General features: G+C 51.0%; 2 protein-coding genes across 2 annotated transcripts; one reads left to right on the top strand and one right to left on the bottom strand.

Moving 5' to 3' along the window:
• The first annotated feature begins 50,025 nt into the window (after positions 1-50,025).
• Positions 50,026-114,311, top strand: ZCCHC24 (zinc finger CCHC-type containing 24). Its single transcript, XM_003939762.3, has 4 exons — positions 50,026-50,455; positions 62,835-63,035; positions 101,826-101,990; positions 110,179-114,311. The coding sequence occupies exons 1-4, from the start codon at positions 50,210-50,212 to the stop codon at positions 110,290-110,292; spliced, it is 726 nt and encodes a 241-aa protein (XP_003939811.1). The 5' UTR covers positions 50,026-50,209; the 3' UTR covers positions 110,293-114,311.
• Positions 114,312-129,567: 15,256 nt separating this feature from the next.
• On the bottom strand, positions 129,568-137,552 carry PPIF (peptidylprolyl isomerase F). Its single transcript, XM_003939763.4, has 6 exons — positions 137,237-137,552; positions 135,797-135,827; positions 135,142-135,230; positions 133,352-133,448; positions 132,228-132,303; positions 129,568-130,573 (listed from the first exon to the last, which is right to left on the bottom strand). Exons 1-6 carry the CDS (start codon positions 137,429-137,431, stop codon positions 130,438-130,440), a joined length of 624 nt encoding a protein of 207 aa, XP_003939812.2. The 5' UTR covers positions 137,432-137,552; the 3' UTR covers positions 129,568-130,437.
• Between the last annotated feature and the right edge of the window lie 4,348 nt (positions 137,553-141,900).

The following is a 141,900-nucleotide window of genomic DNA, read 5'->3' as shown; positions in this document are numbered from 1 at the left end:
CACCGACATTCCACACAAGGGCCTAGGGCTGTGGTCCAGGTGTGTGGACCCTGGACCTCTCACTCACGACCTGGGTGTGCCTAAGACCGGGGAGCAGCCTCTGGTGGCTGAGGATGGGAGGCCCAGTCAATGGCTCAGCACCCAGCCTGATGGGAAGGCACAGCTCTGGGTGAGAGGGAACAGGGGAGAATAATGCATTCATTTTACAGGGACAGAGCTACTGGCCTGGGATGGACTTAACTGAGCATGAGTCTGGCGAGACGGGCAGATTAGTGCTGATCAGGTGCAGTCCTTTCCCTGGGGCTGGGGGGCTGGGAGCAAGGGTTTGGTTCAAGTGTGTTACTGACCAAAGGGGCCTGAAGACAGACCTAGAGGCGGGTAAGGCAAACACCCCTTTTGGACAGAGCAATCCTCCCTCTAGGGAAAGAAGACCGCTGGACCTTGCCTGCCTGGGCCATGATGAGCCAAAAGAGTCAGCAGTTTGACTTTACAACCTACCAACCCCTTTTGCAGGTATGGTCATATTTGGGCCCTACAGCCACCTATCAGGGAACACAAGTGTTTATAGGTGAGGAGAGGGAGGCTGCGAGGGCAGAAGATGTTTACAAGAGCAGCGGGTGGCAGCTGGAACCCAGGGCTCCAGATCCCTTGCTGGCTCGCTCACCCATTTCATGGGAGGAGCTGACACGTGCGCTTCCCCAGCTGTGGACTGGGCCCGCTGGGGAGGCCGGGTGACCCCTCCGAGCCTACGCCACACCCTGTGCTGTTGTCAGACAGGCAGAACAAAGCTACACTGAGCACCAACATGTCCCAGGTTGATCGCCCACTCAGCCGCAGTTTGGGCAAGCCCCTGCTGTTCCCGGGGACTCAGTTACCCCATTTGTACAAGCCAAGCCCTGTCCAGTTGATGAAGCTCAGGTGGGCTTCAGTAAGACCTGAGCACAGCTAGGCTTTGTGCCCTGCTGGACTCCAGTCACTACCCAGGAGCTTCCAGAAGCTTTCGTGGGAGCTCAACCTCACCCCTTTCCTTTCCCCTCAGCTTCCTTTCTCTTCCTAGCCTCTTCTCCCTCTGTTTTAGACCATGAGATCTGAATAAAAGTAAAGCAACCTGGACGTGCTCTCCACAGCCGCCTGTCCGGCAGCTGCTCCAGTGAACACCATAGCGGCCACAGCGGCTACCAGGAGAGGACACTTTATGGGAAGAGGACTCAGGATGGGGCCATGCCTACTCCCAAGGGCTGAGTAATGATAGCGGGACTCACTCCAGGCTTTCAATGACTTTCACTTCTCAAAGGGGCCAGTGATTGAAATGGCCAAATGTCCATCAAGGATGAACGGACAAACAAGGTGTGGTCTGTCTATACAATGGTGTGTCATTCCGCCTTAAAAAGGAATGAAGCACTGACCCGTGCTACAAGGAGCAATGTTGAAAACGCAACACCACGTGAGAGAAGCCAGATGCGAGGAGACATGTAGTGTGTGATTCCACATGAATGAAACACCCAGAACAGGTAAATCGAGAGACAAAAAACAGATTTAGCAATAGCCAGGGGCTGCGGGGAGGGGAGAATGGGTTGTGACTTCTTAATGCCTCTGGGGTTTCCTTTCTGGGTGGTGAAAATGTTTTGGAATTAAATAGAGGTTGAGCAGCAGCATGAATACACCAAGTAACACTCACAAATGGCTAATTTTATGTAACAAGATTTTAATATTTAAAAGTGGGGCTGATGCAGTAGGTGCAGGGTACCTGTACCACCCACCTCCCCAGCCTCGCCTGCCTCCAGCTGCCCTCTGCAGGGCCCACCAACACCCTCCTCTGCTGTCCTCCTTCAATTCCAGGCCAGCCGTGACCTGGCAGAGGGTTTTTAAACCACCCGATGCTGAGCCACTCCCCCTGGGGTTCCACTAAGTTTAACACAATTGTCCCCATTTACTGAGCACCTCCTGTACACCAGGCCCTGTGAGCAGTCCCACACCTCTGCCAGGTGGGCGCATTCTCAAGCTCACCACGGGAGAGAGATGGCTCGCATTTCATGGGCTCATGGTGAGGACGTGGTGTCCAGCCTGTCTCAGTAAGCACCCAGTGCAAGACAGCCGCTCCAATCGCTGTGATTATTGCAGTCCCCGTTTCATACATGTCCAGGCTAAGGCTCAGGGCTCAAGTGACCTGTCCAGTGTCAGCCAGCTGATGCTAAAGGTCCATTGGGCCCATGACTATGTCAGACTAAAACATGCAGTTTTGAAAGAGAGGAAAAGGAAATGGGCTGTTGTTTGAGGGCTGGGGCTCCTGGGAAGCAGTGAAGACACCTGCAGAGCGCTGATCCTGTAGCCTTGGAGGAGAGCAGGCCTGAGTAGGACAAGGCCAGAGCACAGGAACAGACAGAGGGTGGAGGTAGTCAGAGCCAGAGGGGCAGGGAAGGCTGCACAGCCCCCTTGGGCTACAGCGGTGTTTTTCTCCCCTGTAAAACAAGATGATGACACCATCTCTGGAAGCAGTTCTGGTAACCAGTCCCGAACCACAAGCCAGTGGCCTCAGGCCAGATGTAGCCTGTGTTAGAGGCAATTCTGCTTCCTGGACAGGGTCTTGAGGCATCTCCAGCCCAGACGGAGTCCTCGAGGGCTCTGGCACTTCATCCGGTCATTTGTCCAGTAGCCTCAGCTGACAGATGAGGAAACTGAGGACTGGAGTGGGTTGAAGAGACTTGCCCACGGTCCCATTGCAGAGTGTGGCTGGGGACCGGGTCTCATTCCCCGTCACATGCTCCTTCACTGCACCACGCTGGAAACCTAGATTGGTAAGAGACAACAGGGAACCCCGGGACCTGGTGGTGTGAGACCGAGGTCCCAGAAGGCCCGGCCCTGGAATCCCACCATTAGAGAAGGACTTGCTGGGAGTAAGGGGCCACCCACTACTCCATGTTTGGGAATAGTTTATCATCACAGGATTGGCACTGTGCAGAGTCTAAATTCCCCCTGAAGGTATGTTCTGGCCAGGTGCTCAGGCCTGTCACCGCCGCACCGTGGGAGGCCGAGGTGGGCAGGATGCTTGAGCTCAGGAGTTCAAGACCATCCTGGGCGACATGTTGAAACCCCATCTCTACAAAAAATACAAAAATTAGCCTCCGTGGTGGTGTGCACCTGTAGTCCCAGCTACTCAGGAGGCTGAGATGGGTAGGTTGCTTGAACCCAGTAGTTCAAGGCCACAGAGACCTGAGTCACACCACTGCACTCTAGGCTGGGTGATAGAGAGAGACCTTGTCTCAAAAAAAAAAAAAAAAGTCTCTTACGAGACCCCTGGTAGAATTCCCTCTACTGTCCCTCAGTAAACTAATAAGGACAGATTTTCCTTGCAGCATGGCTCAGATCTTCGTTTCTTTGGTGGACACCAGAAGAAATAGCTGGCTCGTGCTTCAGGATCATACATGCTCATGCAGCACCCATCTGTTCCCTTGGGGTCGCTCCCAGCACCGAAAGGAAGTTGTACTGTGAGGGAGACTGGAGGCCCAGCTGGGGCAGATTCATGCTTCACCCTGGAGACCCCTCATCAAGAGGAACTAATGTGGGAGTCTCCTGCACTAGGCAAATCATTCTCTCCTCACTGTCGCTCTGGGCCAAGCGTGTCCTGCCGAAGTGGCCTGAGTCCCCGGTCATGGGCCACTCATATCAAGGAGGCGAATCACTCGCTTCCTGAGTGTTCCTGGGCAGGTGTGCGGCAGGGCTTTCCCAGGCCACGTGGTGGGGTGAAAAAAAAGCTTGGACTCAGAATCATCACAACTGGGTTTAAATCCTAGCTTTACCATTTCCTCTTTCTGCGAACTAGTCAAATTTCCAACCCTCTCTGGCTCTCATTTCCTTATTTGTCAAAAAAAAAAAAAAAAAAAAAGCCAAGATAGTTAAGGATAAAATCAAACAAATGTTCAGGAAATACTAGTGAGTGCACACACACACACAAGTACATACACACACTCACACACATACACTCCTCTCCCTGGCGTGGGAGTGGTGATATTGATAGGGACACAGAAAGTCAGAGGTCATTGTTCTGGGAGGCAGTTGGAAGGGGGGGGCATTTAGGGACCTGGAGGAAGAGGAGGCTGGGAAGGCTTGTAGGTGGGGGTAGTGCCAAACCAGGAAGCCCCCACCCCAAGGCAGGTCCCCCCCACCACACTGGGTAGAAGGTGTCCCAGGAAGCCTGGCCAGCCAGGGAACGGTGGACGACAAGCCAAACATCAAAGCTGGGCCCAAGATTTCTGGCCAAATGAAGAGCAGCAGGAATATGTCTGGAGTTGAAAGGCCCAAGAAACCCCAGGTGTCTGTGCTCCCGTGGCTTCAGAGAGACCCGGGTTGAGTGGCTGGAGCCTTCTGGAATCTGTCCAGACCCCTGGCTAGCCCTGCTTGACTGTCTCTTTGACTCATGTCTGCAAAAGAGAGGAGGGAATACAGAGGGAGGAGAGGGGAAGCCACGCAGCTGTTCCTTAGGTGGGGGCCTCGGAAATTCGAGCCGAGCCACAGGCTGCCAGCAAGCAGGAGAAGGCCTCTTGAAAGCCACTTCTGAGGCCCTGGCCTGGCCTCGCCAGCAGCCCCAGGATTAGCTCTTCAGCCTTCTCTGAGCCCTGGACATCTGCAGCCTGGAGTCCACTTCCCTCTCTCCCAGCCCCATGGGGCAGCCCCCTGTGATAGGGGAAGGGGGAACAGACAGCTGTGACCTGGAAACGGAGTTAGGAAGGTCTCTGGCTGGCCTAAGACTCAGGGTTTGGGACAGAGCAATGGTGCAGGAGCCGACTGGGGCCTCATTCCAGAAATACCTTCCCCTTTCTCCATCTTGTGAGCCTGAAAGAGATGGGGATGAGGGAAAAAGCAAGGGAAGTAACATCTGCGCAGGCCCACCAGGCACCCACACAGCCGTCTCAGAGTTGGTCTTGTTACTTCTAGCCTTCATTCAAGAAGACAGGCTCAGAGAGGTTAGGTAACTTGCCTATGGTGACACAGGAAGTAGTAGTGTCAAGATAGAAAGAAACCCAGATCCAGGTCAATCTAGCTCTACATATTGAAATCTCATTTTATCCAGAGCCCAAAGAATTAGAAACGGGCAGGTCAGAATGGAACCCAGGGATGGGGTTAGCCTTGTTTGTCTGCTGAAGGCTCAGTGTGATCACTGACTGCATCACTGAGGTGGAATGGATCCCGAGAAGCGGGGAGGAGCAACAGCCTTTACAGATCGCTCCTGGGTGATGGTGTTCCCTTTCCACACCGCAGCGTGTCTGGAAGAAGAGATCAGATGAGAGGTCAGCAAACTGAAGGCTCAGCTGGAAAAACTGGGGGCTATTCAGCTTAGAGGAGACTTAGAAGAGGCTGGACTGCTGTTGACCCTGCGTGGACACTTGTTCTGTGGGACCAGACTCAGCCAGGATAGGTTAGGCTTTGCTATGATAACAAACAATCCCCAAATCTCAGTGGCTCACACAGCTAAGGTTTATTTCTTGCTCACATTACATGTTCAACACAGGTCAGCATGGAGCTCTGCTCACCCTAGTTGTTCAGGGATTCAGGGCAAGGCAGGCTTCATGCAGGCATGAGCTCCCCCAGCCACTACAGCAACGACATAGGAAAGAGGAAAACCACACATTGGCTTTTTAGGCTTCTGCTCCCATTTCATCGGCCAACGGAAGTCACATGGCAACATATAACTTAACTTCATGGGGCCAGGAAGGGCAATCACACCTGGAGCGCAGGAGCAGATGGGGATGACTGACTAGCAGCACTCCTGACTACCTCCAGGATTAAAGGGGTAACCGGGGCTGTGGATGAATGTATAAGGAAGTTGACTTTGAGTCTATTTCAGCATGGCCTCCCCAGGAAGATCGTGGGTACCCATCAACAGAAGTGTGCAAGCCATGGTGGGATAGGTGCACTGCAGGAAGGGGGCAGAAGATTCTCCACTATCACTGGCATCATGGCCTGTGTGGCAATACAGGACAGTGGCCATTAAAGGCAAGGGTGCTGGAGCCAGAGGCTCCCGCATTCAAATCCCTGTGTCTTTTATTAGTTGTGTTACTTTGTGCAGATTACCTAATATCTCTGGGCTCCATTCTCCTCCTCTATAACGTAGGGGTGATAAGGGGTCCATAGAATTGTGTGAGGATTAAGTAAGCCCATAGCACACCATGGCTGGCACTTGGGAAGCTCTGATCAAGTCAGTTGCTCTTGCTGTTCTCATTCCTCCCCAAGATGATCCTGTGACTGCCCCTCCCAGAATCTTGGGCCACATCTCTCCCCCTCCCCCCCCCCCCCCAGCCCCGTCCCCGTCTCCGCCGCCTCGCACATCCCTAAGACATTAGTCAGCAGCCAGGGCAGGGTTGGGAAAGCTCTGTGCACTGGGCCAAGCAGGCTGATCCTTCCCACTAGTGTCCTCCGGTCTGCTGCGGTAGGTTACTCTCCCTAAGCCACCCTGCTCCCCAACAGGCTTCCTCCTCCTCCTGTTTCCCAGCCAGACTGCAAAGCCATTTCCTTCTTCAGCTCATCTCCAAAGCTTCCCTGACAGCCATGGGTCTGATTTCTATCTCTCTGATCTTGCCTTCTCTACAATGTCCTATAAATGGAGCCATACAGTACGACGTCTTTCTGCTGTGTCTTGATCTATCTGCTTTGTAGACATTTGGCCATATCAGACGGGGGATCTCCTCTCCCCTTTCCCCCTATCCACTGGCATTCACTCCTTGCTTGTTATCTTTGTAAGTCTAAGTAGGAGACTTCTATTTTCAGCTATAGACAGTGTCCCTGGGCTCCCTACTTTGAGACATAAAGCTATCAGTGCCCCTGTCTTTCCTATAAGCTCTAAAATGACCGTTTTAGAGACATCAGGAGGAGGTGTGGCAAAGTGAGGTGGTGTTTTTCAGAAACGGGTGTTGCAGGAGCACAGAGGAGCTGGGGAAGTGAGGCTTTCTGGAAGAGGCGGGGTTGAGCTGGGCCTCCTCCTCTCACTTCTCTGAGGGCAGATGCTGGCCAGCCCCGCTCTCGAAGGTCTGTGAGCCTTGAACTGCAGTACCTCACTTCAGACACCAGGGGGAAGGCAAGTGGCTTTGCTGGGGTCAGGGGAACAGCCAGACCAAGGGAGGCTCAGCGATCCCCACCCAAATCCCTTGATGGGGCAGGGGATCTAGGCTCTTAGCTCTCAGCCCTCCACCCCCATGGAGGCTCGAATCCTTGAGTGCGGTCCACAGCTGTGGCTTCCAGGCCTTGTGTTCATGGGTGTTGTCTCACTTGCATTGCTCGTTTCTCAAAGTGTGGTCCCTGGAGCCCTGGCATGGGAATCAGTTAAACACACAGATTCCTGGGCCCTGCCCCAGGCCTCCTGTTAGGGATGGGGCCCAGGGCTCTGCATGTTTAATTCTCTGTCTGTATTTCTCTCACACACAGGATGGACCGAGGCCTCTAGATCAAGATGCGCCATGATCTCAGCTCCTCAAACCCCTCCACCCTCTTCTCTCCTACTGTCCATGGCAGTTTCCAGGGAAAGGGTTTGTAATTTGGAGAAACACATATTTGATTCCTGGAGATTCACTGTTCACACTACCATGTCCAAGCCCTGTGGTAAAGAAACCTGTATGACTTTGTTAAACCTAGCATTTCCCCAAATTATTTGACAGGGAACCCCCTTTCCCACTGCTCAACACCTGCTTACATCTCCCCATACGTAAAAGGCCACCCTAACTACCTCAGGCCTGACCTGACGGTTCCCTCCACGGTCCTCCCAAATACCATGCCCTTCGCCACTTCTGACCCATCCCCTCCCTCCCGCAGGAAGGCTTACCAGAGCTCTGTAGCACAACCGGCCTGGGGTTTCTTGGGGTTCCAGCCTAAAATAACCTCCCTTCTCTGTTATTTTTAGACACGCACTGGATGCTCCAGTTCCAGCCATCTCAGTATAACAAAACCCCTTTCCTTCCTTTGTTCTCAAAGAAAAGCAAAGCCACAGGCTCACCTGGACAACGTCTCCAAGGGAGGAAAAGACAAGAGTCATTCCAATCCCCCAAGCCCCACCCAGCAGTCAGCCCTGGTCCCTCCCAGGTCACCATCTCATTCATCAACCCTGCCTAATGCAGACCACTCACTCACTCACTCAGTATCGCCTTAAGCTGACCTCCAGAGCGCGTGCTCAGAGGGGACAAAAAGTCATTGTAGGCCAGGCGTAGGGGCTCACATCTGTAATCTCGGCACTTTGGGAGGCTGAGGCAGGAGAATCACTTGAACCTAAAAATTTGAGCCTGCATGATCTACAACTGCACCACTGCCCTTCGGCCTGGGCAACAGAGTGAGACCCTGTCTCAAAGATAAAATCATTGCAGCTAAAGTCAACAACCACCTGGATTTCCATTCTCCATCCATTCAGCTCAGTGGTTCCTAAACGTATGCATTTCAAGGACCTGTCAGCAAACTGCATCCCCTGCCCACGTGGAAGGTCAAACAAGAGTCCTAGCTTTTTGTCTGGCCAAGGAGTACATTCAAATATTATCTGTTCTGCACTTCAGTTTTGGAGCCTTTGAATAAGAATCATCCATCATTTTGCAAAATAATTTTCATCCAAAAGTTTTTTTGGAGACAGGCTCTCACTGTTGCCCAGGTTGGAGTGCAGTGATGTAATCGGAGCTCACTGCATCCTTGACCTCCTGGGCTCAGGCAGTCCTCCCACCTCAGCCTTCCAAGTAGGTGTCATGTCACCACCATGCCTGGCTAATTTTTTATTTTTTCTAGAGACAGGACCTCACTGTGTTGCTCAGGCTGGTCTCAAACTCCTGGGCTCGAGTGATCCTCCTGTATCAGCCTTTCAAAGTGTTGGGGTTACAGGCATGAGCTACTGTGCTGGTCCCTTAATATACATTAAAATTTTTATTTTAATATAAAATAAAAATAAAATTTTTAATATAAAATAAAAATAAAATAAAATAAAATATATAATATATATTATATATTATAATATATATTTTATATTATAATATGTAATATATAATATAATATAATATTATATTATAATACAATATAACATAATATTATATTATAATACAATATAATATAATATTATATTATAATACAATATAATATAATATATTATAATACAATATAATATAATATTATATTATAATACATTATAATATATTATATTATAATACATTATAATATAATGTATATATAATACATTATAATATAATATAATATATAATATTATGTATTATATATTATATATAAAATAGATAATATATAAAAAATTTAATATAAAATAAAAATTTTATTTTAATACCAAAATAAGTAAAACAACAACAAGAGAGTTTTAGAATAAATAAAAATGCCCTACATTAATCAACTTAATTTTATGGCACATTCACTATATGGTCCTCAACTTTTCTATTTTGTGAGAACAGATAAAACCTCGCTACAAAGCAGCTCATGTCCTTGATCCGGGGCCTGGGAAGCAAGCAGACCTGTACACGTGCTCCGAGTGTAGGTCTGAGCCTGGGACTGTGTAGTGATTGCAGCATCAAAGCAGAGGGCAGTTCTAGGCTTTCAGTACACGTTTCAGTTCATATGAAGGCCCAGCATTTTAGATGAAAGGAAGATACCGTTGCCATTATTTTCTATATTACAAGAGTGAGTGAGCCACTGCCCACTGCCAACTGTCTTAACAATATAAAAATAAATGTGTAGCCAATGGAATGCTCCATTAATAGAGGGAAATGTAAGAAGAAGGAGGAGTTAATAGTCTTATCCTTATACAGGGTTGTCAAGATATTAAATAGAGTCAATTAAAAAAAAGAAATAGACATAAAAGTAATTGTTTACGTGTTCAAATATAACCAGTGGAAAACAGATTAGATAGATAGATTGATTGATAGCTAGATGAATCAAATAAAGAAGAAGAGAAAAGGGAGTTTATGTGAACTAAATGATTGCTTTTTATTACCTAATGTTGGTAAATTAAGAAACAGATCCATAAGCATTTAATGTAGAGTTACAGAGGCTGACCATCTAAATAAATGAAAGTAAAAATGGTTAAAAGACACTGCCTTGGGGAATTGAATCATGGGTAGAGAGTATTGGACCAAAGAGCCTGTTCTTCATTAAAAACATGTATGCAACATTCTTGGTGTTTAAAAAAAAAAAAATACAAGCTGGGTGTGGTGGTGCATGCCTGTAGTCTCAGCTACTCGGGAGGCTGAGGTAGGAGGATCATCTAGGAGAGTGAGGCTGCAGTGAGCTGTGTTTGCACCACCGCACAACAGACTGGATGATAGAGCAAAACCCTGTGTCTAAAGAAACCAAAGCAATCCCCCCATACAATGTTATATATTATTTTCATGTTGATTTTTAATTTAAAAACCACCTTCTCCATAAACAGATTTTAAAAACTCATGCTCAGAAAGGTGAAGTACCTTCATTGAGGTCACAATGCTCAGAAGAGGAGGGACCAGGAGTGGACACCCTATCTGCTGATACCACCTCCCCTGAGCTGTGTAGGGCAGCACCTGGGAAACCCGAGAGCTCCCTCACACCCGGCTGCCATGATTTGCCATCCAGCAGGCCACCATGTCTTTGCACCTGCTCTTTTCTTTGCCTGGTGTCTCCCTCCCAACTCTGTTCCCTGGCATTTGCCTGTGGATTTTTCACATCCCAATCCACTGTCCATTCCTCCATGACTGTGACCCTCTTTTGTCCTCCTTCTGTACTCTGTTCCAAATATTGGTGATCTCGCGGGATCTATCCACTTGCCCATTTTGCTGTCTCATTTGCTGAGAAGCCCTCAAGGCAGTATTTTGTATTTTATTCAATCCTGCATCGTAAGTCCCACTCCACTGTCTGCCACAGGGCATTCAAAAGTGTCTGGGGAATTTGTGAATGGGGGTAGTGCATGCGTCTCTGATCCTAAGATTCTGGGCTGGTGGCCCGAGTCCCCAAACCCTGGCCGCAGGCCTGACAGCTGTGGAGGAGGCTGTTCCATCAGCTTCAAACTCATCCCTAAATGACTCTCCCACCCCCAGCCTTCATATTCTGCCACCCTCTGGCTTCCTTTTCTTCCTCCCTCATCACAAGGCTTATCTGCAAATCTCAGCACTCCCAAAAGACATGTTTTAAGAGCCAAGTGGAGCCTTCCATCTGGATTGAATTAAATCCCTGACAGAGTTATGTCCCCAAGTCAGCAGGAGCTCCAGGAAGGCTTTGGGAAAAGACCAGACCTTTCCTCCTTAGAAGAACTAACTCAGAAGAAAAACAATGTGTTGGTAAGAGTTGCCCAAAGTCGGGGGAGCTGGGAGACGATGAAATGAGCAAGTCTCTTGCTAGTTGTGTGCCCATGCAGGTTTTCAGAGTCTCTAGGTGTCTTTCCCCACCTGCATAATAGGCACTGTGCCACGTGGGGATTAAATGAGCCAAGGCTTGAGGAGGTGTTGGAAATAGAGCTACCTGAGAGTGGGTGCACAGTCTACATGTAAGCCTTCTTTCCTTTCTTGTGCTTTTTCTCTCTTTTTGTTCTTGCTTTTGTCGTAATTATCTGTGGACGTAGTTTAAAAGACAAATTATTCTTTTGTTACAGCAAGAACCAACTTCCTACCCTGTTCCCACTGTTGCTTTTTCCCCAGAGGGGAAATCACTCACGACTCTTTTTACAGTAATTATTTTGGTATTTACTTCCATATTTCGAAATAACTTGTGTTGATACTTTTTGTTTTCCATTTTAAGCCTTACCAATGGACTTTCTATTATGAAAAATAAGGGTCTGGTCTCTCTGATATACACTTCTCCCATCGTCATCTCCACCCCTCTCTCTCTCTCTACTTTCTCTCTCTCTCTCTCTCTCTCTCTCTCTCTCTCTCTCTCTCCCCCTCTCTTCCTGTTCTGTCCCCATCTTCCCATTCTGATTTGGTTGTAATTTTGGTTAGAGCCATTTTCAGGATTCACATTTATTATAGTGTAAACACTGTCCACAGCTGAGACATAAACATATCACAGTGATGACTTTTTCTCTTCTGAGTGATATTTTCTCCTCTGGAATTAATCATCAGCATTTTGTTCTACTGTTTTGTTTTTTTAAATGTTTTGTAGACTTCGTTTTATCTAGCAACATACTAATTCAACTGTGTAAATCTCCTCTCAGTGTGTTCAGCCATATTTGAGAATCCAGTATTTTTGTCTTTTGGGAAAAATCCCTCCTGGGCCTTCTGACCAGCTCCTTTTTGGCTGTCCGTCTCTGGGCTCACTGCACAGTTGGCCACAGGGATCTTCTTTCGCTTTTGTTCTTTGTCTGTCTCGTGTTACATCTGTTTTCTGGATGCCAAGTCTTTCCGTTTCTTGGTTTACAGCCTCATTCTGGGTGGGGCACTTCCTTTAGCAGCTCCTGCAAGGGGGAGCTGTTGAGGCAAATACCTGAAAATGTTCTTCTACCCTCACACTTCATTGATAATTTTGCTGGGCGTAGAATTGGCATTTGGAAATAATTTGCCCTTAAAATTTTGAAGGCATTCCTGCACTGCCTTCTAGCTACTGTGTGCAGTGGCAAAGTCTAATGCCCTTGCAATAACTGATTCTCTGTATGTAACCTGGTTGTATCTCTGTCATCTTTAAGCAACTTCTCCTTCCCCCAAGTGTCCAACATTTCATTATCTTGTCTTCTCAGTGGGGATCTATTTTCATCCATTGTGAGGGACACTCGATGAGTGTTTTCGATCTGGGAATGGATGTCTTTCAGCTCTAGGAACATTTCCTGAGTCAGGTTTTGATGCTTTTCATCCCCAGCATTCTCTCTGCTCTGTTTCTGATGCTTCTGTTGGTCAGATGTTGGACCTTGAACTAGTCCGTTGATTTTCTCATCTTTTCTTTCGTGATATCAATGTCCGTATTTTTTTTCTCTACTTTGAGTTTCTCAATTTCATTTTCCCTTCTAATGAATCTCTTTCTTTCCCAAAATTATACATCCTCGTTTGAAAGTGTAACAGATATTATTTCTAGAGCAGTTTCAGGTTTCCAGAAAAATTGAACAGAAAATCTAGAGCACAGAGCCACGCAGTGCCTCTCCTTCCACACACAACTTCCCCGATTAACATCTTGCATTCATGTGGTACATCAGTCACACCTGATGAGCCAGTACTGCTGTATCATTAGCAACTAGAGTCTCTAGTTTACATAAGGGCTCACTCTTTGTATTGTACATTCAATGGGTTGTGACAAATATATGCCATGTATCAATCCTTACATACTTCATGCAGAATATCGTCTTTTCACTCTCCTGAAAAAATGCGTTCTACCTGCTCATCCCTTCCTTCCTCTGACCCCGAAACTGCAGGCAGTTGGAATTATTAGCATCTCTATAGTTTTGTCTTTTCCAGAATGCCATGTAGTTGGAATTATACCATATGCAGCCTTTTCACATTGGCTTCTTTCAGTTAGTAATATACATTTATGGTTCCTCCATGTTTTTTCCATGGCTTGACAATCATTTTTTTTTATCACTGAATAATATTCCATTATATGGATATACCACAGTCTATCAATTCACCTTTTGAAGGATATCACAGCTGCTTCCAGTTTTGGGAATTATGCATAAAGTTGCTATAAACATTCATAAAAAGGTTTTTGTGTGGACGTCAGTTTTCAACTCATTTGGGTAATACCAAGGAGCCTAATCATGTGGTCAGCATATGCTTAGCTTTGTAAGAAACTTCCAGACTGTCTTCCACAATGGCTATGCCATTACCATTCCCAGCAGCAATGCCTGAGAGTTCCTGTTCCCTCAGTCCTCACCAGCATTTCAGGTTGTGGTGCTTGGATTTAGCCATTCTAATAGGTATGAAATGATATCTAACTGCTGTTTTAATTTGAAGTTCCCGAATGACATGTGATGCTGAGTATCTTTTCACTTGCTGATTCACCATCTGCATATCTTCTTTGAAAAGGTAACTCTTCAGGTATTCTCTTCATTTTTAAATTGGGTTATTTGTTTTCTTGTGATTGAGTTGTAAGGGTTCTTTGAGTATTTTGAATACAAGTCCTTTGTAGGATATACGTTTGTAGAGATTTTCCCCCAGTCTTTGGTATATCTTTTTATTCTCTTAATCTAGTGAGTTTTTATTCTCATTGTATATTTATTTCTAAGTCTATTTTTTTCTCTGAATATTCCTGTTTACATTTCTTTTTGTTTCAGGTATGCAACAGTTTCTCTCATCTCTCTGAGGATGTTGATGACAGTTTTTCTTGACGCTTCCTTCTCCCTGAAAAGCCTCCATTTCTTCTAAGTTGCTTTTCTTTCTTAATAGGAGCATTCCTCAAATGACAGGTGATAATTGACTGTCCTCTTATCTGAGGAAGACACCAAAAAATCTGACTGGATATTGTGTGTGTGTGTGTGTGTGTGTGCATGTGCATGTGTTTTGGGTTGGGGGTGCTTGGTGACTGAGGGCTCCTCTCTAGGGTAATCAGGCTGGGGATATTGTCAGGGAGGTTGCCTGTACAGTCTTTGCCCTGACCTTATAAGCCTGGCTGCTCATAGTTTGGGATTTGAGTGGGGAAACAAGACTGGAGGTCTCAATATCTAGTAAGTAAATGTCTATTTTTTTCTTAATTAAAAAAAAATTTTTAGACACCAGGTCTTGCTTGCTCTGTTGCTTAAGCTGGAGTGCAGTGATGTGAACACAGCTCACTTTAGCCTCCACACTCCTGACACAAGCAATCCTCCTGCATTAACCTTCTGAGGAGCTGAGACTACAGGTGTGTGCCCTCATGCCCTGCTAATTTTTTAAAAAGTTTAGTTTAGTTTTGTTTTGTTTCTGTAGAGACAGTGTCTCGTTATGTTGTTTAGACTGGTCCAAAAGCTCCTGGCCTCAAGCCATCCTTCCACCTTAGCCTCCAAAAAGTAGCAGGCTTGAGCCACTGTACCTGACTTTATTATTATTATTATTATTATTATTATTATTATTATTGGCAGAGTCTCACTCTGTCGACCAAGCTGGAGTGCAATGGCGTGATTTTGGCTCACTACAACTTCTACCTCCCGGTTCAATCCGTTCTCCTGCCTCAGTCTCTCGAATAGCTGAGACTACAGGTGCACACTGTCATGCCTGGCTAATTTTTTGTATTTTTTAGTAGAGACAGTTTTACCATGTTGCCCAGGCTGGTCTCAAATGCCTGGGCTTAAGCAGTCTGTCTGCCTCGGCCTCCCAAAGTGCTAGGATTGCAGGCATGCGCCACCACACCTGGCCTGGCCCCAGTATTTTTAATTTTTTTATTACTTTTTACTTGACAAAACTGTATATATGTATGGCATACAGCATGATGTTTTGATTATGTATACATTGCAAAATGGCTAAAACAAGCTAATTAACAGGTTTTACATCCCATACTTGTCAGTTTTTTTGTGGTGAGAACATTTAAAATCTACTACCTTAAAAATTTTCAAGTATACAACACATTGTTAGTAGCTATAGTCATCATGTTATACAATAGATCTCTTGAAAAGACCCTTCCTAACTCAAATTTTGTATTCTATGACCAATAACGGAATCCTGCCAACTCCCAGTCCCTGGTAACCACCATTCTATCCTGCTTTTATGAGCTCTACTCTTTTAGATTCCACATGCAAGTGAGATTATGCAGTATCTGTCTTTCTGTGCCAGGCTCACATCACCTAATGTAATGCCCTCAGGTCCATCCATGTTGTTACAAATAGCAGCATCCCGTTCTTTTTCATGGCTGAATAGTACTCCATTGTGTATATGTACCACTTTTTTAGAAAATCCACTCATCTGTTGGTGGATGCTTAGATTGCTTCGATACCTTTGCTAGTGTAAATAAAGCTCCAGTGAGCATAGGAGTTCATAAATCTCTTTGACGTATGATTTCATTTATTTTGGATATACACCCGGAAATGAGGTTGTTGGATCACATAGTAGCTCTACTTTTTTTTTTGAGTAACCTCCATAACTGTTTCCTATAATGCCTGGAATAGTTAAGTAAACTTCTTTTTTGTTTGTTTTTTGAGAGGGAGTTTTTGCCCAGGCTGCAGTGCAGTGGTGCGATCTTGGCTTATTGCAACCTCCGCCTCCAGGGTTCAAGTTATTCTCGTGCGTTAGCCTCCCATGTAGCTGGAATTACAGGTGCCCACCACCATGCCTGGATAACTTTTTTGTGTTTTTAGTAGAAATGAAGTTTCATCATGTTGGCCAGTGTGACTGGAATTACAGGCGTGAGTCACCTCGCCTGGCTGTAAACTCCTTTAGATACCTATTTTTAATGCCCCACACCCCTCTATGCTTAGTGTCTTTCTGTCTGCGCACCCCAGCGTTATCCTCTCTAGATAATGGGCCTTGAGGATTTGGCTAAGCTGGAGCTCAGATCACTCCTCGCCTGTGTGGTGAGGTGGACAGCTCTGGGGTTTAACTGCTTCTCAGATTTTTGGGGGTATAATATATTAAGTTTATTCCAAGGGGGAGTTTTCATCTCCCTTCGGTGTTTTAATATTCTATAAGAATGACAGCTAATGTCTTTTCAGTTTATTTGTGGACTTAAGTTGTAAAATTAGAAGTAGGGATACTGTACACATATGTACTTTACACTAATTTCTAATAATCCACTTTCAAAAATAGAATGGAATAATTTTTATTCCATTATTTATTCTTTCTGATTCTGTTTATTTAGAGATCTAGCTTTATTACCCTCAATCTGTACTTAATAAATTTGAACACAACACTCCTATCGGAGCCTCTCTCTGTTGCCCAAGCTGCAGTGCAGTGACATGATCTTGGCTTACGGTAGCCTCCGCCTCCTGGGTTCAAGCAATTCTCCTGTCTCAGCCTCCTGAGTAGCTAGGATTACAGATGTGCTCCACCAGGCCTGGCTAATTTTTCTATTTTTAGTAGAGACGGGGTTTCATCATGTTGATCATGCTGGTCTTGAACTCTTGACCTCAGGTGACCTGCCTACCTCAGCTTCCCAAAGTGCTGGGATTACAGGCATGAGCCACTGCACCCGGCCTAGAAAATATTTCTATATATTTTAGTGGAGTAGCTTGTTCAGGGCATTCCAAGTTTTAGCAAGCATTATTTAGCATTTATTGTTACAATGGATTTTTTGAAAGTAAGCTTTGTATTTAGTAGTCATGTGTCCCTAGCCTCCTCTTGGCTGTGACAGTTTCCCATGCTTGCCTTGCTTTTGATGACTTTGACTATTTTAAGCCTTCAGGATTTGGCTGCGGTGGAGTGCAGATTTTCCTCACCGGTGGTGAGGTCAACAGATGTGGGGTTTAACTGCTTCTTAGGTATTTTGTAGAATGTCCTCCAATTGGGATTTGTCTGATGTGTTTCTTGTGGTTGCACCAGGCTTGTGCGTTCTTGAGAGAAAGACCACAGAGATACAGTGCTGTCCTTGTCACATTATATCAAGGTTACATACTATCGACATGACTTATCACTGATGTGTAACTTTGCGCACCTGGCCGTGATCGTGTTTGTCAGGTTTCTCCACTGTGAAGTCATTCCTCCCACCCCACTCCACCACTGCCCACACTGTATTCATCACAAGGAAAGCACTATGCACAGCGCACGTGTAAGGACTGGGGGCTATGTTCTACATCCTTGAGGGAAGAGGACCTCCACAAATTATTTGGAATTTTTCTGAACAGGAGACTTGACTATTCTCCTCTGTTTATTTATTAAATTGTTATTTATATCAGTGTGAACTCACAGATATTGATTTTGTACTTTGGGCTATAATCCAATACTACTTTATTTAGTTGCTTAAATTGTTCCAGGTTTGGCTATTAGGAGCTCTTCCAGTATGACAGCTTGACACATACCCATTATTGTGTTTGCATTGTGTGTGTGTGTGCATTCATGTGCATGTGTGTGTTGTTTGAGCACTTATTTACTTCCTCGTACTACAAGATGCTCCAGGCTTATCTGGTATATTTCTGGCCCCAGTTCTAGAATCAACTATTTCTCCAAGAACCTTTGATTCCTTTTACTGGAAAATGATATTAGAAATCAAGATCTCGGTGATAGAGGTGCTCATTGATATTGAGATGTCATTGCTTCTAGGCCTGCCCGTTGGACAGAGCAAGAAATATATGTGTGCATAGTAACCCTCGAAACACAAAACATAAAAACATAAATGTTTCTATATGTAACCATTGATAGGGTATCTGTATTAAGCTAAGCATGAGTTGACATGGTTCACTCCCACTCTAAACCATTAATAAATGGATTATTCCAGCCTCTTCCCCTTACTGATCTGTAACCTTCCACCCCAACAGTGAGAAACCAGGCTCCATCCATTTACCTAATTGTTCAGTTCTGGTATACACATATCGCAATGTCAAAATTGCTGGCCTGTGCTTCATGGGAAATAACTACATTATAACTACAGCACAGTAATTCTGTTCAGTTTCTTTCCTAATTTAGTGTCACAGACTCCACTAATTTCCAAAGTTACTTGGGTCAGCACCTTTTCCCCTCATCTTCTTCAGTCAGCTGGTTCCTACATTTATAACACAGTTAAACTGTTTTGTCACATTCTTCATTCCACTCTGGGATCTGCTGATCTCCTAAATAATTTTTTTTAATTTTGCATATATTAAGGTTCATTCTTTGTGCTGTAAAGTTCTATAGATTTTGACAATCCCACCATTACAGTATCGTACAAAATAGTTTCACAGCCCTAAAAATACCTTGTGCTTTACTCAACCCTTCCCCACTCACTGACAATCAACGATCTTTTTTTTTTTTTTTTTTTTTTTTTTTTTTGAGATGGAGTTTCGCTCTTGTTACCCAGGCTGGAGTGCAATGGCGCGATCTCGGCTCACCGCAACCTCCGCCTCCTGGGTTCAGGCAATTCTCCTGCTTCAGCCTCCTGAGTAGCTGGGATTACAGGCACACGCCACCACGCCCAGCTAATTTTTTTGTATTTTTAGTAGAGACGGGGTTTCACCTTGTTGACCAGGATGGTCTCGATCTCTCGACCTCGTGATCCATCCGCCTCGGCCTCTCAAAGTGCTGGGATTACAGGCTTGAGCCACCGCGCCCGGCCTCAACGATCTTTTTATATTCGCTATAGTTTTGTCTTTTCAAGAATATCCCATATTGGGAATCAAATAGTGCACAGCCTTTTCAAAATTGATTCTTTCACTTAGCAATATATATTTAAGATTCACTCATGTGTTTTCAGGTTTGGTAGCTCATTTATTTGTGACATTGAAGAATATTCGATTGTATAAGTATGCCACCATTTATCCATTTGTCTAGAGAAGGACGATTTGGATGCTACCAGTTTGGAGTAATTAGGAATAAAGCAGCTATAAACATTCGCATGCAGGTGTTTGTGAGGGCGTACGTTTGCAAATCAGTTGGGTAATTAAACTGACTTTTGACCAATGATTTCTTTTCTTTCTTTATTTCTTTTTTTTTTTTTTTCATACGGGCCATCTTCACACCCACTTCCAGAGGACAGGAATACTGCCTGTTCCCAAGCTTTTTGGAGATTCTGCAATATAAAGGAACTTGCTTCATGGCTTTTCACCTGCCCAATTATGGTTCGGTTTTCTTTGGTCTTCTGAGCCAGCTACACTCTTCGGTCATCTTTCCAGGCTGAAAAATTATGCTGCATAATTCCCTTTTCTAGTCTCACTATCGTGTGGGTTTATACCTCTTCTTGTCCCTTTTTTCTGTCATTTTAGAGGGATGGAGTAAACGCTAATGCCAATGCTCAACTCACCAATCTCCACTGGTGGTATCCCCCGTTTCTTTTTTTCTTTCTTTCCTTTTTATTTTTTGAGACAGAGTCTCACTCTGTCACCCAGGTTGGTGGCAGTGGCCCAATCTCGGCTCACTGCAATCTCTGCCTCTCAGATTCAAGCGATTCTCCTGCCTCAGCCTCCCAAGTAGCTAGAATTACAGGCGCCTGCTACCACACCTGGCTAATTTTTGTAGTTTTTAGTAGAGACAGGGTTTCACCATCTTGGCCAGGCTGGTCTTGAACTCCTGAACTTGTGATCCCCCACCTCAGCATCCCAAAGTGCTGGGATTACAGGCATGAGCTGCTGCAACCGGCCTCCCCCTTTCCTTTCTTGGAGGTTCAGATTTGAGCTCCCTTAGGTTGAGGTTGGCAGAGCCAGCATCAGTAAAGTCATGGCAGCTGTGACTCCAAATCTCTCTCCCTGCACCTGTCCCAGTGAGGGCTAGGTCCCAACCCTCTTCCCTCAGGGCTTTGAAGGCCCAAGCCTACTGAGAAGGGAGGGGAATTGGCTCAACATTCTCAACTGGAGGCCTCAGAGCATGGTCGTGTCTGGCTATGGCTCAGTCTGGAGAAAGGACACTGATGGACGGGCAGGGAAAAGGGGCAAAGTTGGCAGGAACCCCAAGAATACACTTGAAACTAAATGCTTCTGCAGTCCCTGTTTGTCAACTCCACCCTCATTTCCCTAACAAACAGAGCCTCGCAGCAAACCTGCTGTAGGAAGCAGCAGGGGTGATAAAGTTTTGGTTGAGATAGGGTCCAGAAATAAAAGATTCCTCGTTAAATGGAATCCTCTCCCTCTGCCCACCCCTTACGGCCTCGGCCTCGGTCTTTATCTTTTCTCTCTGTTCACTCTCCAGGGCGCCTTCTCCCAGGTGGCTTCACCCACTCAGTGCCCTCGCTTACAGCCTGTATCCTAAGGACACTCCAGGTGCTTCCTCCAGCCCCAGTGCCCTGCATGAACAGAGGTGGCTGAGCAGAGGTGGCTTGCCCTGGCTGTACCGCATGCCTCCTGTGACACTCCTTCCCTCTTCAGATCACACCCTATCTGTCTGGGGCTTCTGAAGGAGTCCTCAAAGTTTCTGGCTGGCTTATAGATCTTTTTATTTCTGAGAACCGTATGTATTTATATGGTAGCTTTCCATTATCTGCTGTGGCTTGGAAGGTGATGCTATGAAGAGTGGACCTCCATGTCTCATTGCTATTGTAACAGCAGTGAAAGTGACAGTGCTTTGTGATCTCTTTATTTGGTTGTTACAGCACATCAGGAGCTAACGTCAAAAGAGAATCAAGATTAGAAATAGTTTTGAAGATAATAATTAAAGGATTTTATATGGGAAAAAAAATCCAGCTAGTAGAAAGTATTGAGGCATTTTTTAAATCATAAATGAATAAATTTAATTCAATCCTAAATTTAAAAGGGGATAAAAGAAGACATTAATGAGAGAGTTCTGGGGCCAGGCGTGGTGGCTCAGCCCTGTAATCCCAGCACTCTGAGTAGGGGGGGTCAAGGTGGAAGCATGACTGGGAGTTAGGAGTTTGAGACCAGCCTGGGCAACGTAGTGAGAACTCATCTCTAAAACAACTTCAAAAACCAGCCGTCTGTGGTGCTGCATTCCTGAAGTCCCAGTTACTTGGGAGGCTAAGGCAGGAGGATCGATTGAGCCTAGGAGGTTGAGGCCATAGTGAGAAATGATTACACTACTGCACCCCAGCCTGGGCAACAGAGCGAGATCCTATTTTTAAAAAACAATAAGAAAATTAATTAACTAATTAGAGTTCTGTTTATAAAAAAGAAATAACCCTTTTCTTGGCAACTTTATACCGTACTAGCATAAAAGTATGGATTTTCAAGTCTGAACTTAATTCTTTCATACATCTCACAAACCAAACACCTCAATACATTTTCAAAAACAAATCTACCATTGATGTTCCCTTTAGTATTTTTGAGTAGACACAAGGTTTCACTTTTTGCCAGGCTGGTCTTGAACTCCTGGCTTCAAGTAATCCACCCACCTCAGCCTCCTGAAGTGCTGGGATTACAGGCGTGAGCCACCGTGTCCGGCCTAACCCCTTAGTCTCTTAAAACTACCTCATGGCTGGGCCCTGTGGCTAACGAGTGTAATCTCAGCACTTTGGGAAGCTGAGGGGGCTGGATCACGAGGTCAGGCATTTGAAACCAGCCTGACCAACATGGCAAAACCCTGTCTCTATTAAAAATACAAAAATTCGCTGGGCATGGTGGCGGGAGCCTATAATCCCAGCTACTTGGGAGGCTGAGGCAGGAGCATTGCTGGAACCGAGGAGGCAGAAATTGCACAAGCGGAGATCACTCCGCTGCACTCCAGCCTGGGTGACAGTGTGAGACTTCGTCTAAACAAACAAACAAACAAACAAACAAACAAACAAACTACTTCATGATCTGGGCCTTGGGGCTTGCTTCTGCTGCATTCCCTGCCCCGGTCTGGTGGCACCGCTTGTAGTTCCCTAGCTGTTCCGTGCTTTAGTCTGGAACGACGTCCTGCCTCTCTTCTTTGCCTGGTTCACTCCCACACATCCTTGGGTGTCTCTCTGCAAGGCTTTACCTGACCCTGACACCCACGGAGACCTTGGCATCCTTCCTGTGAGCTCTTGTAGCAGCAGGACCCCGTGGCAGTGTCTGTTGTAACACTTGCTTCCTTATATTGTAAAAGTCTGTCTCTGTATGTCTCCCCTGTGAATAACTCAAGAGATTGGAATCAATAAAAAGTAAATATCCTTGCTGTAATTCTTTTAGGTCTTTGGGGGGCAGACAAGATGGCTATATGACTTGAAAGTGGAAGAGCTTTCATTTCTTCTTGTTTCCTGCAGTTCATTTTTGAAGGGCCTCACGGTATTTCATCAGCCCCCAAACCACCTTCAGATGAATGGAAATCCTTTCTTTGGAGAAGGATGATTCCCAGCGCCTCACCAGAGCATGGTGTAGGGTCTTACAGCCCCTCGGAAGTTTCTCTTAGTGTTTATCTCAACCTTTGTTCTTCCTCCTACGTCATTGGCTCATCTCTCCTGGGGCTCAACAGTCACCTCTCAACTCTCTGGTTTCCTCTTCGGAAAATACATGGGAGGATTTGTTCCCATGGGAACGATGGGGTAAAAACCTGGTTCCATAGCTACGTAACCAACTACCAGGGGATTATGCAACGTTCTCACTGTCCCCAGCCCTGTACCAGTAAACTTTTACCACCTACGGGACAGAGCCCGAATGTCTTGTCCTGTAATCCATGCCATCCAACATCTGTGACATTAACTTTATCACAGGCTGCAAAGAGTCAGTAGGTGTCAGGAGTGTGGGATCTGCAGCCATACTACTTGGGTTCTCATCTGGCTCTGCCATATTCTTTCTGTGAGACCTTGGGCAAGTTACTTAACCTCTCTGTGCCTCCATTTTTTCTCTATAAATGGATAAATGATGAGTAATAGTAGTACGTACCTCTAAGAGTCTTTAGGAAGACTAAATGAATTGTAAGTGAAAAAGGCTCAGAACAGTGCCTGGTGCTGGAAAATTGCTCAGTAGATATTAGCCACTAACCCTACCTCCCTCACAGCCCAACACAGACCCCTTCCTCACAGCCCAACATAGACCCCTCCCTCACAGCCCAACACAGACCCTCCTTCCAGTCAGAACTGACTGCTCCCCTCTCCAACTCTAAAACTTCTGTTGGCTAAATAGATCGTCAAAGGCACAGATGAAATCTTCCTCGAACTGCTTCTCTCCCTTTCCTCCTTCTTTTCCTTTTTCTACTATCCAGAAGAGCTACCATTTATTGAACACTTGCTACATACCAGCTACTTTTCAAAAGTGATTTTCAAAATCTTCATGATAACCCCGAAAGGCTGGAAACACTGCTCCTGTTTTATGAGTAAGAAAGGAGAAGTCATGTGACAAGTCACTTAATTGCTAAGTGGCAGAACTGAGAGTTGAATTATGTCCCTCTGGCCTGACTCTGCCTTCCTCAGCCAGCTGTCTCTCTTTGTCATTTTATTTTATTTTATTTTATTTTATTTTATTTTATTTTATTTTATTTTTGAGATAGGGTCTCACTCTGCTGCCCAGGCTGAAGTGCCCTGGTGCAATCACGGCTCATTGCAGCCTTGACCTCCCAGGTTCAATTGCTCCTCCCACCTCAGCCTCCCTAGTAGCTGGGACTACAGGCATACACTACCACGTCCAGCTACTTTTTGCATTTTTTGTAGACATGGGGTTTTGTCATGTTGCCTGGGCTGGTCTCAAACACTTGGGCTCAAGCAATCCTCCCATCTCGGCCCCCCAAAGTGCTGGGATTACAGGTGTGAGCCACCATGCCTGGCCTCTCCTTGTCTTACCATCAAACATTTACTGTTCACCACCTCAGGCTGCAAGGCTATGCTTAGGCCTCTCCGTGTTATAAATTATATCACTTACAATGCTTTTCTTTCCAAGTAACAGAAAACTCAGTGAAACTCAAGCTGACTTATACTGGAAAGGGAATTCACTGTTTGCAATAATGAAATAGCTAGAGCACAAGCAGACTTCAAGGAAGGGTGGGCCCAAGGGCTTCTCCCTGTCCCAGGGAGCTGCTTTTCATGTTCGTTTGGCCCTACCTTTTTCCATGGTTCTGGTCCCATCCTAAGGCTGCCTCCCCTTACAGCTTAGGGCAGCCGTCAGCAGCAGTCCATGTGTCTCACATTAGAGTCTCCCCAGATCCTGAGACAAGGATATGAGAATAAGGAGTTTATTTGGGAAGTGATCCCAGAAACACCAGTATGAACATGGGAAACTGAGACAGGGAAGAAAAACGGCCCATAAAGGGTTATCTGGAAAATTACCTCTGAAAAACTAAAGTACAATCTTACTGAGGGATTTCAGGGACCAACATGAAACCATGTGTCAGAGCTGTCCCACTAATTGTACCTGGCCTTTTCGGCCTGCCTTGCAGCAGGTGAGTGAGTTCCAGCAGCCAGGAAAAAAAAAAAAAAAAAAAGCAAAAACCAGGCTAGGTGCAGTGGCTCATGCCTGTAGTCCCAGCACTTTGGGAGGCTGAGATGGGAGGAACACTTGAGTTCAGGAGTTCAAGACCAGCCTGGGCAACATGGCAAAACCCTGTCTCCAGAAAAAAAAAATACAAAAAATTAGCCAGGAGTGGTGGTGCATGGCTGTAGTCAGCTACTCTGGAGGCTAAGGCGAGAGGATGACCTGAGCCTAGGAGGTCAAGGCTGCAGGGAGCCGTGATCATGCCATTGTACTCCAGCCTGGGTGGCCCTATCTCAAAAAAGAAAAAAAAAAAAGCAAAAGCTGGTAATATAAGACAGGAGAATATGAGCAAAGACATGAACACATCTGTCGCACCAGGGGGTGTGATTCCTCAGTCAGCCCGGTGACAGGGGATACTCCCTTCCACTGCCGTCACAGAGTAAGTCCTGGGCCTTACTCTGCTTTGCCCTGCTGAGCTCCATCCTCCACCGGAGCCAAAACCCATGTCCCAGCAAATACTCTGTCTAGACTGGCTTGGTCTTCAGTTACTGCTCACCCAGCAGCCACTGTGGCAAGAGATGGGGCTGTGTTGATTGGCTGAGGCAAATCAGGGCCTCCTCTAGTGCTGCAGGTGGGACCAGCACCCACCCCCCGCCCCGCCCGCCCCGGAAGTGCATGGCAGCTGTTCCTGAATGCAGGGAGGGTAGGAAGGACACTGAGAAGCCAGAAATTACATGATTTGTTTCCCTAAACCAAAAGGTGATAGTGGAGTGGAAATAAAGCTTGCAAGAGGGAGAGTATAGAAACCTGAAAATTCAGGGCTGGAAGAAGACTTTATTTTCTTTTTCTTTTATTTTTTGGAGATAGGATCTTGCTCTGTCACCCAGACTGGTGTACAGTGACACGATCATAGCTCGCAGCAGCCTCAACTTCCCTCGTTCAAACGATCCTCCGATCTCAGCCTCCTGAGTAGCTGGGACTTCAGGTGAGCACCACCATACCCAGCTAATTTTTAATTTTTCTGTAGAAAATTTAAAATTTTCTATGCTGCCCAGCGGGGATCGAACTCCTGAACTCAAGTGATCCTTTGGTGTCTGCCTCCCACAGTGCTGGGATTACAGGCGTGAGCTACTGGGCCTGGCCTGGGAGAGGACTTTGAAAGTCTCATAGTTTAATTCACTTGTGCTCCTGTGATTCCTTCCTTATCTGTCCTCCAAGGTGACATTCAGTCTCAGCTTGTACACCTCAGAACAAGGGGTTACTCTGGAGGAGTAACCCACATTCATTCTAGAGACATCTGTAACCCCTAGAAATATTTCTTCATATTGAGTCAGAACGTTCCCTCCCGTGTCTTCTCCTGTAGGCCCAGCCCTGCCCTCTGGGATATCCAGGACACATCTGCTTCATCTGTCCTAAATCTGAGTCCAACAGGAATGTGTAAACAGTGATTGCATTTCCCAAAGACTTCTCTGGAACAAACTGACCACTCCCAAGCCTGTTACCTCAAAGGTGGTGATCACAGGAAGGGTGCCAACACCTGGAGTGGGGAGCTGGGGAGGCCCTCGGGGAAGGCATCTTGGAGCTGGTGGGCATCCCATGAGCGTCTTCCCTGGAAGCACTGGTCAGTCTCCAGGTCAGTCACAGTTTGCTGCTTAGAAACAAATGACGTCAGTCACAGGGAGGAGCCCCAGGCCCCTCACACATGTGTTTGTTGGAAGGATCTGATCTCCCACACATACAAACACTACCTCCTCCCAGCCATCAGTTCCCACAGGAGCTCTGCAGCACCTAGGGAAGCCACGTGCCCTGCAGCTTCAGTTCTTGAGGTCTAGGCTGCTCCCATCTGACCATGCAATCCAGGCCCCCCACCTAGTCCCAGGCCTGACCCCCGACCACCTAAGAGGTCTGCAAAGGGCAAGGCAGTACGCCGTGATGGAAGGGGTCTGGGCTGGAGTCGGAGCCCTCTAGGGATCCTGATCTGCTCAGATAAGTATGCCTTTCAGAGCCTCAGTTTCCCTTATCTGAAAAACAGCAAAAGAAACTCATTTGAGGAGATGGGAAGGACCGAGCACATGGTAACTTCCTAACAGCTACCAGCGTGTATATTACGGTGTCTTACTGGTGAAGTGTTCCCTTCGTGCTTCCCTGATTATCAGAATCCATTGAGACAGTTTTAAATCCCACTTTTCTAGCAATCTTGCAATGTTGATGGCAAATAGTAACGTTTCTACCACGGAAACACTCCTGAAATCCTGCCTTCCTCCAAGAAGGCCTCATGTTGATCAGACAGGCTAGTGATCCTATGCTCTCCTCACTCCCTCTCCCAACCTTTTATAGACCCCATAGATGACTGTAGTTGCTCCTTCTCCTCCTCTTTTTGGGAACTGTTCCGCCCCATGCATGTGTCTATAGAGGGGGCCCTCGCAGTATTGTCACCCTTTCCCTGGGGCTCCGTTGACCCCAGCTGGATTAGGCAGAGTTCTTCCCTCGGATTTGTTCGGTCAGAAGTGAGGGAATCCCAATCCTTCCTCCTCCAGGGCGTGCAGGTCGGGAGCTGCTGCCAGTATGTGGCACGGGGGGGCAGAGCTGACAGGGAGAAAGCAGAGACAAGAGATGCAACATATTTGAGTTCCTGGTGCCTGTCTGTGTTCTTCAGCCCTGTACGTCCCCTGCTCAGTGATACAAACCATCCTTAGGATCCAAGAGGAGCAGCCCATTTCCAGCCTCTTCTGAGGTCCAGCTGGTTGGACTTTGGGTGGACGTTTGACCAGGAGGAATTAATCCAGAAGCCAGGCAGGTCCACTCTCTCCTAGAGCTGCCAGGGTCCTGTGTTTCCAGTGCTGCGCTGGTGAGGTAGGTAGACAGAGCCTTCAGACCGGTCCTGAGGATTCTTCCGTAACAGAAAAAGAAAAGTCCCTAGAGCCTGAGGAGGTCGGAGCCAAGACAGGAGGAAGGCTGGGAGAGCGGCTGCCTGGGCTCCAGTGATCCTCTGGTCTCTGCCTCCTACAGTGCTGGGATTACAGGCGTGAGCCACTGGGCCTGGCCTGGGACAGGACTTTGAAAGTCTCATAGTTTAATTCACTTGTGCAGCTGTGATTCCTTCCTCATCTGTCCTCTAAAGTGACAATCTCAGCTTGTACACCTCAGAACAAAGGGGAGCCAGCTTCCCCCTTTGTGTCTTCACTCCCTTGAAAGTCCTGCCCTGGCTGCCCTCAGGCACCATTGGTTATTTCTGGGTCTATCTGGCAAATCTTCCCTTTCACTCAAGTTACTTTGTCAGGGCTCTTGTTTCATGCCCCTGGCTAGCCTGTCCTTCAATATGGCGGAACATGGAGGCAAGAAAAAGTCTGTGATCCCCCGTGGGGGCGCTGGAGAAAAGTTCCTACAATTGACCCGGAGTTTACAGCTTTTTTTTTTTTTTCAGACGGAATTTCACTCTTGTCGCCCAGGCTGGAGTGAAATGGCGGGGTTTTGGCTCACTGCAATCTCTGCTTCCCAGGTTCAAGTGATTCTCCTGCTTCAGCCTCCGGAGTAGCTGGAATTACAGGCGCCCACTAACACGCCCGGCTAATTTTCTGTATTTTTGGTAGAGACTAGGTTTCGCTATGTTTGCCAGGCTGGTCTTGAACTCCTGAACTCAGGCAATCCACCTGCCTCCGCCTCCCAAAGTGCTAGGATTACAGGCATGAGCCACTGCACCAGGCCTTTTTTTCCTTTTTTTTCTTTCTTTTTTTTTTTTTTTTTTTTTTTTGGACGGAGTCTTGCTCTGTCACCAGGACTGCAGTGCAGTGCCCTCATCTGAGCTCACTGCAACATCCTCCTCCCTGTTCAAGCGATTCTTCTGCCTCAGCCTCCCAAATAGCTGGGATTACAGGTATGCACCACCACGGCAGACTAATTTTTGTATTTCTAGTAGATACAGCGTTTCACCATGTTGGCCAGACTGGCCTTGAACTCCTGACCTCAAGTGATCCACCTGCCTCAGTCTCCCAAAGTGCTGGGATTATAGGCGTGAGCCGCCATGCCCAGACTATAGCCTTCTTTTGTTCAGTTGAGATATGATTCACGTATCACTCACCCTTTTAAAATACATCATTTAGTGTTTTCTAGTGCATTCAGAGTTGTGCAAAGATTACCACTATCAAACTCCAGAACATTTTTATCACCTCAAAATGAAACCCCATACTCACTATCGGTCACTTGCCATTCTTCCCACCACCACCCTTCCCAGCCCCTGTCATCCAATAAACTTTCTGTGTCTACAGATTTGCCTGTTCTGGACATTCATAGAAATAGAATCATACGGGCCGGGCGCGGTGGCTCAAGCCTGTAATCCCAGCACTTTGGGAGGCCGAGGCGGGTGGATCACGAGGTCGAGAGTTCGAGACCATCCTGGTCGACATGGTGAAACCCTGTCTCTACTAAAAATACAAAAAATCAGCTGGGCATGGTGGCGCATGCCTGTAATCCCAGCTACTCAGGAGGCTGAGGCAGGAGAATTGCCTGAACCCAGGAGGCAGAGGTTGCGGTGAGCCGAGATCGCGCCATTGCACTCCAGCCTGGGTAACAAGAGTGAAACTCCGTCTCAAAAAAAAAAAAAAAAAAAAAAAAAAAGAAATAGAATCATACAAAATTTGACCTTTTAAGCATAGCTTTTTTCACTTACCATAATGTTTTCAAGGTTGACCTATGTTGTAGCATGCATCCACACTTTCCTTTTTTTAATGGGTGAATAATGTTCACATTTTGTCTATCCATTCCTCAGTCGATGGACATCTGGGTTGTTTCCACTTTTTTTTTATTATTATGCTTTAAGTTCTGGGGTACATGTGCAGGACATGCCGGATTGTTACATAGGTATACACGTGCCATGGTGGTTTGCTGCATCCATCACCCCAGCATCTACATTAGGTATTTCTCCTAATGCTATCCCTCCCCTAGTCCCCATCCCCCACTATCCCTCCCTTAGGCCCCTACTTTTTATCTATTGCGAGTAGTGCTTCTATGAGCATTTGTGTACAAGTATTTCAGTACCTGTTTTCAATCTTTTGGGATACAGATCCTTAAAATCTGTGGGATTGCCGAGTCATGTGGTGATTCTATGTTTAGTTCATCGAGAAGCCACCACACTGTTTTTTGGGTTTTTTTGTTTGTTTGTTTGTTTTTGAGACAGAATCTTACCTTGTCACCCAGGCTGAAGCGCAGTGGTACAATCTCAGCTCACTGCAACCTCCACCTTTTGGGTTCAAGTGATTCTCCTGCCTCAGCCACCTGAGTAGCTGAGATTACAGGTACCTGCCACCATGTCTGGCTATTTTTTTTTTGTATTTTTTAGTGGAAATGGGGTTTCACCAGGTTGGCAACGCTGGTCTTGAATTCCTGACCTCAAGCCATCTGCCTGCCTTGGTCTCCCACAGTACTGGGATTACAGGAGAGAGCCACCACGCCCAGCCCCAAACTGCATTCTATAGTGGCTGCAACATTTTACATTTCTCCCATCAGTGTTTGAGGGTTCCAATTTCTCTACATCTTTGCCTATCCTAGCGGCTGTGAAGTGGTATCTCACTGAGGTTTTGATTTGCTTTCTCAACTGACTAATGATATTGAGTATTTTCTCATGCACCCATTGGCCATTTGTATGTCTTCTTTGAAATGTTTTTTCAGATCTTTACCCATTTAAAAAAATTAGGTTCTTTGATTTGCTTTTTAATTTTTAAACTTTTATTTATTTTGAGACTGAGTTATGAGATTTGCTTATTTTTGTATTTTTGGTAGAGATGGGGTTCATCATGTTTCCCAGGCTAGTCTCAAACTCCTGGGCCCAAGCCTTAGCCTCCCAAAGTGCTGGGATTACAGGCCTGAGCCACCATGCCTGATCTTCTTTGTTTTTGACACAGGATTTCCCTCTGTCACCCAGGGTGGAATGCAGTAGCCCGATTACAGCTCACTACAGCCTTGATCCCCCAGGCTCCAGTGATTCTCCCACCTCAGCCTCCCAAGTTGCTAAGACCACAGGTACCCACCACTATACCCAGATAATCGTTTTAAAACATTTTTTTGTAGGGAAAGGGTCACCCTATGTAGTCCAGGCTTGTCTAAAATCCCTGGGCTCAAGCAATCCTTTAGCCTTGACCTCCCAAAAGTACTGGGATTACAGGCATGAGCCACGACATCCAGCCTACTTTTTTCGTTTTTATCAATGAGTTGTGCTAGGATTTTAATGTATTTTTTTGTGTATAGTTTTTGTGTATAGCTTTTTAATGTATTGTTTATCAATGAGTTGTAATAGTTTTTTATGTATTTTTAATCAATGAGTTGTGATAGTATGTTAATGTATTTTTTGTGTATATCTGATAAGGTCCCTTATCAGTTATATGATTTGCAAATATTTTCTTCTTTCTTCCATTCGGCGGGTTGCCCTTTCACCTCTTTGATAGTATCCTTTGAAGCACAAAACATTTTAATTTTTATGAAGTTCCATTTATCTACTTTGTTGTTGTTGCTTGAGGTTTTGGTGTCATATCTAAGATGTATGTATTTTTCCTTAAGTTCAGATTCTTTCTGTATGCTGAGTTCTGGAGTCTGCCTGATGTTTGCAAATGCCTTTTCTACCACTTGCATCTTGAACAAGTCTGTCTCAGACTACAGGTTTTCCCAGGGGTAATAATCAACTCTGGAGGTGGGGCTGGGGAACAAAAAACAAGCCCACGTGCAATTAATCAGAACTTTTAAGGATGAACACAATAATGACCCAGTGGTCAATAAGTCCTCCCTTGGGTATAACCTCATGTTGCAGAATAAATTCATTCTCTCTGTACAGGTTCTGAGGTGAACTTTGATGTGAAGGCTCCGGAGGAAGGTAAGACCCTAGCACAATGCAGGAAGTCAAGACTGGCTGCCATGCTTGGAACAAGACCACCAGTAGCAAGACAGTCCACGAAGCCTGGCTTCCCACCAAGCAAGGGTGGCACTTTGTGCTAAAGCAATGGTGGTGGCTGGGAGCTGGCACTGCCTTTTTCACTCCAAGTGAGAAACTGTGTAGTCCCTGGCCAGGATCAAGTCCCTGTCACTATCAGGTCAGGCTAAGATAGTAACAAAGACAGGGCGGGCAGAAAACAGAGAACTGGGTAAGGCGGCTGCTCTGCTCCTCGTCTCCAGGGACACTCTGTGGGCTGCAGTGCTTCTGGTCAGCCAACTTGGAGCTGACCCCTGTGAGAAGTTGTCTCTGGGGATCTTCCCAGGCCAAAGCAGGGCAAGCTAATCCTGAACCAAGCACATCTTCTGCCAGGAGACAGGGACCACAGCTGACCAGCCTCAGATTCAAGGTTGCCCACACCCATGGGCTTTGGCTGAACCCACAAGCACATTCAGACAGGTCATTGGTACAAGAGCTCCCCCGTGAGCCTGTGCCCGGCTCCACAGCATCCTCTGCCCTGGCACTCAGCACCAGGTCTGGCACACTCTGGGTGTCTGGGTTGGTAACTCCACAGTCCAACATCCCTGCTAACCTCCTAGCCATGGAAAGAGTGTGGGCTTTGCATGCTGGATGACCATTTAATCCAGGTGTGATTTGGGGTATGTCACTTGACACCTCTGAATGTCTCTCCCACATCTGGGAAAATGAGGTGTCTGGTGTCACAGGGTGGCTGTAAGCACAAATGAGGTGAGGGATATGCATCAGTCAGAGAAACTGAGCCAGTAGAATATACCAACACCGATGTATAAGAGAGGGCTCGTGATGAGAATTGGATCACGTGGTTATGAAAGCCAAGAAGGCCCATGCCGTGCCACTGCAAGCTGGAGAACCAGGGAAGCTGACAGTGTAACTCTCAGTCCGAGGCTGGAGGCCTGCGAATCTGCAGGAGGTGCTGGTTTGAGTCCTGAGTCTGAAGGCCCGAGAACCTGGAGCTCTACTGTCTGAGAGGAGAGGAAGACGGATGTCCCAGCTGTAGAAGAGAGACTGAATTCCCCTTTCCTCCACCTTTTTGTCCTGTTGGGCCCTCAGTGGATTCGATGATGCCCACATGGATGTGGACCATCTTCCTAACTCAGTCTACTGATTCCAATGCTAATCTCTTCCAGAAACACCAAGGAAATGCAGACATAATGTTTTACCAGCTATCTGGGCATCGTTTAACCCAGCCAAGTTGATACCTAAAGTTAACCATCACAGTGTATAAGGGTCTGATGTCATGCAGAACTGACAGAATGAGCTGACAAATGGAAAATATTGTCATCATTAACCACAGAACCAATTTTCAGTACTGATTTTCCTTTACCTGGTGTCTTTCTGAATCTCTTCTTTAATCTCCTAAATTGGCACCTGTCAGCCCAGATTTTTCTCCTGAAGATTTGATGACCTGATTGGTCCCAGACACATGAACCAGAAGTCTCCAGACATCCCAAAGTCAGCACACCCACACTGAACTCATTTGCCCAGGAAAACGTGCTTCTCTTCCCACGTTTGCTGTCTCAGTACGGCTCCACCCTCCAGCTGGTGACCCAAGCCGGAAAGCTGGCTGATATCCTAGAGCTTTGCTCTCATGAATTCCCCATATCCATTCAGTCATCAGACCCTCTTTAACATCTCCTGATTCTGCCCTTCCCTCTCTGCTCCTGTGGCTCATTCACAGCACCGGTCCTCATCGGAGCTCTTTGATCTCTTGTGCCAACTCCAGTCAGAGTTTTGCCTTCCTCGCTTCCCCCAGACTTTTCTTCAAGGTCCCTTGTGAGATCCATGATGCTGAATTCAAGAGTCCATTCCTGGTCCTCATCTTTCCTAACCCTTCAACAGCGTTTGTCACAGTGGATGGCTCCCTCCTCCTGAGAAACCCTCGTCCCTTAGTCTCCAGGACGCTTCCTTTGCCCGGTCTCTCTTGAAGTCCTCAAGCTGTTTCTTTTCAGGCTCTTTTGCTGGTTTGCTCTCATCTCTGTAAGTCCTGAATGCTGGCGTTCCCCACTACTCAGTACTTACCATCTGTTTTCTACCTATGCTCACTCCACGAGTGATCTCATCCTGTTCTGGGAATTTATAGACTGTCTATGTGTTAATGATTCCTAGCTCTAGTCCAGACCTCTCTCTTGTATTTTTGTATCTATTTGCCTACTGATATCTCAGTTAGGATGTCTAAGAGTATCTCAAAGGAACCATATCCAAGACCGAGCTCCTCATCTTCCCTGCAAACTTGCTCTCTGGCAGTCCGTCTTTCCCACTTCAGTTAATGACAAGTTTATTCTTCCAGATGCTTAGCTTTAAAAAACATTGGTGACATCTCTCAGGCTCTATGAGAAATCTGTCAGGAAATCCTGTCAGCTCTACTTCTAGAACGTATCCCGAATCCAGCCATTTCTCCCCACCTCACTGTGTTCTCAGCCACCATCATCTCTTGTCTGGACCACACAGTAGCTTCCAAGCAGCATCCACACTTTCACACTCGCTTGCTGCTAGTGTGAGTCAGAGCCTGTCACTCTCCCCTGAATCCTCCAATGTCTCTTCCTCTCACTCTCAATAAAAGCTACAATCTTTACAGTGACCCACAAGGCTCCACATGTGCCCCCATTCCCCCTCTAAATCTTGTCACCTTCTACTCGCCCACAGATCACAGTTAACAGCACAAGTTTTGAACTCAGAAGCTGTTCATGATAGAAACGTGCATTATCAATCTCGACAATTTTCTTCCTTTCCTGTTAGAATAAGGAATCTGGTTGTTAGTTGGATACATTCGATCTGGAACAAAAGTCTACGTCTCCCAAAGTCCCTTGCAATTAGGTATGGCCATGTTGCTATGTTCTGGTCTTCGAGTTATCATGGACATCATGGCTAGAGCTCCAACAGGCCATCTTGGACTGTGAGGTGACTTTCAGGACTAAACTGGTGCATCAGATATGGAGCAGAAAGCTCGGAACTCAGGGCGGGCACGCTGGTTCATACCTCTAATCCCAGCACTTTGGGTGGCTGAGGCAGGTGAATCTTTTGAGCCCGGGAGTTTCAGACCAACCTGAGCAACATGGCAAAATCCATTTCTACAAATAATACACAAAATTAGACATAGTGGCACATGCCTGTAGTCCCAGCTATTTGGGAGGCTGAGGCGGGAGAATCACCTGAGCCCAGGAAGTCCAGGCTGCAGTGAGCCATGACTGTATCACTGCACTCTAGGCTTGGTGACAGAGTGAGACCTTTTCAGAAAGAAAGAAGAAAGAAAGAAAGAAAGAAAGAAAGAAAGAAAGAAAGAAAGAAAGAAAGAAAGAAAGAAAGAAAGGAAAGAAAGGAAAGAAAGAAAAGCAAGGAAAGAAAGAATGAAAGAGAAAGAAAGAAAGAAAAAAAGAAAAGGAAAGAAAGAAAGAAAGAAAAGAAAGAAAGAGAAAGAAAAAGAAGGAAGGAAGGAAAGAAAGAAGGAAGGGAGAGAAGGAGGGAGGGAGGGAGGGAGGGAGGGAGAGAAGAAAGTTTGGAACTTGGGCCCCTGATGCTACATGGAACTTTCACACTGGCACTAGAGGTCTATTTCCAGTGGCTTTTATATTATAGAAAAAACAACAACAACAACAAAAAATGTTGTTTAAGATATAATTAGTTTAAGGTTTTCTATTTGCAAATGGATCTGTTTATAATTGACAGGGGAGTTACAGTAGGCCCCTTCAAAAGATATCCACATAAAATCCCTGGAACCTTTCTGGCTGCCGTCAAATTCCTGGAAAGGTTCTTTGTAGATATAGTTAAGTTCAGGCCCTTAAGATGAGATCATCCTGGATTATCTGGGTGGGCCCTAGATCCAATGACAAATGTCCTTTTAAAAGACACATAAAGAAGACCAGACATACAGAGGAAGAGGTGACGTGGCTACAGAGGCAGAGTGATGAGATCACAAGTCCGCACGTCAAGGAATGTCAATGGCCACCAAGAATCTAAAAGGGACAAGGAATGGATTCTCCTCTGGAGCTTCTGCTGGGCAGTCCTGCCAACACCTTGGTTTCCATTTGTGACAGCAGCTGCAGAAAACCAATACAGGATTCACCAACACAAGGTCATTGGAACAATGAAAGTGGATAAGGCACCTCTGAGAAACTTCAGTGTCCTGGAGAACCATCATTTAAGGCTGGGAAGAGCAGGGCCTGCAAAGGATATTGCCAGGCAGTGGTCAGAGAGGAGGCAACTGTGTTAGTCTGTTTGCGTTGCTATAAAGTAACACTAGGGACTGGGTCATTTGTAAAGAAAAGAGGTTTATTTGGCTCACAGTTCTGAAGTGTGTACAAGAAGCATAAGGCCAGCATCTGCTTCTGGTGGGGCCCCAGGAAGCTCAAAATTATGGCAGAAGGCAAATGAGGAGACAGTGTGTCACATGGGAAGAGAGAGAAAGGGAGGGAGCAAGAGAGTGGGGAAGGTGCTGGGCTTTTTGAAATCACCAGATCTCATGTAAACCAACTGAGTGAGAACTCACTCATTAGCACAAGGATGGGACACAGACATTCATGAGGGATTTGCCCCCTTGATCCAAATACCTTCACCAGGCTCTGCCTCCAACATCAGGGATTGTATTTCCACATGCGATTTGGAGGGAACAAACATTCAAACTGTATCAGAGGCCAAGGCCGTTCCAGGCTGAGTGAACGGCGGTGTCCAATGCTGCTCCGATCGGAGCTGGTGTGGCCAGCAAACTGGGAAATTTAACATCAGAGAGGGCAATCCTGACTTTCATCAAAGCATCCTCAGTGGAGTGGTGGAAGTAGGAGTGAGGTCCAGAAGATTTGGGGATGAGTGAGTGGCTGAGATGGGAAAACAGCAAGTATAGAAAACTCGTACAAGTTTGGTTGTGAAGTGACAGAAAGAGTAGCTAGAGAAGTGGAAGGATTTTCCTTAGCTGATAGAGACCCAGGCATGTTTCACTGCTTACGAGGGCACAGGGAAGAGGGGAGGGTTGAGGATATGGGATGATTGACAAGGAAGTAAAGGGAAGTAAGCACTCCCAAACACAAGAGAAGGTCCCCTAGAATGGAGCTTGACACAGGTGAGTGGAAATGTTTGTGGCAGAATGTTGAGAAACCATCCACTCAATGACTTCTCTTTAGTCGCTGATATGAAAGACAAGGTCACCTGCCCAGATGGATGAAAAGATAGTGGGATAGAAAATTGTTTTAAACAAAGTGAAAAAGGTTTGGAATTGCCTTTGAGAAGCATGAAGAGAGAGCTGGAGGCTTGCTTAACTCTGCTGAGAGCCAGTGGAAGCTGGAGACCAAGAATGTAATGGCCCCAGCCTGCATGATTGGGGGAGGTTGTCCAGCATCCCTGGACGGTCAAGACCAGTGTGGGGAAGGCAGAGAATGGATGAGTCTATACTGGACGTTTTCTAGACAAGTGGGGTGCTCTTCTAAGCCAGGCCAATGGGACTAATGTGATACTGAGAAAAGTAATTGACAAAATGTACCAAGACATGTAAGGCAAATATGAAAACAATTTTTAAATGGAAATAAGAGGAGTTGGAAGGAGAGGAGTTATGGTCCAAGAGAGATGTTTGCATTTTTCAGAGTCAGAGGTGGGGCAGTTCTGCCCGTGGCCAGGGATAGTTTGAGGACTGGAGTACAGTGGAAGTAACAGTCCCTAGAGATGAGGTAGTTAAGGAACTAAGAGGGCAAAGTCATCATATAATTTATTGTCCACTTTTGAAAGTGAAAGCAGGCATTGTTAATTTATCATCCACCCCAGAATAACAGGCATGAGTCTGGACTGTCCTAAACGTGGTCATCCTAATGCTTAGCCATGCAGGCTGATTGCAAGCCTTAAGGTGGAAAACACAGCAGTGCCCTTGTGCAGAACCGCAAGAGACTGACAGGGCTTGCAGGCGGTTGAGTGCCGAGTGTGGGAAGGTGGCGTGGTCAATGGCAAGAGGCTGGCCGAGCAGGGGTTCTACAAGAGGGTAGAGGAGCTTAGATGGGAGCTTTGCTGGGGAGGGTGGAGGACACAGGTCCCATCTTCACATCTCTTGGGGGTTGTTAAACTGTAGAATGAGAGTTGCCCAACCACATGCATATATCCCATTTTTTCCTACTTTCCCAAGCAGTTTTTTGAGCCTCCCAACTTCCTTGAGCATTATCTACAGTGCTTCTTGTTGTCAGAAACTGAAATTAAGGCTGAGGATGGTTTAGGTGATGACCAAGGCAAACTGAGGAAACTCCAGCAGTAGGACTGCGAGACAAAATACGGGACACCCCATTGAAATGTAATTTCAGATCAACAACAAATAACTTTTTTTTGTATAAGAGTATATTACATGTTACATACTTATACCGCAAGAGTTATCCATTGTTGATCTGAAACTCACAGTTAGCTGGGCATCCTTGGTTTTTGCTTTTTAATTTGTTGTTGTTTTGCTAAATCTAACAATCCAGAAAGAAAGGGGGCAGGTCAGAGTGGCTGAATAAATCAGAGAGCCTTCTTAGTGGCCTAGGAGGCTAGGAGGACAGGGCCAGGTCTGAGCGCAGCTGGGAGAAGCCTTGAATGGCTTTCGTGATTTTATTATTTTTTATGTTTTCTTTTTATGAGTCCATAGTTGGTGTATATATTTGCCAGGAACATAAGATACTTTGCTATAGGCACACAGTACGTAATTATCACATCAGGGTAAGTAGGGTATCCATCCCCTCAAGCATTTATCATGTCTTCGTGTTACAAACCTTCCAATTATGCTCTTTTAGTTATTGACTGTGGTCACTCTGTTGAGTTGTCAAATACTAGATTTTATTCATTCTAATTATAATTTTGTACCAATTAACCATCTCCATTCCCCCTAGCACGGCTTTCTGCTCATAGTCATGTGTGCTCGCAGGTGGGCAGATAGAGCCTCAGAGCCAACGATCAAAGTCCGCATCCTCTGTTTTAATTAGATCCTCATTCAGCCCTGGGAAGTAGGCGTAGCATAGACCCCTACATCCAAAGGATCTGGGAGCGATTTGCTGAACTTCTAGAGTCAGAGCCTACCAAGGAAGGAGCCTTATGGAAGGACACCTGTTCATGCATGGCGGGTGAAGGTGCAAACCCTGGAGCCCACCCAGCAGGCCCCATGGAGCATGGTGCCAAGACTGAGCCCTGGCACAGGATCAGCAAGGTTGGCCTTCTCCTTGGTAGTGAGAGTGATGGGGAGCTGCTGCAAATACAAATGAAGCTTCACTTGCTCTCCTGCCACTCCCCTCTTGCTGTGTGGCCCCGTTTCTAACAGGCCACGGATCGGTACTAGTCCATGGTTTGGGGGCTGGGGCCTCTGGCTTAAGAAATACATCTTATATTACGATCAGAAATATGCATACAAGTGAATCTTTTTTAAATGACACAAAAATATCACAAAACAACACTTTGCATGATGTATTCTGAGAGATTCAATTCTTCCACTTCATTCAAATAAAAATCTGATCATGACCCATTAAGTTGATTTCATAACCCACCAATCAATCATAACCTACAGATGGCACTGCTTTAAAGATATTATTCTGGCTGTTGGGTATAAAATGCATTGTGGGGGGCATGGGGGCAGGAGAAAGAAGAGGCATGAAGCTCAATGAGGAGGACATTGCACAAACTCGGCACAAGTGGATAGTGGATTGGAGCAGGATGTTGGTGGTGGGGGCAGAGGCCAGCGGGCCCTGTGTATTTTAGAAGCAGAATATACAGGACTTGTGAATGAATCAGATGTAAGGGAAGCAAGAAGGAGGAATTAGTGATGACTTCATTTTTGGTTTGGGTTGCTGGGGGAACAGCAGTGTTGATTACTGAAGTGGATTAGCCTGAGGAAAGGAGCAGATTTGCAGGTAATTGAGAGTTCTGTTTGGGCTGTGTCAATTTCAGTGCAAGTTCACCCATTTTAATTGTTCCTGCACTAGTCTTAGAGTCAGCTGGAGATAGTATATAGCAGGTAGAGAAAAGCCTTTCAGTGAAATGTTAAGGAAAACAGAAAACTTAGTTAACATCTACTCAGGGCTTACTATGCACCAGGCAGTGTTAAACACATTACACGTTCCATTTAATTCTCAGGATAAGGCAATGAAATAGGTGCTATTGTGTCTATGTTTTACGGAAGAAGCACAGAAATGTTACTTTTCTTGTCTTCAGTCACTCAGCAAATACATGAGCTGAGACGTGAATTAAGTCTTCCTGATGACAAAATGATATTGCTCTGTTAGAGAAAGAGGTATTCAATCTCTTGGAGTAAGATGAATCTTTTCTTACGAATTTTGATGTGGAAAGATGTTCACATTATATTGCAGAATTGAAACACAAAAGCCGGATTCAAATCTGAAACAGTCCATGCAGCTTCTGTTCTGTTTTTATAGTAAAAGTTAAAAACATGTCTATGCATAGATAAAAGATGGGAATTATATATATTACAAAGTTAACTTGGGTTCTTATTCACTGACGGGATTACAGGTGGTTTAAATGTTTGACAGTGATCATATATAACCATTGTAAAATAATTTCTTTTAAGATAGAGTAAGAAATGGAAACAGTGTTCTGCATATCTAGCCTGTATGTGACACAGACTCATGACAGGAATGTGCCTCAGAGGACAAGTGTGCATTGTGGTGGAGGCCTCCGAGGATGTGGGCTGTCATCCTGGTACTCCCTACCTGCAGATCACTGTGTGGCCTTGGGACCACAGGGTCCTCAGAGGGGGATCTCAGGGAAAGTACCTGCAGCAGTGATGTCTTGGTAAATGTTTAACCACCAGCTCCCTAAAAAAGAAAACATCCTTGTTTTGCAGTGTTCACTGATTTCTATGGCATAAAAACTCATACCAGTTTCAAATGCAAATTGAGAAAAGATGAACAACGGTACACAAGTATATGGTATTTACACCATGTAAATACAACATGTAACTTACCTCCTGAGGATAGTTAACAGTAAAATGCAGTAAAGGAAATAGGACATGATGAGTTGGGAGTGGTTTTGTTGTTGTTGTTGTTGTTGTTGTTTTGAGACGGAGTTTCGCTCTTGTTACCCAGGCTGGAGTGCAATGGCGCGATCTCGGCTCACCGCAACCTCCGCCTCCTGGGTTCAGGCGATTCTCCTGCCTCAGCCTCCTGAGTAGCTGGGATTACAGGCACGCGCCACCATGCCCAGCTAATTTTTTGTATTTTTAGTAGAGACGGGGTTTCACCATGTTGACCAGGATGGTCTTGATCTCTCGACCTCGTGATCCACCCTCCTCAGCCTCCCAAAGTGCTGGGATTACAAGCTTGAGCCACCGCGCCCGGCCTGGGAGTGTTTTTACCTTTTTAAAAACATAAATTATTTAGTTGCAATATCATATCATCTAATTTTTAATAATGACTGTGTTTAACAATCGGCTTACAAAATTCCCCCAAATTTAGCAATTGGCTCTAGTGAGTCAGTATGAGTCTGCCCTAGCACACAACTGCCTTGGAGCCCTTTGGGCTTCGTCCAAGATCAGAAGGAGCCATGTGCCTGGCTGAGGCAACTGAAGGAGGGAACCTCACCCCCAGCTTCCTGGCCTCACGAGGCATCTCGGCTTGAATCTCAGTCCGGAAGGAGAGAGAGGAAGGAGCATAGGAGAGCACTTCAACCAGGAAGGCGAGTGGCAGGAAGGGCTGGCAGCATCAATGTTATCATGGGAGCTGTTTTTCCTCTGTCTTATCAATGGCAGAGACCAGGGAAAACAATACCCCTGACTTGATATCACTGTGCAAGCCAACAGAAAAACCCCAGAAACATGGGTCTGTGATGGCTTGGTCAATCTGGGTGGGCCAGGATTCCTTTCTCAGCTCTGAGCTCTTGCCTTCTGCTGGCTCTGCTTTCTGTGCTCCAGTACGCTGATTACATAACTCCAAGCTCAGTTTCTCCTCTCTCAAATGGCCCAACTTGGCAGGTCCTGAAGAATTCAGGGGCATAGCTGCCTATCTCTCACTATGAAGACTGGCAGAAGCAGGGCAAACATTTCTGCTCCTTGGCTCTGTGTGACCGGCCTGGACATCACCCAGTCTCCATATTATCTTCACTTTGGGAGCTGTGTAGGCACTGAAAACATCATCCTCCATCAGCAGATTTGGAAACTGAGGAGGTCCAGGGAGGTCAGGGAGCCTGTTAAGGTGGCAAAAGAACCAGCTGCACACACATTTCATAAAATTAAAAAGTGGGAGATCAAGTGTTGCAGAGGATGTGGACCTATAGGATTTCTTGTGCGTTACTGGAGAACATTAGCAATATCTTAGAAAGGTGAATTCTACAATGTTGCACATACCCTGAACAGCTGTTCTTGCAAACGTAGGTCAAGAAGAGTCATAGCAGCACCATTCACAGTTGCAAGAACCATCAAAAGGAGAGTAGTTGAATAAACAGTGGCTGAGTCACACAATGGATGGAATATAGAAAGCTAAATCTAAATGAATGAACGAATGAATTACAGTGGTATGCCTCAATATGACTAAAATTTAGTAGCATGCCCAGGCATGGGAGTACCTACCTACAGTCCCAGCTACTCAGGAAACAGGTGGGATTGCTTGAGGCCAAGAGTGTAGTGCACTATGATTGTACTTGTGAATAGCCACTGCACTCCAGCCTGGACAAGATCCTGTCTCTAATTTAAAAAAAATTAGCAGTACAACACTAAGATAAATAAGTAAGTCATAAAGATTTTATACAGCATGATACCCTTTGAAGAAAGTTAAATAACAAATTAAAAGTATCTATTTTTAGAACACATTCAGATTAGATACAATTAAATAAATATGAAAGCAGAAGAGTGATTCGAGATGGTGATTATGTCAGGTTGGGAGAACCTAGGAGTTAGGCTAGGGATAGATCTCATAAGTAGATGTAAGTTATTGTCAGGGTTCTCATTTTTATGGTGGCTGGTTTGTACATGGACTATAGGCAAACAATTAAATAAAAGATAATATTATGAAGGAAGGATTATGGTTAACTCCCTTCTGTGCCCCTGGGCTGTGGGGAAGAAGGTTGGCATTGAGAATAGAAGACTTGGTTGCTGACACTATCTGGTTTTCAGGGGACAACTTAAAATCAGAGAACCAGAAGTCATGTGCTTTCCCCCTCCAGCCCTCAGTTTTCACGTCAGTAAAATCAGGTTTGGGGATCAGATCATCTTTGTGCTCCTCTATTAGCTGAGATAGAGCAGGCTCTGCTGCAGCAACAGATAAGCCTCCCTATCTCAGGGGCTGAACACATCACAGTCTGGGAGGCCACCCTGGTCAGCTCACCTACAACACTCATTTAGGGATCTGGCCTCTTCTCTTTTAGAGACTTTCACCTTATGGATGGGAGAGAGAAATCGTGGAGAACCCACACCAGCTCTTGCTGATGCCCAAGAGACTCACTTCTCCTATTCACCTTCCTGCTGAGAAAACATGGCCCTCACCCCAGTGCAAGGGAAGCTGAGTGAGAAGGGAGGAGGACATGCCTGATGAAGGAGCACCGACCATCCCTGCACGAGCTCCCTGCGTGTCTGTAATCCTTAGAGTCTCCGGGATGTTCCAGCCCAGAGTCGACAGTCTTCTGTTTCGGAGTCTACAAACCACAAACGCTTACTGAGTTTATTCATTCTTTCCTTAAGTAAACAGAAGGCCTACTCTGATCCAGCACGGGGTTAGGCCAAGGAGCTATCACTCCTTAAGGAGCTCATAGTTCAGGGGTGAGTGCTGGTGGGAATGGAGGGAAAGGGAAGACCGAGCGTTTTACAAATGTCATCCTATCGTGTGAACTCCCCATAGTCAAAGATATAAGACAGAGTATCTAATGAGTGTGTGTGATGGGGGAGGAGGTTGTGATCACAAAAGTGCTTCTTTGAGAAAGTCAGTTGTTCAGCTGGGTGTCTCAGGGTGAGAGGAGACTGCCAGAAAGACTAAAAGAGGGAGCTCTTCTCAGTAGGGGAACAGCATGTGCAAAGGCATGGAGGCAAGGGAGGCCTTGCGTGCTGGGGAAAGGCCAGCTGTCTCATTTTGCCGAAGATGGGGTAGACACGGTGTAAGGATTGGGGGGTAAGCTGTACCAGCCATTAGGGTAGAGGGGTGATCAGGAATCAGATGCTGAAAGGCCATGAATGTCGTACCCAACAGTAGGTGTTTGAATTTTATTCAGTGGGCTACCATGGAAAGGTTCCAAGCAGGCAAGGAAGGCCAAGGGGTGACTGGAGTGGCAGTTTCAGCCCCTCCTAAAGTCTCCATTAGCCAACTTCCCTTCCATTCTTTGATGTAAACAACGCTTTTCTCAGAATAACGTAGACACTCAACTTTACAGCGGGTGTCGTCATCCCCAATCTCCCAAACAGATGTTCCACTAACCTAAATACATAGAAATTCCAGAGCCATTCTCCTCATCACCCACAAGAGGACAAGCTCACATTTTGATCACTGGCTGCAACTCACTAGGCCTCATGTGGAATGGCCAGTTACCTCTGCAGGCCTGGGGTCTCTCTGCAGGTTGAAGTTTGGTCAGAGGCCACTGATAAAATGTATAGTAGTTTCCCCTTGTCTGTAGTTTTGCTTTTCATGGTTTCAGTTCCCTACAGTCAACTGTGGTCCAAAAATATGAAATGGAAAATTTCAGAAATATACAATGCATGAGTTTGAAATTGTGCGCCATTCTGAGCAGTGTGATGAAATCTTGTGCCGTTCCACCTGGGATGTGAATCATCCCTTTGTGCAGTGATCCACCACTTCCAGTGATGGACGCTGCCTGCTTATAGACATTGACCTCAACAGCGCTCAATGCTCCAGGGTCACCAGAAGCAGATAAGCCTCCTCCCGAAATGTAGTCAGAAGGTCAAGAGCAGCCTGATGCAATGCCCGAATGCCCATCGCTCCCCTCACTTCACCTCATCATGCAGGCATTTCAGCGTCTCACGGCAGCACAAGAAGAAGGGTGACACAGTACAATAAGACCTTTAGAGAAAGAGAGAACACGTTCACGTAACTTTTACTACAGTATATTATTATAATTGTTCTATTTTATTATTGTTAATCTCTGCCCCCACTTTTGTTTAGATGGAGTCTCATTCTGTCACCTAGGCCAGAGTACAGTGGTGCAGCCTCAACTCACTGCAACCTCCTCCTCCCAGGCTCAAGTGGTCCTTTCACCTCAGCCTTCTGAGTAGCTGGGACAACAGATGCACGCCACCATGCCTGGCTACTTTTTTATATTTTTTGTAGAGATGATGGTTTCACCATGTTGCCAGGCTGGTCTTGAACTCCTGGCCTCAAGCTGTCTTCCTGCCTCAGCCTCCCAAAGTGCTGAGATTACAGGTATGAGCCACCACATCCCACATGTTAATCTCTTAATGTATCTAGCTTATAATTTCAACTTTATCGTGGTCATGTATGTAGGTATAGGCCAAAACTGTGTGTGTGCGTGTGTGTGTGTGTGTGTGTGTGTGTGTGTGTGTGTGTGTGTGTGTTTCAGAACTACCTGCAATTTCAGGCATCCACTGGGGGCCTTGGAATGTTTCTCCCATGGATAACAGGGGACTACTGTGTGATTACTGCCCACAGCTCCTATGTGACACTAGACACCACGTTTCTGAGGACAGTTCCTCTGGAAGCAGGAAGCCCAGTGACTTCTAGAAACCAGAGGTCCAGGGTGTTCTGCTCGTTTTCCCAGGCCACACACAAACCCTAGGCCCCTGACACCCAGGCTGGGACCCCTCATGCCCACATCATACTGTCCAGCCATGAAACCAAGCAAGCACTCCCTTAGGGCTTCCAGAGGCCAGAGCCCTCAAAGCGTCTCCTGCCTCCCTGTGTCATCTGGGACTCCAGCGGCAGTGGGAAGATTTAATACACTAAGGAAATGGTTCAGGGGAGGAGACTCAAGTTGCCAGTGTCACACAGCCCAGGAAGTGACAGCCTCCAAAGTTCCAGGCACTTTCCACAACCCGGAACCTGCAAAGAGCCATAGGCTGAGTTTAAGATTCAAGGACATATCCACCCTCTTCTGCTCAAGATAATTTTAAAGGCTGCTCAGAAGCCTGAGGGTGGGGCCTGGAGTGGTCAGGCTGCCCTCATGGTTTTACCATCCGTGCATTGCGCAGAGATGTCGGGGGCTAGTGGGGGCTGAAATCTGGTTAGTGTAAACAGCAGGGCTGCATCCATGGAAGAAGGTAGTGTGTGTGTGTGTGTGTGTGTGTGTGTGTGTGTGTGTGTGTGTATGTGTACGTAAAGGTGCCTTGAAACCCAGATTTCAGCCCACTAGGTTGGTTCTATGGCAAAAGCAGCAATTACTTTTGCACCAACCTAATAATTCTACACAGTCACCATAAGGATTAGAGAGTGGCCTGGGAGGGTGGATATAAAGTCAGCATGGCAAATAATTTGCATCTTCAGGGCCAATTCCAGCATCTCATTAGTGGTGACATGGGGTGCTGCATTAAGCAGGAACCTGAAATCTTGCCTGGGAAGGGGATCTGCACTCAGCAAGGTCTGTCCTGGGTTAGGGGTGGGGCGGTGGTGCCTGTAAGGAGAGTGTTTGCCATTTTGCCATCTCTGCTGTAAACTGACACCTTCTGTGTCAACACACAGTCCAAAGGAACCCAGTGCCCAGCCTTGGCCTAGAGGAGAGGCAAATCTTAGCTTTGCCAGTGTGTGCCTTGCTGTTTATTCCTGACACATGGACTGTGGGAGGGTTGAAAAGGATTTGGGGTTCCTTCGCATGATAAATCACCATGGGGTGTTTTTTTACAGAAATAAGAAGCATCGATATGAACAGGATTGTGAGGCTCCATCTTCATCCCCTGCTCATCTCTTCTTGCCTCCTGGGCCCAATTTGAAGGCTGACTCCCTCATAAAGATCAACTGCTTCCTGTTCCTGTCCAGGTTTCTCCGGCTTCTCTGAGTTCAGAGCTCTTGGTTTGAAGCGCCACCAAATCTTATCAGATCTGTTACTTGAGTAACTTTAGGAGCAGACTTTTTCCTACTTGTCCCCTCCTGCCCGCATTTCTCCAGATAAACCGAATATGACTGCTATTGAAATAATCAATGTCACCCTCCACTCCCACATGACTGCCTCCTCACTCAACAAACAGCAAAGCTCCTTCCTGCTTGCCTCCTCCCTGGATCCTGTCAGTCACTGTAGAAGTTGGTAAGGATGGGATCAACATTCCCACTTGATACCTGGAAAAACTGAGGTTTATAGAGAGGGCAGGCCTAGCCAGGGTCACTGGGCCAGGTTTCTTTCCTCCGAATCCTGTATTCACTCCACTGACCCATTCTAGAGACTGGGGTGTCTGGAGCCACCAGATAGGGAAGGGGACACAGATATGGGCCTCACCTGGGCACTCCCTCCTTCTTTCTGGTCTGAGGACAGTACATGGGGCCAGAGCTGCCACACCTGGATGCTGCCACATTGGGATCAATGAAGAGAGAACTAGGAGGTAGCAGTGGATTAGGAGAAAGTGACTGAGCTCTCAGGTTTACTGAGTGACCCTGGGATGGTTCTTCCCTTCTCTGGGCCATGGTATCTCCTCCTCTGTAAAGCGAGGGCTTGGAACCTCTGACATCTTAAATGCAGGGCTCCTTAGTGTGCACATGTTAGGGTGAGGAGGTGAGAGCTTGGCCATGGCCTGGTCTTCTGGCCTGGTACCTGGGCCTCTGATACCCATCTGGCCACTCACACCTATTACCCTCTCCCACAGTACATGTTGTCCCAGGGGATCCTGGAGCATGCATTCCCAGCAGCTGGCTGAGGGCTGACCGTAGGTCAATCAGTTGCCATATAGGCAAACTGCCCATAGGGTGCTCATATTTATTAATCACCTACTAGGTGCAGAGCGCACATGTTGAGCAGGTGTCTGGTGGGCAAGGAGAGGGAGAAAAGTGCAAAACCAAAGAAGCCACTCAGGCTTCAAAGAGGAGCAAAATCTGAGCATCCATCCATCCTTCCATTCATCCATCTCTCCACGCATTCATCCAATCATCAATCCAGCAATGATTTCCTGATTATCCACTATCTATGCTCCAGGCTCTGGGTAGAAACTATGTCTGGGAGAAAGAGGCAGAGGCCATCAGTGTGGTCACCAGGTGTGATAAACACCCTCTTGGCATCAAATCACTCTGAAGGACACAGGAAAGGACCAGAAGTTTCTCTAAGCAGGTGTCGGATTCCTAGTTACGTCCCCTCCCTGAACAGCAGTTTTCTTTATAAAATCTAGTTAAGGTCTTCATCAGTGCTTCCAAATCCTACCTCCACCCTTGGAAACCCAAAGACAGTAGCAGAGTTTCAGAGATAATACCAACTATTTCTTTTCTGGAGGACAGTTTCACTCTGTTGCCCAGGTTGGAGTGCGGTGGCAAGATCTCAGTTCACTACAGCCTGAGATCAGGGGCTCCTGGGCTCAAGTGATCCTCCCATCTCTGCCTCCTGAGTAACTGGGACCACAGCCATGTGCCACCATGCCCAGCTAATTTTTGTATTTTTTGTAGAGATGAGGTTTTGCCATGTTCTCAAGGCTGGTCTGGAGCTCCTGGGCTCAAGCAATCTGTCTGCTTTGGCCTCCCAAAGTGCTGGGATTACAGGTGAGCCACCACGCCCAGCCCCATATATTTCTAAGAATAAAATGGTTATCACATGCATTTGCCACAACCGTATACCTACTCTTCAAACAAATAGATTTAATACTGTTTAAAAATATAAAGACTACTGTATAGATGTGTTCTTGATGAATGAAAATATTAAGATGTGATTAATATATGTGCTGTCCTTTGTATTAATAACTGCAAATTGATAGACAAGATGGAGATCGGAGATCCAAGGTCCTCTTGAGGTTGGTGAGAAAGGGCAGCATTTGGTCATCACTGAGGCCTTTCTGGTGCGAGCGTCCATAGGTGTGCATAGGTGCCCTGCAGGTGACCGGAGTAACTCTGTGAGTGGGTGGCAGGAAGAGCTGTCCTTTATAGAGTGTCTTCCGTTTACCAAACCCAAGCTGGGAAGCACACAAACGTCCCCGGCGGCGGAAGGGTGACTTCTCCCATTTTACAGAGGAGAAAGCAGGCTTGCTCGCAGAGGTTAGGCATCACGCACAGGTCACTTCGCTGGACGGTGGCCGAGCTGGCACTCAAAGCTGGGCGGAATGGCTCCAGAGCCAGATTGAAGGTGGGAGAGGTGACTCAGTCCCAGCCAGGCGGTGAGCTCCTCTGGGCCAGGTCCCGGGCGCTGCGCAACGAAGCACCCTGAGAAGGAGACGGTGAAGGCCGCGGAGCTTCTTGGGGCGTCCGGCGGAGGCGGAGGCAGGGGTCCCTCCAGGCAGTCTTGGACTAGCTGAGTTGTACCAGGGAGATTGGTGACAGCCGCTTTCCCGAGCTCCCCCGGCCCAGGCTGGGATCCTGGCGACTCGCCAAGGCACCGGGGCTGGCTGGGGCTGGAGCCGGGGCGAGAAGAGGGGCGAGAAGACAGGCGGGCCCAGAGCAGAAATAGGAGAAGGGAGAGGGGGAGGGGGCGGGGAGCCTTTCGTGGGGCAGGAACTCGGGCCCCCCTCGGCGCGGCCGGCCCGCAGAGTGATTCTGCAGATGGAAGGAATTAAGTAGGAGGGGAGGGTCTGACGGTGATAGCGAGAGGAGGGGGTTAGAAGTGTGTGTCTGTGTCCGCGAGTCCGAGAGAGTAGCGGGAGAGACGGAGAGAAACATCAGACCAGACGGAAATAGAAGAGAGGAGACAAGCGAAAGAAAGAGTGAGAGAAAGAGAGAGAGAAGGAGACACACACACACACGGAGCGCGCCGCACAGAACCACGACGGACACAAGAGACACTAGTCTAAGAGAAAGAGAAAGAAGGAGTATAGAAAGGACAGAAAACAGGAAAGGAAAAGTGAGTGAAAATCAAATAATTGCGGAGGATTTGGACAGAACGAGCCAGAAGAGAGCTGACAGCAGAAGGAGACGAGATTGATTAGGCCGGGGCCGCCCTGAGCTCGCTGCTGCTCAGGGAGCTGGGTTGGCCGGGCCGGGGCGAGGCGGGGCTTGGGCGGGGCCTCGCGTGGGCGGCCCATATGCAGATAAGCCTCAGTCCCCCCTCTCGCCCCTCCCCTGACGGTTTTTATTCAACGAGACAGCCAATCCGGGGCGAGGACGGTGCCAGGCGGGGCAGGGGGTGGGCGGGGCATCGTCGACCCCACCCCCGGAGCCTCCGCAGGAGGGGTCAGCAGCGAGGCAGATAGCGGATCGCCGGGCGGGGCGGGACACGATGGGCGGGGCGGAGGGGGCGGGGCCAAAAGTTTCCTGCCCAACTTTCGCTGCCTCCTTCCACCGCCCGCGCGCGCCCGGGCTGCAGTCGGGGGGAGGCGGCGGCAGTGGCAGCGGCTGGGGGCAGCGCTCCGGGCGCAGGGCGCGGGGCGATCGCCGTCGGGGTTCGGGAGGCGGGCAGTGGGCTCAGGCTCCCCGGTGCCCGCCCCTCCGCTGCGGAGGGGGGGCGCGAGCGGGCGGCCGGGGAGGGGCCGGCACAGCCGCCGCAAAATGAGCCTGCTGTCGGCCATCGACACGAGCGCCGCCTCGGTGTACCAGCCCGCCCAGCTGCTCAACTGGGTCTACCTGTCGCTGCAGGACACGCACCAGGCTAGTGCCTTCGATGCCTTCCGGCCCGAGCCGACCGCCGGCGCCGCGCCCCCGGAGCTGGCCTTCGGCAAGGGCCGCCCGGAGCAGCTGGGCTCGCCCCTGCACTCCAGCTATCTCAACAGCTTCTTCCAGCTGCAGCGCGGAGAGGTGGGTGCCCCCGCGCGCCCCCGCCTACCGCCCCCCGCGGCGGGCAGTTCCCTGTCGCACCCGCTCTTCCTGGCCTGGCGCGGCCCAGCTCCGCATTGCCCGGCCCGGCTTGGCTTGGCTTCGCTCAACTCTGCCAAACTCGCCGCCCGAAGTCCCCGGGGTGCCGGGAGCGCGTCACCTCCCGGCTGAGCCTGGGCTGGAGCAGCGCAGGCCGGGGCGGGGCTCTCCCGCCCCCTCTCCCAGCCGGGGCAGCCCTGCTCCAAGGGGTTGGGGGAGGGAGTTGAGGAGGGTTTGTCTCCGGATTCTCTCCAGACAGCTGGGGTGCGGCCTGGGCGGGGAGCCCCTTCCAAGTGTCCTCACGTCCAACCCTGTCCTCGTTCTGGACACGGCGGGCTGGGACCGAGAGTGCAGTTTCTGCTCGGAGCTCCTTTGGAAGGGCCTAAAATCTTTCCTCCGACCTCTGTCGTTCCCGACCCGAAGGGCACCCTGGAGAGCAGTGACTGCCCAGAGGGCTTCTGCTGTTCTCACACGGGGACCCCAGTTACGTCCTCCAGCTGCTGGCCCTCGCTCAGCCGCATAGGAAGTGGTTTCTGAGGGCTTGACCCCACAGACTGCGCTGTCCCCAGCCCTCCCAGCCTGGAAGGAAATGAAAGGGAAATCCTCTTGAGCTCTGGAGAGGGGGGCTAGAAACGGAGAGAGGTTCCAGCTGCCCAGCGCCTTCTGCAGAAACCTGGGCCGTCTGTGTTGCAAAGTCTGCCTGTTTGGTAGATTCAGTTACAAAGTCGACTGGGCAGCGCCTCTTTGCCAGCAGGATAAATACACAGATCGCCACCACCTCCCAGCCCCTTTTGAGTAGTCTCCAGGGCCTGCCCAGATGCCACTCCTCTCCGTGGGCTGGACTCCTCCCCTCCCTCCATTTACTCCTGCCTCATTTGGGAATTTCAGACACCCATCTTCGGCCTTCACTTCTTCCCCTTGTGGGGGCTTCCTCTGCAAAGATGCAAGAGGTGTGTTATGGGGAGGGCACACATGGGGTTCACTTTCTTTCCAGACCTGGGCACACCTGTGAGTTTGAGGAGAGTCAGGGTCCAGAAAGGGTCGGGGAAGAAAGCCTATGTATGCAAGGGTGTGCTGGAGATGAGTGAGGGAGGCAGAGGGTCACCCTTGAGTTCAACTCTGACATTATTTACTGGGGCAGACATGGACATATAAAATGCTGGCCTAAGGCCAATGCTATCCAGGCTGACCTGTTGACCTGTGTGGGTAGAACAGGCGTGGGAGGGTGCTGGGCACAGAGGAGGAAGATGAGTCTGGAGGGGCACCCTTTGGTGCCAGGCAAAAGCGTTTGTATGCCAAAGCTCTTTGTAAACTGTAAAGCATTCTCTCCACATGAGGAATTGTTCTTGGCTGGAGATCTATCTTTCTTTCTTTCTCGTAAGAGACTTTTCTGCCTCTTCAGTAAACTGGCTTCAGGTGACCGGTGACTTTGGAGGACTATTTGTGGGTGTTTCTCCAGTGCATGCGTCTTTTCAGTTGTTTGTTCTCTTACCAAACATTTGTTGCGCTCTGGCCAGGCCCTGGGGACTCATAGCCACAGGCTAGTGGGGACTACAGATGAGTGAACAGGCAAGGTGACATAGGGTGTGAATGGTAAGTGATTTGATGGGGGCACTTGCGGGAGCCCCAAGGGAGCTTCTCACCCTGGAATAAGGGTGAACATGACCCACAGGTCAAGTGTGGACCCCTAATCAGCCTCTTCCAGCCTCCCTCTGCTCCTCCCACCATGGTGGCCTTGTTCCCCATCTGTGGTCTCCTCTGACAGGACCTGGGAGTTCGGGGCCATCGAGAGTACCCTATGCGAATAGGATGTTGTGCTGCTTTTGAAAATTTCTGGCATCCAGGATCCCAACTGGAGCTCAATGGGACCTGCCTTCTGTTCATTGCTGTGTACCTCAGTTTCCCCATGAAGGGACACAGTGTGGACGGAGCAGGAAAGGGTTATACTGTATCGTGCAGTGTTGGGGAAAAGTCTTTCATGACCTGACTTCGGGGAACCCCGTCTCTCTCTGGGCCTTAGCTTACCCATCTGTTACATTTAGTCTCTGCTATGCCCAGGGTGGTATATCTATAGCGTCTGAGACCTGTTCAAACAAGGCTGGGGGAGGCAACAGGGGCTTCTCTGATGCTCACAGGCCAGTGGCTTCCTCAGAGGTGATGGAGGGCTATGCCTGCTGACTTCCAGAAGGCTCTCTTGGCTTCAGGCTCACTCATCCTCACCCCCCACCCACTTTGCCTCCTAAACCCTCTCAAAGCCTCAGCTGTGTTCCTGGGGACAGGCCTTTCCTGCACCCAGGGCTTAGCTGGTGACCTAATATGGCTCCAAAATAGCAACTGGCTGAGAAGGCAAGAAAAAACAACCCCCACCTCAATGCCACCAAGGGGCTGGTCAGAGAGGAAGCAAGTTGTGTATGGGCCAGAGGGGACTCTGTGGAGGGACCCAGGGGGCCCAGGAGCATCGCCATTCTGTGCGAGGCCTGGCAGGCCCGGTGGCACTGCCTGCGGATGTGACTTGCATGCTGACCACTGACCACGGCCTGTCTACGCCAGCCCCTGTGCCAAGAGCCCACCCCCTCCTGCACCACCCCCAGGCTGCTCCCACCACAATAGCAAAACAGCATGAATGCAGCTGGGATTTGGGGGGGGTTAGGACAAGGGGGCACAGAAGCCTATTGTGCCCCTGGAACCTCAGCTCTGGAAGCTGAAGATAAGCCAACGGTTCTGAGTGGCACACTGGCCCTGAGAGCAGAGAGAGAGATGGCAGAGTTCACACCAGAGTTCCTGGTGCAAGAGCAAGCACCAGGAGGTGACTTGGATGCTTGTGGGGACTTCCCAACTTGTGGTGAGGGTGCCAGGCCAAAGCGGGCACAGGCACCTGGCACAGTTTTTTAAAAGGCCTCTGGGTCTAAAACCTAGGCCCTGTGAAACCCAGTTTCAAAAACCTGATCTATGGCAACAATAATACATTTTTGGAAAGGGAATCCTAAGGCCCTTAGCTGAGCCCCTTCTCTCTCTCCAGATACCCAAGGAAGGCAGTTCTGAAATGGAGTGGGGGCTGGGATCCACGGGGTCTTCTCTGTCAAGTCGTGTTTGGAATTTAAATTCACAGCCGTGAAGGGGCTGTGAAGGTTGTCTCTGGAAAAGCTGAGTTACCTCTTTGTGAAGATTACCTCTTGGGCCCCTTGGAGGGCTGCCCAGAGCCCCTCCTAGGTAGTCCCTGTACCCCCCAACCCCAGAGGAGATGTGGCTGTCTCACTCCATTCAGGTTGAATTCTTAGAGCAGCTGTTTTCTTTCCCTCTTTCTCCGGGGACAGAGGTAGCTGGGAGCTGTGGCCCTACTGTCAAGAGACCCCTACTTTGTGAATGTTGGGGGAAGGACTTTGGGGTCAAATACATTTGGAAGACACAGTGTCCTGCCTTTCCCTCGGAGACACACAATGCCCACTATCACAGTAAAGGCTCTGAGAAGTCCTGCAGTGCAAAAACCTGTTCACCTGTCTTCAGTCTGACAGTTCCCACACCTATTTGAGCAGAGAACATTTTTGGCTCAGGACACCCACCAGTGTTCTTTCAAACATCTCCAGGCCCAGGGATGCTCCTTCCTGAGAGACCTCTCCATTGTGGGATAGTTCCAACATTTAGGAAGCTCTTCCTGGTGCACTGTCCTCTGCAGCCATGAATCTCCTCTTAGCTGCTCAGGTCTACCCACTGGAGGTTTGTCATGAGGCTTAACAGATGGCCTTTCCCTGGGCCACAGCCCTTCTTTACAGACACAGCCCTTCTGTTACTCCCTTAGAGGAGTAACTATAGTGTCCTGCTTTAAAAGGCCCCAGTCTTGACAGTTTTCCATGAGTTTGGATGTGTCACCTGTGCCCTCAACAGGTGGGGAAGAGCCCACGGGCTGCCTGACCAGTGTAGATGTGGGGAACAAAGCCCCATTTCTGCCCAAGGATAGGAGGTGCCTATGGTCGAGAGTGGGCTTAAGGAGCTTGAGTGTGTTCCCAGCAGCCTTTGTGGTCTGTGTGTGCTTAGGGGGCCACCCCTGGGCCTGGGAGAAATGGTCATTCTATTCCAGCCCAGAGTCTGGGAGGATGCTCCCAGCTCTCTTGGCCACCCCTGGGAAGCTAAAGCGTGACTCAGGCAAGGAAGACCGTCATTTGAGAAGCTGTTGGCTGAGGCAGCATGACCATCCCTCTTTCAGATTACATTGAGGACAGGCATGGGCTCAGAGGGAAGACCACACCTCATGGACCTTCTGAGTCAGGTGGGTGGGAGGAAAGCAAATGGCATTAGTAATCAGTAAGTAGCAGTGGCAGGGAGCCAGGTGCTGTCACTATCCAGAGGAGGGCTTGGGGAAGAGATGGCCCTTGTTGAGCAGCTCCTGGGTCTTGAGTGGTGCTCAATTCATGGTGTCTCTTTCCTCATAGCTCCTTTTTTTATTTTTATTTTATTTTATTTTATTTTTTGCAGAAGAGAGCACAGAGGCCTGGCAGGTCACCCAGCAGTCAGTGGGAGAGCTAGGTCTAGAATTCCTCTGTGTTCCAGCCACGGGTTGCCTCTTCGACCCGTCCTGCACTTGGTCCCCAGGTTTGCCCCTCCCTGGATCAGCCTCTGGGTCCCAATGAGGACAGGCAGCAATCGGTCTGGACAGGGGCATCCTAGCAAGCCTCAACACCGCCGACATTTTGTCCTTGATCCCCAAACTTTCTGGAGTTGCTGGGTACTGGTCATGGGTACTGGATTTCCTACCATGTCCCTGTTCCAGCCCCGCATGGGGGCATGGGTCCGAGGCTGCCTGGTTTAGGAGAAGCAGAGAAGATGGGGCTGAGCCCCTCCTGCTGCTTCTGCACCCATCCCCTCGCCTGCATGCAGCATGCCCATCGTCTGGAGGGGGAAGCTAAGGCTCTGCTAAAGGAAGATGATGCATTCAGGGAATCAGTGGCAGAACCAGGACTCCAGCCTAGGTCTCAGGTTCTCGATCTGTTCTGTGTGTGGTGTGTGTGTGTGTGTGTGTTTCTGTGTGTATTTGTGTGTCTGTGTGTGTATGTGTGTGTTCGTGTGTGTCTGTGTGTGTTTTTGTGTGTCTCTGTGTGTGTCTGTGTGTGTTTGTGTGTCTGCGTGTTTGTGTTTGTGTATCTGTGTGTGTATGTGTCTGTGTTTGTTTGTGTGTGTATGTGTGTGTGGTGGTGTTGGCATATGATTCTTTATTCAGCCCTCCTCTGGCCTTACTGGTCTACCTGTGGTTTCTGAAAACATCAAGCAGTCCCCCTCCTCCAAGCTCCTGCACTTGCTATTGCTTCTACCTAAAATGCCATTCCCTGCTCTTCTACATGGACACATTCCAACTGGCTTGTTTGTGACACAAATGGACGTCCCTTCTCTGAGGTTGTACTTGGCTGCCATTGGGAGCAGGCCTCCCTCCAGCCGCTGTGAACCTGTGACAGATGAGTTGTAGGTGCTCCTGGAAAGCACATCTTGTTATCGTTGTTGTTAGATGGAGTCTGGCTCTGTCACCCAGGCTGGAGTGAGCTGGCACAATCTCTGCTCACGGCAACCTCCACCTCCCGAGTTCAGGCGATTTTCCTGCCTCAGCCTCCCGCGTAACTGGGATTACAGGTGCCTACCACCACTCCCGGCAAATTTTTTGTAAAGCATGTCTTAATGTTTGGTCTTGTCCTGTAATAACAATGTGTGTGTCTGTCTCAGTAGTTAGATTGTCAGCACCCTGAGAGTAGGAATCTTGTCTTTTCTACTTAGTAGTTCTGGCATCTAGGTCTTAGTCAGTGCCCAGGACATGCTAGCTGCTCAGTTAATGCTTGCTACAGGGTAGGTGTCTTGAATTGAAATCTCCCCTCCTGCCTTCCACCTCCAGACTTGTGAGCATGGAAGTACTCTCCTGAGTCTCTTAGCCTTTTGTTTTGTGTCACAGAAAAAATATCAATGGATTGCTTGACTAATTGGAATGCGCGGACTTGGGAGACAGTGTAAGCTTGTCCCCTACGAGTGTTTCAACAGAGGCTGATGAATGGTCCTTGACCTTCCTTGGTTAGGGACCTCTTTGAGAATCTGAAGACAGCTAGAGTTTCTGCTGCCAGCAAGCATGTGTGCACATGCATATGCACGTTTGCATGTGATTTCATGAGGACCATGCACACCATGCTCACGGCGGATGGCAGGTCAAGGCCCACTGCCATAGAGGCTGCAAGCCTCAGTGGTACTCCAGCCTGAGTACAGTCTAGCTAAATATGCAGGTCCTTTCCAGTCCTGGGATTCTCATACTCTTGCTGTCTGCTTTCATTCCACAAATATGCTTTAGCAGTAAGAGGCAGCCCAGTCCCCAGTGCTTACACACTAGCTGGGCAGAGGGCATATAGCTGTGAAACGTGAATACCTGTCAGGTGAGTGGTGACCCTGGGCTGGAGCTGTTGGAATCAAAGGAGGAAAAGGATGTCCCCAGGTCCTGTCTGCTGTGTTCTGCTGCCACTCTCCGCTCCCCCATTCCTGGGGCCTTTCCCTATTTCTCTCTGCCCACTCCCCCACCAGAAATAACCCGCAATGGTGATTTAAATAAGAATCTTTTACTAAGCACTGACTGTGTCCAGGGAACTGTGTTTTACATTTGCTGCTGGGTGAACGGGCCTCCAGGAGGCAGTGGTGCCCTCTGGGGTCCTGGGTGAGGGGTTGCCATGCCTGTCCTGGCCAGCCCAGCCCTGTCCTGGCCCACGGGTCAGCTTGAGACCTGGGAAACAGAAGCAGAGCCAGGGGCTGAGCACAGCTGCAAACCCTCAGCCAAGGTGTGGCCATGTTTTCCCGTTGGCCCACTTCCCACGGCCTGTCTCCTTCCCTCCCTGAGCCGGGTGGTGTCCACCCCTCTGTGTATCGGACACGCATGTGTTTGACTCTGGGGAGCTGGAGCCCCAGATAGAGGCCTGGAGTGGGGGAAGTACAGATCCCATTGGGAGCAGCGGTAGATTCATTTGCGAGATGAATGGTCTCTTGTCCCAAACAGAGGAGTGTGGGTGCGTGTGTGTGCACGCGTGTCTGTGGGGTGGAATAGGGGTGGTTTGGGAATAAGAAAACCGTTGTTCAGCTGATGAAAGGAACCGCTACGGGGCTGGGGACTCGAATCAGAGGTCCTCCTCTGGGGCCTTCGCAGGCCTGGGGAGCAGGACTCGGCACTTGCTCTGCCTCGCCTGGCGGCCTGGCCCAGACGCTGCCTTCTCCGCTGCCTCGTGGCGGCCATGTCCTTCCCAGCGCCTGCTGCTCCCCATCCTGCCTGCTGTCACTGCCTCTCCTGTCTGTCTCTTGTCCTGTCTCTGTGCCCGCTCTTCTCCCTCTGGGTTGTCCTCTGCAGCTCCTGCCCCCTGCCCTAACTCCTGCTACCCCTCTCCCGCTGTGCCTACCGACTGCCCTGCAGGGAGGGAAGAAAAGAGAAGTCCTGCTTGGCAGGCTTGCTCTAGGGAGAACTGGCATCAGCCTTGGAAATCTCCGCGTCTGCACCCCTATTCCACAGCAGAACCACCATCCCCAGGGTCCGCACCCTTCACACGCAGCCCGGAGGCACTGGTCCCTCATCTTGCCAGGGCTGAGGGACCTAGCGTATGATGTCACAGGGCCTCTGTGCCAAGAAGAGTGGTCCGCAACTGGCATTTTTCTCTGATTCCCTTCCTATAGGGGAAGTCAAGCCTTGGAGAACGTGTAGAGGCTGAAATATAATAGGGCGACACCTGCTGGCTGTGTTACCTTGGGCAAATTGCTCAGCTTCTCTGAGCCTCAGTTTCTAGCTCTATAAAATGGGATCAGTAACGCCCATTTGAATAGTATTCTTGCCAGGTATGAGGGAAGTAAGAAGGGTAAAGGATCTAGTCAGATACGTGACACACCACACGATCAGAGTAAACCACAGTCCGGGCACAGTGGCTCACGCCTGTAATCCCAACATTTTGGGAAGCTGAGGCAGGCAGATGGTTTCAGTCCAGGAGTTTGAGACCTGCCTGTGCAACATGGTGAAACCTTATCTCTACAAAGAATAAATTCAAAAAGTCAGCCAGGGGTGGTGGCACACACCGGTAGTCTTAGCTACTCAAGTGACTGAGGTGGGAGAATCACCCGAGCCCAGGAAATCAAGGCCGTAGTAAGCCGTGATTGCGCCACTGCACTCCAGCCTGGGTGACAAAGTAAAAACAGTAGACCCGGTCTCAAAAAAAAAAAGTAAACCATAGTCTCTTCCCACCTACCTTTCCCCACCAGCCAACCAAAAACCTTGGAGAAGTTCCAGAACTGGACAGGCAGGAGTGTGGTGCACAGCCCCCCAGATGCAGTGTGAGGGTCACATGCTTCCTGCTAGCTGCTGGGGTCACTGACCCAGGGAGGAAAGAGAGGTGGCCTCTTCCTAAGGCTGTTGATTTGGGCCTAGATGGCCCAGGGGCTTCCACTCACTGCTTAAGTGGGGCTGCCTTGCACCAGTGCCCGGAGCAGCCTCATCTAAGGTGGGAATGCCCCTCCACTCAGCCCGTGGAAACGAGGGACGGCCAGGGCATCTGTTGCCCTTCCTTGCCATGACCATCTGCACCTAGGGCAGGCAGTGGGGCAACGGAGGGCTGCAGAACCTTTGCCTTCAGAGATGTCCGGCTTTGCGGGAGAGATGAGGAGCCCTCATGCACAGAGAGATTAGAGAGCGACTTCAGAGCTCCACCGGTCGCTCAGGTGGGGCTGCGCCATGGTCCCTACCCCCCACCCTGCCAACCGCAGTACTGGACTGAGCTACAGTGGGTTGGGGGGTCAGCGAGGCCTCTGGTGGGGGTCAGGGCCTCTGTGGGCAGTGGGGCTTCAGAAGCACCTGGATCTGTGCTTTTCGTACTTTTCCTTGGAGCCTGAGGCCTGAGTAAGAGGAAGGGATGGGGTCAAGGCCACAACCCTGGAGTTAGAGCCCTGTCTGGAGCCAGGCCCTAAAGGGGCTCTGGTTGGACATAGAGAAGGGCATTCCCAAGTGAGGCAGCAAGGGCAGGCTGGCGGGAGAAAGGCAGAGCTGCTCGGGGGGCATGGTGAGAGGAGCGGGGTTAGTGCTGGCAGATGAAGCCTTCTGGGGCCGCCTTGCACTCCAGCCACACAAGGAAGGCCATGCACAGATGGTGCCAGGCTCCCGGGGCATCTCTCAGGACCGGGTGTCTGCATCCTGGGAAAGCCAGACCGCAGGGATCAGCAAGTCGCCCTCCTTCCCTGCTCCATTTTACGCTGTACAGATGGGAAACTCAAGAGCAGGAGGGGATAGAGCTCTGGGTCATGGCCTCTGTTCCATCCAATCCGCACAGGCCGTGAAAACAACCAGGAGGCTGACTTGCCTTTCACCTCCCTGGCCCGAGCTCAAACAGGGCTTTGGAGAGGAAGCTACTCACTGCCCCACCCACCCTTCACACCGGCCTGCGAAGCAGGACTTCTGGCCCTGGGGCCTGGTTGGGTGCCCTGGTCTGTGTCCCTGTGCCCCGGTGGGCCTCAGTTTCCCCATCTGTCATGTGGGAATGAGGTGGGGTCAGCTGACAACCTCTGCTCTTAGGGCTGGGGGAAGGACCCCAGTTCCCTGGAGACAGGCTGGAGGGCACTGGAGGTGGGAAGGCTATCAGGAGGGAAGCTCTGGCCGGAGCTGCCTGAGGCCGAGGCAAGGCTGTAGCCCTCCAGAGGGTGGGGTGTCAGCTGCCAGGGAGAGGGCACCCGCTCAGAGGCCTCTGGCTGCCCAGGGATGCCTGTGGGGCCGTCCGTGGGCAGGGGAGTGTGGCCGCAAGATGGGGGAGAGGTTTTTCAGGGTGTAATTAGTGCAATTTCTGGCACCCACTGAACTTCCCCTTCCTCTTGACAATTTGCTGCCAGAACAGCCTGATTCCTGTGGACTTGCTTAAATCTTATCCAGGGGGTTAAAAAAAAAATAAAATAAAAAAGAAAGGAAGAAAAAGAAAAAAAAAAAAAAAGAGGGTTGTTATTTGTGAAATTGTGTTTCCCAGCCATGAGGGTGAGTCACACCATTTGGGGCTTCAAGTTTCTTGTTTGGATGAACTTTTCTCTGGGAGGCTAGGGCGGATTTGGAGGGGGAGGGGGGCTGCTGGTCCGGGCAGAGACTTAGAGTCAAGATAAGGAGACACCCTGATGGCTGGGAAGTCCAGGTGCTCCATGGCTGGGTGGACAGGGCTGGTGGTACCTGAATTGCCTGGGGGAGCTTGAAAAATACTGATTGGGCTGCGGTGGGTGGAGGGTATTGTTGTTTCTCGGGGATGGAGTTTCAGTTTGGGAAGATGAAAAAGTTCTGGACGGTGGTGACGAATGCTCTTAGCAGCGTGAATGCTCTTAATGCCACTGAACTGTACACGCAAACATCACTAAAACAGTAAATTGTGTTGTGTATATTTTGCCACACCCCTAAAAATACAGATTTCGGGTCCTCGATTCCAGGTAGCTGCTTTGGTAGGTCTGAGGCGGGGCCCGGTTTGGGCAGTCATGTAACCTGTTAAATGGGATAGTGACTCAGAGTTGTGGGGAGAATCAGCTATCTCAATAAGTGTAAAATTTCCAGTGCCGGAGTCACAATAAGAGCTTGGTCTATGTCACTGTTATCCTCTGATCTGGTTTTCGTGGGAACCCTCCCCATGCCCTGGAAGTTCACCGTCCATTGGCTCCCACAGCTCCAGATATGGGGGACCCTCTGCTTCTCAGGGTGGACTGCTCCATCTTGGGCTCGTCTGAGAGCTGGAGTGCCCCTCAGGCTGAACGCAGGTCGGTGTGCAATCTCCCACTGGTCCTGGGTTTGGCGGGCAGGCGGAGCAGTGATGGAGAAGATACAGTCAGTAGGACCCATTGAGATCCTTCCCAGTCACTCTAGGCGACTGGGTGCTGGGCTGGCCTGCCCCAAAGGTGGTGTCTGTGTCTTTCCTTCCACATCCCAGGTTCTGGTCCAGATGCACACGAGAGGGAACAGAGGCCCAGAACGAAAGGGCTGTGGTCACACCAAGAACAGCAGTGGCACCCAGATGCTGAGGACCATGTCACTAGGAGGGGAGTGGCAGATGCCGGCAGATGGAAACCGTCAGGAGCTGGGATGCACACTTGTGCGAGTGGGATCTGTCTTGGTTGGGGGAGGCAAGGCAGTGCCCTATGCCCTGGGCCAGCTCACAGCTCCCCCTCTCCCCTTCCTATGCTCAGGGGACACAGAAAGGGCTGCCCCCAGCCTGGGCTCTGTCTGCCCCATCTTTGGAAGGGAGGCTGAGGCCCTTCCTTTCAGGGGTCCTACTTGCCCATCAGCTTGGGGCTCCCCAAAACAAATTCCCATCTCCACGTCAGACACAAGGGCCCCCAAGGTCTATAGCTTATTCCTGCAGTTCTTGGGCGCCTGAGCTAGGGCCAGGAGATACCCCAGCCCCAAGCTCAGATTTGCTGTTGAACCTCCCGAGGAGGCCGCCCCTTCCTAGCCTTGGCCTTGCTCCAGGAAAGGAGGACCCCTGGCTGCTCCCTGCCAGCCTCGCCACAGGCCCCACCTTCACCAAATTCCAGTGTACCAGGCAGCCCCGAGCCCATGACTCCAATAAATAGAGGCTGTTATACCAGGGGGGGCCTGGGCCTTGTTGCTTTGAAGCTAAGCAAGATGTCTGGTTCCTGTCATCTGGAAGTGAGAGAGGTGGGCTGCTTCTCTCCCCGGGCTTCCAGAGAGCTGGCTTGGGCCGGGCCGAGGGCTCCCCACACACAGACTGCACAGGCCTCGGGCTACAGGCTACCTGGCAAAGGGCTGGGCCTCAGCTTTCTCTAGTGTAAAGTGGGAGCAATGCTGCAAGCTGACGTTCCCCTTCCTTACAAGGTGGGGAAGCTGAGTCAGCAGTGACTTGCTAAAGTCACCCCCCCAGTTAGTGGCAGAGCCCCAAATCTGACAAGTTGCTTTCTACTCTCTGTTCTTGCCTTGTGGCAGTATGTTAAGAACTAATGGAAATAATAATAAGAGCCGTCATCATCATCATCCTCATCGCCATTTACTGAGTGGTTCTGAAGGGCCAGGCGTGAGAGAAACTGCTTTCCATTCGTGACCTCATTTCAGCCTCATCGAAACCCTAGGAGGAGCTGTTACTGGGCCCATTTTACAGACAGGGCCACCGAGGCCCAGGATAGTTAACTGGCTTGTCGATGGAGACGAACTAGTTAGGATTTGAACTCAGGCTTCCAGAGGTCAGAGCCCTCGAGCAGCTGAAGGCTCGGTGTGAACCCATGCGTGTGTTTGTGTGTGTGTGTCGGGGGTGTGGAAATTCTCCCAGGGCTGCAGCTGCAACGCGTGTGCCTCTGTCTCCCACAGGCGCTGAGCAACAGTGTGTACAAGGGTGCCTCACCCTACGGCTCCCTCAACAACATCGCTGACGGCCTCAGCTCCCTCACCGAGCACTTCTCAGACCTGACCCTCACCTCCGAGGCCCGCAAGCCCAGCAAGCGGCCCCCACCCAACTACCTGTGCCACCTGTGCTTCAACAAAGGACACTACATCAAGGACTGCCCCCAGGTGAGGCAGCCCTGGCCCCGGGGGTGCTCTGGGGCTCCCCTGCTGGCCTGCAGACAGGCCCCTGTGGGTAGGGCAGGGCAGTGGCCTCCCACGGCCCTTTCCACCATGAGTGGCCCCATGGTCGTCTGGCCTCTACCCTTCTGCCCCGCTGGGATTTCTGAGACAAGGCTGGCTAGAGTGGTCAGGACAGAGGCCCGGTTTGGGCCCACACTGGTTAGTCAGCAAGCTGGGTGGGGAATTTTTGGACCCGAACTGGGCCCCCAAAGGAGGTTCTGAGCCTTTGGGTCTCCACCAGTCTTTTTCGCAAGGAGGGGCCTGTTCCGAGGGGGCAGCCTCCTCACAGCTTCCTGGAGGCCCCATCTCATCACACTCATGGGGAAAGAATGCAGGCTCTGGGCCAGGAATCCAGATGTGCACTCCCTCCCCCGGACCCCACCTCTGCCTCCTCAGCCTGTGAGGGAGGAGGGGAGGGGCCCTGCCTTGCACTCTGTGCCCCCAGGATGGGTCTGGGTGAAGGCTTCAGGCACTGCAGGGCGGAGCGTCTCTTTCTTGGAGTGAGAAGGGGCGGGCAGATCGAGGCCCCCACCCCACCGGATGCTTCAGGATGACAGAGCGGGCCTGCCCACGCACAGGATGGTCCCTGACCCCCTGTAGACGTGGTTTTGGGATCCTGGGAAGAGAGGGTAGCAGTTATTTTAAATATAGCATGAGATTATCAGTGATTTTTTTTTCCTATTTTCCAACTTCTTTATAATGTGGCATTACTTTTATTTTACGTTTGTAATGGAAATGGAATCCTGGAAACTCTGGAAAACCATGTAGTGTTCCCCTCCAGATGTTGGAAACCTACGTGTGGTTGGGTGGGGTTGGGTCCTTGCAGGACCAGTGGGAGGCCAAGATGTGCTTGTCATTCATTACATTCCCAAACTCTGCTCAGCAACGGCCATGCCATGCTTCAGGTCCTTACCGCTGAGGGCGTGGTCCTGGCAGAGCTGCATCCGTGCCTCCAGGCCTGCAGAGTCTCAGGCCTGCCCAGAGCAGTGTCTCAGCAAGGCCCCAAGTGATTCGTGTGCCCCCATCCCAGACTCCACATAGTGGGAGCTGATCCACTGGCGACTTTCCTACAAACCCCACATCCCCAGTGGGTCCTGTCTTCTCCCTGAATATACGCAGTAAGCAGGAGGCTGTTGGCATGAGTGGCTCCCAGCAGAGAGTGAGTACCCTCAGCCCACCTGGGGTTCTCTGGTTAGAATGAGGGGCAAGCAGGTAACTGAGGATCTGGTTGGTCCTCGAGGGCATGCTCATGGCGCATCCAGCCTATAGCATGTTGCAATCTGTCCAGCGGAGCCCCAGCACAGGGGCCCCCAGCTCATGTGCACACGGCCACCCACACAACCCTCCCTCCTCCCCTGCCTACAGCCTGGGAAGTGGGCAGAGCTGGACTGAGCTCACTTAGGGAGACAGGCACTGTGCTGAGTGCTCTCCAAGCAGTATTTCATTTAACGAACCTACTCTGTGTTAAGTGCTCTATTTGCCTCATTTTCCATGGTGAAACAGATGCTTCGAGGAAGGAAGGGACTCACACAGGATAACTGAGCTGTCAGTGGAAGAGCTGGGGTTTTAATCCAGGCAGACAGGTGACACTCAGACATCAACAGGGGCTTTGGGGCCTCAAGGAAGTGCACTCACTCTGGGCTGGCAGCCTGAGAATGTCACCAGGTGAAAGGCTTGGGAGAAGGGTGGCAGGGCCTCCCCAGGGTGACCAGTCTCCAAAGGCAATGAATGTGAGCCAGAGGCTGGGGCCAGAGGCAGGTGTGTGTGTGTGTGTGTGTGTGTGTGTGTGTGTGCGCACAGGCATGCAATGTCCTCTCTCCTGACAGGGCCAGATCGATTCTAAATGCTGGGACAGAGGGTCCCTGGCACCGTTCAGCACAAAGCTAACATGGGATCTTCCTTCATACACATCAGTATCTTGTATAGGACTCTTAACTCTATGGCAGAAGGAGGAGCAGTGGCCTCATTTTGGTCTTGGGGAGGTGGAGAGGGCAGAACGTGTACGAGAACCTGTCTTGGGATTGCGGTTTTTGCCTCCTAGAGCTCCGTGTCACCCCAAGCTAAGACCCGCATGTTCTGTGGGGCTGCAGTTTCTCCCTTGAGCTAATTGAGGCTTTCTCCTGGTCCCATCTCAAACTTGATTCTGTCCTGGACTTCCCTCCTCCCTTCGTGAGTGTCGAGAGGACAGACAGAGGCTCACAGCCTCAGTCTCGTCGCCTGTCACATGAGGCTAAGGAGAGCATTGACACTCAGGGTATTATGAGGGCACAGTGAAACTCTGCATGGAAGGTGCTTACCACGGTGCCTGGCACGCAGGAAGCACTTAATAAATGTTGGCTAGCATTTTCTTCTTTTTTGGGTCACTATAAAGAGTGCACCCACCTGGCCAGGCTCTTAGGTTTTTGGGCAGGCTGGAGTCTAATTGGATGCTATCTAACCCTCACCTGGCCATAGCTCCAGGGGCAGGTCCTGGGCTGGATTCATGTCTGCGCTCCTCACTATCTGACCACTCCAGCCCAAGGTACCTCACACATAGCGGGGCTCAGTGCAAAGCTCCCTGAAGGGAGGAACCAGCTGATAGGGCTTTTATAAACTGCGGAAGGAAAGCTGTGTCACAAATGAAATAGTGTGTTAGGATCTAACTAACATAATATTTAAAACAAAATGATTTTCTTGGGAACAGTTTTGTGAGATATAATTCACCTACCATATAATTTCCCTATTTGAAGTGTACAATTCAGTGATTTTAGTATATGCATAGAGTTGTGCAACTGTCACCTTAATCAGAGAACATTGTCATCGTTTAAGAAAGGAACTTCATATTTCTTAGGTATCACCTCCTTTTTTTTTTTTTTTTTTTTTTTTGGAGACGGAGTCTGGCTCTGTTGCCCAGGTTGGAGTGCAGTGGCACGATCTCAGCTCACTGCGACCGCCTGGGCTCAAATGATTCTCGTGCCTCAGCCTCCCGAGTAGCTGGGATTACAGGCACTGCCACCATGCCTAGCTAATTTTTCTATTTTTAGTACAGATGGGGTTTCACCATGTTGGCCAGGCTGGTCTTGAACTCCTGGTCTCAAGTGATCCACCCGCCTCGGCCTTTCAAAGTGCTGGGATTACAAGCGTGAGCCACCGCACCCGGCCCAGGTACGGCCTCTTGATCATCCATCCCCTCGAATCCATAATCACTCATCAATTTCTCTCTCCGTAGATCTGCCCATTCTGGACATTTCATATAACTGGAATCACATAATGTGTGTTCTTTTATGACTGGCTTCTTTCACTTCGCATAATATTTTCAAGGTTCACCCATGTTATGATGGGTATCGATTCCCATAATTTAGGAGGTGTTCCTTCTTGTTGTATTTTCTGGAAGAGTTTGTAAAGAATCAGGACCAATTCTTTTTCAGATGTTTGATAGAATTTACCTGTGATGCCATCTGAGCCCAGGCTTTCATTTGTGGGTAGACTTTCGATGACTGCTTTTAGCTCTTTACTCATTATAGACCTATTCTGATTTTTTTTCTTTTTGACTCAGTTACTAGAGTTTGCTTCCTCCTGGGCATTTTCTCTTAATTTGTCTGACTTACTGGCCTACAGGTGTGCACTGTATTCTCTCAGCATCCTTTCTGTTTCTGTAGGGTCGTTAATAATGTTCCTTCTTTCGTTTCTGCTTCTTGTCATTTGAGTCCTTTTATCTTGATCAATCTAGCTAAAGTTTTGTCAATCATTTTGAAGTTTTTGAAGAACAAACTTTTGGTTTATTTGATTTTGCTTGTTTTTATATTCTTTATTTCATTACTTTCCACTTTAATCTTTATGTTTAAATTGTGGTAAAATACATATGATATAAAGTTTACCATCTTAACCATTTTTAGCTTATGGTTCAGTGGTATTAAATATTCACATTGTTGTATGACCATCACCACCTTCCAGCCACAGAACTCTTTTCATCTTGCGAAAGTGAAATGCTGTACCCATTAAATAACTTTTCTCCCTCCCTGCCTCCAGCAACCCCATTCTACTTTCTGTCTCTATGAATTTGACTGCTCTAAGTACTTCATATAAGTGGAATCGCACAGCATTTGTCCTTTTGTGGCTCACTTCACCTAACATAATTTCTTCAGGGTTCATCCACATTGTAGCATGTATCCATTTCGTTCCTTTTTAGGGCTGAGTAATATTCCATTGTATGTATATACCATATTTTTTCATCAGTTCACCATCTATGGACAACTGGAGGGCTTCCACCTTTCGGCTATTGCGAATATTGCTGCTGTGATCACGGGTTTCTAAGAGTCTTTGCATGCTTTCAATCTTCACTCCAATCTTTGTTATTTCCTTCCTTCAGCTTGCCTTCGATTTAGTTTGCTCTTTTTCTAGTTTCTTAAGGTGGAAGGTTAAATTACTGATTTTATATCCCTTCCTTCCTGCCTGCCTGCCTGCCTTCCTTCCTTCCTCCCTTCCTCTTTTTATGGAAACAGGATCCCGCTCTGTCACCAAGGCTGGAGTACAGTGATGTGATCACAACTCACTGAAGACTCAAATTCCTGGGCTCAAGCAATCCTCCCATCTCAGCCTCCACAAGCGCTGGGATTACAGGCATGAACCATAGCGCCTGGCTCCTTCTCCTTTTCTTAATGTAGATGATTACAGCAATGAATTTTCCTCTGAGCCACATCCCACAGGTTTTGGTACATTGTGTCTTATTTTCATTTATCACAGGGTATTTTTTAAATTTCCCTTGTGATTTCCTTTTTGACTCACTGGCTGTTCAGGAGTGTGTTGTTTAATGTTCACATATTTGTGTGTTTCCCAAATATCTTTTAATGATGTCTGACCTTATTCCATTGTGGTCATGGAACATATTTTATATGATATTAATCCTTCTAAATGTATTGCGGTTTGTTTCAGAACCTAGCGTTAGAGTTATTCCAGAGAAACTTTTGTGTGCACGTGAGGGAAATGTATTCTGCTGTTGTTTGGTGTAGTGTTTTATAGATGTCTGTTCGATCTCACTGGTTCACAGTGATGTCTATATCTTCTTTTGCTTTGTTGATATTCTGCTTAGTTCTTTTATTATTATTTTAAGTGAGGGCTATTTAAGTCTTCAGAAATTATTGTTTGTCTATTTCTTCAATTCTGTCAGTTTTTGCTTCATGCATTTGGGTGTTCTATTATTAGATGTACCTATGTTTACAGTTGTTGTATCTTCTTGATGGATTAATCCTTTTATCATTATAAAATGTTCTTCTTTATCTCTAGTAACTTTTTTTGTTTTAAAGTATGTTTTGTCTGCTTTTAGTATGCCTAGCTTTCTAATAGTTGCTGATTATATGACAGATATTTTCCCATCCTTTTATTTTTAATCTATTCACATATTTGAATTTAAAGTGCATCGTCTGTAGATAGCATATACTTGGATCTTGTTTTTTGTTCATCCAATCTGAAAATCCTTGCCTTCTGATTGGATTGTGTAACCCACTCACATTTTATGCTATTTTTGATATAGTTAGAATTAGGTCTGCCATTTTACTGCCATTTGCTTTCTAGATTACACATCTTTTTTATTCCTCTATTCCTTCTAAAGAAGAATACAATAAATTGCTTTTTTTTGCATTAATTTTCTAAGTGACATTTTATGTTCTTTAACGATTTTTTTCACCGTGTTTTTGAGTTATTTTCTTAGGGTTGCTCCGGGGCTTATCTTATACATCGTGTCTTACCAGAATGCCTCAGATTTATAATTTAATTCCAGTAGGATACAGAAATGTTAATTCGCTCCTCGTTTTGGCTTTCAGCGGTTTTGCTATACTATGTCTGTTTTCGGATCTCTTTACGTTTATCCTGCTTAAAGTCTGTTGAACTGCTTAGAAGGATTGTTTAAATTTTTTTTTATCAGATTTGGGAAGTTTTCAGCCGTGATTTCTTCAAGTATTTTTCTGCTGCTTTATCTCCTCTCCTTCTGTGAGATGATTTTTAAATGATCTAAATGCTTTAAAAATTTTTTAATGGTCTAATTGGGAGTAGAATGTGCAGAACCCTAGGCCAACCCTGCCTAGGTCCTGAAGCTCCTCATGGAGCCCCAGGGATCTAGATGGGTGACAGTGAAAGCGCGCTTAAAGCATTCACTGCCACAGGAGCCAAAGGTTGGTCACTTATTAGTTGACCCTTTCTCACTTTAAGAGTAGGATAGAGGTGTCCAGAGCTCAGCTCATCAGACTGATGGGGCCTCTCACATATCCCCAGGGCTGTGGGAGGGGGATGGGCCCTGGCAGGAAGACTGGGAACCCCCAAAACAGAGGAAGAAGGTGCTAGAAGCCAATACTGAATGTCACCAAAGGGCGGGCCTTCCTTGTGGGGTGAGGCTGTGCCTAGGCCGTGGTCCACCTCCAGCCAATGTCAGCGCCGAACCAAGAAGGATTAGGACTCAAGAGTGTCTATCATTTGCTTCTTGAAAAAACACCTACTGTTGTCCCCATGCAGTGTCCCAGCCATCCAACCTAAGGGTAATGATAATATTATACCCCATACAATAGCAATAGCCTGTAAGCACTGTGTTTAGCACTGAGTTTAGCACTGAGTTCCCACTGAGTTTAGGATGTTGCATGTATTAGCTAATTTAATGCTATCAGAAATTCAGTAGGTTCTCTACTGATCTCCAGTTGCCAGATGATAAAACTGAGACCCAGAGAAGTTAAGTGACTTGCTCAAGGCCACACAGCTAGGGAATATCAAAGCTGGAATTGGAACTCAGGCGCTCCTAATTCTAAGCGCGTGCTTTTAAAATATCATCCTGCATCAACCTTGGCATCCAGACTTTGATCTCCACTGTCATCCCCAGAAAGTCAGGATTCTTTAAAAAAAGAGAGATGATTGGAAGTAGAGAGGGACAAGGACAATGTGGGCAGAAGCCATCCCAGGCCTGGTCTGGCCAACTTGGTGTGCCGGGTAGTTTCACCACCAGTCCACCGTCAGGGTGTCCGCTGCCCCAGTGTAGTCAGGTAGGTCAGGAGTGGGTTGGGCTTGCCAGCTCTGATGGCAGCAGAAAACCTACTGACAGCAGGGAGGCATGGCTGTTATCTGCTAGGCCTGCCTGCAGGGTTGCCTGGTATCCCGTGTTGGCTTCTGCACCTCTGCACTGGTCAGGATTGAGCAGCAGTGTCTTGCTCTGAGCCAACGGCACTTGCCTGCAGGGGTCTGTGGCGGGGGCCTGACACAGTGCCACATCTGTGCCCAGGACACACAGTCTATCCAGGACAGAGCAGGGCTCATCACCCAACCATTCCTGAGAGCCTCTTGTGTGCCAGGCCTGTGCTAGATAAGGCCCTTCGCCTGTCCTCAGTGGGACAGATAGCGTGTTGACCACTCTGGGGGACCAGGGCTGTGGTGAGCCCAGCCCTGTGTGCCAGCCCAGCTCAGCCTGGAGCTTCGTGGGAGGCCTCAGAGAGGAGGAGCTTGGATTTGGAGTGGGGAAGGCTTCCAAGCGAGCGTGTAAATAACAGGAATATGCTTTCCGGGCACCGTGAGCCCTGGGCCACAGCAGGCGCTCCTGGCGGAGGAGCGGGGGTGTGGCTGGAACAGGTGATGAAGGGCTTGCGTGCCAGGCTGCACAAACTTGGACTTTATCTGGAGGCCAGGGAGAAGGGTTTTAGGTGACATGCTCAGATTGGCATTTTGAAAGATCCTGTTAGTAGCAGGTTGGAGGCCAGGCTGAGAAGGCAAGAGTGCTGAGGCAGCCAGCCCCTGAGCATGGTTAGGGGCCGATAAGACTGGACACAAGACAGCAGTGAGCAGAGGCTGACGGGGAGGGAACGGGATTCTGGAGACTATGGAAAAGTGCCATCTGTGGGGCCTGGTGCCCAGTGACGGGGAGAGGGGCAGGTGGCAAGGAGGGCTACCAGATCTTTAGGGTGGCTGCCTGGACAAATGGCTGCCAACTGAGATACAAATAAACACGCAGGAACAGGTAGACTCACCTCCGTTTATCCATTCTGCAGTTATTTAGGTAATGTCTACTATGTGTCAGATGCGTAGCAGGCATTAGAGGACACCATAGTGAGCAAAACAGGAAAGGCTCCCCCTGTCTAGGGACTTATGTTTCAGACGGCGAAGTCAGGCAGTAAGTACAAATCAGTGAGCACACAGGGAAATATCAGATCAGATGAAGAACACAGAAGAGTGCTCTTAACGCGCACATCAGGCTGCCTTCTCCGTGAGAAGCAGTTGTTAGCATGTGCAGGCCCATGACACTTTTAGGGTCCACAGATACGTTTCTTTTTCTTTTTTTGAGATGGAGTCTTGCTCTGTCACCCAGGATGGAGTGCAGTGGTGCAATTTTGGCTCACTGCAACCTCCACTTCTAGGGTTCAAGTGATTTTCCTGCCTCAGCATCCCAAGTAGCTGGGATTACAGGCATCTGCTACCATGCTCAGTTGATTTTTATATTTTTAGTAGAGACAGGGTTTCACCATGTTGGCTGGACTGGTTTCGAACTCCTGACCTCAAGTGATCTGCCTGCCTCGGCCTCCCAAAGTGCTGGAATTACAGGCGTGAGCAACCGCACCCGGCCACAGATATGTTTCTATTTGTATTTATTTTATAAACAGAAGAGAAAATGCGTATAATAATGAATATATAATTATGAACTCAGCCTGGAGATTTGTGTTTACACCAATGCAGTCAGAAAAAAAAATTAAATATATATATATATATATATATATATTTGAGATGGAGTCTCACTCTGTCACCCAGGCTGGAGTCCAGTGGCACAATTTCAGCTCACTGCAACCTCTGCCTCCCAGGTTCAAGCATTCTCCTGCCTCAGCCTCCTGAGTAACTGGGATTACAGACATGCACCACCACACCCAGCTAATTTTTGTATTTTTAGTAGAGACAGCATTTCACCACATTGGCCAGGCTGGTCTCAAACTCCTGACGTCAAGTGATCTGCCTACCTTAGCCTTCCAAAGTGTTAGAATTATAGGCGTGAACCATCATACGCAGCCAGAAAATATAATTTTTAATAGGTTTTATGCAGAAAGTGGCCACAAAAGCAGAAGTGCCTAGCACCCACAGAAGTCATAACGCAGCCTTGGAGGTCTGGTGGCAGCTTTCTATTGGGTGGCCACTGTGGATCTCTCTGATGACAGGACATGAAAACTCCAGATACTACCACTCCACTAAAGCTCAGGCAGGGTGAGGGTCCCGATGTTGATGTGGCAATACCTTGTTGAGGTCAAAGGACACAGCCTTGAATTTTTAATACAAAGACCAGAGTTCAAATTCTAGCTCTGCCATTTAGCTGCTGTGCAACCTTGGGCAAGTTGCCTAACCTCTCTGGGCCATCTTTTCTTATGTGTGATTTGAGGTTGGTGCCTTGATGATGTACTCAATACCACTGTAGAAACGGAGCCTAGGGTAGTGGTGGGTGCTATGTGCCTTTTCCTAAGCTTTCCCTTTGCCCTTCACTGCTGTCAGGCCCAGCCACACCCAGCCTGGCAGGCACCCTTCAGGTGCTGACCTGGGAGCAGAAGCTCTCTAGAACCCGTTTCCGAGACATTGTTGGGGGTACTAGTTACTCCTTTGAGGAGAGCTGAGGGGTGTTGTCACCTGTGTGTCTCATGTCCAGCTAAGAACCAGGCACCAAGAAAGGTCTGGAAGGGCCCGAGGGGAACTGCCATTCCTGAGTCAGCATGCCCAGGGCTGCTAATGAAATCCAGATGTCAGACAGAAAACAATCATCGCCCCCACCCATCTGGCAGCTCGGGTTTCTTGGAGATTGCAAAAGAAGAAGAAAAATAGAGCCGAGAGAGAATGGAATCCTAGAACAGCTGAGATCTTAGGGGTGGGATGTAAATAGTTTCAGGGTCTTGCTGGAGAAAAGGGCAGGAGACAAGGGAAAGAGGAGGCTGGCCCAGTCCCCCTTCTCCCTCATCCAGGTCTCGGCAGCCCTCGAGGACCCCAGCCCCCGCAGCCCTCTCCAGGCCAAAGCAGGCTGGTCCTTGAGGGGAGTGGGCTGTTGGAGGCAGCAGGCAGGGCCGAGGCCCCCAGCCCATGTCTGACCCTGGCCTGCGATGTCCAACCCCTCATTCCAGCCCTGACCTCACTGCAGGTCTGGGTGTCCTCTGGGGCCAGAGTGGCTAGAGCCCATAAAGGGGACAGGCCAAAACGGACAGAGGCTAGGCAGAATGTCCCCTCCCGAACCTTGTGGGCTGACTAGAAGCTTCTCAGAGCCCCAGAGCTGGGTGACATAGGGAGAGAGGACGAGGGGTATGGTGGACCAGTGGGGACCTAGCCCCTTCCTCCCACCAGGGCATCCTCGCACATGTCCCTCTCACATGTTAGCGCACCTGCGAAGGCAAGGACTGCCAGTCACACAAAATGTACAGAAGGCCGGTGTGGTGGCTCACGCCTGTAATCCCAGCACTTTGGGAGGCAGAGGTGGGCAGGTCACCTGAGGCCAGGAGTTTGAGACCAGCCTGGCCAACATGGTAAAACCCCGTCTCTACTAAAAATACAAAAAAATTAACTGGGTGTGGTGGCGCATACCTGTGATCCCAGCTACTAGGGAGGCTGAGGCAGGAGGGTCGCTTGAACTCAGGAGGTGAAGGTTGCAGTGAGCCGAGATTGCGCCACTGCACTCCAGCCTGGGCAGCAAGAGCGAAAAACTTCGTCTTTTAAATAAATTAATTAATAAATTGTATAGAGGGAGGGAGGAAGAGAGGGAGGGGCAGAAAGATAACACCACAGACAAAAAAGCCCTTTTAATGTTAGACAGTGGAATTAGCAAAGTGTTATACTGCCACGCACTACTCATTAGCAAACATCCAGAAGGAAGGGAGGGAGGGAAGGAAAAGAAGGAAGGGAAGGGAAGGGAAGGGAGGAAGGAAGGGAGGGAGGGAGGGAGGGAGGGGGAGAAGAGGGAGGACAGACACCATCATTCTGTGTTCCCATTGAGGAACGACTGGGCCCAGGGCAGGTGGCGTAGCAGGGGATGGGTGCTGCAGGTAGCCTTTCAGGGGGTTCTGCAGCCTGGGCAGGCTGGCCGAGGGGCCTCAGCTGAGGTTCTTCCAGCACTTGGCACAGAACCTGGAATGTCGTGAGCACTCGGAGAATGTCAGCTGGGATGGGTGTTGCTGGGGGTGTCACGCCTGCTGTTTGGCAGGTGGTGGCTTTGGCACAGATGCTGACTTTAGGGTAGTGCCCCAAACCCAGCATCCGGGCCTTGAGACTCCTTCCTCCCCTGCCGAAGCCCCTTCCTTGCAGTGCTGAGCCTTCGAGCACAGCCCTGAAGCCAGCCTGCCTGCCTTCTACCCCAGCGCCACCTGGTAGCAGCAGTGCTGTGTGCCTTCGGGAAAAATCCACTCAGTCTTTCTAGGCCTCAGTTTCCTCCTGTGTAAAATGACCATACTAAGACATCCTACTTCGTGGGATGTTGTGAGTCTGAGTTATTTTACCTGTTTATAAGAGTGCCTGGCACCTTGCTTGCACTGCAAGTAGGACTCTGTTAATTACTGTCATTATGATTATTATTGTTTTTGAGACAGCCTTGCTCTGTCACCCAGGCTGGAGTGCAGTGGCATGATCTCAGCTCACTGCAGCCTCCGCCTCCTGAGTTCAAGCGATTCTCCTGCCTCCTGAGTAGTTGGGACTACAGACGTGCACCACCACCCTTGGCTAAGTTTTGTACTTTTAGTAGAGACAGGGTTTCGCCATGTTGGCCAGGCTGGTCTCAAACTCCTGACCTCATGTGCTCCACCTGCCTCATCCTCCCAAAGTGCTGGAATTACAGCATGAGCTGCCAAGCCCAGGCTACTGTCATTATTATTATGCCTCAACTCCACTGTTTCAAACTCGATTGAGACATGCCAGGGGTCTAAGAGACTGCTTCACCACTGTGAGGATCCATAAAGGTGGCTGGAGTCCTCCCTTTCCACTCTCACCTCCTAAGAGAGGGGCTGCATCTGGGAGGGGCCACAGGGAGGCCAAGTGACAAGATTGTGTTTTCTCAGGGTCTTGGGGAGGGAACAGGGGAAATCCCAGATGACTTTGGCTTCAGGGACTGAGTTCTGGAGACTTTCCTGTGCCCAGGACGGGTGCTGTGGGAGGAGGGGTGATGAGGCACAGCTGGAGGGTGTGGGAGGAAGGTGATGGGGCACAGCTGGAAGGTGTGGGAGCAGGTGATGGGGCACAGCTGGAAGGTGTGGGAAAAGGGTGATGAGGCACAGCTGGAAGGTGTGGGAGCAGGTGATGAGGCACAGCTGGAAGGTGTAGGAGGGGTGTGATGAGGCACAGCTGGAAGGTGTGGGAGGAGGTGATAGGGCACTGCTGGAAGGTGTGGGAGGAGGTGATGAGGCACAGCTGGAAGGTGGGGAGGAGGTGATGAGGCACAGCTGGAAGGTGTGGGAGGAGGAGGGTGATGAGCACAGCTGGAAGGTGTGGGAGGAGATGAGGCACAGCTGGAAGGGGTGGGAGGAAGTGATGGGGCACAGCTGGAAGGTGTGGGAGGAGGATGATGAGGCACAGCTGAAAGGTGGGGAGGAGGTGATGAGGCACAGCTGGAAGGTGTGGGAGGAGGTGATGAGGCACAGCTGGAAGGTGTGGGAGGAGGAGGATGGGGCACAGCTGGAAGGTGTGGGAGGAGGGTGATGGGGCACTGCTGGAAGGCGTGGGAGCAGGTGATGAGGCACAGCTGGAAGGTGTGGGAGCAGGTGCTGAGGCACAGCTGGAAGGTGTGGGAGGAGGGTGATGAGGCACTGCTGGAAGGCATGGGAGCAGGTGATGAGGCACAGCTGGAATGTGTGGGAGGAGGGTGATGAGGCACAGCTGGAAGGTGTGGGAGGAGGATGATGAGGCACAGCTGGAAGGTGTGGGAGCAGGTGATGAGGCACAGCTGGAAGGTGTGGGAGCAGGTGATGGGGCACAGCTGGAAGGAGTGGGAACAGGTGATGAGGCATAGCTGGAAGGTGTGGGAGGAGGGTGATGAGGCACAGCTGGAAGGTGTGGGAAGATGAGGCACAGCTGGAAGGTGTGGGAAGATGGTGATGAGGCACAGCTGGAAGGTGTGGAAGGAGGTGATGAGGCACAGCTGGAAGGTGTGGGAGCAGGTGATGGGGCACAGCTGGAAGGTGTGGGAGCAGGTGATGGGGCACAGCTGGAAGGTGTGGGAGCAGGTGATGAGGCACAGCTGGAAGGTGTGGGAGCAGGTGATGGGGCACAGCTGGAAGGTGTGGGAGGAGGTGATGAGGCACAGCTGGAAGTTGTGGGAGGAGGGTGATGAGGCACAGCTGGAAGGTGTGGGAGGAGGGTGATGGGGCACAGCTGGAAGGTGTGGGAAGAGGGTGATGAGGTACAGCTGGAAGGTGTGGGAAGAGCGTGATAGGGCACAGCTGGAAGGTGTGGGAGGAGGGTGATGGGGCACAGCTGGAAGGTGTGGGAGGAGGGGTGATGAGGAACAGCTGGAATGTGCCCAGTGCCACCTCTCTGTTTCCCTCTGGCCCAGGGAAGATGAATCTTTCTCCAAGTGCTGGTCCTTTCTCAGACAAATGGGAGCAGCTGCTGGGGGTGGGGCAGGGGTGAGGGATTGGAGGGGTGGGTCCGGGAGTGTGAGGGTTCACGGGAAGCTACTTTTACATCCTTCCTGCTGCCTCTTGCCTGGCAGGAAAGAGCCTGGGAGGGCCAGTTTCACATCCTCAGCTGCCAGTTCTGCTTTTGGAAGAATCACAGATGATGATTAGAAGTCCCAGGAATCTTGATGTGTCAGTGGCCTCCCCTCCCCAGCCCTCTGCTTCTGAGCCTTAGGGACAGAGATGTTGGCAGAGCCTGGGAACCAGGACCAGTCCTGATCTTGAACTACCTGCAAGGCCTAGTGAATGGAACACTGCAGCACAGCAAGTGCATCCTTAAGCTGAATAGCTCCAAGTGTCACCTCCTTCGGGCAGCCCTCTCTGATTTCTCCTTTTCTCCAAGTTCAGAGGGACTGGCCTCCTCTGAAGGCCGGAAGGACTCACTCACTCATTCACTCACTCATTTAATCCTCACCTGCCAAGGGCTTCCAGTGTGCCATCCCCTTGGCCTGCCCCTCTACCGTGGCTAACTTGTCTGGGAATATCTCAAGTGCCCTTTACTGTGAAGGCCCTGGGGAAGGTTCTAGCTGGGATATCCCTTGGTCCCTCAACCTCAGTAAGAACGGGAGAGCCCTAGGTAGCGGAGTCTCACTGAGCTAGACTCAGAGTTCATTTCTGCTCTTTCCCAGCTGTGTGTCCTTCGCCATGTTACCCAGCTTCTCCCAGACATCTGTAAAATGGCTTCACCATCCTTGCAGGGTGTGTGGGGAAAGCGTCTGACACAGGACCTGGCTTCCCACAAGCAGTAGGTGGCAGCCCTCGCTGTTGGGGCTTCCAGAGCCAGATTTGTCCTCGTTTGTAAACTGAGGCTCATGTACCTGATGGGAGGGTTGGTGTGAGGGAGATGAGAAGCAGCCTGGACGCTTGGGAAGCAACACACACCGGACCCCTCTCCTCCTCCCTGACCCACCCCTGCAGCTGCTTAATCACAGGCACGCACATGCACACACCCCAGGCTCTCCAGCCTCAAGGCCTTGCTCACACTGTCCCCGAGCTGCAATGCCTTGCCCAAATCTCTTCCCTCCTATCCCCCTTTCAGAGGCCAGCTTGAGCCCATCTCTCTCAGAGAGTCTTCCCCAACCATCCCAGCCCTCGGAGCTCTTCTCTGTGAACCCCAACTTGTCAGGACAGCACCCCCACCTCACAACCTGGTTTTAAGGCCCTCAAGAGGTAAGAAATCTCAGCGAGGTTTCTCACTATTCCCCCATCCCCATCTGGCCCCTAAGGACGGAGAATGCCCCTCTTTGGGTGGGCTTCACTCTGCCCTGCCCTACCTGGAATGTCTATTCCTGCCCACCCCGGCCTTTTGACCTCTGCTCAGCCTTCTCCTCCCTACTCTGCCTATGCTGTGGCCTCAGCCAGTGACTCGCTCTCATCTTGCCCAGGTTCAGCTCAAATGCATCCTCTTCCGTGGTGCAGCCCCCTATGCCCCTCTGTGCCCCCTGGGCTGGCTCCCAGCCCTGTGCTCCTGCTCTGTCTTGCTGAGCCCTGCCTAGCCCAGGGCCGATCCTGGCACAAGCCTGTCTTCTACTTCCCGAGGCCCCTTCCCAGGGAGGGTCTGTGTCTGCCTGGCTGGCAGAGGGAGCATGGCCTTGGGGTCAGAACGCCCGAGCTCTCATCCCAGGGCCATCACTCAGTAGCTATTCAACATTGGCCAAGTTGGCCTTGCCTTTGGGTCCCCCCACCCCCATGCCTGAAGTGGCATCAGCCATGAAGTCCGTCTCTCAGGGCTTCTGTGAGATCCAGAGGTGACTGCGCAGGCAAATGCGCTTTGAGAACTGTGATGTTGTACCATTTGCTCCACTGCCCAGCAGGGAGCCACGTTTTCTGAGATGATTGGAGGTGTGCCAGCGAGGGTCCTGAGGCTTTGGTGGCTGCTGTGAGCTGATCCCTGCTGTGGAGTCTTGGAGGCAGATTTGTGAGGGCAGCATATTCCCTTTCCACTGTGTCTGGTGGGGGGCTGCCCAGGGTGGAGCCTGTGTTGGGTGCCTCCTGCAACCAGTGGCTTTGTGTGGAGTGGGAGGTGGCCCAGCTGGGGCAAGTTGGCAGGTCCCAGCCTGTGGGTTAGAGGCCTTGGCACCACTGAGCTGGCCTGACTTGGAAAGTCACACAGCCCCTGGCCTGACACACAGTCCCTCCCACCCATTCCAAGCTCGGGCCTCAGAGAAATGGGGCAGCAGGTGCAGGGAAGAAATGTGCATGGAATGGGATGAGGAGCCCGGGGATACCAGACCTCCCTCGTGCCTGGCCCACGGGGCACCTTCATCTCATTTGCTGGCTGGGTTCTCACACTCACCTGGATGTCATCTGTGGCCCACATGCCCACTCTTCTTTCTTCATCTGTCTCTCTCTCTCATCCTTTCTTCCTTCTTTTCTTTTGTAACAGATGATGTAACTTGCCCCTGGTCCCACAGCTGGTTAGGATCAGGCCAAGTCAGTCTGACCTCAGGCCCTGCTTTCCCACTGCTCCCTCTGCCCACAAGAACAGAGAGGATCCATCCTCTAGGACACGCTGAGCTCCGGCCCCGGCAGAAATCAGGCTGCGGGGGGCACTGTGAACCCAGGCCTTCTTCCCTGCTGGGCTTCCTCCAGGTTCCCTGGCTTTGTGGGAGCCCTGGGTCTCTCCCCTACAGGTTGGGGTGATGATGAGGTGGAGGGGTGTCCCCAAGGCAGTAGGCATGATGACAAGGGGTAAAACCCAACAGAGGCCCATGCTCCTCCACTCCTTCCTGGAGACTGTGAAGCTCAAACAAGGCCTTGCATCCCTGCCTCCAGCAGGCCCTCTGAGCCCTCCCCATGCATCAGTCCTGCCTCTGTGTTCCCAAAACACCCTGCGCAATCAGCTTAGTATTTTGTATTCTCCTTTGACTGTGATCTCGGGGATGGGGGAAGGCTGGCAGAAAATCACTTAGCACGGCACCGGGCACATAGTGAGTGCTCAGCAGCTGTGAGCCATTGCGTTGCTGTGGCCTCAGCACTCCACCCAGTGTCTGCTGTGGTGTGCACTGTGAGTGGGGCCCTGGTCATCAGGGAGACAGATTAACAGCACCACAGCTACGCGCACAAGGAGCACTCGCTGTGTTCCGGGCACTGCTCTGAGCACTTTTCACCCATTGACTCATCTCATCTCTTCATGGCCCTTGTGCTGGACACTCTTCTTATCCCCATTGCACAGAGGAGGAAACTGAGGCACAGAGAGGGCAAGTGACTTGCCCAGGGCCACACAGCTTGGATGTGTTTCCCAGCAGTCTTGCCTCAGAGGCTGTGCGGTCATAAATATGTGCAGAGGAAAGGAAGAAACGGACAAGACTCACGACGTGGAGGAGGAAAGAAAGGCAGGGAGCTCATGTTGACTGAGCATCCTCCACGTACCAGGGATGGTGCACGTCACTGATGTCTTCAGAGACGGCAGGGGACTCGCCCAGGGTCACACAGGAGCCAAGGGCATGGCTGGGATTTGAGCCCTGGCTGGTTTCCAATCCCTTCCTCCCCATCCTATCCCACCAGCTCAGGCCACAGGGAGCCAGCACAGTTCATCAAGGGCCCCCTAGGTACCCCAGCAGCCTCAGACCACATAGGTGAGTTGGAGGCAGGACAAGGAGTGGCTCAGTGAGGCCACTCATTACCAAGGCATTTGGTTCTAACCCGCCATAGAGGAGGAGTTCAGAGGAAGGAGCAGGGCCAAGTGGGTGACCTTGAATAAGCCCATTGCCCTTGCCACCCATCAGTTTCCTCTTCTGTCCCTCAGGGCTGCTGTGTAGGTCTCATGAGCTAGCAAAGCTGGAAATGACGGAAGCCAAGCTGAACAAAAGTTAAGAGCTTTGTAGGAATAAAAATACTTTTACTGATGAACACCTAAAGGCTTGCCTAAAAGTGTGATCAGTGGACTGGCAGCAGTGGCAGTACCTGGAACTTATCAGAAATACACAGCCCCGGGCATCAGGCCCCGCCCCTGTCCCGCTGGATCAGAATCTGCGTTCTCACAAGCTGTCCCCATCGTCCATGGGAAACTCTGGTCTGGGAGTTTCTAGCTTCCCAGTTCCCCATTCCTGGAGGCTGCCTCTTGGGCCTTCTCTCCATAGCCTACAAGGGGTTCTTCTCTGGAAATTCCCATCTCATTGGAGGAAACGCGGTGGCCCAGCTGGACCCCTGCCCTGCTTAACTGCTTAGGAATAGTGAGCGCAACAGGATTCAGCTGAAGCTCGGCAGAAGCTCTGACAGCCTCTGTCCCTCCAGCAACCTCTGATGAGACCAACCTCATTTGTTGGGAATGAAACTCCCACCAGAATCAGCAAGGCCTGCCAGACCTGGGACAGGGTGTGGGGAGGAGTGAGGGACTATCCTCAGCCCGGGCTCAGGAGGGCTAGGGGTTTCTTCTGAACAAGCGAAGGGCGCTTGTACCAGATAGTCTCCATCTTCACACAGGAGGGCTAAAGGTTGAGACCACAGGTGGAATGTTCCAGGTTAGAAATAAGCAACGTACCAGCTGATCAGGAGCAAGCCAGCCAAGGACACTGAAGGCTCCATCCCCTTCAACATGTGGCCAGTGTATGTGAGGTCGGGAGGCAGAACTGGAACGGATTCCTAGAGGTCCTCTGCCCCACATCCTGCCCTGAAACCATTTTAACCTTGGGAGGCCAAGGAACTCATCTAAGGTCACACAGCAAGGAGCCCTGGTTTCTGATTCTCTGTGCCTGGGGCCTGTCTTCATGTCAGGCCTCCTTGGAGGCTGGGGAATGACCTTAGTGACCTCAGTCACCTCTCTTGGAGCAGCCTGGAGGCTTGAGCATGTAGGTGGGAGGGCAGAGGGGCTGGCTTTGTGAGCCTAGCAACTCTGTGTCTTACTCTGTCTTAGCCTTCGTGGTACTCAAGATCGTTAGGGAGACCCCAGGGGCAGAAGTCCTCTGAGACAGATGCAGTGAGTTAGGGCCAGGAACCCTGGAGCCCAGGGGGTCCAGGTAGAGGAAGCAAGCAGAGGCTTGGGACGCCTGACGTTGGTGAAGAGGCTGGGGACCAGCACTGTGTATCCCTGGGCCGGTTACTTGCAGTCTCTCTTTCCCTATGCGTAATGGGAGGAGAAGTTAGACAATATCGGTGATTCTACACTGGGGCTTCGCATTAGAACCAACTGAGTTTGTTTGTTTGGGTTTGGTTTTTGGTGCTAGAAATTCGGGTTCAGTAGATCCAGGGTGGGCCTGGCCACAGGCCTTTTCCCAGCTCCCCGGGTGATTCTGACATGCAGCTGGGCAAAAGCACCATTACCAGGTCTGAAATGGCGGGGTACTCTGGCAGATGTGGGGGTTGCAGGTGATCATAACCACAGTTATCCTTCTGAGGTCCTGGGAATGCAAGATTACAAGGTTCCAGGAGACTCCCAAATGAACATTGCAGAGGTTCCCGCTTCTAACACTGTCTGATGTTCATTCCCAGATTCCCTAGATCATGACTGCAGCTTTATTATTCTGGGAAGCAAGGCTTCCCAGGACGGAGGATTCTGACACTTACATGTTCTGGTTTTGCAACTTTAAGAGCATGAGACGCTCTAATAACTCGATATACCTAAAGTACGTGCTTCTGAAAGCTTCCACGTGTTTCTGTGTTCCAGTGTGCAGGTATTGTTCCTCTCCAAAATGAAGACTCTCCACGTCCGTAATTCTCACACTTTCATTATCCCAAATTCTAGAGACTCCAAGAACTTAAGCTATTGTGGCACTAATATTTTTAAAATTCTAAGTTCAGCAGCTCTGTGACCTGTCGTTCCATCTGGGCAGCTGGCTGCCAAGGCTTGGGGCCTGGGCTTTGTCTCCCTGAGACAAGGTGGTGATTGTATAAGCCTGAACGCATGCCCCCTCACCTCCTTGACCTGCAGGCCTGTCTTGGGGGAAGAGGGGAGGGTGGGGAGAGCAGAGACCCCACGGAGCTCTCACTTCTTTGGCTCTTCCTCCACACTGGCCGTATAGGAGTGGAAGGCAGAGCGAGTGTGGGGCACATGTGACCCTGCGGCAAGGAGGGCAGTGGGTGGACATGTAGCCACGTCCCCAAATCGCTTCTTGCATCCTCCCATCTTACAGCAAAACTGTCAATTCTGTGTGTCAGACTGGCTCAGACATTAGAGGCTATCACATCCAAAGCACCTCCCTAAACTTTCTCCCTCTCTCCCTCTCTCTCTTTCTGTCTCTCTCTCTCTCACACACACACACACACACGCACACATACACACACACACACACACACACACGCACATGCACGCACACACACATACACACACACGGACATGCACATGCATATATACACCTTTTCCAGATAGGAAAACTGAGGCCCAGAAGGAGGAGGTGACATGCCTGACAGAGCTGGCGTCCAAACCCAGGGCCCTGACCTCCCAGCTGCCATTGTATGGGCCTTTCCAGCTAGTCCAGACCAGGTCTGGCTTTCTGCACAGAACCATCAGCTTTCTATAGCCAACCTTTGGGTCCTGCCAAGGGGACAGGGGACCAGTCCTGCAACTCAGGATTACACATTTAAAGACAGTAGCCTGGCAGATTTCAACAGGCCCAGGAGCGGCTCCCCCTGCCCCTGCATGACCTCTGGGCCGTTTCCTGCCTGCCTGACCACAGTCTTCCGTTCCACTCCCGCAGGACGGGTGCCCGCCTTGTGCCAGTGCACATCAGGCTCAGAGGCCAGGAGGCAGAGGCTGGGCTGAAGAGTCAGGCATGTGGAGGGGTCCCGCCACTCACTCACTGTGTGACCTTGAGAAAGTTCCTCCACCTCTCAGGGCCTCTCCATGCTGGGGACCAGTGGATGGTAACTCACTGTGAGGATTAAATGAGACCCCAGGGGAAATTACTGTGAGGATTAAATGAGACTCCAGGGGAAATCCTGGCATGCTGGGAGGGCAGGGGCAGAGGCTGGTCACATCTACTGCTCTCATTCAGCACTGAATCCATTTCGGGCCAGTAGCTTGTGTTTGTTGAAGGTAGCTGGGTAGATTTCCTTATAATCCTTCAGAGAGTAAAATGATGGATTTCAGACTTTCCTGGGTTTTCAGAAGGTTGGCAGGTAGAGGAGAAAGATTCTAAAGGCCTTAGACACCTGAGATTTAGGCAGGTATCCATAGAATGATGATGGTGATGGTGATGGTGATGGTGGCTATTGTTAACTGAATTCCAGCCACGTGCCTGGCACTCATGAGCTCTTTAAGCTTTTTGACTGCCTGCCTGATCAATCTTATTATCCCTACTTACACGGGGCAACTAAGCCTCAGAGCATTTTAGAAACTTCTCCAAGCTGTTGCTGCCAGTAATGGCTAAGTCGGGATTTGAACCCAGGTCTCCAGGACCACACAGCCAGAGCTCTCTTTCGGTTCGTACTCAGCTAGAAGAGGGGATGCAGGGCAACATGATGGATGGTGGCATCTCCCTATGTGGCTGCAGGCAGTCCGTGGCCTCGGAAACAGAAACACATTTTCTCAAAGAGATGAGAGTGGTTGCTTGTTCTCCGCCTTAGGTGGGATCCCCCCAATTTTCCATGTGGCTGTTTTTATCACTTTTAGAAATCCAGAGCTGCCTGTGGCTGCCCAGCCTCTGGAGATGGGTGTAGCACACCGGGCTCTGCATGGCCACCCACACCGTGTACATACACGGGTCTGTTAAGGGGCAAGGGTGCACACGGGCATGTCTGCCCCTCACCGATACGCCTATGCACACTTGCACAGAGGCCAGCCCAGGGGACCCGGGAGCCTAGCAGGAAGCTCCTGAGCTGCCTCCCTTGGGGTTCTGCAGCCGTGGCTCTGCCTCGACCACTCACTTCCTTGTCAGTTGACTTAAAACGGAGCTGGCAGGTCATGCCATGGTGCATGCCACTCACTCCTTGTGTGCATGCATGCATGCGTGTGTGTGCGGCTGCAGACCTGTGCCCACCCAGGCCCAGTTCAGGACACAGGCTCAGTGCCCCTGTGGAGGTGGAACAGGAAAGTCCTTGCTCCAGGCCTTCCACAAGCCAAGACTCCCCACGTGGTTCCTCCCACTCCCGAGATTCTGACCTTCTGGGCTGCTGGGAGCCAGGAAAGGGCAGGAGAGACAGCCCGGGCCCTGTATGGGGCACACGTGGGGGGCTCCAGGGACTGGGGACAGTGGACTTGCTGGGGGTCCTGCCCTGGCACAGCAGGCCTCTGGGGCTGAGAAAGCTTCTCAGAGTGGTATGGCAGGGTCCCAGGGCTGAGCATGGCAGCTCCAGGAGGGGCCAGAGAGCCTTCTGGAAGTCTCCTGACCCTTCTTCTATCCCCACAGTTGCTTCACACTCTCCCCTGCACTTGCCTGAGATCCCAGCAGGCCTGAGCTTGGCCCGGCCTCATGGGCTGCATGGGCTGGAGTCACCTGGCCTCAGCCTCCTCCTCTGGAAAGTGCAGGGCCCGTGGGCGGTGGAACGAGGCCTTGGCAGTCCTGCTCTCTGCTCATCACTTTTAGATTTCTACAAGTGATCAAAATAGCCACATGGACAATTGGAAGAATTGCACCAAAAGAGAACATGCAACCACTCTCATCTCTTCTAGAAAACGTCTTTCTATGTCCCTGGTCATGGACTGCCCTCGTGCCCGGCACACTGAGCCCCGGAAGGCCGGGGCCGCCTTTCCCTCTAGACTCTGGTTCCATTCTCTCCCTCCTGGGTTTTCTTCCGCCATAGAGTCAACACCCCTTCCATTGAGTCTTCCTTTGTGGCTCTGAAGAATTGTTTTGGGGCCCAGCAGGCAACTTACAACAGTGGGGAAAGCCCCGGGCTGCCACGGTGGCCTGTGTTCACATGGTTCCTGCTCTGAACCTATTCTCACCTGCAGGGGAGTGTGTGTGTTTAATTACGGCACCATGCCGGGATGCCTGGCCATGCCTCAAAATCAGGTTTAGGGTGCACCGTACCCCCAGGGGCACCTTGAGCAGGCTCACGTGACAGGTTTATAGGTGACTCCTGAAGACAGGAGCCGGGGCAGACAGTTATCACGAGGCTGTGCCATCCATCACCGCTACCTGCTGTCCAGTGAAGGCCAGTCTCTTTTCATCCATCACTGCTGGCGCAGGACACAGTCGTCACCTTCTCTTGTACCACCCCACCTTGTCCCCTAGTCAGAGCCAGGGCTGTCATGGCCCAAGAGGGTAGCACCTGGCTCAGGCCCCACAGCCACATGGATTATTGAGGCCACACACCTGGGAGTCACTCTCAAGCCCTCACTCTCCTCCCCCAAGGCTAGCCCAAGTGCGAACTCAACCTCCTGCGGTCTCAGGGGTCTCTCACCCTTCTCCCTCTGCCACCCCTCAGCCCTGACTGCACCCCCACCGCCTCTCCCCAGCAATGTGGTGGCACCCCCTAACTGCTCTTCTTATGTCCAACCCCTCCCTCCACTCAACAGCCAAAGAGATCTCACCATGCCAGGCTGACTTTCACATTTTCAGTGCTTCTCTGGCTCCCCATACTCCTGGGCTGACATCTAACTCTATGATATGGTCCAGGACTTTGAGGCTGGAGTGGCCTAGCCTCCAAGCCTCAAGCCCTCCATGCTTCCTGTGGTCCAGCCCTTTGCACAGGCTGCCCCAGCCCCACGAGGCCTTTTCCACTGTGATGTCGCTCCTCCCCTGCCACGCTGGCCAGATGCCCCCAGCACACGGGGCTCCACTCATCCTGAGCACATCCCAGAAGGCCAGATCAGTGTTTAGGCATGCTACTTTTGCCTAAGCGGTTATTGTATGTTTATTGAGTACCTACTATGTGCCAGGCACTTCTCCAGGCACAGGATATTCCATAATGAACAAGAAAGATGGGGAAAGAATGCAGTTCTCAATCTTTTAGGATGACAAGTAGTAAAGAAATTGACACCAATGGGTATGCTATGGTAGTAGGTCATGTTCCGAGAGGGTTGTCAAGGACAGTGTCTCTGAGGACAGGACAGCTTGAGTAGGGACAGATTAAGCAGGAACAAATGGTGTGGGCAGCTGGGGGAAGGATATTCCTGGCAGAGGGAACAGCAAGTGCGAAGGCCCTGAGTGAGGCACTGATGTGCTTGGCCTATTAGAGGAAGAGCAAGACGGCCAGAGTGGGCCTCCTGACCGCTCCAGCTCCGAAGAGAGTTGGCTGGGAAGGGAGGGGCTGAGGCACAGGGTTGAACACATCCCCTGCCTTGCTCTCCCTTCTCCCGCCTCCTCCCCCAGCTGGGCAGCTCTTCTCTGGGGGACACAGATGGGTGCTTGTCTTGAGAGCCCCCCTTCTCCCCCTGCTCCTCCAAACACTTGCAGTGGGGACAGGAAGTGTCGGCCCTCGCCTTCCAGCTGCCCGGGTGGGACACCACTGAGCTGGGCCGGCCTGCTCAGGAAGGGACAGAGGCCCTATTGAGCCCGTTCTCTGGACCATCAGGGACAATAGCCACACTGAGGACCAGGAACAGCGACCAGCATGCTTGCCCAGGAAGTCGCCAGGCTGCTGCCTGCCCCATCCCCGTCCTCCCCTGCCCTCTGGCTTTCTCCTCCAGCTACTTCTCCCAGGCTGATGGTCATGTCTAAATGTCCACTTGTCCTTCACCTGCTCCCCAGAGCCCCCTGTCCTGTGCCAGATCCACGCTGGGCCCAGGGAATCAGAGGGGAGCCCTACAGGGTCTCTGTCCCTGAGGAGAGGGCAGGGAGGGAGGTGACAGACACACAGACTGAGAGGGGTGTATCCTAAGTGTTTCCTACAGAGATCCACAAGGTACAGGGGGTCCCTGGAGGTCAGGGGAGGTGTCTGCTAGGAGTGCAGGTTGGGAAGGCTCCCTGGAGGAAGAGTCATACTTTTAAAGAGCTCTCGCAGCCAGGGTCATGCCTTGAAGGCACAGCACCGAAGTGGCCCAAGCCAGGTGAGAGCTAGCCTCTGTTACAGGCCCAGAGGTGTGCAGAAGCAGTGGCAGGACTCAGACTCTGTCCACCTCTCAAGCCTGTGTGCCATATACTCGTGGAACTATTTGCATTGGAAGGATCTTTAGGGAACATCTAGGCACAAGTCATGTGTGCCTGCTGCCCCCGGCCGTGGCAGGGCAGGCACCACGAAAATCACCCTATTCTTGCCAGTTGAGCTTGGATGTAGCTGCAGAATCCTTCACACCACAGTGCTCTGGTGGCAAGTAACAAGCAGACACACAGGGGGAAGTATTTGCCTTTCCTGATTTTACTTTATCCCCCCCATCATGGACAGATGGAGAAACTGAGACCCAGGCAGGGAAAGGGCTTATCCCAGGTCACAGAGCTTGTTGCTGGCAGTGTGTTGGAGCTGGGTCAGAGGCAGGAGGAGGTGAGACACTCCCACCTTAAGGAGTTGAGGCTGTGAACCATCAGAGACTGGGAATGGTTGACTGCCCTGAACAGAGAGAGCTGCAGTGTGGCTTCCCAATCTGAAGAGGGGATCCCCTTTCTTCTCTGCCACGGCACCCCCTTTTTCATAGCTCTCATCACAACTTTAATGATCTGAATGGAATAATTGCTTTTCTTTTCCTCCGTGCCTGGCTGTAAGTTCACAGGGCCGGGTTGCATCTGTCTTTTTAACCACCGTCCTCCAGGGCCTCGTGGGTGCCTAATTCATTGTTGTCGAGGGCACATGCGGAAGTGAAGTAAATGCACACGGTGATTGGTGCTTCAAAGCCTTCCCAGCTCCTTGGCTGGTGTTTGGCCTGCAGAGGACAAGCAGGATCCCTGGGGGCAGCTGGGATCCAGGCATCAAGCTGCTGAGATATGTGCCAGTACATGGTGAGCAGCTGGCCTGTAGCCTGGGTAGTCCCTGAGCTCCCTGCAGGGAAACTGAGGCCCAGGGTGCTACAATAATGAGCCAGGAGTCCCGCAGGCAGAGCAAGGAGCTAAGCTGGGGTCACCTGGCTTCTGTTCAGGCTTCTGCGCACCCAACCTTGCCACCAGCCTCCAAGTCTGTAGCTCAGGGGCTGACTTTTCCCGACAGCTGGGCCCACTGGGAGCTGTGTGTGGGTGCCAAGGCAAACATCAGTGGTGGAGGTGGGGGCAGGAGGTGCCTGCAGGCTCTGTGTTCCTTTGCCTTCCTGAACAGACAGGCAGCCTGGAGCCCCTGAGCAGCCAGGCCTCCTGCTCCACGATCATTGTTCCCGGTGATAGTTTCCAGATGCTGAGGAGTCACAGGTTTGGGGCTGGGCCAGGAGAGCCAGGCCAGCCCTCTCCAGCACCCCGCCGCCACCGACACCACCGTGGGTCCTGCTTTTCAAGAGATGGCTCAGGTTCTCAGGCCCTCCCCAGAACTATTGATTCTGAGCCTCTGGGGCTGGGGCAGCAGTGTGCAATGCCCCGATGGTCCTGTGCGTGCTCTTGAGCGTGAAGAACAGCGCATGCTCTAGAAGCAGGAGTTCAGGAGTCTGGAATCAGAAAGAGGAGCACAGCTGTGTGGCTTCAGAGCAAGCCTTTGCTTCCTGCTGGGGAACGTGGAGTGGCGCTCCTAACCCCATGTGTGGTATGATTACTGTGTGACGGTCAGCCTAGCTCCCACACCACTGAGTGCCCTTCTGGGACAGGCACTCCTTGGGGACAGGTCTGCCCCCCGGCTGGCGCTCCACCCCATCAGCACTTTAAAGGTGCTGGCTCGGACCCTAGCAAAGAGGCCATGTGTGTGCACACAGGTTACAGGGTGTGTGTCCAACTTGCCTTCAGCAGGTGTGGAGGGGGCCCTGGGGTGGCCTAAGAGCCCTGGGGCACAGAGAGTGATAAGATGAGCCCTGGGGTGAGGGGGCAGAGACCAGAAGGGTCCCTGCAGGCAGGGCAGTCAAGGAGGCTTCTAGGAGGAAGTGCAGCTTCCACTGGATTTGGTTGGGAGACAGGGTGTGCCAGGTAGTGAGACTGGGGTGTGCAAAGGTGGGTGTGAAAACAACTACCACCAGCCAGCCCCTTCTCCTTCTCCTCCCTTCTCAGGGCACCAGCAGGATTATTGTCATGTGGGGCTGTCCACAGACAAGGGCATGGAGAAGGTCAGAGCTCAAGGCCATGCAGGAGGCATGTGGTGTTGGCAGCAGTGGGCCAGGCCTGGGTTGGGATCCCAGCTCTGTTGTTTCCTGGCTGTGTGACCTCAGGCAAATCTCTTAACCTCTCTGTGTCTTGGATTCCTCCTCTGGAGGGGTTATAGGGAGGAAGGAATGGCTGGTGAAGGGAACCCCACACATAGCAGGAGCTGTGAGGGTTTTAGGGCCTGGGAACCTGGGGCTCAGGCAGGGGAAGTGACCATTTGGGGACATTCCATCATTCTGCTTCCTGCAGAGCTTCCTGCACAGAACAGCCTCGCCTTTGGGGACAGTGGAGAAAGGTCAGTTTGGCAACGTCTTTCCAGCCCCTTGGTGAAGAAGCAGGGTCAGCCAGGGTGGGAAATATGAGGCTTCCTTCCGCTCTGCGATCCCTTGGAAAAGTCACATGAGAGCAACTCTTTCTCTGCAGAGGCCCCGCCCCCAGTTGAAGAACGCTGTGAGGTTTGTGCTGCACATATAGCAGCCTGCAGTGACCACAAGGGCCTCGCACATGTATGCACGTGCACAAACACATTATATGCACCTGCGCCCTCTCCATACAGCTGGTTCTCTGATTTCCAACACCAACCGATACCATGGAGCCACAGGAAGAGCTGGCAGATGCCTGCACTGGCCTCAGAAGCCCCTTAACGTCTGCTCTGCCTGGTTAAAGTTGCCACAGGTGTCCTTTGTATCTGTCCATGGCCTCCCTCAGCAATAAGGGAATTGAGTAACAGTGAGAAAGACCATGGTTCAAAGCCTGCTGCTCATTTGCTCTGTGACCTTGGACAGGTGACTTAACCTCTCTGGGCCTCCATCTCCTCACCTGGAAGTGGGGTCACCATGAAGCTACCTACAGGTTCTGTGGGTAGCCAGCCCCAGCATGGGGACACTCAGCACTCTCAGCCCCTGTCTGTGGTTGTGACAGTCTCCTAAGCACTGTGAGCTCCAGCGTTTACCCAGAGATGGAAAGTTTGCTTCTCTTTCTACCCACAACTGGCCAGATGAGGCAATCGAACCCCGGAGAGAGGAGGTGATTTATGTGAGGGTTTTGCGAGGCTGGAAGTCAGGCCCACCATCTCTTGCCAGGCAGCCATGGGGGCCCCAGCCCCCAGGCTCCTGCCAGAGTGGCCCCAAACTGCTGACTTCAGCATTTCACTGGCCAGGGCAGATCAGATTTCTTTTCTGGCACTTGGCCACCCTGCACACCCTTCCCCCATCGCTATTTTGAGCTGAGCTCCCCTGTTCCCTCCTCCCAGGGTTGCGGCCCTCACACCCAAAACCTCACTCCAGGCTGAGGCCTTCCCACCTCTTGACCTACCACTTTCCCTCCAGCCAGGAAAGGCCAGGCTGGTCATGGCCATGTCTAGCCAGGCTTTGCCAGGGACAGCTTCAGACATATAGCCAGGGGCCAGCTGCCCTATGCAAATGGCACTGCTAGCTTAAGACAGACACCCAGGATGCTCCGCGCAGCCCAAGGGGACATCCTGGGAGGCGACAGAGCCCACAGCAGGATCGGCCCCGGCATTGCCACCTCCTACCCGTGCGACCTCCGCCCTGTCCTCAACTCCGCTGTCCACCTGACACCTCACCCTTTGTAGACACTGCCACCCCTGGTGTCCCCTCCAGTGCTGATGGATTTTGAGCCCCAGCATGGGCCTGCTGCTCCCAGAGAAGTGAGAGGTGTGGAGAACGCTCCTGGCCATAGCACAGAGAGGCTTGTGGGAAACAAGATGACAGTTTGGGGAGTTTCTTTTAAATTTCGGATGAAATCTGAGTTTGGCAAGCTGGAGCCTGGGTCAAGGCAGGAGATGGCCTAGGACAGATCATGTCTCTGTCCCTGCAGGCCACAAAGCCCCCTGGACGTTCGGGGAAGCGGGTCCCCTGGAAGTTTGAGGAACAGGACTTCTCCAGGGCATGGGTTCTTGGCATCGAGCCAGCCAGCCTGGGAGTTGGCAGTACAGTGAGCTCCTGAAGAGGACATTAGCCCTCTCTGGGCCAGGGACACCAGGGTTCCCTGGAGTTTACTCTCGAAGGGTGCATCGTCATTCACTGGTGAAGTGTTGGGTACAGGGAACAGCAGGATAAAGACCCAGACGGGCAGCATGTCACTTGCAGGGAGTGACTTTTCTCTGAGTGTAAGTGCTGCTGGTGGAAGGTCAGCTGGGGCCGGAGGGGGAAGGGACCCGAATGCCTTGTGTGTTTTGTCTCAGCTCTGTGGTGAGGCCCAAATCTGAAGCGGGCCTTCCTTTAAGTATTTGGGGAGACTCCGCCTGGCCCACCTGGGCAGTGACTGCAGCAGGGGAGAGGGGTGCAGTCAGAAGAAAGGTCTCACTGAGCAAACGGGACCCAAAGAGGGATGTGCCCGACCTGGCAACAAATGGTTTTCAGACTCAAGAGTCCCCTCCAGCAATCAGCAGACTACACGCTGCTTGCGAATCTTCCACCCACCCACAGGGCAGCCAGCAATCCCTGTCTCTGCAGTGGCGGAGGAAACCTCCGTCTTTTGCAATCCCTGTGATTCGGAAGCTTTCCACCGCTCTGGACTGGCCCCTCTTCCCCTCCCGCCCGCCGCTCTGATCCGTGTGGTTTGCTAAGGGAGGAAAGCCAGAGCAGGAAACAGATAACTTAGGGAGTGGCTGTTCATGTGATTAAAATGTCTTTGCTTTCCAAAAAGTTTTGCCTGAGATTACTTCAAATCGCCTGGCTGGAGTGGGATTTGGAGAGCGGGGAGTGGTTCTGCTGCTTTTTGGGCAGCGGCTCCTCAGGGCTGGGCACAGGGCCTAGAGGCACAGGGTGTTGGGGGCACGGGGTGTTGGGGGCACAGGGTGTTGGGGGCACAGAGGGTGGGGGCACGGGGCGTTGGTGGGCTTGGCACCTCTCTGGGTCCTGGGGACGCTCCTTGGTGTCTGTGGGTTCCATCACCCCGCAGTTCTCTGTCCTTCCCCTTTGGTTTGGTTCTCCATGGTGTCTGGCCTCTCCTGGGCACCCTATTGCCCTCTCTGCCCTCATCTGCTCTCAGGGGCGCTCCTCCACTCCTGCCCCTCATTCCTCCATCTCTCCAGGGTCTCTCCTCACCCCTCTGTCCCCTACTTGTTTTCTCCCATCTCCCCTCCCTCCTCCCCACACCCCACTCCATGCCCCCTCCCCAGGGTTTTCCTGAGGCCTTTTCCTGTCCCTGTGAAAGCTCCCATTGTTCCCTGCACTTTGACAAACCCTAGTGTTGAGGAATCAGGATGGCATTTTTGTGGTGGCTTTGGGCTGGGAACGGGGGTGGGAGGGGTGACAAGAGGCCAGGCCTTCTGGGCCCATGCTGGGCTGAGGCAGGAACCCAGAAGAGGGGAGGGGGCCCTGGGCAAGGAGGCCAGGACGGCTGTGCGCAGACAAGGAGGCCCTTGAGGCTCCAGAGGAAGCCCCGGGTGGCCTCTGGCCGCGTCCTTCCTCCCTCCCAGCATCCTGCAGGCCGCAGCCCAGCCCACCTGTCCCTCTGGCCGCCTGCTTCCTCTGGGGCCTCCATGGAGCCTGCAGCTGCCTGGGCCAGGCTGCAGGGACACGGCCCTCCCACCTGCCTCCCCCGGCCGTGCATGTGGATGTGTGAGTGTTGGGGGCTATGGCTGGTCCCTAAAGCAGTCCACAGAGCACAGAGGGGAAGGAAAGCCAGGGTCGGCACTTGGCAGACTCGCTGCCCCTGTCTCGAGCCTCAGTTTCCTCATCCGTCATTAGTGTTAAGGGTGCTGATTTCGTGAGGCTGTGGTGGTGAGCTGAGATAATTTCGTGTGTCGTGCATAGGTCCCTTGCCTGTCACTTGGGAGGCCTATAGCCTCTGCCCGAGGGCATGAGTCCAAGCGTGTTTTCGCAGGTGTGAGTCCAACTTGGAGCCTGGGAGTGTGTGACCAGGGGCGTTTGTGACTGGTATGGGCCACAGTTGGTGAAAGGGTCACAGGGCTGACCTCTTTGGAAAGCCTTGGCCTGAGAGCTCCATAAAGACAGGGCATTCTTCAGCTGTCTTGTTTCCACATTCCTGGAATTTTCCGCAGAGCCTGGTGCAGAGTGGGTGCTCCGTGCAAATTAGGTGGACAAATGAATACTGAGGTAGTGGCCGGGGTCAGAGGTCAAAGGTGGGGCTGTGTTCCTAGGAGCAGGCTTTTTCTTTCATTTTCTCTGCACCGTCTCATGGAGAGGCTGAGCATTCAGTGGAAGGTGTCATTTTGGAGTCAGCAGATTGGGTTTAAGTTTTGGCTCCGCGGCTGTGTGGGCTTCCGCAGGTTGCTTGGTCTCTCTGTGCCTCAGTTTGCTCTCCTGTCAAATGAAAGGGCCCTGACGAGTCAGATCAGAAAGCGTGTGGTCTATTGTAGGTGCTCACTGAATGCTAGTGTCCCCAGCTCCACCAGAACAGTCCCCTCACGTGGAAGATAGAAAAACCGAGGCTCTGAGACAGGCGTGGGAGAGCCAGGGCCCATCCTGGGCCTCTGACCTCTATCCCCAGTTTATTCCGCACTGCCCCAGGCTCGAAGAAAGACGCTAGGGAGAACGACAAGGGAGCGTCTGCGTCCTCCGGCAACAGCCTCCGGGAAGGGCCTGGGCTGAGCCCGTGGTTAGCCCTGCACCCTCTGTGCGCTAGTTGCCCTGCCCCTGTGGCCTCTGTTTCTGCATCAGTGGAAAGTCCTTCACGAGCTCCCAGGGCCACCTTAGTGGCCAGGCTGCGGGAAAGCACTCAGACTGGGCAGACGGGGCAGGACAGGGGCCGGCAGGCAGCCCATCTGTTCTTTATTTCCTCCCCCTGCTCCTCTTGGCTCCAGCCAGAGCCTCTCAGCTGGACGCACCGTGGGGCCGGCCTTGTGCTGCATGGGAGGGTGGAGCGGGAGTGGGCTGCCAGGCACACACTGAGTTATGGGCCTCCTGGGAGCCCAGTGACCCTGCCCAGTGGTCAGTCCCACCTCTTGTTCTGGAGATGGGAAAACTGAGGCCCAGAGATGGGGAGGGAGCCCCCAGCATGCCCGGACCCATGAGAGCAGCAGCTCCTTCCCGTTTTGTCTCCAGCTTTGTGGGTCTCTTCGTGCAATCCTGGCATGCTGCATAGCAGTTTAGAAAGAGGGCCGTTAGGTGGCTTGGGCTCAGATCTAGACTGCCCCATTTCCTGGCGGCGTAGCTTGGGCAAGCTGTGTAAGCTCTTCATGCGTCAGTGTCCTCGTCTGAGAGCTGGGACTAACCTTACTTAGCTCATGGGTGGTGGTCAGGACACAAAGACTGCCTGGCCCTGACCAGAAATGCCCAATGATGGAGCAACAGTGATTTCTCCATCCCAGGGCTTGGCAAGGCACAGGCCTGTGCCCCTGTACAGATGGGGGTGGCAAGGCCAGGTGTGGGGGTGAGGTGCCTACCTCAGGCTGGGAGGCATGGAGGCCTATAGCTGGGCCTGTATCCGGAGAGCAGAGGCCATGCATTCCGGGGCAGAGTGCAGCCTGGAGTCATAGCGTGTAGGGTACAGCCTCAGGCTCTCAGCACCCACCCTGTTCCCCTCCTGGTCCCCGTGATTGTCACAACCACCAAAGGCCACAATGTCATATCTGTGCAAAAGGGATTCATTGTCTACAGAGGGTGGGGGGAGTCAAACTTCACCCTAAAGGATCACTCACTTGTGGTGGGACTTCAGGCAGCTGGGGAGGAGTGAGCAGTCAGGCTCTGGTGTCACGTGACAGTGTATGGACATGTCTGACCTCCCTTAAAATGGAAGGAGCAGAAGGGACCCAGGGATGGGGAGTGCATTCCATGGTTGGGGGGCAGGGTAGCTCTATGGACATGAGCATGATTGAACAGAATCAGCAGCCTGTGGCCAGCCAGTGCCCAGGCCCCAGGGTCCAGGCCTGCAGGGGCAGGAGTGTGGCCAGAGCCACCGTCTCCGTGGGGTTCCCACCACCTTGGCAAAACACAGTGCGCCCCCTAGGGGGCAGAAGGGGCCTGCGGGCCAGGGAGCGGGCTGGCCACTATCTTCTTCCAAGTCATACCCATGCATTAAAGGCAATTCATTCATTAAGACGGAGCGTAAGCCGCAGAAATAAGGTCATCAACAGTCCTGTCTCTGAGCCCTTGTGGCAGCTGTCCCGCCAGTCCCGTTCTTGTGCAGTGGCTGTCTTTGGTTGCTTATCCTGCTCTCTTTATAATTAGTTTCCCAAACCCCTAACAAAAATCATCATAACTATTTCACTGGCTTTGCTGTCATTCCTCCAAAGGGCGTAACGTAATCTAGGGAACCCTAAACGTAATTCATTGTCATTGAATGTTTCACTTGTTCCAGATTTTCATTGTCCTAACTCGTGCTGTAATGGACATCTTTGAACACCCCTTTGGTCCGCATGTCTGATAATTTCCTTGGGATAGTTGCCCAGAGATGGATTTGCTTAGGATAAGGAATGCACTTTTTTTTTTTTTTTTTTAAGTTTGAAGGTTTATAGAAGTTTTGAAGTTGTCCTGTAAAAGTAGTAGGAAAATATACCTGTTCTGTGCCCACCCCAGCAGCATCTCAGAGAGCCTGTCTCCACACCTGCCTGGTTGGCCTTGACCAGCTGCAGGGGTTGGGAGGACTGTAGAGTTGCAGTTCCCCCGGAGTCACCAGATCTACCTGCCTGACCAGGGCAAAGGTCCCCTCAGCAGCCTCCCTGACACTTGTTCACTTAGCCTCTGCTTGCATACCCCCAGGAAAAGGGAGCTCACCACCTCCCAGCCAACCTCAGGAGATCTCACGCAGGGATGGGAAGAAAACACTGAACCGTTCTGAAGAAATGTCCAGAGAGTGTCAACCTCCGCCACATCTCTTCCGCAGCCCCTGGCTTGCCTGGGGGGCCCCTCCCACTTCCCCACAGGGCGCTGCCTTCTCTGCTGCTTGGCTTGGCGCCTCCTTCCCACCCCCACACTGCAGCTGCAGCTTCCCACTTCCCAGGCTGCCCTCCTGTGGCGATCCCAGCCCCAGTCTGAAAGTCAGAGGCTCGGTCCCTTCCCCCAGCTCAGTCAGATTTACCCTGCGTCCTTGAGTGAGTCTCCTTGCCTCTCTGGTCCCCAGAGGGCCTGTCTGTGCTACAAGGGGTGGTTTCTGAGCTCCAGTGAGCTTTGCCCAGGCTCCTGGCAGATGTGAGCCCCTAGAGGGGTACGTGCGGGGGACCTGGGTTAGGAGAGCCCGGTCAGGCCTGGCATCCTTCCCAACTGGGCGGGTGGCGGCCCCTGCGGCGCTGTCAGCAGTTACCGTTGGTTTCTTGCCGAAGTTGATGAAAAGAGGCCGTGCCTTTCTGGGAGGAGGCAGGGCAAGTGTGTAGGGGGTAGAGAAGCCTTTGTTCTGTTAGAAATTCCTTCTCCCCGTGGCCCTGCCCTCATTTATAAGCATAAACAATGTTAGGACTGAGCCCTTCCAGGAAGTGGCTCCTCACTGCTGAGAGCTGCCCACAGTCCCCTCTCCTCCTCCATCCACTGCCCTTATCACTGCCCTGCAGGCCACCTCTACCCTCTGATCTGCAGGAGGTCACAGCCGACACCTGACACTGGACTGGGCTGAGCGGGAGGCCCTAGAGGTTTTCTTATAAAATTCCTGCCAGGGGTGTCTCTCCCGACCAGCACAGGCCTCCCATCACGGTGGGGACAACTTTGGGGGTGACAATAGAAGAGGTGAGTCACATGTGGCCTTGTGAAAGAGTCTGCTGGGCCTAGCCTGCTGCCCTTCACACACTGAAGGCCTGGCAGGGATACTTTGGCAAGTCCTACCTTTTCCCTGTGCTTCAGTTTCACCATCTGTTAAATGGGTTGATAGTGTTCGCTGCCCCACAGGATTCTGGGAGAGTTGACTGGCTGTGAAGCCCTAAGCATAAAGCCCAGCACACAGGCAGTGCCATACGAATGCCATTTCTCTTTCCTCTTTCCTCTTGCCAGCAGTGCCCCCCCACCCAGAGCTTCGGCAGCGTGCTCCTTCCATGAGAATTCTAGAAAGCGAAGATGCCTAATGCTGTTTCTTCTTTTGCTTACCAGCCTGTTCTCCATTCCAGGGATAGAGAGCTACCCAGATGCCCCTCCCAGGCCTCCCTCCCATCTCTGGAACTTTCCTCCCGGGACTAATGCCCGTTGACCTCAGCCCTAGCCACTGCAACACCTCAGACACCTCCCCTCCCTCTCCTAGTGCAGGCAAGGAAGGAGAAAATCATCCTGAAATAGCTAATGGTGACCGAGCACCTGCCATGTGCCAACCACTGGGCTGAGATGTTTACATGCATGAATGTGTCCAATCCCAACAGCCCGGGAAGCAGGTCCTTTATCACCATCCTGGTTTCCAGATGAGGAGCCCAAGGCACAGAGAGGTTGAGTAACATGGCGAGGAACTCCCCCGGATAGTCACAGGCAGAGCCAGATGTCATTGCAAGCATCTGGCTTTGGAGACCACAATTTGAGCCATATCCCATGTGAGAGCATGTTGGAGCTGGGCCCTCCCCGCGCCTGGCCTGACAGCAGCTGTGGGAACGGTGCTTTGAGGATGTCTGGTCCTGCAGGAGGCTGGGGCCCGTCCCTTGCCTGCCAAGCAGCTCACACGCCCTGACGGACAGTTCCAGACGGCTGCTTTTCTAATTACATGGTGCGTCCGTGCTTCCTGGCTCACCCCTCGCTCTTCTCTTTCATCTTCCTGTTCCCTTCGGTTCACACTTGGTGTCTCCTTTATCTGTGTGGGTTTCCTACCCGTTCATTTCTGAAGCAGGGGCTCTGGGAACAAATTCTCAGAGTCCACCCTACTCCCCATGCTTCTCTCTGCCCCGTGTCCTGGGATGACTTGACCTTTGCCCCAACTGTGTGAGGCCAGGCACCAGGTCCTGTGAGCTCTCTGAGCTAAGAGGCCTGCAGAACCAGATCCAGAGTGGGCCTGGCTGGTGGCAGTCCCCAGGTGGCAGTCCCCAGGTCCCCACCTTCAATCAAGGAGTGTCAGATCTCAGCATCAGGGAGGCACCCAAGCCTGCCCCCTCATCCCCTCTGAAGACATAGATGCTTCTGAGGATGGAGACATGGAGGAGTGAGTTGATCTGGTGCTTTACTTCAGATGATGGAAAATGGGGGGGGGGGGGATGATAGAAGGAGTGGCTTGGAAGCCACAGGCCCCAGGTGAAAGAGAAGGTGGCACCAGAAACAGTCAGAAGGACACCCACTAACCTGAGACCAACAGAGCTCAGTGTGCCTTTGGAGGCAAACATTGACCCCTGTTACAAACTGACCAGCCCCAGGCCCTGGCTGCCCTCTGAGCACGCCCCTGGATGTGGCTGACCCCTCTCTCTGATCTGACCAGGGCTGAGGGCAGCCCTGCCCTGGAGCTCAGGCTGAACCTTCTCCCAAGAATGTTACAGCTGCCAGGAAGGCCACGGAGGATCCAAAGACATGAGGCAACGGGCCCAGGATATCAGGGTGGCGTTGGTGTCACTTTCTAACTTTAGATTTGCACACTCAGCACATATGTCCCTTCTTAGGGTTTTGTCTGAAACTCTAGCAGGCTATCACCAAGTGGTAGTAATGGCGCCTGGGAAAAAGAGGCATGATTACTACAGGAAGCAACTATGTACCAATTTCAGATACTACTTTTTGTTTTACATTAATAAATAATAATCAGCGCACTAATATTCCTGTTTTGCCTTCTGCGTGCCAGGCACTGTTCTCAGCGTTTCGCATCTAATCCTCAGTTCATTTAATCCTCAGAACAGTCTTACATGGTAGTTACTGTCATCATCCTTGTGAAGTAATAGGACTTGGATCCAGAGTGTGTGCCCTTAACCATGATGCACCACTTCATAAATGGGCAGTTCCCCAAGGAAAGTTACTATGGAAGCCCAGCGCTTCTTTAACGTAGTGGCATATGAATTCCCTGGGGCTCTTGTTAAAATGCTGCTCTGATTCTGCAGATCCTAGGTGGGGCTTGAGACGCTACATTTCTAACAAGCTGGTGTTGTCGTTGCTATGGTGACCATACTTTGAACAGCCACCATGGAGAGCTTACGTTTAAGCTTCTGCAACTCAAAGCCCGCGAGGGCCTAGGAGAGAACGTAAATTCAGCTGCAGCTGGTGGGATCAGAGGCGACGTGGAGGAAGCACGCGCATGCGAGCCGATGGGGTAGCCACTCCTCAACCTCAGCCAGCAAGGATTCGAGACCTGTGTGGTTGCATTTCTGTGTGCATCTCCCATATGCAAATATTAGGGTAACTCATTCAACTTTTAAAAACACTTGCAGCTTGTACGTGAATGTTCATAATAGCATTATTCATAATTGCCAAACTTGAGAAACAGCCCCAGTGTCTATCATCTGATAAAAGGGCTAAGAAAACATGGCATGTCCTTACAGTGGAATATTATTTGGCAACGACAAGGAATAAAGTGCTGTCATATGCTGTAGTGTGAACAAACCTTGAAAACATGACACTAAGTGAAGCCAGATACAGAGGGACAAATGTTGTATGTTTCGACTTAGATGAAATACCTAGAATGGGGAAATCCAGACAGACAGCACATTAGTGGCTGCCTAGGACTGTTTGAGGTAAGGAAGTGGGAGTAGGATGGAGAAGGACTATTACTAGGTATAGGGCTACTTTTGGGGGGCAATAAAAGTATTCTAAAATTAGATTGTGGTGATTGTAGAACTCGGTGAATATTCTTAAAAACCATTAATTTGTCCACTTTAAATGGGTGAAATGTAGGATGCAGGAATTATATCTCAGTAAAGCTGTTGAAATAATACTGCATGGGAGACAGCTCGTTTCTTTCATATATAAAATGCAGTTACAAATCAACAAGAAAAATATTAGGCAACTCCCACAGGAAAAAGGAATCACAAAGAGTATGAACAAATAGTTCACAAAGGAAACACAAGTGATTCTTAAATGCATGGAAAATTCATGCTTGCTCATAATAAAAGACATACGAGTCAAAGCTTCTCTTAGATTTTCTAGCTTTTAGATTGGTAATAATGAAAACTCTGTTGATGCTGATATGGGATGCTAAGTTGGGATACCTGCAGCATGTGGGGAGGGGCACTGGCAATTTGATCTATAAAAATGAGTGGTGCTCATACCTGCTGACTCAGCAATTTCACTTTTATATTCACAAATACACTCAGACTTGCAAAATGATACATATAGGAAGTTACTCATTACAGCATTGTTTGTAATAGTGGAAGAACAGAAACAACCTAGACGTTCTGAAATAGTGACTGGTCAGTGCGCTATGGAGCTTGCATGGTCTCATTCTGTGTGCAGCTGTTAAACAGAATACAGTAGCTCTGTTTGTACTGATGTAGGGAAAACTCGAAGATATATTATTCAGTAAAAAACAGTAGCCAGGCATGGCTGTATGCACCCGTAGTCCCAGCTACTCAGGAGGCTGAAGGAGGAGGATCCCTTGAGCCCGGGAGTTTGAGTCCAGCCTGGTCAATATCTCGAGACCTTGTCTCAAAAAAATAAAATAAAATAAGATAATTTTTTTAAAACGTAAGATGCAGAACCAAAAAGATGCAGAACCAGATGGATCATCTGTTTCCATTTTCATGAGGGAAAAGAATGTTTGTACAAATGTGTACGTCATGTGCATCTGTAAATGCAGGGCCATCCCTGGGAGTGGTATGAGGGAAATTGGATTGCCTCCTAGTAGGGGAGCTGGCTGCGTGCGGGGAAGAGGAAGACTCATCTTCACTGCCACCAGTTTCCATGCTTGGACTGCTTCTTCAGTGTCCTTTAAAGCACACTCCTGGGTGGGCCAGAGTGCCTGCGTGCAGGACCATGAGACCAGATGCCCTTGAGGACGTGTGAGTTAAGGAAGTAATCGCCAGACTCCACTGAGTACTCTACTCCTTAAATCTAGAAGAGACGTGCGCCACCCACCACCTCCTCTGTTTTCTGTCCCCCATGAGTCTCCCAGCCTTGGGAATCCTGTCTGTGCTCTGGGTGCGACCCTGGTGTGATCTAGACTGGGGACAAAAGGTGCCTGCACACCTGGACACACATGAGGACAGAGGCGGAGGCCAGGGGAACCCTGTGGGGCATCATGTTGACCTCTGCACCCTAATCCTGTGTTTGCTTCCTGCCCTGTAGGCACGCCCTAAAGGTGAGGGCCTGACGCCGTACCAGGGCAAAAAACGCTGCTTCGGCGAGTACAAGTGTCCCAAGTGCAAGAGAAAATGGATGAGCGGGAACTCCTGGGCCAACATGGGGCAGGAGTGCATCAAGTGCCACATCAACGTGTACCCGCACAAGCAGGTGAGCCGGGCGGGCGGGGGCCTTCCCGGAGGGTGACTTTTCCCTTACCAGTAGGGCCTCGGTTTCCTCCCCACTACGAGGGAAATCTGTCTAAATCGGCCCTTTCTTTCCCAGTCTCATCTGAAATGTGGGAGGGGGAGGGAAGGGAAGGAGGATAATGCGGAAACTGCACCGAAATCTTGAGACCAGAGAACCCCGGGGAGTTGTACCGCTAGTGAACGGGGCATGCTGTTGTGAGGCAGAGATGCAAGGACAACAGGAAACAGCAGAAAACTCGAATTTCCTTCCTTGATCCATCCGGTCGTCAGCCAGTGTCAACAGGGAAGCTGTGCGCACCAGGCCCGGGCATGTAGGAGGGGCGGAGGCCTGTCACATGTGGGGGGCTGGCCATCTTGGAAAGAGGGCACAGCAGGTGCACATGCCCCAAGGCTGTAAGGACTTGGGGTGCTCCAGACCAACAGTTCAGTGAAGGCATGGCGGGGGGGGGGGCAGCTACAGAGCCCTGGGGGCACCGGAGGGACCCAAGAACAGCAGGGCTTTCAGATTTATTTTAAGTCAGTTACTCTGGTTGTAACTGAGTGGGGAGACCAGTGGAAAAGCCAAAACCAAGCCCCCATACGAGCTGGGAGGGGACTGAAGTCCGTGGGTAACTCTGGAGCTGGATGCGACACCAAGCGTCACTGGATTGGTGGTGGAAGGTTGGGGAGAACAGGAGCCCAGGAGAACAGGCCCACCCCAGGCGGGCTGGAGCACCCGAGTGGGTGGGGGAGGTCGTTCCTCAGCTGGGCAAGCTGGGTGGGACACAGGTGCTGGATGAAAGCAGGTCCTCTGATACACAGCTCACGTTTGAAATGTTTGCAAAAATCCAGTTAGAAATGTCAAGAAGGCAGGCAGATGTGTAATTCTGAAGCTCATGTGAGAAGTCAAGATGGTCCATACGTAAGCGGGTGTCTTTAACCTAAAGGCAGTAGGGAGTGATGTGAGTTCCCACAGAAAGCATGCAGACAGGGCAGAGAAGGGATTCCCTAGACCCAGTGTTGCTGAATCCCAGTGTTTGGTGGTCAGAGGAGGAAGACCCCTCGAGGAGAAGGAGAACCAGGAAGTGTGGAGTGCTGGAAGCTGGGGGTGGGGCCGGGGGAGCGTTGTTGGAGGCTTGGCTGGTGGTTGGTACTCACATGTCGGGTATAGAGACCACAGAGGAGTGCCTTGGAAATTTAGCAATAAAGAGATCGTCCTCAAACTTTGGCAAAGCAGAACAAAAGCATCACTTTTCTTTTTTTTTTTTTTGAGAAGGGGTTTCGCTCTTGTTACCCAGGCTGGAGTGCAATGGCGCAATCTCGGCTCACCGCAACCTCCACCTCCTGGGTTCAGGCAACTCTCCTGCCTCAGCCTCCTGAGTAGCTGGGATTACAGGCACGCGCCACCATGCTGAGCTAATTTTTTGTATTTTTAGTAGAGATGGGGTTTCACTATGTTGACCGGGATGGCCTCGATCTCTTAACCTCGTGATCCACCCGCCTCGGCCTCCCAAAGTGCTGGGATTACAGGCTTGAGCCACCGCGCCCGGCCCAAAAGCATCACTTTTACCTGGGGAACTTGAACTACAACCGAGGTTTGAGAGACACAGAAGCCCGGCCAGCCGGGAATGAGGGCAAGCGTGGAGGTGCTGATGTGTAGTTGGCCTGGGGTCAGGGCAGTGCGCATGGAGCAGTGTCAGGGGAGGCTGCTGTGCATCTGGCTGCAGAGGGAGTGCCTCATTGTCCACTCTCTTGATGGGAGTCTGATTGAGGAGAGAATCACAGCAATAGCTGCAGCCGGGGCGGGGGGGAGCCCTTGGGCTGGGTGTTGTGGAGATGGGAAAGCCTGGAGCCAACTGCAGGCTGGTGAAAATGTTCTAGAAGACAGCAAAAGTTGGCCGGGCATGGTGGCTCACACCAGCACTTTCGGAGGTGGGTGGATCACGAGGTCAGGAGTTCGAGACCAGCCTGGCCGAGATGGTAAAATCCGGCCTCTACTAGAACTACAAAAATTAGCCAGGCACGGTGGCAGGCGACTGTAATCCCAGCTACTCGGGAGGCTGAGGCAGCATAACCGCTTGAACCTGGTCGGCAAAGGTTGCAGTGAGCTGAGATCCGCGCCACTGCACTCTAGCCTGAGTGAGAGAGCAAAAGTCTGATGATGCAGGGATAAAACAGGGGATGCTTCACCCATCGGCACAGGAGGGAGGGAGAAGAGGGGGTAATTAGAAAGGTTCATGGGTTGGATGATGCAAAGAAGAACGTCACATCCAAGGCTTGTTTTCTCAGTAAATGGGAGACAAGGTTCTCAGGTAGAAGTGAGGCAGGTTGGGGTGGGCTTGAGGAAGGACGAGCAAGGAAGCAGCCTGCTAGGGAGAGCTGGCCGGACCACCCAGCTGCATCCCAGGCCTCGGGAGGTACGTGGTCCTAATGCAGTGGAAGGGGCCAGCCTAGTTCGGTGACTTGCTCCAGTGCAGCTCGCAGGGCAGGTGCAGGCCAGGCCTGGTGTATGGAGGGTCCGCAGGGCAGAGGTTGGCTGGGCGAGCACTCCAGAGGGCAGATGGTTGTGGAGGGTGGGCATATTTGTAAAACTGTGATGATCGTGCTTCATTCTGGGGTGTCAGCAGGGAATGGAAGCCAGAGGGGCCCGGTGGAGAGGCAGGCCGGGTGGGGCTGTGGACTGGGTGGAGTCCGGGAGCCAGTGGAATGGAAGGAGAGGAGGAGGGGGCAGAGACGGGTGATTTCTGAAGAAGCTCAAGTCTAGGGTGTGGCTGAGGGGTGGTGGGGGGGAAAGATCACTGTCGATGAGGTAGTGGGGGACAGCGGAGCCAGGGGTAGGGTGGGCCTTCTGTGTGTGCCGAGTCACCACAAAGGACAGAGGAGGCAGGAGGGGAAGGGGTTCTAGGAGCCACTGGGAGACAGCTGTCCTGCGGGAGAGATGGAGGCAGAGCTCCGATGTGGTAGAAGGTCAGTAGACTGGAGGGTTGGAGGAGAGCTTGGAGGCCACAGATGAGTGGCCTGGGAGGGAGGAGGAGAGGAGGCAGGTAGTGGTGGCTGGCTGGGGGCAGGAGTCAGAACAGCCTAGTTTCTGCAGGGCCTCAAATGTATGGGGGCTGCTGGGGGCTGCACTGACAGTCCCAGGGGCTGGGTCCTTACTACCCACTCTGTGACCTAAGCAGAGAGACAGGGCCCAGCCCGTGCACTCAACCCCACAGGAACCGAGTCTCTGCGGTGGCTCCAGCCCCTTGCCCCTGTCCCGATACTGCCCCATCATCTGGCTGGGCAGTGCTCCTCACCATGTCCCTTTCACAGTGCCAGGCCCATTCCTGGCTTCCGTCACCAACCCCACACTGGCAACGGCTCCACCTGCCTCACCATCTCCATTCCGCCAAGCTCAGCCCCAGCACAGCCTCCCTGACCATCCATGCCCCATCTCCACATCAGTATCGGCTCTCCCAGGCCCCAGTCTAAACGAGCATGTGGCTGGGCCCTTCCCCTCTCCCAGTCGTTAGGCCACTGTTGAGCACCTACTGTGTGTACTGGGGACGCTGAGGCCCCGAGAGAAGACAGTACTTGATCAGGGTGACCAGTCAGCTATGTCAAGGGGACCCAGGTCTCCCAGCACCCAGCACTCCATCTCCTCTCCTGTGCTTCCAAGCTGGGAGAGGGTGTGAGGGTGGTGCCTCTCTGTCCCCCAGCCGTTGGGAGCCTTTGAAGAGCCCAGAGGCGGTGCTCCCCATGGTGGTGGAGAGTGGGTGGTTTATTTCTCCTGCCCCAAGGAGCCTAGACCTGCGCTCCCTGACCTGCGCTGAGCTCCAGAGAACCCTCCACTTCCCCACTCTCCTGCCCAGCCACGTCTGCTTCCTGTCAGGCTCCAGCTGCAGCTCCCACTGCCAGCTCTGGTCCGTCGAGGAGAAAACACCACTGGGCCTTGCCTTGCTGCAGGGAGTGGGGGAGGCTCTCCCCCACGGTCAGCCCCAGCTGCACAGTGTTTTCTCTCTGCAGAGGGGAGTGTCTTGACAGCTTCCCCAAGCTCCTTGCCCAGGGGCAGGCTGAGCAGGGCTGAGCAGTTGGGCCAGGGCACACAGAGGGAACCCACAGCATGGGGTCATGGCCAAGGGAGGGGGCGCCGCCCAGATGAGCCCAGGAGGGCACTGGCAAGGATGTTTTGAGAGCATTTCACCCAGGACTTTGCTGTTTCCCCTGCCCCTAACCCTATATAACACATGATACCAATACCGGCCAACATTTTGAGTGCTCGCTATGCGCCAGGCACTGTTTTAATCCGATGGCATCGGCTAACTTACTCTTCTCAGCAACTCTATCATGTAGAGTTATCCTACAGACTTAGCCCTCATTTAATGGAGGAGAAAATTGAGTCCCAGGGAGGTTAAGTGATTAGTTAAAGGTCACACAGCAATCACTAAGTCTTGCAGAGCTTTTTATGGTTATAAAATATGACAGTCATCTCAGCTGAGTGCAGTGGCTCACACCTGTAGTCCCGCCAGTTTGGGAGGCTGAGGTGGGAGGATCCCTTGAGCCCAGGAGTTCAAGACCAGCCTGGTCAATAAAGTGAGACTTCGTCTCTATAAAAAAACATTTTTTTTTAAATAATTAGCCAGGTGTGGTGATGCATGCCTGTGGTCCCAGCTACTTGGAAGGCTGAGGTGGGAGGATTCACTGCACCCCAGCCTGTGTGACAGCAACCCTGCCTCTAAAATAAGACAGTCAATGGGGTGCAGTGGCTCACGCCTGTAATCCCAGCACTTTGGGAGGCCAAGGCGAGCGGCCCACTTGAGGTCAGGAGTTCAAGACCAGCCTGACCAACACAGCAAAACCCCGTCTCTACTAAAAATACAAAAATTAGCTGGGTGTGGTGGTGTACACCTGTAATCCCAGCTACTTGGGAGGCTGAGGCAGGAGAATCACTTGAACCTGGGAGACAGAGGTTGCAATGAGTTGAGATAGTGCCACTGCACTCCAGCCTGGGTGACAGAATGAGACTCTGCCTCTAAATAAATAAATAATAAAAATAAGATAGTCATATTATTTACTTCTCTCTCTCTCTCTCTCTCTCTCTCTCTCACACACACACACACACACACACATACACACACACACACACACACACACACACCCTAGAAAAAGACAGTGAATGTTATTCACCTTCCACCCAGGTCTCAAAAGGGCAAGTTGAGATTGTGGAGGAGAAAGATCCTGCCCAACAGCCCTTGGCTGATAGGTGGCAGAGCTGGCATGCAAAGCTCTATCTGACTTTGGTGACACTATGTCATATGGAGACATTGCAGAGGACACCAGACAAAGGGTTTTCTAGAACAGTTTTCAAAACAGGCTGGCGATGATCCTTTCAGGCTCCATGGAGGCTGCGCCCTCAGTCAGCCCCAAGGATAAAGACTCAGAAGGCAGATGTCAATCGAGATGGGTACAGCTGAGCAGGTGCCAGTGAATTCCCCGGGGAGAGTGCTGTGCCTGTCCCTCCACCAAGCACAGGAGGGTGCTGCCCTGGGGACAGAAAGCCAGAGACCCAGACAGGCTGGGAGGGCGTGCTGCAGTCTGCCGTGGGCACTGGCCATAAGCTGGCCCTGAGCCCCCCAACAGTGCAGCCTGTGGGGCCAGCTGCAGGCAGTAGGCAGCAGCGAGTCCCTGTAGCACGGGGCTTGGAAACAGCACGTGTGTCTGGAAGGCCACACACCTACCACCTCCTCCCTGCAGGCCCCAGGGATGTCCCTAATGTCTTGGAGCCTCTGTGGCCTCATCTGTGGAACTCCCTTTCCCATACATCTGGGCCTGTTTCCTCCCTGTGCCACTCACAGAGAGGTGGGGATGTGAGGTGGCCTGATGTAGGTGGCAGTGCTCTGCCACGTAATGTGTAAGCCTTGGGGGGAATGAGGGCTGCATGGGGCCTGCTGAGCCTGTCCTTTCTGGCCCTTCCTGGAAGACTGGGTCCAGGAGGCGGGCCTTGGCTAGTCGAGGGCATGGGGGCTGCAAACCAACTTGGGTTTGGTGTGCTGGAGGGGACAGTTCACTACTATACTGATCAGACCGTCCTTTGGTTGCTGAGCAGAGAGTCTGTGTGGCCAGGATCTCCAGGATGAGGTGACAGGGACCCAGATTCTAGCTCAAGGTGGGGAGCCTTCTTACAGTGCAGGCAGTAAACTGAGCGGTGGGCCCCGCCAGCACAGTTCTCCAGTCCTGGGGGCACCCAAGTCCCAGATGGAGGATGCTGTTGGAGGTCTCCATGGGACGTTGGGGAGAGCAGGGGGTGTGCCCTTCCTAGGTCCTTTCACCTTGGGACCTTGCTCAGTATTGATGGCCCTCCACCAGCTGGTGCTCCCTCCCATCAATAAGACAAACCACAGACAGCTTCTGCCAGCCCAGCTCTTTGTATTCGTTATCTCCATTGAACTGTCTGCTGAGAACAAGCCCATGAGAAAGCTGTATCAGCATCCCTGTTCCAGATGGGAGCATGGAGGCCAGAGGAGGCAGGTGGCCTGCCCAAGGTCACACAGCTCTTAGGTAGGAGAGCTGGCATTCGAGCCCAGGTCTGACAGGAAGTCAAACTCTTCTCTTTTCTGGCCAGGTCACAGGCTGAACAAGGAAGCCGGTCATCTGAAGCCCCTTGCAATGCGGCTAACATGCCTGTCTTTCCCTCCAGGCCTCGGCTTTGGACTTTAAGCCTGGGAGCACAGGGATGGTTTTTATGACTCTGGAGCCAGAGGCAGGAGGGTGGTTCCTGGATCAGAACCCTCCCACCGCAGTCTCCCCATCTGCTTCTAGAACCTTCCGACTCTTCCATTCCAGACTGCTCTAAGTGTCCTCTTGGGGTCTGGACTGTGGATCGGGTGGAGAAGCCAGTATACTCCTTTTGAGCCATTCAGTCTGGTTGGGGGACACATCAACCCTCCGTTGCCCTCCCCCGACCATCCTGGGCCATGGTCTGCAGCCTGGGTTCTGCTGCCCCCTCTCCTGGGCATGTGGCCCTCAGGTGGCCCTGATCAGCTTCCTGTTGAGCCCCCTGTGTTCATGAAGGGGACCCTTTGGCAGGCAGGGGCTCTGGCTGGAGAGAAGGAAGCATCTCCATGAGCTGGCCAAGAAAGCATCCACTTAGGAGCTCCTCATGGCCTCCGTAAATTCTCCTGGGAGTCAAGTCTTTGCCAGCTTTGGAGAGTCAGGAAGGGAGGAAAAGAGGGAGCGGGGAAGCTCACTACCTAACAGAAATGTGCTCGTCTGTGCCTTCCGCTGTCCAGTTCACACACTCCCGGGCATCTCTCTGGATCCTCCCAGTCCCCTGCAAATGAGGCTCTGGGAATGGCCCACTTCAAAGAAGCGGAAACAGAGGATCCCTGCGATCACCCAGTGAGCAGGTGGCATGATAGGCCTGGCAAGTCGCCTCCCTTCTGTGGGCCTCAGGTTCCCTGTTAGAAAACAGGTTTCATTCATGCAGCCTCAACCAACAGGGCACTGGGCCAGAGGTGTGGGGCTCAGTCAATACCCTGGCTGCTGATATCACAGAGCTGGCTGCTCGCTCGCCACAAGCCCGAAGCACGTGACTGTGTCTGGGTGCTTCCCTTGAGTCCTGAGGCCACACGAGCAGGGGTGGGAATGGCGAGTGGCCAGCGAAGAGGTGCCAGATGCTGAGTCAGGAGGTGTCAGTCCGGGTCAGATGTCGGTCCGGGCCTCCACTGCTGTGGGCCTAGGTTTCCTCATCTGGACAGGCTGCACCCACATCCTGCCTCTAACCTGGACTTTCATGAGCCTCAGGTCCTGGCTCCTCAGGGAGAACTCAGGGCAGAGCAGATACGCAGGATGGGGGGTCCGAGATCCCTCCACAGCCCTGGCCCGGCCCAGGGCCACACCTGTGAGCCCCAGGATTCAGACACCTGCATGTGGGCTCGGCTGGAGGGCTCCAGCACCGTGGCCAAAATGACCTGGGACCACAGGCGCCCCGTCCCTGCCCCCATCGGGTGTGTGTCTCTCCCTCTCTGTGTCCGTCGGTCTCTGTCTCTGTGCATATGTGCATCTCTGCCTGTCTGGGCCCCTCCCGCTGTACTGTCTCACCTGTCTCCGTGTCTCTCTCTTTCTGTGTGTCTCTCTGTTTCTGTCTTTCTCTCCCCTCACTTCCCTGGGCCCCATCCTCCTTCTCTCTGCAGAGACCCCTGGAGAAGCCCGACGGCCTGGATGTGTCTGACCAGAGCAAGGAGCACCCGCAGCACCTCTGCGAGAAGTGCAAGGTCCTGGGCTACTACTGCCGTCGTGTGCAGTGACTGGCCACCTACCCACACCCAGAGCCAGCCCCTGCCAACCTGAGGAGATGCTGCTTCCCTGTGCTGCCCGGAGGGGCTACATGCCACCCTGTGCATGGGGTGCCCTCGCAGGCCTGCGGGGCTGGGCTGGCGGCTCTTAGCATCCTTATCTTGTGTGTGCTGACCAACAGTGTTACTGACATGGCTGTGTCCACGGGCCAGGGAAAGCAGGGAGTCTGGGACTCTTTACAGGTGGGCCTGGGGTCTCTGTGGAGTGGACAAAGGCAAGCGACAACCCATGTCCAGGAGCCCACAGAGCCCTGGGGGTCCCCACAGGCTCTCCTCTGACAGCCCCTTTGGGGTGAGCAGCCTTGTATTGGCCACAAGTGCACTAAATTTACTGTGAATCCCAAACCTCCCCCAGACCAGCCAGGCCACCTGCTCCCACTCAGAACCTCCAGTCTGCCCTGCATGGAAAGCCACTCTCAGAAATCCCTGTTTCTTTCCTGAGTCAGCAATCATGGCAAGGGAACATGTGTTCTAGTATCTGCTGGGGAGTGGGGCTCTCTGTCCCTTGCCCATCTTAAGCCCCAAATCCTGACCCCCTCTGCCATCACTGGCATTGCACCTCAGTGTCCCCCCGCAACTCTATGGACCCTGCTAGGAGGGGTTAGGTGCAGGGGAGGCACAGAACGCTGGACAGATGTCTCCTGGGAAATGTGGGGCAGCCCCCCCCATGATCCCCACCAGACTACCTTAGGTTTTGTCAGCCCCGCTCCCTTCCCTTACCCTCTGCCTCCCACCCACGCCAGGGGTCCACATCAAGGCAGTTGGGCCCAGTGTGGAAGCCACTCTAGCAGAAAAGACACAGGCCTGGCATTCTGGAGAACTTGGCTCAAGTCCTTGCCCTGCTGCGACACATCGTGTCACCTTGGGCAAGGACTTCGCGTCTCTGGGCCTCAGTTTCCCCATTAGTTAAGTGAGAGCCTAACACTAGAGAGCATTGGGCCCATCTCAGCTCTCTTGTTCTGGGATTCAGGCTGGCTGGTGCCGTGTCCTGGAGCAGGGAGACTTATTTGGGGAGTTTCACCCAGAATGGTGGGAGAAACTGCCCAGGTGCCAGGTACCCTGCACCGAGACCCTTCACTTGGTGTCTTAGGAAGTCAGGCTGAGGGATGCTGAGTACTCCCCTGCTGGCTCCGGCAGCCTCTGCCCTGCTTTTCATCCCCTACCCCTGCAAACATGGAGGAGCCCCCTCCTCCTCACCTCTGCCTCCTAGCCCCCCACCATGGGGAACGCTGACATAAGCCACAGAACCCCTCTTTCTAAAATGGGGACAATAATTTCCTACCTCCCAAGGGAGCAGAGAGGCCTCGTGGCACGTCCCTGGTCAGGAAGCCCACTGTCCCGGCTGGCAGCGGGATGGTGTGCTCCTCTCTGCCCGATGAGAAATCCTGATTCCAGGGTCACAGTCCCTGCCTTTCTCCCAGCCATCAGAACTGGGTCTCTTGATTTTGCCCCTACATTATGCCTCTGTGGGAAAAAAAAAAAAAAATCAGACCACGAAATAGGCCTGAAATTCAGTGTTTACCATGGCTCAAGGATGCTCACCTGGTGTCCAGCTGCCTTTTGTTTTCAAATGAAAATGCTTTGTACAACTGAGGAGTTACAGTGAAGTGTTAGCCAGGGGTCCAGGGAGGGAGTTGAAAAGATGGAGTGAGTGTATTTGCAGCCAGGGAGCTGCTGGGTGGATTCCAGGGGCCATACCCTCTGAGCACTTACAAAGGTGTATTTGCTCCAAGCCAGGCAGCAGGCTGTGAAGACCCTTGCCACCACTGGGGACTGCCACTGAGAACTTCCTGAGCACACTGTTCCCCACCTTCTCCAAGGTGTTGATGTGAGCTGGGCTTGGCCCCAGCCCAGGCTTCTGTCCCCAAGGAGAAGCTGCCACTGACGGTCATCCTACCACATTGCTAAAGAGAATGTTGGCAGTGGTGGGTGGTGTGTCTGTGCCAACTCTTCCAGGGACCCACCCCACAGGGGGACCTTGCCTGGGGCTGCCAGCTGTGCCACAAAGGTGGGGGAACCCACACCCTAAAAAGAACCCAGGCTCCAGACCACCGGAGGACAGGGCTTCCCTGCACGGGCTGAGGGGAGATGGGCTACCACCCTAGGTGGCCTTGCCAGTGAGCTGTTCAGCAGGTAGCCACTGCCCTGCCATCTGTGCAGAACCAGCCACCTTGGGGGCTGGGGTTCCCGTGTTGAGGCCCCACTTCCATACTTCCCTTGACTCGGTTCTGGCTGAACTGGGGAACTCTCCGTGGTCAGCAAAGACACTGCTGTGCAGGCTGGGTGCTGTGAGAACTAAGTGCTCAGAGGGCCAGGAGCCCAGGGGACAGGAACGAGTGTGGTTTTAGTACGTTCAAAAGGGACAATCGCTTGCAGTTGGTAGATCTAGCGATCTAGTTGGAAGATAATGGTGTTTACCCCATTTGAAGTATTCAATAGTTCTACTTGTGAATTTGTATTTATTTTGAGTTATACTTGACACAGAATTCCTTTTTTTAAAAAATACTATGTGTGTATTTTGAAAAAAAAATTCATAGATGTTAAAATTTCTGCATGGTTACCAGTTTTTCTCACAACACTGAATTTGGTAGCTTTTCCCGAAAAAATCTTCACAGTGATTTTTTGTCTGTATATATTTGAGGGCCTTTTTTAAAAAAAAAAAAAAGAAAAAGAAAAAAGAAAAGAAAAATATAATTGATTTTTGAGATTAAAACAAACAAAAAGAGAGGCATTTTCAAAACTTCAGAACTTTCAGGAGGGCAGGAGAATATCAAAGATTTCTGGAAGTATTTTGCAAACCTTCTGCTTGAGCTGCAAGAAAATATTTATGGTGAGAACTTTTCTGTTTCCCGTTACTGGGTTTTTGGTTGGTTTTTGTTTGTTTTTTACTATGCTTTGGTCTGTAAAAATATGCAACTGAACTACATTCAGAAGGAAATATTGTCTACGTAGAATATTATATGAAGTTGGTACATAATTCTGATGAGAAAAAAAAACCTTTGCAATTCTTTAAGCCATATTGTTGTTATTCTGTGTTGTTTTCCCTGGATGAAAATATCAGTATTAAGTAGCCAGCATATTATTCAAGTGTTTAGACTTATTAATATGTTCTTGTCCTGTATTTATACATATGTGTATTTTGGAAAGTATTGCCTTTTTAAAGGGAAGCTATAATTAGATATATAGTGGAAAAGGGAATAGTGACCCCTTTGTGCCTCTTCCGCAGAGGATAACAAACAGCATTGTAATCCACTCTTGCACCTTCTTTTTATTAGCTTGTTATTACGGTTTTATTAATTTTGTAGGGGGGCAGGGAGTGGGTGAGGGGAGGAAGCGGCTTCTTTCCACTAGCCCCTCTATGGTCCAGCAGCCTCTTGGCTTGGTGGGAGGGCTCTCGATCAGTGGGGCCCCAGGAGGGAAGAAGAAGTGGGGCAAAGCCTGGCCCCGCCACTCGGGAGCTTTGCCATCTGAGCCACGCCTTCTCCGACCCATGCTCCTGGAACTTGGAAATGTCAGCCGGAGCCCTTATGCCAGCCCTCCAGCATCTAATAGACTTGAATCTGCCCTAAACGAGTATTTAATCCAACCTCACTACATTGTAGCCCAGTCCAACGACTAACCCTGAAATGGGGGTGTTCCAGCCTTCATCGAGGTGGCCGAGCAGCCCCCTGGGGGCTGTGGCAGCAGACTCATCCTTCTCTGTTGCCAGCCTCGCTGTCCGACCTCCTCCACCCCCGTGCGGTGACCCTGTCTGTGTCTGTGTCTGTCTATACGTGTGAGTCCAGCTAAAAAGACAAACAGAACCCGTGGGCCCAGCTCGGAGGGCGCGTGGAGAAGGCTCCAACGTCTCCGACGTGCAGCCCTTGGGATGGCATTCCGTTGTGTGCCTTATTCCTGGAGAATCTGTATACGGCTTGCCTGTAGAAACATAGCCCCTTCCTGCTGTATTAAAAGGACTTTTAAAAGCAAAAGAGGCTCACAGGTTTCCTTGTTCGCACAAGCATGTGGGGAGGCTGGACTCTCAGAGGCAGGAGATGGGGCAGGCGTAAGAGAGACTTGAGGCTACCCTCAGCCCTCCTGGATCTGGGTCATCTCGTCATTGCCCTGCCTCTGTGCCATGGATTTGCCTTCTCCCAGCCTCTCTGCCCCCAACTGGACACTCTCCAGGGTAACAGCCCTCCCCAGGTTGGCCCCAGACTGGGAGAGATTGTCAGCAGATGAGGTCACGCGTTCACTCAGTGGGGGGACTCCCGGGTTACCATATATAGGAGTGAATTTTCCTCGGAGACGGCAGCCCTTGGCTGCTCCCGCTTGGCACACGTGGCCAAGATCAGGATTTGGGCCCCAGACACGCAGCATCACATAGTGGGCAAACAGAGAGGTCCAGGGGAGATGGCACAGGGGCCCCTCTTCTGACCGAAGCCTGAGCTGGGCTGTCAAGGAGGTGGGAGGGATCCTGCTGAGGGCCATAAGGAGCCACAGCAAAGCCCAGCACTGGCTCTTGTTCTCAACCTTGCTGCCCACCTGAGTCACCTGGGGGCTTTAAGAATGTCCTTGGCCCCACCCTAGGGAGGCTGAGGAAGTGGTCTGGGGTGTCCTTGAGCTTGTGAAGCCCCCAGCTCAGTCTGTTGTGCATCCGAAGTTGAGCAGCACTGGGCTTTCGGATGGTCCCTAGTGTTCCTGTGGGACCCATGGTGAAGGGGAGGAGGTGGGTGGGGCAGGGAGTCCCATCAAGGGGCCCTCTGTCCTCATCTCCAGCCAACTGTTGCTATCTATGAATAAGATTGCCTGCAGAGGGAGGGAGAGGTAGCAGGGGAAAAACCAGAAATCCCAGTTGTTATGTGAAATTGTCCATGTTTTAAGTTTTGGCAGTGAGTGAACTGGACTTTTGAATAGTGTAGAAGTCAAAGCATGTGATTGTGGGCTAGCCCTCGCCTCCTGAGTGCGGCCTCTGAGACAGAGGAGAAAAAATAAAATGCCAGTCCTTGGGGTCAGGGACCATGGATGTGAGGGCGAGGAACAGGCAGGAGCAGAGACCACCAAGGCCAGACCTCTTGTCTTATTTGGGGTGCTGAGCAAATCCCAGAACCAAGCCCTTTCCTGCTGAATGGCATCTAGAGAATTCCCCATAGGGTGCCTGCCCTCAGTGTGTGGAATGGCAGGCAGGGCCAGAGTCGGCCTGAACGAAGGTGTGCCCAGCAGTGGGGTGGAGAGGGGACCCACCTCTGCCAGGGTGAGAGGAAAACAAAGCACCCCTGCTCCGTAGCGGGCCCTCTACCTGCTCACCGAGTCCTCCAGCAGCCTGGGGGAGGGGGGAGGCTGTGGCTCTCCCTGGGCAGATCTGAGGTCTCCGAGCCAGTGTCTGACTCAGGACCCTCCTGTCCCCTTCAGCACTGTGGCCAGGCCAGCCCTGCTACCCAGCTGCATGACACTGGGTGGCTTTCCTTGTCTCGGAGCCCCAGCTCTCCCGGGGGTATCCTGTGGATAAGACAACCCACTGAGCACAAGATAAAGCGCACTGCTTTTACCAGGAGGTGCCCAGGGAGTGTGGGTCCCTGGTTCCCGTTGTCTGCAGCTCAGCCAGGAACATCCTACCAGTGATGACACCAGGGGGTCCGCAGGGAGCCAGACCTCGAACCCAGGGCCCCAGGTGCTTCTGAGCACCCAGTAAGCATTGACTGGGCACCCATGCGTGCCGCGCTGGGACTTCGGGCGTTGTTTGATGACATGCCCTTGTCTTTGAGTGTGTGGCAGTGTGTATGTGCCTGTGTGTCTGTTTTGTTTTCTGTGGAAAGAAAACAAACCCAAGGCAAACACGGCCTGCATTTCGACATCTCCTGGAGCCGTGGAAACCAGTAATTCCCCTGGACAGGAAGAATTTCCGGTCGGACTCAGTCCCCATGTTCAGAGACAGCTGGCTGCTGAGCACCCAGGAGAGAGAAGAGTCCACCAAAGAAAGGGCTGGCAAGGGATCAAGAGAGGCTGGCCCGGCTCTGGGCCGAAGCTGAGGTCCCCCAGGGGAAGGTCTCACCTGGCACCCTCACCCAGCAGGCAGGTGGCAGAACCAGGATTTGACTGAACTTGAAGGTCTCACCACCCAGTGCAGTGTGTCAGAGGCAGAGCTGGAGGAGAGTTGCAAAGGTCAGACAAGGAGAGGGTCCAGGGGCTGGGTGGTCTCGAAGGGTGAGAGACCAGGCAGGAGGAAGGGAGTGGTGCAGGTCGGTGCCAAGGGGTGATGGCTGCAAGGTTGGGAGGCACCCCCTTGGCATCTGCCCCAGACACAGAGAAGGGAGACCAGGCCTGTGGAGAGATGGCAGGAGCCGAACCACCTGAGCACCGGAGGTCACCCCAGGAGCCCAGGGTCCCCCTGGCAAGACCCTGACAAGGCTCTGCTTCTTGGAACATGTGACACAGAGCCTCACATCCTTATCCGTAAGCTGGGGGCAATCAGGACTCACTGAGTGTGGCAGGGGACACTCGGGCAGCTCCTGCACACCGCTCTGGGCTAGCCACCTCTTTCCCACACATCTTGCACACACATCTCACACGCTCACACACTCAAAAACACACATCTGGCACGCACACACAAACACACCTCACATGTGCACTCACACACCACACACCCTCACAAACACATCTTGCACACACACACACTACACACAAACACATACATCTCACATGCACACACACATCTCGCACACACACAAACACATCTCACACACACACATCTTGCACACTCACACACACATCTGGCATGCACACACACATCTCGCACGCACACACAAACACACCTCACATGCGCACTCACACACACCACATGCAAACACACACATCTCACACGCACACACACATCTCACACACACACATCTGGCACGCACACACACATCTCGCATGCACACACAAACACACACCTCACATGCGCACTCACACACACCACATGCACACAAACACATCTCACACGTGCACACACACACCTCACACACATCTCACATGCCTACACACATCTCACATGCACATGCACACAAACATCTCACACGCACACTCACACCTCACGCACACACACACCTCACGCACACACACCTCACACGAGCACTCACACATCTTACATGCACACTCACAAACACACACATCTCACATGTACATACACACCACATGCACACACACAAACACATCTCACATGCCCACTCACACACACAAACACATCTCACATGCACACACATTTGACACAGTCTCACACACTGTTCACGTCCTCATATACATACCCATTTGCAAACTCAAGCCTGCACATATTCACACATGCACAGCCTGCAAACAGACAGCCCTAGACCATTGGGAGTCCCTTAGGGGCAGCAGTCTTGGGGCCCTTCTCTAGCTGGAAGGGCAGTGCAGCAGGGTGGGGCCCCTCCTGCCCAGCAAGGCAATGAATGCGGTGTGAATCTACCCGTCTCCTCCACAGGCCCTGAGTCCTTCCCCCGGGCTGAGGACCCCGGGTTGGCAGGCAACGTTACGCCCCGCCCTTGGCCCAGCTCAGTCAGCAAAAGTCCATTCTCACAGTTGACGCAGTTGAATTTACATTTTGTTCAATGTCATAACGGCATCAGGATCATGTAAAAAATGTTCTGTCTCTTACATTCTGGAGAAGTTATGGGTGAAATGAGGCAGTACCTGGGCTTTGCTCTCAAACCACCTGGAATAAGGGCTGGAGAGGGACCTGGGATCGGCTGTACTGCTCTCTCTGCTTTCGTGTCTGTTTTTGCTCCTGGCAGGAGATGAGCCCAAAGGTGAGCCAGGCCGAGGAGATGCCCCAAGGCAGAGTGGGAGCCGGGTCCCCCCACGTCCTCACCCCATGCAGCACCCTCCGCCGTCCTGGCTACCTCCTCTAGAGGGGCTACTCGTGCTTGCTTCATGGCCAGTCTCCTGTGCCCAGTTGTGGCCTGGCACACGGTCAGGTTAAATGTGGAGTAAGCAAGCGCACGAGTCGCCGTCAGCATGCAGCCAGCAGCTGGTGTGGCAGCCACGGTGCTAGTGATTTGCACACACTGGTTTTGGTCCTTGCAACAGCTCTGGGAGGTGGGTACTACAAGGAGTCCCATTTTACAGACGGGGGAAGCTGAGGTCCAGAGAGACTGAGTGACTTGTCGAAGATCATAGAGGTAGTAAGTAGCAGAGCCCCTGCCCCTCCCAGAACCTCTCCCCAACCCCCTAATCCCAGGGGTTATTTTAGGCCCAGGCCTAACCCCTGTGTCCTGCTGCTTACTGCTGCTACGTTGCCCTCCCAGACAGCCAGGCAGCCACTGGCCTGCCCTCAGCCCCCTCTCTCCATCCTGGGCCTCTCCCCACTGCCCAACCTGGCCTGCCAACCTCCCCATAGTAGCTCAGATGCATGAACCATCCAGGGCCAGCCCCATGGTTGTTGGAGGCCTACATGGAAGCCAGAACCCAAGGGAGCCCTCAACCCTCCCTCCACTTCTTGCCTTGGTAACTTCTCAGGAGCTCCAGGGGGTGGGGCAGCTCTGATCCTGCCCCCACTTTGTCCAGTGTGATTGAGCCAGGCCAGGCCCCTGTGCCCTCTCTCCCTGGACACTTGCTCCTCCCTCCCTTCCATGCCTGGCCCTACAGCCTCCTGGAGCCTGGTACTAAGGCCAGTTACCCTCCCCTGCTCCATCTCAGAAGCACTCAAAGCTGGGAGCTGAGATTCCCCTCTACCACCTTCTCAGCAACCCCCACCCTCTCCCTGGCCACTAGCGGGGTCCCTGCAGCCCTCCACACTCAGCTCCGGCAGATCAGTGGGGCAACCTCCTGGGGTCCAAGTCCTGCCTTGTAAGTCGAGGACCATGGTGCCTGCTTAGACCTCCATCTCCCTCCCCGCTCTCATCCTGGGCAAGGCCTCTGGGGTCAGAGGGGCTGGCATCTAGGTGACACCTTCACTACTTATCAGCCACCATCACTCAAGCCACCTCATGCACCTGCCGCGTCGCCTCTCTGAGCCTCAGTTTCCTCCCTTGTAAAATGGAGACACGAATGCCTTTCTACCTACCCGAGGGTCACTGTTGAGATGAGCTGAGCTACAATGGCTGAGCCCCTGGCACACGGGGTGTGCTCAGGAATTGTTAGCTACTGCGCTGGTCACAGAGGGAGATGGCCACTTCTCTAAATGGGCCCCAAGATCCCTCTGTCTCTGCCTCCACTTGACAGCCCTTGAGTCATGCTTTCTGGAATCTTCCCCTTGACAGGATGGCAAAGAGAAGCCAGGGAGGGACTTGGGCCTGTTGGCTCTCTCTGTCCTGTGGGACATTCACCTCCCCTCCCCAGGCACCCACACCCTGTTAGTTAGTCCAGTTCCAACTGGCCTTCTGCCTCTGTTTCCCTATTGTGCTGAGGCAAAGACCCTTACAGAGCATGTAATTGGTCATCCTCTCCCTGGGACCCTGACCACAGCCCCGAACAATGGTGGAGACGGGTCTCCCTTCCCCACCCCAACAAACTTGCGCCCTGAAATCTCCAGCGTTCAAGCCTCTTACAGCAATCAGCTAGTTCCCTGCTGTCCCCTAGTGGCCGAAACTGAGAACTTCAACTTTCTGCTGGCAGGCAACCAGTGCAGGGGACAGAAAAGGCCTTTTTTTTTTTTTTTTTTTTTTTTTTTCTCCCAAGTCCCAGGTAAGCCCTGACCTCCCCCAGTACAGGGCTACCTGGGCCTCATGAACCTGCCAAGTGGTAAGATTGGGATTTTCGCCCTTGGTTATAAAAATGATGCCTACACAATATGAAAAGGAAACCGAAAGACAGTAAACAGGGTGTGAGATTCCCAGTAGCCAACATCCCCCCAGACCAGCACCGTCCAGAGCTTGGCCATATCCTGCCATAGTCTTTTGCTAATAAAAATGTGCATGTGTGCGTGTACACGTATGTGTGCACGTAGGTGTGCGCGTGTGTGTACACATTTGTACGTTAGTGGATTATGCTTGACAGGCTGTTCCATATCCTGCTTGGACTCATCATCATCATTCCCTGTTAACACAGAGACCTTTCCCGTTTGTCTAATAGCTGTATTCCTTTGTATTCCTTTGTTGGTTAACACACTTATTAATTCCTTATTGAAGGGTTTGAAGCATTCTTGTTTTTACAAGTTAATCGTTTTTCTTTTCTTCATTATGAGACAGAGTCTCATTCTGCTCTGGGGTGCACACGTGGCACAATCTTGATCATGGCTCATGGCAGCCTCCACCTCCTGAGCTCAAGCAAGCCTCCCTCCTCGGCCTCCAGAATAGCTGGGACTACAAGCACATGCCACTATGCCGGGCTAATTTTTGTGTTTTTTGTAGAGGCAGGGTTTCACTGTGTTACCCCGCCTAGTCCTGAACTCCTGGAATTAAGTGACCCTTTGCCTGGGCTTCTCAAAGTGCTGGGATTACAGGTGTAAGCCTCTGCACCTGGCCAATCTTTTCTCTTAATCACCTTGCTGTTTGTTACAGTGGGAAGATCTGGAGTCAGGAGAACAGGGCTTTGAGTCAGATCTCAGGCTACTGGGTTTAAAACATTTTTTATTTTTAATTGACACATATTAATGATACATATATATGGGAGACAGTATAATGTTTTGATACATGCATACATTGTGTAATGATCAAATCGGGGTGATTAGCTTATTCATCACCTCAAACATCATTTATTTTTAGTGAGAACACTGAAAACCCTCTATTCTGGTTATTTTGAAACATACAATACAATGTCCTTAGCTATAGTCACGCTACTATACAAGCAAACACCAGAACTGATTCCTCCCATCTCACTATACTTTTGGACCTGTTGGCCAATCTCCCCCATTCCTCATCCCTTCCCCAGCACATGGTAACCACTATTATACTCTCTACTTCTAGGACATCAGCTTTTTAAAGTCCGCAAATGAGTGAGATCATGTGGTATTTGTCTTTCTATTTTTTCTACTTGTCTTCCTATTCCCGTTAGCTTTGATCACTTCCTCGTGCTCTTCCAGGCCTCAGTGTAGCAATGTCCCAATGCAGCAAACTCAGGCATTGAGCTCCATCTGGAATCCTTTGCACTGACAACCCCCCAACCCCATTATTCCATGTTGAGTTAATAGCACCTACAGGTTGCCCTGGGATCGTCAATACAATTATTAGGCTAGTGCTAGAAAGGGGCCCGGGGGACCACACAGCTCTCTGGGGCCTGCGGTCCGGTAAGCACTTGCACAACTGTGGGGAGGAAGAGACTGAGATTCTCCTGCTTAGACCTAGAAGGGTCTGGTGAGGGAAACTGAGGCTGAGAAGGCTGAGGCCAGACCTGCCTTCCTCCTCTGGTGCTCTTGGAGGGCATCTGGCCTGGCAGCTTTCTCTTGGAAGGGGAATGTGGGTATCTGACCACACTTCAGGCTGGAGTTCTTAGAGCCTGTTCTGGCTCTGAAGGCTATCCATAAGAGAAAGATATCCAAATCTCTCCACAAAGGAACTTTTATTTTATTTTGTTTTTGAAGTAGTGTGTGGAAGCCTAAAGTGCTTTTGAAAACAAAAATAGATCGGACTTCATCTAAATTTAAACTTTTTGTGCTTCAAGGGACACCATCAAGAAAGTGAAGAGACACCCTATGTTACATAATGAGAGAATATATGTGAAAATCATATATCTGATAAGGGACTTGTATTTAGAATATATAAAGAGCTCTGACAATTCAACAGTATGAACACAAATAGCCCAATTAAAAAAGTCAAAGGATCTGAACAGATACATCTCCAAAGAAAATATGCAACTGACCAATAAGTAAGTACATGAGAAGATGCTCAGCCTCATTCGTCATCAGATGCAAGTCAGGAATAAATGGAGTAGCACTTCATACTCACTAGGATGGTTAGAATAAAAAAAGATAGGTAATACCAAGTATTGGTGAGGATGTGGAGAAACTGGAACGCTCATACATTGTTGGTGGAAATGTAAAATGTCACAGCCATTTTGGAAAACAGTTTGGCAATTCCTTAAAAAAGTTAAAATGTAATCATTTGATTCAGCAATATATACACAATATGTAAGGTGGTATAATACTATTTGCAGTCAGTCTATGATATATTAAATAATATATAGTAAATCCTAGAAAAAAAAACCCTAAAAATGTAGACTGAATAATCAGGCTGAGCACGGTGGCTCACATTTGTAATTCCAACACTTCAGGAAGCTAAGGCAAGAGGATCTCTTCAGGCTAGGAGTTCAAGGTGGCAGTCAGCTATGACTGTGCCACTGCCTGGGTGACAGAGCGAGACCCCAGCTCTTAAAATATGTATATATATCCATGACATTTTACATTTCCACCAACAATGTATGAGGGTCCGAGTTTCTCCACATCCTCATCAACACTTGCTATTTATATATATATATATATATATATATATATATATATATATATAATCAAATAGCTAACAATGGTGATAAAAACGAAATCATTTGGGAGAAAAATCTCAATCTAAAAGAAGGCAAGAAGAGAACAAAAGTCAGATGGGACAAACAAAACGAATAGCAAGACAGTTGGTTTAAATTTAACCATACTGAGAATTGCATTAAATATAAATGATAAACATTTAATTCAATGGCAGAGCTTGTCAGACTGGATAAGAAAGCAATGCTCAATGCCCCATTATCAGTCCATTGTCTCCTAGTGCTGAGTCCTCCCTACATTGTCCTGTTTGTGATACTGTGACAGTTCTCCCTTGCCATCTGGAATTATATGAAGCTTTATCACTGGAGGGCACTGGAGAGGTACTTTAGACTTCAGTATTCTCTTTTTCCTTTAGTTGGTAAACTGCTGTTATACTTAATAATTTTTTCTTTACACATTCCCTGTTAAAACAACGGTGTCGTTTCTGTGTCTTATTTGGACCCTGACTATACGGAACTGATACCAGGAGTGGTCCCAGAAGATAACCCCACCAAGATGAGATTTGGAGATGTATTTTGCTGTGCTTTTGGATTCCAAAATATCCACCAGTGGGAAACGGTATGTTAGTAATCCATGGCATGCAGTGATGTCATAGTTAATTATGACATCACCTGTAATTAAGTGACAAGAGAAGCATGTGCCTTGGGAGAGCAGGTGACAGCAGCACTTGACCAGTACAGCCGTAATCATGACCATAAAGACAGGAATGTGGGAAAATTCCTTTGAAGATGCTTGATTGCTTGCCAAAAGAAAATTTAAAACTTGTATTCTTTAATTCTTGGCATAATCCAGAGAAGCAGAAACCTGATAAATGATTTGCAAATATTTTCTCCCATCGTGTGGGAGACCCACAAAAGTTTTAGATTTTGATGAAGGCTTAATTTATCTTTTTCCATTTTTGTTCCCTTCTGTTGCTCATGCTTTGGTGTCATATCTATGAATCATTTGGCAAATCTGAAAGACTGGATGCTTTCCTCTTAAGATCAGGAGTAAAACATGATGTTTGCATATGTCACAGAAATGTACCCTTATATTTTCTTTACAAAGTTATGTAGTTATGCTCTTATTTTTAGGTCTTTGGTCTATTTTTGTTATTGTCGTTTTAGAGAGGGTCTCGCTCTGTGGCCCAAGCTGAGTGTAGTTGGTCCCATCATGGCTCACGGCAGCCTCAGAATGCTGGGCTCAAGTGATCCTCCTGCCACAGTCTCCTGAGTAGCTGGTACGTCACCACACATGGCTAAGTTTTAACATTTTTGTGGAGATGGAGTCTTGCTTTATTTTCCAGGCTTCTTCGATCATTTTGAGTGAATTTTTATGATGTGAGCTAAGGGTTCAAATGTACACTTTTCTATGTGATTATCCAGTTGTCCAGACACCACTTGTTAAGACTGTTCTTTTCCCACTGAATGCTCTTGGCACCTTTGTTGAAAATCAGCTGACCATAGATGTCTGAGTTTAATTCTGTAATTTGAATTCTACTCTGCTGAGCTGTATATCTATCCTTCTGCCGGTACCACACTGTCTTTATTGAAATCAGGAAGTGTGAGCACTCCTATTTTATTCTTGTTTTTAGGATTGTTTTACTCAGTCTGGATCCCTTATAATTTTGTATGAATTTTAGAATCAGCTTGTCAATTCGTACAAGGAAGTCACCTGATATTCTGATAAGGATTACATTGAATCTGTAGATAAATTTGAGGAGTATTGCCATCTTAACTATATTAAGTTTTCCAATCCATGAATATGAAATGTTTTTTCATTTGTTTAGGTCTTTTTTTTTTTAACCGGGTTTTGTAGTTTTCAGAATGTTTTTTGCACTTTTGTTGCCAAATTTATTCCTAGGTATTTCATTGTGGATAGAATTATCTTAATTCCATTTTTGGGTTTATGCAAGTGTATAAAAATACAGCTGATCTTTTTTGTATGTTGAGCCCATATCTGTGATTGTGATAAACTTTTTTACTAGTTTACTTTGTAATAATTTATAGTGGGTTGCTTAAGCTTTTCTATATAAAATATTATGTCACCCGACAGTAGAGACAGTTTTATTTCTTCCTTTACAAACTAGATGCCTCTTTGTTTTTCCTAATTGCGCCAACTACAGGCTCCAGTACAATTTTAAATAGAAGTTCCAAAAGCAAGCTGGGTGCGGTGGCTCATGCCTGTAATCCCAGCCCTTTGAGAAGCCAAGGGGATAGACTGCTTGAGTCGAGGAGTTTCAGACCAGCCTGGGCAACATGATGAAATCCCATCTCTACCAAAAACTAAAACAAAAAATTAGCCAGGTGTAGTGGTGTGTGCTTGTGGTTCCAACTACTCACGAGGGTGAGGTGGGATGATCACCTAAGCCTGAAGTTCAAGGCTGAAGTGAGCCCTGATTGCACCACTGCACTCACCTCCAGCCTGAGCAACACAGTAAGACCGTATGTCAAAAAAATAAGTTCCAAAAGCAAAAGCATGTAACATGTCTTATTCCTGATCTTAAGGAGAAAGCATCCAGTCTTTCACCATTAACTATGATGTTAGCTCTAGGTTTGTCATAGATGCCCTTTACAGATTGAGATTTTTTCCTATTACTAGCTCATTCAATGTTTTTTTTAAAATAATGAAAGGGTTTTGGATTTTGTTGAATGCTTCTTCTGCCTCTATTAAGACAGTTATATGATTTTGTTTTTATTCTATTGAAACTGTATTATATGCCTTTATATATTATGCAATTATAATATATATTAATACATTTTCAGATGTTAATCTTACATCCTTGGGATAAATCACATTTGGTCAAGATGTATAATTCTTTTTATATGTTGCTGTATTCATTTGCTAGTATTTTGTTGGGGATTTTTGCGGCCATATTCTAAGAGATATTGGTCCATAGTTTTCTTCTCTTGTGATGTCTTTGGTTTTTACCTCAAGGTAATACTGGTCTCAGAATAACAGAAGACTGTTCCCTTGTCTTCCATTTTTTGGAAGAATTTGTAAAAAACTGGTATCTTCTTTGAGTGTTTGGTAGAATGCAGCCCAGAGGCCATCTGGACGTAGACTTTGCAGGTAGATTTTGATTACTGCTTTAATCTCTTCGCTTACTAGGGGTCTATTCAGATTGTTTATTTATTCTTGAGGCAGTTTTTTAAGTCTGTGTCTTTCTAGGAATTAGTGCATTTCATGTAAGTTATCTAATTTGTTGCAATACAACTGTTCATACTATTTCTCTCTAATCCTTTTTCTTTCTGAAAGGTGGATAATAATATTCCCTCTTTAATTTTTTTTTTATTGCATTTTAGGTTTTGGGGTACATGTGATGAACATGCAAGATTGTTGCATAGGTACACACTTGGCAGTGTGGTTTGCTGCCTTCCGTCCCCTCACCTGTATCTGTCATTTCTCCCCATGCTATCTCTTCCCACCTCCCCACCCCCCCGCCCCTCCCCCATTTCCCCCCAACGGACCCCAGTGTGTAGTGCTCCCCTCCCTGTGTCCATGTGTTCTCATTATTCAACACCCACCTATGAGTGAGAATATACGGTGTTTGATTTTCTGCTCTTGTGTCAGTCAAACTGACTAAAGGTTTGTCAGTTTCGTTGATGTCTCTACGAAAAACTGGCTTTTGGGTCATTGATTTTTCTCTATAGTTTTCCCATCTCTATTTTATTAATTTATGCCTTAATCTTTATTTCCTTCCTTTTTCTTGCTCTGTATTTATTTTGGCTTCTTTTCCCAGTGTTTTAAGGTGAAAGATTAGGTTACTCATTTGAAACCTTTCTTCTTCATTAATGTAGGCATTTACAGTTACGAGTTTCCCTCTAATCACTGCTTTAGCTGCATCCCAGGTTTGGTATGCTTGATTTTCTCATTCATGTCAAGTATTTTTTTATTTCCCTTCTGATTTTTTTCTTTGACTCATTGCTTATCCAGGAATGTGGTGTTTAATTGTTGATGTCTACTTATTAAGGGTTCCCTCAAATTTTCCCTGCAATTGACTTTTAATTTCATTCCACTGTGCTTAGAAAACATGCTTCACATTATTCCTGTCCTTTAAATGTATAAAGGTTTGTTTATAGTCTAGCCAGATGACCTGCCCTAGACAAAGTTCCACGTGTGCTTGAGAAGAAGGTACCCTTTGTTGTTGTTAGGCAGAGGGGTCTACTGAGGTCTGCTACATCTGGATTGTGTACAGTTTTGTTCTAGCCCTCTGTTTTCCTGTTATTCTTCTGTCTAGTTGTTCTAAGTCATTATTGAAGTCTCCAACTATTATTGTTAAATTGTTATTTCTCCCTTTATTTCTGTCTGGTTTTGCTCTGGGTATTTTGGTATTTTTTTTACTGGTTGCCTTTCTGGTAAACTCAAGAAAAGTTAAGATTTTGTAGTTTATTGAACTTCTTCTTCATTGTTAGGAAAGGACTGATGGTCTTTGCAGCTAAGCAAATGCAGAAACCTATAACAACTATTACTCTGAAAGGATTGTAGGCAATGCTCATTCTCTGTATTACGTAACATTTGAATTTTTACAAGTGTGTTTTGGTTTTATGAATAGAAAAAAGACAAAATGTGTAAGAGAAACAGAATCAATAGAAGATATATGTCTGAGCATGTGTATGTATTTATACCATACACATAAGATATATATGATATAAAAATATAAGGAATTGGCTCACGTGATCATAGGGGCTGAGAAGTCCCAAGATCTGCAGTTGGCGGGCTGGAGACCCAGGAAGCTGATGGTGTAGGTCCAGTATGAGTCTGAAGGCCTGAGAACCAGAAGAGCTGATGTAGGCTCCAGTCTGAAGGCTGGCAGGCTCAAGATACTAATGGAGCCAACATTTCAGTTTGAGTCCAATGTTCCATTTCAGGACAGTCAGGCAGGAGGAGTTCCCTCTTAGCCTTTTGTTCTATTCCGGTCTTCAGTTAATTGGATGAGGTCCACCCACACTAGGGAGGATTGCCTGCTTTACTCAGTCTAACTCTGCAAATACTAATCCCAAACAGAAACACCCTCATAGACACATCCAGAATAGTGTCTAACCCAACGTGTAAGCACCTTGTGACCCAGTTAGATTGACACATAAGGCCAGGTGGGGTGGCTCACACCTGTAATCCCAACATTTTGGGAGGCTGAAGTGGGGGGACCACTTGAGGCCAGGAGTTTGAGACTGGCATGGGAAACATAGCAAGACCCCCATCTCCTAAAAAATAAATTAGCCAGGCATGGTGGCATGTACCTGTAGTCCCAGCTGAGGTGGGAGGATTGCTTGAGCCTAGGAGTTCGAGGTTACAGTGAGCTATGATTATGCCACTGCACTCCAGCATGGGTGACAGAGTGAGACCCTGTCTCAAAAAAAAAAAAAAAAAAAAAAAAAAAAAACCCGTAAAACTTAACTATCACAATATGATACAATAGCAATAATGTTAGCAGCATAATTCCAGACAGCCTCTGCAGGTTGAGTGATCTGGGAGGCAGAGTAGAACCAAGACTTTCTCTCTCTGCCATGTTCTGGGGAATCTTGGTCACAGAGCTGACTTCTGGCCTCTGCAATCCACTCACTGAGAAATGCTCTCCATCCGAGGCCCACCCAAGGCAGCCTCTCCTCCTGGATGGCAAAAGGAGAGCTGGCGCCTCTAGCCCTCAAGGAGCTTCTTCCTTCACAGGCTCCTGCATAGGGCAAAGCAGGGGAAGCCATTTTTTCTTTTCACCCAGACTGGAGTGCAGTGGCATGATCATGGCTCACTGCAGCCTCGACCTCCCAGGCTCAGGTGATCCTCTTGCCTTAGCCTCTCACAAGCACATGTCACCAAGCCCAGCTAAATTAATTTTTTTTTTTTTTTTTTTTTTGTAGCAATGAGGTCTCACTATGTTGCCCAGGCTTGTCCTGAACTCCTGGGCTCCAGAGATCTGCTCACCTCAGCCTCCCAAAGCGCTGGGATTACAGGCATGAGCCACCTGCCTGGCTGGCCACTTTTACCAGTGCTATAGAGGAGCACCCCTGCCCACTGGCCCCCCCCCCCCCCAGTTTGAGTAGAATAGGATGTGCCCCACCCAGTCATCCAAGAGCTGTCAGTCAGACTCCTTAAGTGAGTCTTCTTTTCTAAGTGGAGAGTGTCACTCTGGAGTCCCAGAAAGTCCATTTCTACAAATGACCCAATCCCAGCCACCATGACCTCACGGTGACTCCATCAACCTGAGACCGCACGTAACCTCACTCAGGGAACCCCAGTGAGAAATAATTCTATTAGACACCCCCAAAAAAGCTCAGATTTCCTCTGAGAACTGCCTGCCTGACCAACCATTCAGCTGCCTCAGGAAGCTTACGACCATGGCCAAAGGTGAAGGGGCATCAGGCATGTCACATGGCGAAAGCAGGAGCAAGAGGTGGGTAGGGGAAGTGCCACACTTTTAAATGACCGGATCTTACAAGAACTCACTATCAAGGAAATAGCACCAAGCCATGAGAGACCTGTCCCCATGATCCAAACACCTCTCGCCAGGCCCCACCTCCAGCACTGGGGATTAAATGAGATTCGGGCTTCAACATGAGATTTGGCTGGGGACAAATATTCCACCTATGCAGCAGCAAGGGGAGGAGCTGGGATGCAGGGCGGAGCCAGTGCTCACGGCGTAGGCTGCGGATGCTAAGGTCGCTTGTCTGAGCCTCATCTCTAAGGCAGGGCCAGCACAATGACATGAAACCATCCACAGGAACATCCTGAGCATGGCACCTGCCACAGCACACTCAGTAAAGCTCAGCTCCAAGTTACAGACACCTCTTCCAAAAACCAGGAACCAGTCGTTCATAGAAAATAGGATTTATTTTCACATTTAAGGTGAACACAAATACATGTTCTAGAAATGTTTTGTGTACATCATCAGAAGACTGAATTTTTTTAACACACAGAAAAGTCAAAGCCTACCAGGAAATGCTTCCTCCCAGAGCACAGGAGCTTGCAGATCGCTTCTGTTAGCAACACAGTAATTCACATTGTCTAGGCACAGCTCAAGTGAGGTTTGTTCCCAGGTTCAACTGCTCCTACCACCATGGGCCCCCCTCAAAAATGACAGCAGCAAACCAATGGGCTTCACAGTAACCAGGAGGAAAGATCTCAGCTGGAGGAACCTTCACAAAAGCCCTGAGTTGTGTTTCAAAAGCTAAGCTCTGGGGTCTGTGGCCTGTGCCACCAACTCAGGTCGCACCACAGCACGGGGAAGTTAGTGTTGCAGCTTCACTTCAAGTCAGTCTTGTTAATTAAATTATCCCAATTAGGAAGACAACATTAGACAGGTATGAGAGCCCTTTGGCAAAACTGACTGTCCCCCTTGGTCAAGGAAAAGACCTTCACTTGGATGCTAACCCATCACCACCACCGTGTCCAAGGCACAGGTGATCTGGGCTGGGCAATCACAGGCAATGCTTGACAAGGGGTGGGTGGCATCATGTAAACAAGGATGCCCAGAAATGAGGTGGTGAGAAAGGTTGGGCACTAGGAAGCAGGGTGGTGGGTCCCGGCTGAGGTCCGACACCGCTGAACAGCCTTCCTCAGTCACACGGCGATGGTGCAGTGAGCACAGGCAGCGTTTCGGGCACCATGGCTGAGAGCCTGAGGCAGCTTCCTGGGAGCATGGACATTTGCAGCTGCCACCGTACCAGGACCCTGGCCACAGGTTAGCTCAGCTGGCCACAGTCTGTGATGACAATCTTCTTGGATGTCTTCCCACTCTTAGAGCCGAAAGATTCTATCTTCTTCACAACGTCCATGCCCTCTTTGACATGACCGAATACAACATGCTTGCCATCCAACCTGTGAGGATGGGTGAGCCAGGGGGGCAACAGTGTGGTGCAGTGTCATTCAGTGCCATGGAATTAGTTACCAAAAACAGCAATTCTGAAAGGAATCCCCACTGAATAGCTAGATCCACCCCCAAAGCTTGATCAAGCCTTGCTGAGTGCCCCAAATACACCCTAGAGGATGACACTTGGCTTCCAGGACACATTCTGCCACTCAAGTGACCTTGCCTCAGGCCATATAGCCTGAATACTGGTAACCCCATCTATCAAAAGTGGAGTATTCAGGCCGGGCGCGGTGGCTCACGCCTGTAATCCCAGCACTTTGGGAGGCCGAGGCAGGTGGATCATGAGGTCAAGAGATCGAGACCATCCTGGTTAACAAGGTGAAACCCCGTCTCTACTGAAAAAAAAAAAAAAAAAAAAAAAAATTAGCTGGGCATGGTGGCGCGTGCCTGTAATCCCAGCTACTCAGGAGGCTGAGGCAGAATTGCCTCAACCCAGGAGGCGGAGGTTGCGGTGAGCTGAGATAGCGCCATTGCACTCCAGCCTAAGTAACAAGAGCAAAACTCGATCTCAAGAAAAAAAAAAAAAAAAAGTGGAGTATTCTTGTTCCTCATAGGGAGGTAACAGGATGCTGAAATGCTCTGAAGAAAGAAGTCCATACAAATGGAACCACATTAACGGTCATGAATGATGAGGCAAGGGCCAAGGGAACGAGGGTGGTAAAACTACAGGAGTCCTGGGCAGCCCTTGGCTCCAGAGAGTCCAAGAATGTAAAAGGCGGCTAAGTCCAGCTCCAGTGAAGCTAGAGTGTTCCCAGCCAAGAGCAGAACTGCAGGATTCACTGGGGTCCCATGAAGGAGGCAAGAGCAGGAGCCAGCAAGGACCTGCCCAGCCCTGTCGGCCACATCTCTTGGGCTTGGAGGCCGGAGACGTCTAGTGTCCGCCCCACCTAGGTCTCCCTGAAATCCTCGGAAATGGGCTTTACCAAGTCAGCTCCCAGCCAGCTCATCCCTAGGTGCCCCAGGGCTAGGACATTTGGGACTCTGGGCAGAAAAATGTATCCCTTAAAGGAAAATGTACCAGGAAAGAGACATCCCTAAAATCCACGAGCATTGAAAAGGGGGCCCTGTGGCTATCTGCAGGCCCGTGATAATGTGCTCCACCCAGTCATCCAAGAGCTGTCGTACATCCTACAGGGGCTTCATACCACATCTGCTGATATCCAAATGTCTGGCCCAATATCAGCAGCATTGCCAAGGCTCAGCCCACGGTCAAGGTAAGCCTGGGAAACTCTAGGCTAAAACCACACAAGTGAGCTTCTACTCAGTCCCTCCAGAGGCCTCAAAATGTATTTTGCAACATTTCCCAAATGTGTCTGGTAGAGAAACCCTTTCGTGTATGCGTGTAAGCAGAACACGCCGAGAAAATTCCAGGTGACAGCAACAACGGGCAGCCGAACCATGACAGAGGAGCAAGAAGAACCCTGATTCTCCCTGGATCCTTCCACTAACTTCCTCTTTCTCATACAAACACCCAGCCTGGGAGAGAGCCACTGACCCAGAGCAGATGGTCTGGCTGTAAACTGCCTGCCCCTCAAAGTGCGCGAACCCCGCTCCAGTGCAAGGTTGCCCGCAATCCCGGAGGGCCTGGGGCAGGGAACTCACCAGTCTGTCTTTATGGTGCAGATGAAGAACTGGGAGCCATTGGTGTTAGGACCAGCGTTAGCCATGGACAGGACACCTGCAAAAACAAGCAGGGCTGAGCCACACTGCCCCCGGAGGCACCTGCCTGGGAGGGCATTTGAAAGGGCAGACAGCACACACCACACCAGGGACATTCCAGTCTGCAGATCCTGGGACCCAGAAGAGGAGAACCAGGGCCCAATATCAGCCCCCCAGGGTGTGTCTGCCTTTGCTGCCCGCTAGGTCTCAGGAGGGTGGCCTGAGAGACAGGGCCTTGTGGAAACTCGCGATGGTAGGGCCAGGGTGGGACCCAGGGCAGGACCCCTAGCCTTGACCTCTAAACTTCTCCACATTCTATCTTGGGTCTCATAGGTGACAGGATGCTGCCACAATAACCACTATGGCTTCCAAATGATTTGCTTTTAGTCTAAGCAGGATTTTAAAGAATTCTCAAAGGACCTAAGGACCATACTGCAACAATTCTAAGTGACCTAGAATTTTCAACCCGAAACTCAGAGGACAAACAGGGAAGGCCGGGCGCGGTGGCTCAAGCCTGTAATCCCAGCACTTTGGGAGGCCGAGGCGGGTGGATCACGAGGTCGAGAGTTTGAGACCATCCTGGTCGACATGGTGAAACCCCGTCTCTACTAAAATTACAAAAAATTAGCTGGGCGTGGTGGCGCGTGCCTGTAATCCCAGCTACTCAGGAGGCTGAGGCAGGAGAATTGCCTGAGCCCAGGAGGCGGAGGTTGCGGTGAGCCGAGATCGCACCATTGTACTCCAGCCTAGGTAACAAGAGCGAAACTCCGTCTCAAAAAAAAAAAAAAAAAAAAAAAACAGGGAAGTGGCCAGGGCCTCCATTCTACTTAAAGGTTTTCCTGCAAGGTTCTGCTTAAGGGTTCTCCTGCTTTTTAAACTGGGAGATCAGAAAACTCTAGGGAAACCCAATAAGCCAGAAATGCTGAGATGGCCTGCAGTGCTGCAGGAAGGAAGGAGCCTCATCAGATACTGGGTGGTGACTGCATGTGGCCTCCCAGGGCCTGCTGGGGCTTCCAGGCCGGGTGGGAGCTGCGGGGACCTTCACCCTAGAGGCAGCCCCCACTCACCCGGCCCCACGTGCTTCAGTGTGAAGTTCTCGTCAGGAAAGCGGCTTCCGTAGATGGACTTCCCGCCTGTGCCATTGTGGTTGGTGAAGTCTCCTGCCTGTGAACACACAGAACCTTCTGAATGGCTGCCATGGAGCAGGCTGGGGCCACGGCCCCGGCCCTGGCAGCAGCTCCCAGCCCACCCAAACCCACCCAGTTGGCACCCCTCAGATGAAGGGGTCAATAAGATAAGAGCTAATAATAAGGAAAATAAGCAAAAAACAAGACAAAACTTAAATTATCTTTTGTCACAGTAACTAACTTTGTTTCCAAATGACTTACTTTTTGACTGAGCAAATTTTTAGGTAATCTTCAAAGGACTTAATGGCCATTCTGAGATGATTCTTAGTGACCCTGAATTTAACCCACTCCCCTTGAATGGCAACAGGGAAGCAACCAGAAGACCACCCCCACCCGGCCCCCGGTTCCCGAATCTAGTGGGAGCACCAGCAGCTGGTCCAGAGCAGCTCCCCATGCCTAGTCCCTTCACTGTCCCCGCACTGCCCCTTACCCAGCCCAGCAGCTTCCCTGTCCCTTGCAGACCCAGGACAGAGGCTGCCCAGCCTCAGCTAAGGCCTGGGCAGCCCAAGCCAAACTTGCATGGGGCACTCGGGGCCAGAAGAGGCCAGCAGCAGCCCCTATGCCTAGAAATGCCCAGCCCAGGCCAGGCTGGCTGCTGTTTTCCTGAGATGGGATCCTTGGGTGAGAGAGGGGACCTGACCAGCCCAGATGAAGCATCCATAAGTATCCATTAGGTGCTCCCAGACACTGATGACTCAAGAGCCTGGCCTGGCCTCCCAGTGCCACCGCCTTGTACCGAGGAGCCCTGCAGCTCTGGAGTTCCCAGCCTGGCTCAGGAATTCCGCCTCCGTTCCCGCTTTACTGTCAGCCTCAGGGCTGGGCCAGGCCTGCCCTCCCTTCGTTCACCCCGGATCCAGGCTTCACTGCACACCAGAGGTCCAGCCCCAACCCACTGCCACTTACCACAGTACCATGACAGCCACCTGATCAGGGTGGAGGGAATAGGAAGAGAATTCCACGCGGAAAGGTCTTCAAAGAGGTCACGATAGCCATGCCCCTGCCCCCAGGCTCTGCCTGCCCAGGAAGCCCAATCCCTCCTCCTAAAGGTCTGCGGTAACAGAGGACCACCCCCACACCACCTGAGTCCTGACCCCCAGGAAGTTATTGCTGCCAACACCTAGCCCCCCAAACCTCTGACACAGCAATTACCACTGCTTGTGAAAACCGAGTGTGACACACGACTGAAAAGCATTCACTCCCGAGAACAATGCCTTTCTCTCGGAAGGGAAGCTCCAAGTCCTGGCATGTGTGTTCCTGCCCAGGACCTGTCTTCTTCCTCCGCCTCCTCCTCTTCCCTCCGTCTCTTATCTGCCACACCAGTGGTCAGGGACACACGGGACGAGGTCAGAGACCACTGGAATATGCGGGCTCCTCAAAGCCTTCAGGGCTGCCCCCAGGCGCATCCATCCCCCAACCCCGCTCTCTCTTGAGAGGCTCTACCTGCCAGCGTCCTGGGCAGGGCGTACCAGTGGCCTGGAATGGCAGTGGATTGGGGCTGGGCCTCTGTGCGCAGTGAGGCCTGGATCCAGGGCGAATACAGGGAGGGGACCCTGGCCCAAAGAGCGAGTGCAGCTGCCCGGCTCAGCACCTTCCTCATACCAGGCATCTTCACACACCCACGAGGCAGCTCCTGCTCTCATGCCCTCTTACAGAAGAAGAAACCACCTTACCTGGCACATGAAGGAGGGGATCACCCTGTGGAAGGTGGAGCCTTTGTAGCCGAAGCCCTTCTCACCAGTGCACAAGGCTCTGAAGTTCTCTGAGGGTCGAAGGGAGACGCAGGTCAACAGGGCCAGGCCCCAATTCCAGGGTCATACCTGTTCCAGCCAAAATCCCTGCTACAACCTCAATAGTGAACAGGGGGATAAAGACCCTGGCCCACCTCTTGGGTCAGCTCTGCCCAACTTGCTATATAACTGAACAAGTCAAAGTCACTCCCCTTCCCTGACCTCAGTGCCTGAGCACTGTGACAAGAGCATAGTTTATGGCTGCACTAGCACTAATGGAGCAGGGACTCAAGGGCTGATTGTGCATCACCCTGCCTCATCGGGCACCAGGAGGGGGGAAGTCTCTGGGAAATTTATTACATGTGCCTTCCACCAGCTCTGAGGCTCCCAGCTACTAAGAAAGAGGAGGGCAGAGCCAACGATGAGGCCCACACAGGGACATAAGGGCTGCCCGGGGCACCCAGTGTCTGAGCCACACATGGAGCTCCCATCCGTCAGGGGTCTCTGAGCCCCGACTCTTCTCACCACTCCACCCACCTTGCCCTGCCTGGCCCCATTCCCTCTAGACCCATCTCAGAAGGCCCAGGCCCTGTCTTACCAGCTGTCTTTGGGACGACATCTGCCTTCAGCTGTGGGGAGAGAACAGGGACAAAAGAAGATGGTCATTGGAGAGGCAGGAGAAGGTGGGTATCTCTCAGCACCCACCGCAGCCGCCAAGAGGCTGTGGCCATTCCATTTCTGTTACTGTCAACCCCTGTGGGAGGCAGCCCTATCATTTCTGTGAGCCATTTCCTGAACCCAGCGCTCGAGGAGGTGGCCTTGTTTCCCTAATCTGTCAGAAGAGATGACAATGCTATCTTGGCCTACTTCTGGGAACACAGCTGGCAGTGCTCCCACCCTGGGCCCAAAACATCAGAAACTCGGGGGCAATAGAGTGGGTCTAAGGTAGGACCCGGTCCGGCTCCTCGATTTGGGGATGGTAAACTGAGGCCCAGGGAAACGAAGTGCTCCCACAGCTGGGCCCAAAATATCAGAAACTCAGGGGCAACAAGGCAGGTCTTAGGTAGAAGCCAGTTCAGCTCCTCAATTGGGGGACGGGAAACTGAGGCACAGGGAGGTGCATGGTGTGGGGAGGGAAGGCTGAAGCCCCATCCCAGCCAGCCTCTAGCCTCAAAGCGGCAAGAGCCACCCCTGAACCAAATGGAAGCAGGAAGGGTGCCCCTATTCTCCAGAAGTAACTGAGACTCAACAAGAAATATCAAGGGCTTCTTGGGAAACGGGCCAGTCAACACGAACTGTTCGCTGCTGTCAATGCGGGGCCCGCCGGAAGCCTCCACTAGGGCTTCCCCTCTAAAGTCACCCTGGTGACTCTTTCTTATTTTGCTTTAGAAAGGGCCAAAGAAAGAGTCAGGGCAGTTGCTGAGTGTGGCCCTCAAGGACGGTGGCAGGGTTTGAGGCTCGGGAGCACACTGCGTGAGTGTGTCCCGACTTGCAAGGGGGGCATTCTGGGGTCCACCAGGTGGCTGAGGCCTGCTGGGCCTGCACTACTGCTGGAAAACACCTCTAGTTTCATTTCCCAGCCCCCCAGTGCAAGCCTGACCGGGTGGCGGGACCCGGGTCAGGGCGTGCTCCACGTTGTGCAAGGGCTGCCACGTGAGTGCCCGCTGAGCCACAACGCTCACCCCAAACCCCCGACATCCACCTCGGAGCTTCCGGTCTAGCCTGAGCCCCTGAAGGCTCCTGGAGCCCTTCACTTTTCCCGGGGCCGGCCTGGGGGTGCTGGGCCCTCCCCTCTGCGATCTGACCTTGAGCTTTCTCCTCCACACGTTCCCTCCCTGTCCCCTCCGCTCCAGTGCTCCGAGGGAGGCCGGAAGAGATCAATCTGACGCCCCTTCTCAGAAACAGGGAAACTGAGGCCCAGAAACCCGGCAAGGGGGGATCCGAGGTCACCCAGCGCGCCCGGCACCGCGCCGCCCGGAGCCCACGGCTCTCCCGGGCCCGTGCCCCGCGCCCAGGCCGGCCCTGCGAGCGGTCTCACCTCCAACACCACGCGGCCGAGCGGCTGCCCGTCGGCGCCTACGTCTAGGTACACGAGCGGGTTCCCGGGGGAGGAGGAAGAGGACGGGTCGCCGGCGCCCTTGCTGCAGGCGCGGGCCGCGGGGAGGCGCAGCGGCACAGGGCGCGGGACGGAGAGCAGGCCGAGCCGGCGGGAACCGCAGCGCAGCGCCAGCATCGTGGGCGCGGGTCCGGCGGGACACCAGCGGGGAGCACAGAGAACTCGGAAAGGGAGGTCGCGCGCGACCAGAAGGCCGAATCCCGGGCGGCCGCTCGCCGCCGCCTTTATTGGCCTGGCCGGGTTCGCGGCCCCGCCCCAGTCCCGCCTCCTCCGGGCCTGTCTGTGGGCGACCCCTGCCGGTCGCAGCGGGCAGCGCAGCCAGCCGGTGTAACCGCTTGGCGCGAATTGCTTTGGAACACTCCCGCCTCCAGGCCGGGAGAACCCAGAGCACAGACAGGTACCAGCAGATGTTTTTAAAAAGGAAAAATGCTAAAACATAATTAGCTCCCAAATATGAGCATCTACATGCTGCAATCTGAATATAATAACAAAAGTGTACCTTTGAGCCCTTTATAGGTAAGGCTCAGGGCAAATAGCTTCCCTGCCGCCCTAGGTCCTGCAGTCGGAGAGGGTTAGAGAAGGGTGAGATGAGAGGCGGGATTAGTGAGCCAGAGGCGCAGGAGGGAGGAGGTAAGCTCAGACACCTCCCATGATGCCCCGCAGCCTGCTTGTCCCGGCCTGGGCCTGTCTCTAGTTGTTTCTAGGGCCCAGATCCGCTTCCAGCCAGACTGAAAACGCAGCCTGGGCCCGCCATGCTCCTGCCAGACCCCCAGCCCTCCCCAGGACTGGATCTGACTCCCTCCTCCTAGGACTCACGCTGACAGCTCCCCACCTCCCCCACGGCTCTGCCAGATGCAAACTCAGATCGCCGCCTGCCCCCTCCCATCAGCATGCACCCTGGGAGGGGACTCAGTGGGGAGATCCACAGCAGAAGCATTTAAACCCCACGTGCCCAGAGTGGGCTTTCCAGCAGCCAGAGCCACCCTGATTGTGAGGTGGTGGGAAGCCTGCAAAAAACGGACGCCAGGCAGGGACCTGAGAGAGCATCCATCCCAACACTTGCACTGTGCCCAGGGGAAGCTGAGGCGTGGACACAGGAGGGCACTGGCTAGGTCTAGGGAACCCTGGAGTCCTGCTACCAGCTTGCACAGTGTTCCCAGGTCTCTCTGGGCCTCAGTTTCCCATCTGGAGGGTGTGATCACGCTCCTCACCCTGCTTTTTTCCCAGATCTATTCTTAGGATAAAATGAACTAGAGAGGGATGGATTTGTCAACTAAGTACTGTACCTGTGGACATCTGTGATGGACAGAGTCCGGACTATCTTTTTCAGAGTTTGAGATTCAGACAGCAGTGGCCTCAGAGACCTGAGTGGCCAGAGAAAGGGGTGAGGCTGAGCCTTGGAGGCAGGTGAGATTGAGCAGGGACTGGCTCTGGACTGACCTGCCCCAGATCCTGAATTGGCTCATAGGAACCAGTAGGGCAGCAAAATGCCAGCCAAGCAAATTCATAAGGTCAGAGCAGCGTCCTAGCTTCATGAGATTGCTAGCTTGGCCTCTGAAAGTTTGGAAGTTTGGCTAGCTTGGCTTCTGGAAGTCCATATCCCGCTTCTCTGCTTCCTGGCCTTGGAGGGGCCTAGGCACCCAGTGAAGCCCAGGTGGGATGCATTCCAGATCCCAGCCTAGAATGGGGCTTCACTCTGCTCTAGGGAGCAACCCCTCCTTTCTTGTGACTATGCCCTGAGGTGAGCAGACCCGAGTGGGGAGCCTGCCCGAGCCCTCAGCACATGTCCCAGACCCTCCTCTACCAGTGCATCCTGTGGATTTGAGAGCAGAGGAGAGGAATCACCCCATGTGCTTTGCCATGAGGTTTCCATAAGGCCCCAGGCTTCCCTGCGGCCAGTTCCAGGCCCTGAGCTTACAGGGCCTTCAGCTACAGCAGGCAGCTCGGCATGCCCTGTTGTTTCTCAAGCTTGCTCCTGGGGGAACTCAGTTTATGCCCCATCCTGGTGAAGCATGAGCAGCCCTACCCCAGGGGAGTGCTGCCTTCAATCACTTGACCATTTCAGTTCTCAGAGTCCTTTCCCAGCTGTGAGCTCATCTGGCTGAGAGGCAGCTCCATTTTGCAAATGGGGAAGCCAGCCCCCAAGAAACGGGGAGTGAATTGCCCAGGACCAGGCTGCTGAAGCTGGGACCAGTGTGTCTGACTTCACGATTAGGGTTATTGCATATCAAACCCTTCTCACTCTCACCATGATGCTGGTCCTTGGGACAGGGTGGGGAGGCAAGAGAGATAAGCCTGGGCAAACAACACAATAAGACAGAAACTGCGGGGTTAGCCAGGGGGCTGTGGTGCTCAGGGACTAGGGAGGTGGTTTAGGTGGTTTTAATAGTGCGCATGAGCTGAAAGCCTGTGGGGACCCCATCTCAGAGGACTCTTGATGGCTCAGCTGAGGCCTGACATTGTTGGATAGCACTGGGGAGCCATCAGTAGTGCAAAGACTCCATGCTTAGGACTCTGAACTGGGAACCAGCTTCTTTCATTCATGTTACTCCTTCCACTCTCTTCGGAAAATCAGAATCATCACTACCTCCTGTCTGAGCCAGAGGAAAACCACCTTCCCCAAAGCCTCAGCTATGATGTCATCCCTTCCTGTGTCATTCTCAGTGGCATTAGGAGGCGGGACAGTCCATAGGCTAAGCCAGGAGCTGAACACATGCCCAGCTCTTGAGGGCTCTGGGCCCAGGTGACATCAGGCAGGTGTTAGCACTCACCTGGCTCCAAGGCTATTTATAGACTGTGTCATCGTCAGAAACAGCAGTGTTTCCCTCCACTCAGCTCATGTGGTGTTTTATCCAGGGTGCTGATGGGTTTTGTCACCTAGGAATCCTGTAACACCACCCCTAGGCCTCACAAACCCAAAAAACAATCAGTTTGCGCTAAGCTCAGAATCTCAATCAGGGGTTGCAAACTCAGATGCCTGCAGGGACCAGGCAGGTGATACACGTGAGTGGTGCAAGCTGGTAAGGACATAGTGAGGGGAGGTGGCTTTGTATCCAAATAGCTAATGGATGTCCCAGGTAAAGAGGCAGTTGCTGCCCAGGCCAGCCGATTGTTGTCTACGGGACTATGGGTCCATCCAGGTTTTCTCATCTTTCAATAAAAACTGAAGACTTTAAGTTTTACAGAAATCTAGTTTTCAAATCTTGAAAATTAATTTTAAAATAAAATTAAACACTGAATGAGCTGTAAACAACATATCTAAACTAGGTGAGGACGCTGGGCTGGTAGTTTAGAAGCTCTGATTTCCACTGTACAGGTGAGAGGACTGAAGCTCAGAGATGGATGGAGAGCGGCCCAAGGCCACACAGCCGAGCGGTACCAGGACTATTGTCAGACCCTCTCTTCACTCTCGCCAGGGCCGTTTCTGCAGAGTTCACTCAACAGACATGTTTTCAGAGCACTTACTATGTGCTGGGCCCTGAGCTTCACCCCGGGGATTCAGAAGGACAAAGACAGGGGCAGGAGGTTATGGTGGCCTGAGATGGTGGAGCTGCTGAACGAACCTCTCCCCGGTGGCCCTGTGCTTGGGAGGAGTGAACGCGGTGGTTGTCATGAGTACAAAGTTACAGTTGTTCTGGAGAGGCCCTCCAGGAGGGGCTGGGGTCAAGTAGCCCCGCTGCGGGCATGGGGTGGGGTTTCTATAATATTAAATATCATGAAGGCTGAGATCATTGTCAGTGCCGGTCACTGGGTCATACAAGCTGTGCTGCCAGCCTAGACACTGGTCCTTAGGTAGGATGAGTCCATGGACTTCATCTCTCTGGTTCCAGAGGGTTTCGGGTCCAGGATAGCATCTGTCATGGGCAGGGAAACAGAGAGAGGTTCCCTACAACTCAGAAAGCCATCAGACCCTGCTAATGGGCTGTTGGGGACCCTTTGGGGATGGGGTGTCCCCCTGGCCTTTATGAAGTCAGCATATACACCAGCTTCTCTCTGCTGGCTTCTAAAAACCAAACCATGATGGGGAGGCAGAGGCAGAGAAGGGAGGTTCCACTGAGGCCCAGGGAGGTGGTGGGCAGAGTGATCAGAGAGAGACCCACAAGGTGAAGATGGGGGAAAGTTCTCCTCTGGAATCTAGCTGGGCTTTGAAAGTCACTCATACCAGGTGCAGTGGCTCATGTCTGTAATCCCAGTACTTTGGGAGGCTGAGGCAGGCAGATCACGAGGTCAGGAGTTCAAGACCAGCTTGGCCAACATGGCGAAACCCTGTCTCTACTAAAAATACAAAAATTAGCCGAGTGTGGTGGCAGGTGCCTGTAATCCCAGCTGCTTGGGAGCTGAGGCAGGAGAATCAAGCTGAGGCAGGAGAATTGCTTGATTCTCTTGGCAACCTCACCCCTTGGAGGGGGAGGTTGTGGTGAGGCGAAATCTCACCACTGCACTCCAGCCTGGGCAATAAGAATGAAACTTGGTCTCAAAAAAAAAAAAAAAAAAAAAGTCACTTGTGTGATCTGGGTCACTGCGGGCGGCTGAGAGGGGAGCCAGCATGGCAGGGTGGAGCTCGGCAGGGCGTGGCTTACACTCAG

This window comes from Saimiri boliviensis, chromosome 12 (assembly GCF_048565385.1).
Source record: "Saimiri boliviensis isolate mSaiBol1 chromosome 12, mSaiBol1.pri, whole genome shotgun sequence".
Classification (NCBI taxonomy): domain Eukaryota; kingdom Metazoa; phylum Chordata; class Mammalia; order Primates; family Cebidae; genus Saimiri; species Saimiri boliviensis.
Note: the sequence above shows the minus strand (reverse complement) of the source record. Positions and strands in the feature narration are given on the sequence as shown.

What these genes read in the sequence shown, in the direction of transcription:
- ZCCHC24 (XM_003939762.3), top strand. Translation starts at nt 50,210, where the DNA reads ATGAGCCTGCTGTCGGCCATCGACACGAGCGCCGCCTCGGTGTACCAG. An exon ending in ACATCAAGGACTGCCCCCAG is followed by an intron (nt 63,036 to 101,825) that starts GTGAGGCAGCCC and finishes CCTGCCCTGTAG; the next exon opens with GCACGCCCTAAAGGTGAGGG. An exon ending in ACGTGTACCCGCACAAGCAG is followed by an intron (nt 101,991 to 110,178) that starts GTGAGCCGGGCG and finishes TTCTCTCTGCAG; the next exon opens with AGACCCCTGGAGAAGCCCGA.
- PPIF (XM_003939763.4), bottom strand. Translation starts at nt 137,431, where the DNA reads ATGCTGGCGCTGCGCTGCGGTTCCCGCCGGCTCGGCCTGCTCTCCGTC. An exon ending in TCCCCTCCTTCATGTGCCAG is followed by an intron (nt 133,449 to 135,141) that starts GTAAGGTGGTTT and finishes GTGTGTTCACAG; the next exon opens with GCAGGAGACTTCACCAACCA. An exon ending in TGCACCATAAAGACAGACTG is followed by an intron (nt 130,574 to 132,227) that starts GTGAGTTCCCTG and finishes CCATCCTCACAG; the next exon opens with GTTGGATGGCAAGCATGTTG.